The sequence below is a fragment of the Heteronotia binoei genome, chromosome 3, assembly GCF_032191835.1.
Source record: "Heteronotia binoei isolate CCM8104 ecotype False Entrance Well chromosome 3, APGP_CSIRO_Hbin_v1, whole genome shotgun sequence".
In the NCBI taxonomy this organism is placed as follows: Eukaryota; Metazoa; Chordata; class Lepidosauria; order Squamata; family Gekkonidae; genus Heteronotia; species Heteronotia binoei.
In genome coordinates, this window is record NC_083225.1 from 80,965,185 (window position 1) to 81,109,363 (window position 144,179).

The 144,179-nt window shown below is 44.2% G+C and overlaps 2 protein-coding genes across 4 annotated transcripts; one reads left to right on the plus strand and one right to left on the minus strand.

Moving 5' to 3' along the window:
- Positions 1-44,607: 44,607 nt before the first annotated feature.
- On the minus strand, positions 44,608-45,144 carry LOC132569069 (anti-apoptotic protein NR13-like). Its single transcript, XM_060235253.1, has one exon. The coding sequence runs from the start codon at positions 45,142-45,144 to the stop codon at positions 44,608-44,610; it is 537 nt and encodes a 178-aa protein (XP_060091236.1).
- Positions 45,145-58,451: 13,307 nt separating this feature from the next.
- GK (glycerol kinase) lies at positions 58,452-118,721 on the plus strand. Of its 3 annotated transcripts, XM_060234101.1 has the most exons (21): positions 58,452-58,688; positions 66,867-66,940; positions 67,723-67,829; positions 68,636-68,713; positions 69,719-69,798; positions 70,881-71,018; positions 71,579-71,688; positions 74,611-74,677; positions 76,287-76,304; positions 78,309-78,344; positions 80,334-80,401; positions 82,621-82,663; positions 83,567-83,647; positions 84,194-84,272; positions 87,152-87,248; positions 87,696-87,780; positions 90,517-90,637; positions 91,404-91,547; positions 93,081-93,161; positions 103,434-103,520; positions 118,594-118,721. In XM_060234101.1, the coding sequence occupies exons 1-21, from the start codon at positions 58,608-58,610 to the stop codon at positions 118,602-118,604; spliced, it is 1,686 nt and encodes a 561-aa protein (XP_060090084.1). In that variant the 5' UTR covers positions 58,452-58,607; the 3' UTR covers positions 118,605-118,721. The 3 variants fall into 3 exon arrangements, with proteins under 3 accessions (XP_060090084.1, XP_060090086.1, XP_060090085.1); XM_060234103.1 differs by lacking the exon at positions 103,434-103,520; XM_060234102.1 differs by lacking the exon at positions 76,287-76,304.
- Positions 118,722-144,179: the final 25,458 nt, after the last annotated feature.

Consider the following 144,179-nt stretch of genomic DNA (forward strand, 5'->3'; position numbering starts at 1 on the left):
CACGGGGGCACAAGACATTTGTACATACAAAAGAGCCCTTCGTGTGCCATTTAGCTAAAATAAAAATGGATCTTCATCAGTTTTCTATGAATAGAGGCAGGACAAACTTCACCTCAAGTGAAGGTGACCACATTGGTTTGTTTGCTTGTTTTTGTTTTAAAACAGAAGTTTATAGAACTGCTGTCACCATGTAGCTTCCTGGGCATTTCAGAGCACTAGCCAGAAAACAAATAGTTCAGCCCAGGAACTTCAACTGTTTAAGTGGCTCCAAGGAGGTTAAGTCCTAATGCAGATATATCATAGTTACTTCTAGTATAAAACTGAACTGTTTTTCACTCTGCTCTCCAATGCGGAAGATTTCAGCATTAACAGATGGGGTGCTAGGGGAGGAGAGATTGCTTCCATGGGCAATAATAGCCATTAGTGGTTTTCAGTTGAATATTGGAAATTCAGGTTTTCCATGTTGTTTCTCTTTTTCTATTCCTATTAGCAGTTTTAGCAGTTTTTTCATAACCCTTCTCACTTCTGTTCAGCAGGCCTCTATTTAAAAGTTATTAACCAATATTGAAATGTTTTGCTGTCTCCAGTGCAAAGTCCCCTTTCAATAAAAGGGTAAGGTTGATTAGAACTTGGGTCAGGGACTTTTGATGTATGGCCCTATAAAATCAGCGTACCCTCTGAGACTTTTGTGCCTATACCTTGTAGACAATGTACAGACAAAAACATTTTTGTTCTTAGACTTCCTTTTAAAGTATCGCTGACAAAGGTCTCATTGGATGTGCTGAGGATGTGAGAAGACTAAAGCCTCTGTGAAACACACATAGGTCGTTTTCGCACTCACCTTCCGCCGGCGCGACCCCCCTCTTCACCGTGCAGGATCTGCGCGGATTTCGCACTAAACGCTGCGGAGCAGCCAGAAAAGCCGGAAGCTCCCGTCGCAAAAGCCACGCAAACGCCAAACTGCTTTTTGGCGGTTTCAGTTTGAGCGGCTTTTGCGCCGGGAGCTTCCGGCTTTTCTGGCTGCTCCGCAGCGTTTAGTGCGAAATCCGCGCAAATCCTGCGCGGTGAAGAGGGGGGTCGCGCCGGTGGAAGGTGAGTGCGAAAACGACCATAGTTTACCACAAGTGTTTTAAAAAGGGCTATCCAGTTTATGACAGCAAGGGGAATGAGGCAGGGCTTTAGGGTTGCCAGGTCTGTGTTGGAAAATACCTGGAGACTTTGGAGGTGAATCCAGGAGTGAGCGGGATTTGGTATTGGGAGAGCCTCAGCATGGTTCAGTGCCACATACATAGTCCACCATTCAAATGCCATTTTCTCCAGGGGACAAACCAACAAAATGGAATCACAGTTCATATTACTGGCAATACAAAAAATAAACACTGTGATATACAGGCTAACAATGTTTAGTAAAACTTTTTAAGAGTCATGTAAAACTATTGTATGTATTATAAAGAAGTACAACTTTGCAACAATACAAGAAGGGTCCATCCCATGAGCACCCAGATATAAGCTTGTCAATGACTTCCTCAGGAGTGTTCCTATTTCCTTCAAGGCTCTTTTTACAATTCATAGTCAATGCTTTTTGCAGCATCTTTACTTTCTTCAAAAACTCTCTGCCTTGGTTCCCCTCCCACACTGTAGAAAAAGACTGTCATTTGCCTATGTAAAGGCTGCAGGGAGGGGGGAGGTGACGGAAAGCTGAAGTCAGAGGGACAGAGAAGGAGATAGGGTTGCCAACTCCAGGTTAGGAAATTCCTGGAGATTTAAGGGGTGGGGCCTGAAGAGGATGGGGTTTGAGGAAAGGTGGGATTTCAGACAGGTACAATAACATTTCCCCCTGAGGAATCAATGTTGCCAATCTTGAAGTGATGGCTGGAAATCACTAAGAATTGCAACTGTTCTCCAGATGGCAGAAATCAGCACCCCTTGAAGTGAGGGAGGAGAGTGAATGCCTTCACTTGGGTGGGAAGATGGCAGGGGTGAGGGGGCACTTGCCCAGAGTCTCTTTCTAGGGCCCATTGTATTTTTATTTTTCTTCACAATGGGCCTTATTCCTAGTATTTTATGAATTACCAAGCTCGGCCATTTCTGCATCCATCAGACAAGATCCCCAAGTCAAATTTCTCCCTCCTACTTATTGCAATGTCGGACTACATCTCTCAGCACACAGTGCATCCAAATGTGTTGTTTATATACTAGTGATCATACCAGGTTTCCTCTTAGATTTGTAGGGTTACCAACTATTCCTGGAGATTTGGGGGTGGAGGCTGCAGCGAGTAGTTTGGGAAGGGAGGGACCTCAACACAGTATAAGGCCACAGATTGTAGCCTCCAATGCAGTCATTGCCTCCAGAGGAACTAATCTCTGTGGTCTGGAGATCAGTCATAATTCCAGGAGACCTTCAGGCACCCCCTGGTGGTTGACAACTTCACTTGTGAATCAACTACTGCTTTTCATTTTCTTTTGGAATACAGCAAGTATTCATAAGCAGCATATGAGGTATATACTACTTTACATCAAGCCCACATACCAAAGTGACAGCTGCCACGACCACACACCCACTCACAAATGAATGCCAGACGTTTCCTATGGGAACTGTGGCAATTGCCCTGATGGGGGCAGCTGACTTGATCCACCCCACCAATGAATGCCAGATGTTTTCTGTGGGAAACCTCTATGGGACTGAGGGGCATGTGTCCATTGGGAACAGGGTGGAGAGGATACTATGTTTGCCAGCCCCCAGTTATTTGTTGAGAGAGGAGGCTATCATGTGGGTAAAAAATAAAAAAAAGGTTGTCATTTTGGGGTTTTTACAAGGGGGGTTTTGTGCTTTGCAATGGTTTGTACTTTGCAATGGGAGATTTTTTCAAAAACAGATGTAATTCTAGGAGATCTCCACCTGGAGGTTGGCATCCCTAATGCTGGGCATTTGTGCATATGCAAAAGTGGTGCTTTTTTGGGGGGGGAAACTATGTTGGGGGGTATTAAAGGGGTTTTCAGTGTCTCTCTGTGTGTTTTACAGGGGGAAAGTCTTGCAAGACAAGCAAGACTAGTTCTGCCCCCCCCCCGATTCTAATATCTCTTCCCCATTAATTATTAATTGCAAGCACCCTTACCTAACAATGCCTTACTTATTCCCCTTTCCCACATTAATTTGGTTTATATGTTCCCCTTTTCAACAATAACAGATTTCCTTTGATTCCCTCCTCACACACACTCGTCCACTATTTTGCCTCCCTTCTGAGAAAAAGGACTAGTTCTTCCAGTGTGCTGGCAGTCACAAATGTAAAACACCTAACAGCATTTCAGATGTGTAGAGATATGTCTGTTCGTTTCATGTTTTTTTAAATAATTAGTTTCCCCTCACATTTCAATGCAAAAAACATTTTAAAAAAATTTCAATTCTTTTGGCTGCCAAAGCCTCTGGTTTTAAATGCATAGCTTTTCCTATTCAAAAGCAAACATCTTGATGCAAAAGCCTAAACCCATCCCACCTCCTTGCAAAAACAGTTCTCCCAACCCCATGTCTGGGAAAAAAGATTTCTGCAATGCCTTTCTCCCACCCACCATTTTAAAAAACAAACGTAGAGCTTTTCAGTTTATATTATTGCTGTGAAACAAATAGTCTTTTGACTTCCATGTCCTAAAAGGTCAGGTCCAGAGGTCAATGGCCTTACGGAGGCTGGGAAGTGCATCAACAGAAGGTTACAGAAATAGGGTCATGTTGTTTTATAATATATTCTGTGTATAAACAGTTCAATTGGTGCCACTAACACATGGTATTAGAAACCCATCAACATAAATCTCCTGGACATTCTTAAATACATGTGTTTTTAAAATTAGAATCTCTGCTTAGACCTGATAAGATAAATAAACAGAATGAACTTCATCTCTGACTTGGGGGTTAGCTAGAGAGAGGGAATGTGTTTTAAGCTGTCACTAGAAATGCCTCAGTAAAAGCTTGGAATCAGAGACATAGACCCACCCCCCACCCCCTGCAATGCATGTTAATCTATTAAAGCAAAGTCTAAATTTTATATCACATCACTGCAAAGGCTGCATGCAACTCTAAAATCTGTTGCCTGCCATTTTTAAAGCAAGGATTTCAATATTCTTCCATCTTTTTCACTGTTTGAATGATAATTATGGTCACACGTAACAGTATTTCCTAAACAAGCTGCTTCAGTGAGAGATTGTACTTCAATGTCTCCTAGTACAAGCAAATTCTGAGCATCCCAAAGAAGCCCCAATGCCATCCAAACCTAAGCAGACATTAGATTTTAATTTAATTAACAATAGAATAACATAACTGAAATTGGTTTCGTGAGCAGTGTGGAGAAATGCCTTGCCTCAGCTAGCTTGTTAAAAGGTTCTGTCTCTGAGCTCAGAGACAAGCAGGATGGGTGGGAGAAAAGGTAGCCCCTGGCATTACAACAGCATCTGGGCTACCTCTTAAGAGATGCTAATAACAGCTACTTGAAGAGACAATGGGCATTCTTTTCCTCTAGGCAGGAAACAGTGGAGAGGGTATTGGGCTAGACCAGCCCCAGAGACTATCTCCAGGAATGAGCTGGAGATTTCCCAGAATGCCTACCAGAAAAGAGGCTTCCTGGGGAGAACAGGAAAAGAAACCTAAACCTGGGCAGACCAAGTAACCTGGGCAGACCAGGTAAAGTGGGTGGAGTCAGAGGATTAGTAAAAGTGCTTGCTCTGAAGAGCAAGGGTCTCTTCTCTTTGGGAGCTGGACTGGAAGGCAAGAGACTTCTACTCTCCAGCCAGCAGCCATATTTGACCATGTGGCTGGGCCTGGATGGATGCAGGAAGCCTGAAGCATGAGGTATCCTTAGAACCTTTTTGTAACTTACTAAGCTTAGATGTGCCTGCTCTGCTTAAGCATCTGGTAGGGCAAGTGTTTAAACCAGGAACAGAAGGATGCGTTTCAAACCAACTTTTATTTGATCTTCTGGTTGCTGATTGTGTCCTGTGCTAAAATTATGCTTGTGACTTTTCACTTTTTTAAAATAAACCTTTTTCTATATTGAAGGCTGGCAGTAAAGCTCTGTACCACATAGTTCCCCAACCGCCTTAGACCACGCTGCTGTGAGAGGGGCGTCCCAGGAAGGGGGAAGGCATGCAGTTGGCAAGGGTGCCAATCCTCCACGGGTCTCCCAAAGAAGGACGTTGGTCTCTGTAATAACCAGGTGCTGGGAAGCAGAGGACCTCGAGGCCAGGCCTCAACACCGTAAAGGGGGATTGGGAGTCCTGTTCCTCTTAGTCAGGAATCCCTAAATTGAGCAGGTGGTGGCAGCATGCTCTAGTGGCAGGAGGAAGAATAGCTCCCTCCAAAAGTTGGCAACTCAAGAGGGAGCTGACGGGACCCAGCAACTGAGCTGCTCTTTACCCATTTTGCCTGGTGCGGCTGCTGGTGGTGTTGTTGCCAAGTTTACTTCTCTCTGCCTCTCCCCCACAGCTTTGTCAAAGGGACTTTTGAGAAGGTGCCTTCAGGCTGCAGTGGAGGCCATGGGCTGAGTCTTCCTCAATAACTTGTGTTCATCAATGTGCCTACTCATTCTGTCCTTGATAATGGTTTCTACCAACTTTCCCGATAATGAAGTCAAACTGACTGGCCTGTAATATTGAAGTCAGAGTGACTGGCCCCCATCTTTAAAAAGGGTTCCAGAGGAGAACACGGAAATTACAGGCCAGTCAGTCTGATTTCAGTACTGGGATTGAACACAAGTTATTGAGGAAGACTCAGCCCATGGTTGATCCTGGACCTCGCCCCTGAAGGCACCTTCTCAAAAGCCCCTTTGACAAAGCTGCGAGGGAGAGGCAGAGAGAAGTAAACTTGGCAACACCACCACCAGCAGCCACACCAGGCAAATTGGGCAAAGAGCGGCTCAGTTGCTGGCTGCTCATACAGGCTCCAAGGGCTGCAGCAGGGGGGAAATGGGGGGGAGCTGCCCCGGGCCCCTAAAGGCATGGGGGCCCGTAGGCTAGTGCCTGCTTGGCCTAATTGTTAATCTGGCCCTGGGCTTTAGCGCTGATCCTTTGTACATTAGCAGCTAATTTTTACTCAAGATGAATTTTGATCTTGCAGGCAACCTTGCAGAACTTAACCTCAGTGCAACTTCCACACACACACACACAAACTGCAGATGTATGTCCTATGAAAAGTGATGAGCCTATACCAGGCATCACTATTGAGTACAGCAATGTCCATATGGAAATTTATTAGTAAAGATTTGGTATGAACTATCTCTTTTTTCAGGCTGGGGTAAAGTATTCTCACATGAATTCTCTTCTAGCTGGGAATACTAAGTCAGCTTAGGAAGACCAACTCCACCCTAAGAACAGCAAAACCTGTTCCTGCATAAGGCGCCATTGTACTTTTGCCACAACACAATAGTGTGCGGGGTGGGGGGTGGCTAGCCCCCTGGAATTAAAGCCTTGTAAACAGTTTATACATTGTTCTACTTCTTCCCATGTTCAGTATTCCTGATCATCAGACCTAGTTTCCTGAAGCTGTAACAAATTGGCTGTGCTATGCCAGTGCAGAAGATTAGAAAAAATGATATTCTTACCTAGGCTACAGGTGATACTGACAGACCACAAAATACTTTGGGAGACCGATTCTGGCAAGGATGGAAAACTGCCTATGGGTATGTGTGTGTGTTTTGTACATGTCTCTCAATATTCTTGATTGTGCAGTTTTTCACTTTTAATCTTAACTTTTATTTTAGCTCTACAGTTAATGACAATTATATCTTATAATAATGCAAAGAATCTTCTCATCAGGGAGGGTGAATGTGTTTCAGTTGCTAGTACAACCACAGACATCTGACAACTGTTACTTTCCCCCCTGAAAACTGCAAGCAGTAATGCTGTACTTTTAAACACCTCTGCTTGTAGAAATAAAATTGTAAACTTTACTCTTAGATAAATAATTCATACTATATAAGCAAAGGCCAGCTTTGGGACTGGTCTAAATTTAAACTTCAGCTTAATGAAATGGTGACCTGTTGAGCTAAGCAAAAGAATGTGAACTATCAATGTTCTTTTTAAAACTGTCATACGTGAGTTGTGATGAGAAGTATCTTTGAATAATTTTTGTCCCATACATAATATAAATGTCCTTGTTAAAATGTAAAGTTTTTATATAATTATTTCTCCTCTGTTTTTCTTTTCTTTCTGTAATTCTTATTATTCTTTTAAAATAACAACATATTTTTGCTGGTTTAAGCAAAATTTGGTATATAATGATACAGTTCAAAACTACAAAGTATCTTAGAGTCAGTTTAGAAATAGAAACTGTGTCTAGAAGAATGCCCATTCTAGATATTAAATCAGTCTGATAGTCATAAACGGAAGCGAGCATGGTTCAGCCCCGTGTTCAATTTCTGAAAGTTCCACTAACTTCAATATAAGTCATTTAAATTTATTCTTTGGCCAAATGCTAGGAAATGGATTCCCCTACATGGGGAAGGGGGGCAGATTTGTATTTGCTCCATGAACATCCATGGCAAGTTGTGATGGCAACTACTGTATGGTTAAGTTTGGTGCTATAATTTTCCTTAGATCTACATAGCTGGTATTGCCATCTCCCCCTTATCTTGTGCTCTAGTTTAATAACTTGTAGCAAAGAAAAACACATGTATTTAAGAATGTCCAGGAACTATTATGATTTATGTTGATGGGAGTCTAACACCAGGGGTGACTGGCACCATTTGAAATATTTATACACTCAAAATATAATGTAAAACAACATGACCCTGTTTCTGTTGATGCAGTTAACCTTGTTTTTATAAGACCTTGTCTACACAAATGCCCTGTGACCTTTTAGGAGCCTATGGAAGTAAAAATGCTGTTTGTCTCACAAATAGCAAAATATAAGATCAAATTAGAAGGCAGTTATCAAAACATCATGAAGCTGAAAATGTTTTATACTGAAAAGCTCTACCTTGTTTATTTGTTTTTAAATGCTGTGTGAGTGTGGAGAAAGACAGTGGAGAAAAAAACTTTTTCTTCCCAGGTAAGAGCTGCATAGGAAGTCTTTGATAAAAAGCACTGTGAATGTATCAAGGATGGCTGTTTTCTGCAGACTTTTTCAAGTCAGGACTGTGGAATCTGGGGAAAAGAGATGAATTGGGGTCTTGAGACATTAGTTCATTTTCTGCACATCTAAAATTTCCTTGTTAGGTGATTCATATTATGCCTGGCACCCATAGCTCTGTGCCTATCAGACCATTGCTATTACATTTTTCTTCTGAACAATTATGCATTTAAAATCAGAGGCTTTGGCAGCTGAAAGAATTGAAAATTTTTAAAAATATTTTTTGCATTGAAATGTGAGGTTAAACCAATTATTTAAAAAACATGAAACAAACAGACAAATCTCTGCACATCTAAAATACTGTAAAATACGATGTTTTACATTGTGCCTGCCAGCCCATTGGAACCACTAGTCCTTTTTCTTAGAGAGGGGAGGGCATGTCCATAGCGGCCACCTCCAGCAAGAGCATTGCTGAAAAGAGAACAGAGAACCAAAAAAGCACCCAGCTTTTCCCCAGATGCCTTTCATTCTCCCCTCCATGTTTTATTCAAAGACATACGCTTCCCCACCGCCCCACACACAGACACTGAAAATGCCTTTAATTTGCCCCCAACATATTTTTTTCCAAACACACAAATGACCTGCATTAGGTATCCCCCAACCACACACAATCATTCCTCTGGCTGACAACCCTAGCATCCACATGGGGGGGGGGGGGGGCAGTTGCTTCAGCCTCATAGATGTTTCCCATAGGAAACATCTGTAATCCATTTGCGGGTGAGTCAGCCAGGATCATCAAGGAAAAATTCCAAAGTGACAGTTGACCTCCTGACCCCACACTCAGGGTCAGGAAGTCAACTGTCACTTTGGAATTTTTCTTGATGATGGGATGTATACCCCCTATGTTGCTTTCATATTTAGAGTAATTTTCAAAAGAGAATAAGACTACAAGATCTGGAGAACCTATAACTTTGGTCTGGCCTAAAATCTAGGGATAAATTCAGCCATGCTGTGAAATTTAAGTAAGTAGCTAGAGCCACTTAGTGACAGTTAAATGGATGCTTCTTGCTTTTATTTACAGTATGTGTATGAATTTATTTTGCTGCTGTTCTGTCCCCTATCTTCTCCAGCCCCTTTCCTGTACTATTCTGGAGCTAAGGCATTGCTGAATATTGTGCTATATAATAATTATCTGCAACTGCACTGACTTGTTCACACAAGACATTCCAGCCACTAATGGGTGGTATTTCATTATGTATGGATGCAGCCATAATTCTAAATGCAGTTCCTACATCAGGCAAACAGGATTAAAAATAACTTCTATTCACTACCAGGGACAGGAGAAATAACAAGGTTTAGTAATGAGGCTTACAGTTGTTTGCAAGTAGCACATAGCTTTTGCTGGACTCATCAAGTTATACCATTTTAGCATCAACTCCTGGGGGCTCAGAACAGTTAACAGCAGGCTTTTATTCTTGACGTAAAGACTGGTCTTCCTTAAACCTCAGGATTCTCACTGTATAAATGTGAGCTTCTCTCAGAAACACAAATCATTTATTAGTTTTGCTCTGAAACTGGACTAAAGCATTCACTATACTAGTTTGTTTTATCATAAAAGACAGACTCTGAATCTTCCAATGTCTCTTGAGAAAGGATCATTAACCTACCCTTTGTAAGCACAAACCCTCTCCCCAAACATACACTGATCTACCCTGCTTGCACTCAAAATGTACTCTGAGACCTCCTGAGATAGGTTTACCCCAAATAATGCTCTGGAGATATAAAACCTAACTGAAGTGAGCTGACAGTGTAACAGCTTTTTCTGTCTCTCTCCTTCCTCCCATCTGGCTTCCTCAGACATTAATGGGTCCTGATTGGTTGTCAGTTGCTCTGCAAACCCAACAAGCATACAAAGAATGGTGATTGACAGAAAGTGGCAGAACCTCTGCCCATCCATCACAGGTATACTAATAAAATCAATAAAAAACTCATAGCATGATCATACACAAATCACTTTTCTCTGGTTAACTGGTGAAGTGCCATATTGGAGATATGTGACTTCTAAGAATACTGTTCGTGCCTGCTTGTGATAATTACTGCATGTGTAAATTGCAGATGATAGGCAACAATGATACACATCACATACAACTAATTTCCATGTCTTTATTTTCATAGTCTAGTAAATAGCTCATCTCTTCACATGATTATGATTACACGCAGATAGCATGTGACACATATCATGTGAAGTATGGAGCTATTACTGCTAATACTAGTATTCAATGCATCATTAGGCCCCACTCTCATGACACGGCTGCAGTTCTACCCATGACATCATCAGGCCATGTGCAATGAGTCTCGTGGTTTAAGATTAGGAGGATGCGGCAATCTTACCCCCCGCCCCAGTACTTGTGGTCCCATATAATAAAATTTGGCTATAGGTGTAATTAGATCACGAGAATTCCTATGTATACTGCAAATATATACAACATATATTCAAAGATATTTTTTATTTTATTGCATTTATGAATCATCTAATCCCCACAGTTATGGGCGATAAAAACAATAAAACCATAAAAACCGTATCAGAACATATAATACGTTAATTTAAAATCAAGAGGCAAAATTTAAGTTTTCTCCCATTTCTGGCCTGTGGCGCCTCGTGGATGTGGGGGAGAGGAATTAAGTCAATCTGAGGGGATGGAGAGCAAAGGAGGGTACCAGCGACATTGGAAAACCATCGCTGCCCTCAAACAAATGTATGGTGTAATAGCTATGCCTTATAGGCCCTGTGGAATTGATGTTATTTGAGAACAGGTTGGGGCCAGGATTGAGAAAGCCCTGGCCCTGGTCAAAGGCAGCCAGATATCTCAATGTTCATTGTTCAAATGTTATTAACAGGAGCACCACCGACATGGTATTTGTTCTCAGGCAGCACCAAGAGAAATGCAGGGAACAGAACAAGGGTCTATATGTGACTTTTGTCGACCTTACCAAAGCTTTCGATACCGTTAGCAGGAAAGGCCTGTGGCAAATCTTGGAACGTTTAGGATGTCCCCCAAGGTTCCTCAGCATGATCATCCAGCTACATGAAGACTAGCGAGGCCAAGTCAGACACTGCAACGACCTCTCGGAGCCCTTCCCAATAGGCACAGGTGTAAAGCAAGGCTGCGTTCTCGCACCAACTCTCTTTACGATCTTCTTTAGCATGATGCTTCAAAGAGCCGCAGTAGATCTAGATGATGATGATGGTGTCTACATCCGCTATCACACCGATGGCAGCCTGTTCAACCTGAGGCGACTAAAGGCTCACTCCAAGACAATGGAAAAACTTATCCGAGAGCTACTGTTTGCTGATGATGCTGCACTCGTCTCCCACTCGGTATCAGCTCTGCAGCATATGACGTCCTGCTTTGCAGAGGCTGCCAAGCTATTCGGCCTAGAAGTTAGTCTGAAGAAGACAGAAGTTCTCCACCAGCCTGCACCCCAGAAAGATTATCACCCTCCCTGCATCACTGTGGGTGAATCAGTTCTGAAGACAGTCCAGCAGTTCAGCTACCTGGGGTGCATCATCTCCTCAGATGCCAAGATCGACAAGGAGATTGACAACAGGCTGGCAAAGGCAAACCGTGCATTTGGTCGACTGCACAAAAGAGTGTGGAGCAACAAGCATCTGAAAAAAGGCACAAAGATGAATGTTTACAAAGTGGTTGTGATGACAACCCTCATCTACGGCTCCGAATCGTGGGTTTTATACCGTCATCACCTGCGACTCCTTGAGCGCTTTCATCAGCGCTGCCTTCGCACCATCCTCAACATCCACTGGAGTGACTTTGTGACCAACACTGAAGTCCTCAAGAGGGCCGAGGTTACAAGCATCGAGGCACCGCTGTTGAAGACGCAGCTGCGCTGGGCAGGGCATATTTCTAGGATGGAAAACCACCGCCTTCCCAAGATTGTTCTGTATGGCGAACTTTCCACCGGCCATCGTAATAGAGGGGCACCAAAGAAGAGGTACAAGGACTCCTTGAAGAAATCCCTTGGCACCTGTCGCATCAACCATCACCAGTGGTCTGACCTAGCCTCATATTGCAAAGCATGGAGGCACACCATCCACCAGGCTGTCTCTTCTTTTGAGAACGCATGCATAGCTGGTCTTGAGGACAAAAGGAGATTGAGGAAGAATCGCACTGCTACAGCACCAACCCCACTTATCCCTGCAGCCACTGTGGCCGGATCTGCCTGTCCCGCATTGGTCTTGTCAGCCACCAGCGAGCCTGCAGCAGACGTGGACTACTGCACCCTTCTTAAATCTTCGTTCGCAAAGTCAAGCCGAGAGAGATTAATGTTGGCCACAATTAATATGCCATAACGTGTATTATAACAATAATACACTATTGAAGAGTCCACTGTTTGCAGTGAAGTTTAATTCTATATCCACATAAACTGCTAGTACTATTCTGACTTTGTGGGATTATTTCTACCCTAATAATATACTTTCTTTGGTTTACGATACATTTATTTTCTATTTTTATTTTTTCCTACCTCTCAGATGGCAAAAACTAAGATATACAAACTAAGACAGAATATGGTACCAGCAATCTGCAACAAATACTCAAGCATATTCAGAATTTTTGTTTAGAAATCCATAAATTCCATAAATATTGCAAATACAAAAACACTGAAATGCTGTACTAAGTTATACATTATATATTTTGTAGTCTTCAAGTAATAAAATAAACTACTATTAAGCTTATTTACATTTCCAGTTTCTCCCTAATTTCATGGGGAGCTTAAAAAAAAAAGAGAGAAAAACTGGGTTCATAGTTAAGATCTTCCATAACCTATTTCCAGTGAGATTGGAACTAGGTTACATAAATCAGTTGGAACATTTCTGTCATATCCATCCATGGCCACATCCATCCTGTTGATCCCAGCCTATGGTGGTTAATATTTGACTATATGGCAATTACCTGTAATTCTGTTCATCCCCTGGCCATAAGAAATGAAAACAAACCATCCCACATACAGTTGGAATGGACATATTGCCTGTTCTCTCTAGCATCACCTATAGCTATCTTTTCAGTATTTGATATCAGTAAATTGATCTTGGCATAATGTGAAGATAGCACAATCTTTATTTCTATGAGATTTTTATTGTCTTATTAAGTAACACTTTGCATTGATTAGGCAATAAAGAGAGGCTTAAATATGCAATGGGCAATACCATAAATGGTTTTGTAAGTCCTAAACATATCTTAACACCTCAAAGTATAACTGGTTCTATCAGCTAATTGTTGCATTGATTCCCTTTGGTCACTGAATTGATCAGAATGAAACCATCATCAAATATGAATGCAGTTAACTGCTAATTAAGGAATCTTGTTGAATTAGTCTAAACCTGAAATTAAATGCAACTAGTGTCACATGGGGCACCGGGGAGGGGGAGAGATTTTGGTCTTGTTCCATCAGAACTTGCTTCTTACCATGGCAGCCTATCACTGGACAACCTTTATGGGGCCTTTGAGCACAATCAATTATACCAACCAAATTACATTTTATTGCACTTTATCCTCCCATCTTCCCTCAAATTGCTCTTCAGTTTTGAGGGTACTGCATTCTGAAAAAGCAAAAGTTAATATTTTATACTTGAAGAATTGCAACATTGTCTCCACATACTGTGCTTATCTGTAATGTTGAGTGGAAAGTGGCTGATAAATAGCCATGCAAAGACAATCCCAGAGCTGAATGTGCAAGAAGGTAGAGCATATATGTGTGCTGCCCTCACCATGCCATAACTGGATCATAAGCATAGCATCTACATACAGAGGAAGTTTCTGCATGTACACTCCCTCCCCATGACCAGTGATGCTGCTTTCCAAACACTGCTGATCATGGGAAGGGAACATGCACATGGACTCTTTCTCCAAGTATTCACATGGTACAGACTAGCTAGTGATCATTCATATGAGGAAAGCAGAGTTGGTGCACTAGTGGCTGCTGTTCTTCCTGCATGTTCAGTCAACTCGGGGGGGGGGGGGGTGTCATTTAGCAATTAGAGATCTCACATTGTCCTCATAGGCTTGCCAGCTCAAGGTTGGGGCACAACTGGAGAGATTGGGGGTGGTTTGTAAGGAGGGGAGGATTTGGGGAGGGGAGGGACTTCAGTGTGATATAAGCCCACAGAGTCCACTTTATTTATTGGCAGCAGAATGTCTGTGATATAGTTCTAGAATGGGAAGCATAACTTTACCAGTAAAAACCAAACCTGATGGAAGACAAGTCAAGTGTATTGAACACTATTCGTTTACAGAGGATCAATTGAAGGGTCTAGAAGGCAAATATCGATGAAAAGGTGATGGAACTGTTATGTTGTAGACTTCATGTAACACTCCTGCAAGTGTCTTTTTAGTTACAATAACTATTTATATCCTACCCACATAAACTAGTTGGGATGGAGAAGAGAATAGCTGAGCTGTGATTACTTTCAGGTTATGTTCAACCATAAATTAAAGCTTCACAAATTTGGGGTGCACATTTGCAAGGGTGAGGGAAAGCTAGCCTTGCTGTTATTTGCTACTTAAAATACCTTGGTGAAAAAGTATTTTGTGAAATAAATACAAAATATTCAGGAGCATTGGTGTTTTCTTTTTAAAATGCATACCCCATTTTAACCCCATTAGGAGTTCAATGTGCTTCACAACAGTAAAACTATAAAATAGCTAGCATTAAAAATGGCAATACTGGAGAGAAAGCAGCAGACTAAGATGAAATTATAATCAGCAGCAGCAAATGACTCAGCGTACAATTGCGAAAGATTTGTGAAATAAAAGTGTTCAATCAGCTTTCTAAACTTCTAAAAAGAAGAAGCCTTGTGGGTGTCCTTAGAGAAAAAGTTATGTAATGATGCTGCCACTATTTTTTTAAAAAAAAATTACTAAATTCTTGAGACTATTAAACAAGCGTGATAGTAACTTGGCTCAGAACAGGGCTTCACTAGACCCAAGTAAACAAGCAGGTTCAGGTTCAAATAGGGATAGCTGTATAGCTGGCAATATCACAAACATCTGGTAGGAGCCCCCAAAGCATTTTGAGATCCAAATGTCCATCTGTGAAATGGGTGGATACAAATGTGATGACTAACCCTTTGGAAAAACCAATGTACTGTGTTGTTACACCAATTAGGTACAGTAACCATAATGGTATTAAGTTCTGCATTCAGATCAATGGAAAGTTACCCCTAAAGTCTGAAATGGTAACATTTGTTTTCAAAAGAGAGAACTTAACAAAAATGAGAGGAATAGTAAAAAGGAAGCTGAAGAGGAAAGAGAGTCAGATCCCTAGAGGATGCTTGGAAATTATTTAAAACCACACTAATTGAGGCCCAAATAGAATGCATTCCACTGGTTAGGAAAGGCACTATTAAGTCTAAAAGAATGCCTGTGTGATTAACAACAAAAGTCAAGGAAGCTATAAAAAGTAAAGAGGCTTCCTTTAAAAAGTGGATGGTCTGCCCCAATGAATTGAGCAGGAGGAATCACAGGTTATGGCAAAAGAAATGTAAATTAGGCATGCAAAAAGAGATTTTGAGAAGTGGGTTGCTAAAAGCATTGACAAACATATATATATGGAGCAGGAAATCAACCAGAGAAACACAGGGGCCTTTGGATATGAAAGGAATACAGGGATTGCTAAAGAAAGATGGGGAGATGGCAGAGAAGCTCAATAATTTTTTTTACTTCTGTGTGCAATGTGGAAAGTGTGGGGCACATACTCATGCCACAGATTCTATTTTCAGGAAAGAAGTCTGAAGTACTGAGCCAAATTGAGGTGACCAGAGATGAAATTCTAGACCTACTGGGGAAATTTTTAAAATTTAAGTCTTCAGGTCCTGATAGCATACACCAAAGAGTTCTCAAATGTCAGATTGTTGATCTACTAAGTTGTATGTGTAACCTATTACTAAATTCAACCAGTAGACAACAGCGGAGTGAAAGTGCTGTTGGTACCCATTTGCACAAAATAAATGTAAACACTAGAAGAAACTGCAAGGCAAGGCAGTATGTTATGTAAAAGGTAACTTTGAAATGCACACACACAAAAAGATCAAATGGCTAATGCACAAAGGACCGAAGACAAAATTATTAGGCACATGGAGGAACAAAGCGCACTGAGGGAAAATCAACATGGCTTCTACAAAGGGAAGTCCTGCCTTACTAACCTTTTGGAGTTCTTAGAGAAAGTGAACAAGCATATAGACAATGGTGACATGGTAGACATTATATACTCAGACTTTCAAAAGGCTTTTGACAAGATCCTCACCAAAGATTCCTGAGTAAATTTAGCAATCATGGAATAAGAGGACAGTTTCTCTTATGGGTTAAAAACTGGTTAAATGACAAGAAGCAAAGAGTAGGAATTAATGGACACAATGGAGTTTCACCTTTTCCCAAAGGCTAAGGGTGGATTAAGTATAGGAAATGGCTAAGTATAGGAAATGGGTCTGAACTTGCTGAGACTGAGAGGGGAAAAGATCTTTGAGTCGTAGTGTCAACCAGTGTGCTACAGTGAAAAAGGCAAACTCTGTGCTAGGCTATTAGGAAAGGGATCAAGAATAAAATGGCCAATACTGTAATGTCTCTGTATAGAACTATGGTGTGGCCTCATTTGGCAGACTGTGTACAGTTCTGGTCACTCCATAAGGGCATTGCAGAGCTGGAAAAAGTACAGAGGAGGGCAACCAAGATGATTAGGAATTAGAGCACTTTTCCTATGAGGAAAGGCTGAAGAGTCTGCAACTTAAAAAAGAGACAACTAAGCAGAGACATAATGGAGGTTTATAAAATTATGCATGGGCTGGAGAAAGTTAACAAAGATAATTTTTTCTGCTTCTCCCCAAATAGAACTCAAGGGCATCCAATGACACCAAATTATTCAGGATGGTGAAAACCAAGGCTGATTGCAAAGAACTCCTTGAAGACCTCCACAAACTGGGTGACTGGGTGACAATGTGGCAAATGAAGTTCAGCGTACTTCAGCAGTAAGTTCAGGACAGGCAAAAGAAAATACTACTATGCACAGAGAATGATTAAAATGTGGAATTTACTTTCAAAGGATGTAGTGATGGCCACAGGAATAAACAGCTTTAAAAGGGGATTAGATAGATTCATGGAGGAGCAAGTCTAGCAAAAGCTACTAGCCAGGATGACTGAGGGGAACCTCCACATTCAGAGGCATTAAGCCTCTGAATTCCAGAGTCAGGAGACAATATCAGGGGAAAGTTGAGCCTCTATGCCCTGCTTTTGGCCCTCCAGAGGAACTGGTTGGCCACTGTGTGAGACAGGATGCTGGGCTAGATGGAGCGCTGGTCTGATCAAGCAGGCTCTTCTTATGTTCTTATAAGCCAGGAGTGGCCAAACTGCAGCTCGCAAGCCGCTTGCGGCTCTTCCCCATTCCCTCTGTGGCTCTCGGGGACATTCCCCTTTTCGCTTGCCGCTTTCAAAGCCAAATGAGTAAACATATTTTTCTTTTAGTAAGGAGGTGGATGAGTGGGTGAGCAGCCAGATGGGCCTCTCCTCTGTTAGCCAAACCCCACCCCCAGCTCCCAGCAGCCCTCAATTGGCCCTGCACAAGTTGGGAAGGTGCAACTGCTGTGCCAAAAGAGGAAGGTGGGCGGGGTGCACTCGCTTTTGGTGGGGTGGAAGGTCCAGAGAGGCAGCGGCAGCATGCACCTGGACCTGGGAAGGAGCTTCCTCCTCCAGGACCATGTGCAGTTTGGGGCGGCAGTGGCAGCATGGTTGCTGGAGGTGGGTTGGGGTGGGTGGGAGTCTTTCTGTTGTGGGGTGGGGAGGCGCAGAGAGCCGGCAGCAACGTGCATGTGGGCCTGGGAAGGAACTTTCTCCCCCAGTAGTAAAGGTAAAGGTAGTCCCCTGTGGCTACCTGAACCAGCTTCCGCTGGGATCGTACTCGGGTCATGAGCAGAGCTTAGGACTGCAGTCGGAGCCCTCTGCTCATGACCTGAGTTTGATCCCAGTAGAAGCTGAGTTCAGGTAGCCGGCTCCAGGTTGACTCAGCCTTCCATCTTTCCGAGGGTGCTGGGGGGAAAGTGTAGATGACTGGGGAAGGCAATGGCAAACCACCCTGTAAAAAGTCTGCCATGAAAACGTTGTGAAAGCAATGTCACCCCAGAGTCAAAAACGACTGGTGCTTGCACAGGGGCCTACCTTTATCTTTTCACTGCAGATTACTACTCTGCGCCATGGGGCTGCTTGCATGCTTACTTGGAAGCAAATCCAAGTAATTTTTATGGAGGCTACTCCCACAGCTTTATGGCCTGAGTCTGTAAAGGAGCCAGGATACTTTATTTATTGTATACTTGTATTGTTTTTGCCTTTGTGTGCTTTATCATTGCATACATTGTATACCTTCTTTTTTGTTTGTTAATGATTGTTAACTCTTCAAAAATTAATAAAAATAAAGTATTTCTAATTTGTTTTACATATTTTTATGCATGCTTTGGCCAGACACATGTCATTAGCTATACCTATTTTTATTACTTTGGTTTTTCAGTTTTTACCACCTACAAACTAAGGGGGTAGGTGCCAAGCAAGGATATGACATCAATTTGTGATGTCATGTCTGGTGATGTCACTTCCAGGTCAAAGGTCAAGTGATGTCACTTCCTGGGCTCCACCCCTTCCAATGATGTCACATCCAGTGCAGAAACCCCTCCCCTTGCTGTATAGTTACTTTCAGGTCACTCCCCAAAACTCGCCTCTCACATTGTTGCTCTTGAGCATCTGGCATTTAGTCTATGTGGTTCTGGCATGAAGCATGTTTGGCCATCCCCATTATAAGCAAATTACACTACATTCCAAATTACACTACATTGCTTGGAAGATCTTGGCTTTTATGAATAAGGATGTAGCCAAGCTTTTGATAAAGTTCCTCATCAAAGGCTCCTTAGAAAGCTTGAGAGTCATGGAGTAAAAGGACAGGTCCTCTTGTGGATCAAAAACTGGCTGAGCAATAGGAAGCAGAGAGTGAGTATAAATGGGCAGTCTTCGCAGTGGAGGACGGTAAGCAGTGGGGTGCCGCAGGGCTCGGTACTGGGTCCCATGCTCTTTAACTTGTTCATAAATGATTTAGAGTTGGGAGTGAGCAGTGAAGTGGCCAAGTTTGCGGGTGACACTAAATTGTTCAGGGTGGTGAGAACCAGAGAGGATTGTGAGGAACTCCAAAGGGATCTGTTGAGGCTGGGTGAGTGGGCGTCAACGTGGCAGATGCGGTTCAATGTGGCCAAGTGGAAAGTAATGCACATTGGGGCCAAGAATCCCAGCTACAAATACAAGTTGATGGGGTGTGAACTGGCAGAGACTGACCATGAGAGAGATCTTGGGGTCAGTAGATAATTCACTGATAATGTCAAGACAGTGTGCGTTTGCAATAAAAAAGGCCAACGCCATGCTGGGAATTATTAGAAAGGGAATTGAAAACAAATCAGCCAGTATCATAATGCCCCTGTATAAATAGATGGTGCGGTCTCATTTGGAGTACTGTGTGCAGTTCTGGTCGCCGCACCTCAAAAAGGATATTATAGCATTGGAGAAAGTTCAGAAAAGGGCAACTAGAATAATTAAAGGGCTGGAACACCTTCCCTATGAAGAAAGGTTGAAACGCTTAGGGCTCTTTAGCTTGGAGAAATGTCGACTGAGGGGTGACATGATAGAGGTTTACAAGATAATGCATGGGATGGAGAAAGTAGAGAAAGAAGTACTTTTCTCCCTTTCTCACAATACAAGAACTCGTGGGCATTCGATGAAATTGCTGAGCAGACAGGTTAAAATGGATAAAAGGAAGTACTTCTTCACCCAAAGGGTGATTAACATGTGGAATTCACTGCCACAGGAGGTGGCGGCGGCCACAAGTATAGCCACCTTCAAGAGGGGGTTAGATAAAAATATGGAGCAGAGGTCCATCAGTGGCTATTAGCCACAGTGTGTGTGTGTGTGTGTGTGTGTGTATATATATATATATATATATATATATATATATATATATATATATATATTTGGCTGCTGTGTGACACAGAATGTTGGACTGGATGGGCCATTGGCCTGATCTAACATGGCTTCTCTTATGTTCTTATGAAGTAGAAGAACACTAAACTGGGAAGCAATCTGGGTCAGTAAGCCAATACCCAGTTGAAATTATCAGGATATGTTCAAACTGTGATCAATTAAGCCCTATAAGATCCTTAGCTGTATGTTTAAACTGGCATTGTAGAGACAGGAGAGGTAGGCAGGTAAGGCAGCAGGAAGGCATCCACCTCACCACCCCCACTCCCATATATACATCCTCTTTATCTCTCTTGGTTATCTAGTTTTCCCTTGCTGAAAGCATCTCCAGCCACAGCACTACATTGCTTGGAAGATCTTGGCTTTTATGAATAAGGATGTAGCCAAACTTCTACACCATACTCTGCAAGGTTGCAGGCCCTGCTCTAGTACTGAAGTATCTCAGCTCCAGTGACAATGTCTGGAACAAGGGAATAAATGGACAAGTTTAGCAGATGTGCAAATTCAGCAGCAGGGCAAGGAAGCCAAGGCACTAGTCTCTTCATGTCCCTGATAGGGTAAGCAGACTTTCCACTAACAAATCCACAGAAACGGGGAATTTATAAAAAGGGGGATTAACTCAAAAAACAATTATGAAGGTAGAATGCCAGCAGCAGTTTGGGGCTAGTCAGTGTATTACACTTAGTGTAACATGTATGGCTATTTGTCAACTGGACAGAAGTCATGGGTGTGTGCTTGGTGCAGGGAGCTCCTGGTTTTCAGGGAACAAGTTTGCACCTTTGCGACCAAGGTAGCTGACCTGGAAAAGCACAGACAGTCAGTTAGGCACACAGATAATACTCTCTGGGACTTGTAAGATGTGTCCCACTTTGAGAATGGCAGCCCTGCTGCTATCAGGTAGCATGAAGATCAAGGGGAAACTTCACAGTGCTGATGAAAGAAGGAATGTTCCCTCAGAAGGGACTCTTTTTACAGTTGGTGAACAGGTATTCTTTTGCACCAAGAAAGCATCCCTGAGCAGGGAGGGAGGGGGGCTCTTGGAAGTTGGTGATCCGATTCTTAGGCATGTAAATAGATGGATGGCACATCTGCTTACTGACTGCATGGTGACTTGCCTGTCTGGTGCAAAGGTGGTGGACATTACACATGATCTAGATAGGCTGGTAGACAGTGCTGGGGGGGGGGGAGCCAGTGGTTGTGGCACATGTTGGCACCAACAATTTGGGGAAGTATAGCTGTGAGGTCCTGGAGGAAAAATTTAGGCTGCTAGGGCAGTTTTCACAGTAGAGGGTGATAAGCAGTGGGGTACCACAGTACTGGGCCCAATGCTTTTAAACTTGTTCATTAATTATTTGAAGTTGAGAGTAAGTACTGAAGTGGCTAAGTTTGTAAATGGCATTAAATTGTTCGGGGTGGTGAGAACCAGGGAGAACTGTGAGGCACTCCAGAGGGATCGGTTGTGGCTAAGCAAGTGAGCGTCAATGTGACAAATGAGGTTCAACATGGGCAAGAGCAAAATAATGTACCCGGGAGCCAAAAATCCTAACTATAAATACAAGTTGATGAGGTCTGAACCGATAGAGATTGACAAGGAGAGAGATCTTGGAGTTGCAGTAGATAACTTGCTGCAAATGTTAACCCAGTGTGTGATGGCAATTTTAAAAGGCAAATGCTATGCTGGGGGTGTTTGGAAGGGAACTGAAAACAAATCAGCAGTATCATAATGTCCCTGTTATAAATCGATGGTGCAGCCTCATTTGGAATACTGTGTACAGTTCTGTTCACCACACTTCAAAAAATATATATAGCATTGGAAAAAGTGCATAAAAGGGCAACTAAAATGATTGTAACACTTTCCCTATGAAGAGAGGTTAAAGAGTTTAGGGCTCTTTAGCTTGGAGAAAAGACAACTGAGAAACAGCATGATAGAGGTTTATAAAATTATACATGGGATAGAGAAGGTAGAGAAAGAACTTTTCTCCCTTTCTCACAAATACAAGAACTCTGGAATATCAATGAAATTAACAAACAGTAGGTTTAGAACAGATAAAAGGAAGTACTTCTCCACCCAAAGAATAATTAACATGTGGAATTCACTGCCACAGGAAGTGCTGACTGCTACAAGCCTAGACAGCTTCAAGAGGGGATTAGATGAACATATGGAACAGAGGTCCATCAATGGCTGTTAGACGTAAGGTATAGATTAAACACTATGTTTGGGGCAGTGATACACTGTATTCTTGGTGTTTGTGGAGCTACAGTGGGAGGGCTTCTGGAGTCTGGTCTCACTGGTGGACCTCATGATGGCACCTGGTTTTTAGTTATTGTGTAACAGAGAGTTAGACAGGATGGGCCATTGGCCTGATCCAACATGGCTTCTATTATGCTCATGTTCTTACACTAATATTTTGCTGAGCCCCTTTCTGAACATTAAGGATTTCTTAATCCTTTATAATGGCTTTCCCTTATCCCATAAGGGCCTGTTGTCAGATATTCAAGAATTAGTAGTGCTAAATATAAATAGAACTGAGCTGCACATATCATAGCCAGTTCCTTAGTATGCAATAAGTCTGCCCTTTCCATAATGCATTTCATCATCATTTCATCAGTCAGTGTTGATGAACAAATCAGCAAAGGCTGGTGAAGTGGTGCTAAAAGTGATCAGTAGCCACCATCGGTGATGCACACACTAATACAATGGTCATCTGTCAGAAAGAGATGTAACAGGGACAATTATTGTAGTATCATACAGAGCATGTTGTAGCACCATACAAGCACAGTAAACAGTGAACATCTAGCAACAGACTTCATGGGTAAGACAAACCTGCGTGATGCTTTGAGAACTAATTCTGTCTTAGCTGTCTCCAAAAGATACCTCTGGGTAAGTTTCTGTGACTCCATTCTTTCTTAGCTACTACTTATTGCTTCCCATCATACCTCATGGGCCTTCCTAACAAACATTAGGAAATCATTGCACAAAGGATATTGATTAGTTAACCAAAAGTTATTGTATTAATTAATATTGTTTACATCAATATATTAATAGATGGCAGAAGCATGCATGCACATGAAAGCTTATATTTTGATAAAACTTCGTTGGTCTTAAAGGTACCACTGGACTCAAATTTTGTTTTAATAGATGGCAGTTTGTTTAAAACATCTGTAAGAACAGCATTATTAAGTGTTCCAGGATGGTGGAAACATACTCAGAGAACAAAGGGAAACATATATTCAGAGATCTCTCCAAGTACTTGTTGGCCATCAGGAACCAAAGGAGAGGCTATGTAGGGACTTGCTGGAAATGTAAGGAGGCAGATGGTACTTTTTATCACATGTGGTGGACTTGTAAAAAGGCAAGAAAAATTTGGAAAGACATACATATGGAGATCCAGAACATTTTAAAAAATTATTTTTGAAATGAAACTAGAAACTATGCTATTGGGAATTCTGTCATACAATACTGAGAGAACACTTCATGAATTGGTTAGATACCATGGCCAGAATAACATGGACAGCTGAATGGAAGGCTGAGGAATGCCCAAACAGCGAAAACTGGACAGATAAAATGGCAGAATATGCAATCATGGCAAAATTAACAAATTAGGCAGCCCAAGCCTAACCTACATGGCAGCCAGCCATTGTGTAACTGCAGCACCACTACTAGACTTCCTGAGGACTTCGGCATGCTCGAGCATGAGGATGGGAGAAGCGTAGCTTGTCACGAGGAAGACCGTTGCCATGGCAGCTCCACTGGCGTAGGTGTGTGTGTGTGTGAGAGAGAGAGGTGGAGGCAGCCGGGGGGGAGGGTCTACCCACCTTCCATGGATTGACCAGTCCTGGTGCATGTGCTGCGACTCATGACAGTCAGGGATGGGAAGAGGCGGCCACAGAGAGGCTGATTGCTGTCCCCAAACCGCCCCCTGACGGAGAACAGAGCCAATTACAGGCAAACTGTCAACAGCAAAGGAGAGATGTCCCACCAACGTGGGGAGGGAACAGGAGTGAGGCTGGGCATACATGCGTGAGAAGCCTGGCTTGGTGTCGAGGTGGGGGCGGGGCAAGGGGAGAAGTGCGAGCTGCACAGTTGGCCATTCCCCCGGCTGCCCCCACCATCAGACTCATGCCAATGGCAAGCGGGCAAGGGGAGTCTTGTGCCCTCTCAGCGAGACAAACCAAACAGGAAAAACAAAGTGCAGGAGTCTACAATCAGGGAAACCGGGGAAAATGTGTGTACTAGAACAAGTAGACAGAGTCATGACATGCCACCACATCCCACAGAGAAGGCCTCCCCAGCAGGGACTCAGAGTCTCACCCTGTCGCTCCCCGCCACTTGCGGGAAACCCCTCCCCCAGTGGCAGCAGGACACAAAGTGCGAGGCGCCAGCCAGGTGCCTATAGCATCGTCCTCCCGCTCTCCTCTGCAGCGCACATGAGATAAGGGGGGAAAAGACCCTCCGGCTCTCCTGTCCAGCCTCTTGCAGAGGTGGCTCATAGTTCACCCCACTCCCCAAAAAACAAGCAAGCCCTCCCTCTGAGACATCCTGCCCCCCAGCCAAGGACAGAATGGCAGACCGGAGGGGCAAACAGAAACGGGAGACAAAGCTCAGACTTTATTCTGCTGGAATGGAGTGCAATGGTATCCTAGGTGCAACTTGGATGGTCTCGCTGGGGGCGGGGCTCCACTCAGAGCAGCAGGCAGGAACAGTTGGCCGAGGGGGTGGGTTGCAGCCTCTGTGTTGAATTCCCACCTGCAAAACAGACACAGAGATCAAGAGCACCTTCAGGAGGGGCAGCTGAAGAAGGGGGTGGTGTTTCGGATGAGAACTCTCTTAAAGGGACAGCCTCTGCCCCACCTGCCCACAGACATCGGATCAGCTGTGCCCCCCCCCACCAGGGGGGAACGCAACAGGACAGACCAAGGGAAGGGGCCTGGCAGCAGCCAGGGGGGGGGCAGCAACACCCCCCCCCCTCAGCCTGCTGCCTCGTTCAGCTTCCGGAAACGCTTGCACACCATGTGGCCGCAAGCAAGGGGAGGAGGACAGTGGGGGTGCATAGTAACACTCACCCAGCCTTGGGCAACCATCCTTGTGCGCTGAACCTCTGGAAGTACCTGTTGAGACCTGGAAACAAGAGCACTTAGTCCCAAGAGAGAGACCTCACTCTCCTCCTTGCAAGTCAAAGATACTGTCTAAGCAACCTAGCCATGTTGTGCCCGTCACCAAAATGCTCTCTAAGTCCTCATGCTGGGGAGAAGGCTTGCCCAGCCCAGAGTATGCTGGGATTGGTGAGGCAATTACACCACTCCCTGAGGGGTTTGCGAGCTCCCGCAACGGTGGGGCCACTCTTTGTTTTTGCTTTCAATGAGCGCCTGTGGGATACGCCGCCATTTTCGCAGACGTAACTTTACGCCTCTCCTTAGGGAGCCGCCTAAACCTGGCTATTCCCCTGACTCCTCCCCCTCTTGCGCTGGCGTGGGTCACTCCACCGAACATATGCCTCTGCTTGGGAGCAGCCCTATGGTGCTGCTGCTCTTGGGTGCTGCTTGCAGCCCCACGCCCATGTAAGTCCCCTCCGGTGCGGTGGAACTGGACTTATGCGGGCGCAAATGCGATTTCCGTCGATGTGGGAGATGTTTTGCTCCCAAAGCACAGTCACTTAATTTAATTCATTTATAGGGTTTATTTCCATCTTGGCATTGCTATTTCATCCACTCTTCAAACAAATATATCGGGTAATGATTTTTAATAAGTAACCCAATTCTTTTTGTAGCTTCAATACTGGAATAAGTGCTGGCCAACTAGCACTCTGCGTGCCCAATTGGGAAGGAGCTGGAAAATGGTTAATGACTAACCCATCAGCACACTACAAAGCTGACTTCTGCTGGAAGAAACAGTTCCTCCTGAACTTGATTATCTTAGACAAGTTATACAGTTGCCAAAAGGTAGTGAATATTTTCTGAAACTAGTCCTGCAAAAGTTATCTGGAACTAGTCCTGTGAATTTCCTGCATTGTTGGACAAAATGAGCCTTGAGGTTCCTTCAACTTTATAAGCCAAAACAGACCAAACGAAGGTCACAAGTCTCTATCTGTCTGTAAAAATTGAAGTTAGATTCAGATGAGTAACTGTATTGGTCTGAAGCAGCAAAACAAAGTCTGGGTCTAATGACACCTTTAAGACCAACTGATTATTTATTGATGATCATTATTTATTGGTCTGACCCAGTATCTTGTTCAGTGCTGCAAGTGAGCAAAATGCAGTTTTTGTAAAGGGAGAGGGATTAAGACTATACTATCCTTGAGCAGCACTGTGTGTGCATCAAAAAATAAAAGGGATGGATGGAGAATCATGACAATACTATGAGGATAGCGGAGGTAGGGGATGGTGATACAATGAGCATCTGGTGTGAAAGGGAAACCATAATTAATAATGGTGGAAAAGCTGATTATCCTGTGCCATCTAGAATCACTGTTGTGAGTGTAAATTGACCAATAATTGCATCAACATGACCACCAAAGAAAAAAACCCTCATGTGGAATCAGCCATAGTGAGACTTGAAAGACTAAATTGGTTAACTAAGTGTATTAAAAGGCATATTGTTAGTTCTACAGATTTTCAGAAAATAAAGTTGTATGTGTGCCATTCATATCTTCTCTAATGATTATATTGAAGATTCCTTCTGGGTTCAAGTTATCCATTAATTTGATCTTTGAAACAATTAACAGTGAATCCAGATGGCTCACCATTTAAGCTCTATCTCTCTGTTTCCAGCAAAATAGCATAATATGAGAGATGGTATTTTTATTTAGGCTTTGTACAGTATTTTTATGTTTAACATGTATATAAATTAAGACATAGGCCTTCCAAGGCATTTAGAAGAATTAATTAATTTGCAAGGCCCTAAGCTTGTAGCTTAAATGGAAGATTTTTTTAATCATCAAACATTTACAACAGACAAGAGAATAGAGTTCATTTCCAAACATCTCTTATCAGTATAATGGAGAAATATACTAGAACCATTGATTGGCTCAAAGATGTTTCATTTAATTTCTGAGTGGAGTGTCCCAACAATTTCCCCCCTTTCTTCAGGGCTGTCTTAACACATGGGCCTGATGGGCACTTGCCCATGGGCCCCAGGAGCATAGGGGCCTCATACTAATTTGTGTATGATGCAGTACTAGTGACCATTTACATTTTTATTCCTGTGAGTAGTTGTCATAGTAGTAGTAGTTCCTTATTCACGGTCATCTGACCAGCTTAATACAAACAAAAACAAAATCATAAAAACAAACCCATCACCTCTTACACAAAATTCCTGACTCCTACTATTACACAAATTGTTAAAACTCATAACCAAGATTTACTCTCAATTTCCCTCCTTTCCAACTGAGCAGCATAACAGAAACGGGCAATCTTAGATGAAACATCAGAATGAGCGTCAGACAGGAGGGGCCCAGTACACTGCTTTGCCCAGGGCCCATAATGCTGTTAAGATGGCCCTGCCTTTCACAGCAACAGAATTATGACCATATTGGTTATCCATTGTGCCAGGCTGACTGAAAAAACATTTGGACTTAAACACAATCTATGGACTTTACAGAATGAATCACTCACGGTACCACAGGAGTAAAGGAGGGAGAGGCCACAGTGATGGGCCTATTGAGGAAGGTCTAACAGCTTGGTCTAGCTGTCTCTTTTTAAAATTATGGCCACTGGGAATAAATGAAGTACCAACCCTCCTCCCCCCAAAAAACCACCCAGACTGTTTCCTCCCTACTTTTTGCAAATCCTTGTGAGCTATGTTTGAAAATGCCCATTTTCCCTACAAATCAACTAAACTCCACATCTTAATTTAATAGAACAAGTCACAATAGGAAGATTTTCCTGTATAGATTGTTCCAACAAACGAAGGTAGTGTAAGATTTATCAGTGAACAAAAATAAATAAATAAATGCTCATGTTCAAGTAGATTTCTTCATACATACATAAACAAACAGATTTCTTAATGCATGTAGATTTTTTCATACACTATTATGAGGGATGTGCATTCGGATATTTAATGAAAACATGAACCTAATGTTTGTTAATATAGTTATTGTACCAATTAATAATATCTGGAGATCTTCAGTTCTGGTTGATACTCTGGCTGTGAAGAGGAAGCGATTTGCATGCAGGTGTAACTTTGAGATCCCCATTTAGGGACTAATTAACTGTTATCTCCTGTACCTACCCACCTCCAGCTTTCCCAACACAGTTTTTAATCCTGCCCTACAGTCTTACAACCTGCAACATCTTGTGAGAGAATAATGTAATTAAAGGACTCATGAGCAAATCACTTTGCTGTGGATAGCTAATAATGTTGTTCCATATTCCAGATATGTGGCTTCAATGACTTCTGTGCATGTCTGCTTGTATAGGTAACATAGTTAATTTTCATGTCATGTTATTTTTAGACTGGCAAACAGTCCATCTCTTTAACGCTGCATCATAGTGACTACACATAAATCCTATGTGATAATGTAAACTATTCAGTGTTTCATCAATAGGCCTGTCCCAAGCAGAGGACTACGGAGGGCCTCTACAGGCTATCACCACTTTGTTATGGGTCTATCTGGGAGGGGCCAGAGCACCCACCCAACCCCTTTATCTTTATCTTCCTTCCCAGCGAGCACCTGCGATCTGTGAATTAAGAGGCATGCAGACCCAGGCAATATAACAATAACAAGTTTATTGTTAGTGCTCACAAACCAGTGGGTTGTAACTTTTTAAAAGTGCAATACTGAACAAGAAAAAGCAAGACAATAAAGGTGGTTCAAAGAAAATAAGCTACACATTCCCTTCCTCTGCTTTTAACTCACCCTTCAGGATGAGGGAACCCTCATGACTGCAACCTTTCCCCATCTCAGCCTTTTCCAAAAACTTGGGCATTTTATTTCCTTCCTTCCACGTCCCCCTCCTCTGAGCAAGTTTTCTCTCCTAAATCTTTGCCACCCGATCAGAGGGACAGAAAGGATCCTGGGAAATGTAGGCCCTGTAGATACTCTGATACAGGCTTCCCTGGAGCCTGTAGGCCTCACTAGGCCTAGGATCATGACAAGACCCCATAACATCACTGGGCTAGGGTTCCCAATCCCAGTTGGGGACAGGGGATCCCCTGGTTTGGAGGCCCTCCCACTGCTTAAGGGTTATCAGAAAGTGGGGGGATATCCACTAAGCACTCCATTATTCCCTATGGAGACCAGTCCCATAGGGCAGTAGTAGCCAAACTGTGGCTCAGAAGCCACATGTGGCTCTTTCACACATATTTTGTGGCTCCCAGAGGTCGAGGAACTTACTGTATTTTTCGCACCATAAGACGCACTTCCCCCCCCCCAAAAAAAGTGGGGGGAAAGTGTGTACATCTTATGGAGCGAAGGTACCGGTACCTACCTTCCGGGGGGGGGGGGCGCGATCCGCTGCCTCCGCCTCTGATCCCGGCGCTTCCTCCGTCTGCCTGGCTTCAGCTCTGACACTTACAGCAAGCGCCGGGATCGCTCCCTCTGCCCTCCGATCCCGGTGCTTGCTATAAGCATCAGAGCTGAAGCCAGGCAGAAAGGCACGGAGGAAGCACTCTGCCCTCTCCACAGCCGGCGCTTGCAAAGCGCTGGGTTTGCGGAGGGGGCAGGTGCTTCCTCCGTGCCTTTCTGCCTGGCTTCAGCTCTGATGCTTACAGCAAGCGCCAGGATCGGAGGGCAGAGGGAGCGATCCTGGCGCTTGCTGTAAGAGTCAGAGCTGAAGCCAGGCAGAAAGGCACGGAGGAAGCACGCTGCCCTCACCACAGCCGGCGCTCACAAAGCGCTGGGTTTGCGGAGGGGGTGGGTGCTTCCTCCGTGCCTGCCTGCCTGGCTTTAGCTCTGATGCTTACAGCAAGCGCCAGGATCGGAGGGCAGAGGGAGCGATCCTCGCGCTTGCTGTAAGCGTCAGAACTTGAGCCAGGCAGGCAGGCACGGAGGAAGCGCCGGGATCGGAGGCAGCGGATCGCCCCCCAGGAGGAAGGTGTGTCCTATTGTCCGGAGCGCCTTATGGTGCAAAAATACGGTAATATAGGCTTACTCTCAAATAAGCATGCTTAGCATCAAGGCCTCAGTCAGCCTCTGAGTGCTGACCCATAGGTAGGTGATAGGGTTGCCAAGTCCAATTCAAGAAATATCTGGGGACTTTGGGGGTGGAGCCAGGAGACATTAGGGGTGAAGCCAAGATCAAGGCTGTGACAAGCATAATTGAACTCCAAAGGGAATTCTGGCCATCACATTTAAAGGGACGGCAGACCTTTTCAATTCCTTCCTTCCATAGGAAATAATGAAGGATAGGGGCACCTTCTTTTGGGGCTCATAGAATTGGCCCCCTGGTCTAATCTTTTTGAAACTTGGGAAGTATTTTGGGGAGAGGCACTAGATGCTATACTGAAAAATTGGTGCATTTACCCCAAAAACAGCCCCCCCCGAGCCCCAGATACCCGCGGATCAATTCTCCATGAATTTCTATGGGAATAAATCTCCATAGGGAATAACAGAGTTCCCAGCAGACATTTCCCTCCCCTCTCTTTCTGATGACCCCGAAGTGGGGGGGAGGGCCTCCAAACCGGGGTATCCCCTGCCTCCACCTGGGGATTGGCAACCCTACTGCTAACTCCCAACGCCAACTCGTTAATGAAAAGCAGAAGGGCGGGGGTCAGGCCTCAACAACTTGTAGGTTGGGTTGTGGCCAGAGTTGGAATAATTAAGGCCGAGCCTGTGAGCACTGGGACCGAGGAAAAGTCCAAGAAAATGGCAGGCACTAGGACCCGGCACGCTGCTCCTTTGTCTGGATGCGTCTTGTTGCGCTGGCCGAGCAACTGAAGGTTGGAAGGGACGTGAGTAGGCAAGTGAGCGTTAGTCATGCCCTGATCGAGGCAAGGGCTGGTGGGTGACAGTGGAGGAGACAATAGGGGAGAGTGGCGCCGTTCCCGCCCCCACCTCCCACTTCCAGATTTTTGGAGAGTGGGGGAGGCGGCTGAAAATCCTGGGGTTGGGAAGCCTAGTAGGTGACCATTTCCGCTGTGTGAAATGGGGAAGGAGTAGGGTTGCCAGGTCTGTGTTGGATACTTTGGGGATGGAGCTGGGAGAGGGCAGGGTTTGGGGATCGGAGGGGCCTCAGCATGGTACAATGCCCTATGGCCATCTTTCAAAGCAGCAATTTTCTCCAGGGGAGCTGATCTCTGCCAGCTGGAGATAAGTTGTCAAAGTGGGAGGTCTTCAGCCCCACTTGGAGGCTGGTAGCCATAGGAAGGAGGGGAAAATAGGCAGGCTTGCAAGCTCTTTTCCTCCACTGCAGAGATCGCCCAGATACCTAGAAGAAGAATAAAGTACATGGCTCTCCTCATCAAACAGAAATCAAAAAGTGACAGCTGCCCCTCCCCCACAATTTCCTCATTAAACAGCTGCCCCTCCCCCACACCAGCCCCCACCTCCTGATCAGTAAATGAATGCCTGACGTAGTGGGATTGTACTTTTTTGCTGCCCCTTCTAATACATTAATTGTAACCATCCCAGCATTTTCTTACACATTAAATCCTAACATTTACCTAGCCACCTAACAGCATTTTAGATGCCTATTCTAATACATTAATTGTAAACATATAGCATTTTCTTACACATTAAATCCTAACATTTTTCTATCATCTTCAGTGCCTGTTCTCAGAGTGAGACAAAAGTATTTGACCTTAAAAGGTCAAGTGCTGAAATGTATATCTCGCAGACGTGGGAGGATATTCACCCTGTGAGAGAGAGCAAGAATCTTAGCAAATTATTTAATGCTGACACAGTTTAGACCTGGACAAAATAAACAGATGAAATTAGGTTCTCACGCAATAAATTTCCTGTTCTTATGGTCTGTGATTTAAAATAGCTTTTCCATCAAATTTATGTATGGGCTAATTGTGAGAATAGTGTTTGACCCCCAAAAATGGTCCTAAGAGGTCAAGGGGTTTTATGGCTGTGAAGTGCAGAAAAATGTAGACTTAAGAAAAATGCAAAAGCAGGACAGAGATATACAATTTAGGTTATTTTAAATATAAACAAAGATAGGATTTTCTGACATGTATAGAAACACACAGGTTACAGAATGCCCCATTGGTTTTTTTGTGGATATACTCTGACTGTGTCCAATATGTAGATAAAATAAAATTTTAAATAAAAACAAGCAACAGTAAGCAGTGTTTTAAATGATTTTAGTTCTACATGCCCTGTTAAATGTGCATTCACCCCATGTTCCCCAAGTATTGTTGACAACACAAATATTTACTGCCAACTTTGGTGATTTTTGATATGGTTCCACCAAGATCAGGATCTGAGCCTTTAATTGTATTCAAGTAGGCATTCATTTGCTTTTGATGGAACTCTTAACATCAGAAGATCTGGGGCTTAGTTCTGAGCCATGCAGCTCACTTAATATCTTGGCACACAATACAACTTTTTTCCATCGTCAGCATCCTCCACCTGTTAGCACTCCAAGGAGCTGTCTGGGGGGTTACTTGAGCAATGAACAGGGCCCCGGCAGTAGGAGGTTGCCTAGGATTCTATAAGAAAAAGAAGAGCTTATCGTTGCTGCTTTAGGGAGAAGAGGGGGTTGTGGGTCACGGGCAGCCTAGGAACTGATCTCCTTGATGAACCAAGGGTGCAGAGAGAGGAGCGAATTCCACATTTTAATCACTCTCTGTGTAAAATAGTATTTCCTTTTGTCCACCCTGAATATGCTATCAGCCTCGTTGTATTGAGTTCTAGTATTTTGAAAGGGGGAAAAAGTTCTGTTTGTCAACTCTCTCCACCCCTTGCATAATTTTATAAACCTCTATCTTGACCCCACACCCTCCCCCTCCCCTAACATAGCCATCGCTTTTCTAAACTGAAAAGTCACTCATCAGCCTTTCCTCATAGAGAAGGTGCTCCCCCCCCCAACCCCCCCCCCCCCAATCAACTTTGCTGCCCTTCTCTGTACTTTTTCTAGCTCTGCAATGTCCTTTTGGAGATACGGTGACCAGAATTGTACACACTATTCCAAACAAGGCTGCGATATAGATCTATATGGGGGCATTACAATATAGGCTGTTTTATTCTCAATCCCGTTCCCAAGAATACCTACCACAGACTTTGCCTTTTTCACCGCTGCAGCACACAGGGTTGACACTTTCACCAAACTATCCACAACACACTTGGGATTTTCCCCCCTCTCAGTCACAGCAAGTTCTATCCCTATTAGCTTATACGTGAAGTGGGGATTTTTTTTGACCCACTATGCCATCACCTTACACTTACCAGCACCTCACCCCTAGTTCCTAATCATTTATGAATAAATGAAATAGTCTTGCCCCCGTACCAATCCTTATCGGACCCCGTAGCATACTTCCCTACATTGTGAGAATTGTCCACAGATCCCCACTCTTTACTAACAGTCATTGAACCAGTTTTTTAATCAGAAAGAGAACCCATCCTCTTATCCCATGACTGCTAAGTTTACTCAGGAATCTCTGGCGAGTCTTTCTCAATGAACTCTAAAAGGTTGGTGAGGCAGGACTTCCCTTTGCAGAAGCCATGTAGGTGAAGAGTAGGTGGAATTCACTGCCACAGGAGGTGGTGGCGGCCACAAGTATGGCCACCTTCAAGAGGGGTTTAGATAGAAATATGGAGCACGGGTCCATCGGTGGCTATTAGCCACAGTGTATGTGTGTATATAAATTTTTTTGCCACTGTGTGACACAGAGTGTTGGACTTGATGGGCCGTTGGCCTGATCCAACATGGTGTCATGCCTGCCCCTGCTGACTCAGAGCAGGTGCCTGCTTCTGACCCCGCCCCTGCTGTGCAGATGCCTTCAGCAACAGAGGACGTAAGTCCTGAAGGAGCCAGCCAGCAGCAGGGGCCACCTGAAACCAATCTGGCCACACCAGGTACTAGCTCATCTCCCCCAGACTCACCAACACCTGGGGCCCGCCTGCGCGAGAGGAGACGCCTGGAATTCAGGAACAGGCGTAGAGAGGCGCGCATGCGGGCTAGAAGAGATCTGAGCCCGGAGTTCTAACGAGCCAATTAGCCAGCAGTATATCTGGGATCCTGGCCTCAGGCCAAACTGTGCTGGCAACAAGCGAACACCCTTGGATGTGTCTGCGTCTCGCACCCCTTGCTTCGGAAAGAACCTGTGCATTCCTGACCCGGCCTGACCCATAGACTGGTATTCTGGACTCTGGCTTTGCTTATCGGACTGGCTTAGGTATCGTTTGATCTCGGCTTTGCTTCCCGGCTTCTGACTCTCGGCTCTGTTTCCCGGCTTCTGACTTTCGGCTCGGCTCCCCGGCTTCTGACTCTCGGCTTCCCTGACCAAGCTTCCGTCTCACCCTCCAGCCTGCCTGTTTACGTTATCAATCAACTGGACTGTTTTACGACCACTCCCTGTGCTTCGCCTGGGCTGTCTGCGAGAGGTCCTGGCTCGTTGCCAGGACGATAGCAGCCGCAGCTTCGTGTCAGAGACTCGGGCCGTGACAGCTTGCCAGCACCCCAAAACTCACCAGGCACGCTCATGACGGACCAAGCGGCAGGAGGCATGGACCCCTTGCCGGGGCTCCTAGACCAGGTGCAGCAATTAACCCAAGCGGTGATTACTCTGCAGCAGCAGACTGCGTCCAATGCCGTGGCCTTGGCTGCCGCCGCTGCTCCCCGCTCTCGCTGCCCGGTGAGCATTCCTGAGAAATTCGCAGGAAACTTGGAAGAGTTCCCTGCCTTCCTCGCCCAGTGTGAACTATACATGGAGATAAGGCAGGGCGACTTCCCTACAGACAAAACAAAAGTCTGTTTTATCCTGAGCCTGCTTAAAGGGCCAGCGGCCAAGTGGGCCACTCCTCTGCTGCTAGAGCCCTCGCCGCTGCTAGCAGACTACACACGGTTCAAGGCACACTTCCAGGCCGCCTATGCCAACCCTGTGCGTGCTGAGACAGCTAATCGCAAGATACGGGCTCTGCACCAAGGCCAGAACTCTGTGTCTCAGTATACCACAGAGTTCCAGCTGCTGGCTCAAGACCTGGCCTGGAATGAAGCTGCCTTGGTGGACCAGTACACTGAAGGCCTCTCCGATGCCGTCCTGGACGAACTGGCACGCACCGACCGCCCAGCCGCCCTCCAGGACCTGATCCTGCTGTGTCTACGCATTGATGGGCGACTGCAAGGTCGGCGCCAGAGGCAGAAGAGGGGCACTACTCCAACAAGGCCCCCCCCGGCGGCTCCCGTTCCAGGTACCCCAGCTTTACCGCCGGCTGTAGAACCCATGCAGCTGGGCGGCGCCCGCCCTCGCCTGACCCCTGAGGAGAAGAACCGACGGCGCACCCACAACCTGTGCCTGTATTGTGGAGGGGACGGGCATTTTGCAAGCTCCTGCCCGGCCAAATCAAAGCGCACCCCGAGCTCCGCTGCCTCGGTAAAAGGCCAGCCCCAGGTCTAGCCGGATCTCCTGGCCTGGGGCACTCCTTGAGGTCCTCTAGCTCCGTCCATCCACCACCCACCCCGTTCCTGGTCCCGATCCGCCTGCAGCTTCCCGACGACCGGTGGATCTTCGTCCATGCCATGTTGGACTCAGGGGCTGCCTGCTGCTACATGGACAGCCACTTTGCCAAGGAGCATGGCGTCCCCGTTCGGGAAAAGGGAACTCCTACACTGGTCGAGGCAGTGGATGGTCGTCTGCTGCGCTCGGGGCCGGTCCGCCACGAAACTCTACCACTCGTTTTGTGGGTCCAACAGCGCCAAGGGAAGCAGACCTTCGATTTGGCCCGCATGCCACGCTTCCCTGTTATCTTGGGCCTGTCCTGGCTGCAAGCCCACAACCCCCATGTGGACTGGGTGCAACGTGAACTGAGCTTTTCGAGTACCCTCGCACCCTGTTCCCCGCTACCACCCGACTCGACTCAGGTGCCGCCTGTCAACCAACCCGGTTCCCCACGCACCACCAGCCTCCTGGGGGCCGCCACCACACTCCCAACTCCCTACCAGGAGTTCGCGGACGTCTTCAATGAGAAGGAAGCAGACCAGCTTCCCCCACATCGGCCCTACGATTGCGCCATCGACCTGGTGCCCGGCGCTCCGCTACCCGCAGGCCGCCTGTACCCCATGGCAGACCCGGAACTGGCTGCCCTCCGGGAGTACTTGGACAAGAACTTGGCCCGAGGGTTCATTAGACCCTCCACCTCGCCCCTGTCTTCACCTGTCCTGTTCGTTAAGAAGAAGACCGGGGACCTGCGACTCTGCAACGACTACCGGGCCCTCAATAAGATTACCATTCGGAACCGCTACCCGCTCCCACTGATCCCTGAGCTCCTCGACCGCGTCAAAGGGGCCACGATCTACACCAAGCTCGACCTTCGCGGGGCCTACAACTTGGTTCGTATCAAAGCCGGGGATGAGTGGAAGACCGCTTTTGGCACCAGGTATGGCCAATACGAACATCTGGTCATGCCCTTTGGGCTCACCAATGCCCCCGCCGGCTTCCAACATTTTATGAATGACGTTTTCCGTGACCTGCTAGACCGGTTCCTGATCATTTATTTAGATGACATTTTGGTCTACTCTGCATCCGAACAGGAGCACATCCACCACGTCCGCCAGGTGCTACAGCGACTCCGAGCCAATCGCCTGTATGCCAAGCTGGAGAAATGTGCTTTCCACCTCCAGTCCGTTGAGTTCCTGGGGCACATCATTTCCCCCCAGGGAACCCAGATGGATCCGCGGAAGGTCGACGCCATCCTTCAATGGCAGGCCCCTCGAAGTCGGAAGGACATCCAGCGCCTCCTGGGCTTCGCCAATTATTACAGGCAATTCATCGCGGGCTACGCCGACCTCACCAAGCCCTTGACCAGACTCCTCCGACCGAAGGAGCCCTTTCAGTGGACCCCCGAAGCCGACCGGGCCTTCCGCCAGCTCAAGCAGAGTTTTTCCTCCAGTCCCCTTCTGCGGTACCCTGACCCGAGCTTGCCCTTCATGGTGGAAGCGGACGCCTCCAATGTGGCCCTCGGAGCCGTGCTCTCCCAGCGGGACGAGCCTAGCCAGCCATGGCAGCCCTGCGCCTACTACTCCCGGCAGCTCTCGGCTGCCGAACGCAATTACACCATTTGGGAGAGAGAGCTCCTGGCTATCAAGGTGGCCTTTGAGGTCTGGCGCCACCACCTTGAGGGGGCCAGGCATCCGGTCCAAGTCTTCACCGACCATCGTAACCTGGAACATTTGCAGACCACCCGCCGGCTGAACCAGCGGCAGATCCGGTGGTCCCTGTTCTTCTCACGATTTGACTTTACCATCACCTACGTCCCGCACTCCCAGAACCAGAGAGCCGACGCTCTGTCCCGCCGGCCGGACTATAACACCTCTAGTGCCACCGAAGCCCCCAGGGCTAGTATTCTGCCACCCTCGGTCTTTGCCGCCACTCTGACCGCACCCGCCCTGGTGGCCGAGATACAGGCCAGCCAAGACACCGACCCGTGGGCGCAGAAACACCTGCAGGAACCGCAGCAAGACCCTGCCGGAGAACTATCCACCCGGGATGGGCTGCTCTACCATCGGGAGCAGTTGTACGTCCCTCCCGGGCCTCTCCGATCCCGCATCCTCCGGCTGGCCCACGATGCCCCCCCGGCTGGGCACTTCGGGCAGCACAAGACCGCCCATCTGTTGACCCGGGACTTCTGGTGGCCTCGCGTCCGAGCGGACGTTAGTCGCTACGTGGCTTCTTGCGAGGTCTGCCGCCGAGCCAAGAACGTACCGGCCAAGCCCTCCGGTCTCCTGCAACCCCTGCCGACTCCCGCCGGTCCCTGGGACGTGGTGTCCATGGACTTTATCGTAGACCTGCCACGATCCCAGGGCCACACCTGCATTTTCGTTGTGGTGGACCTGTTCACCAAAATGGCCCACTTCGTCCCCTGTGCCAGAGTACCATCCGGGCCGGAGACTGCCCAGCTGTACCTAAACCACGTCTTCCGCCTGCACGGGTTACCCACGCAGGTCATCTCGGATCGGGGCCCACAATTCACATCCCGCTTTTGGCAGGCCTTCCAGCACGGTTTGGGGACAGAACTACACCTGTCTTCCGCCTACCATCCCCAGACCGACGGGCAGACCGAGCGGACCAACGCCACCTTGGAGCAGTACTTGCGCTGCTATACCAGCTATCAGCAAGACAACTGGGCCACTCTGCTACCCCTGGCAGAGTTCGCGTATAACAACGCAGTCCACAGCTCTACGCGGACCACGCCGTTTGCCGCCAACTATGGACTGCACCCCCGATTCTTCCCTCCGCTCGGCCCCTCCGCCAACGTTCCCGCAGCCACCGACCGACTTGAGGAACTCCACGCGCTCCACGCCCTCCTGCGCACTCAGCTCCAGCGCGCCAAGGACGCTTACAAACTGGCCGCGGACCGACATCGCCAGGACGGAGCCCCCCTCAAGGTCGGAGATTCTGTCTGGCTCTCGACCCGGTACCTCCGGACTCCTGGCCGGTCCTCCAAGCTAACCGATCGGTTCATCGGGCCCTTCCCCATAGAGGCGCAAGTCAACCCCGTGGCATTCCGCCTACGCCTTCCGGCCCACCTCCGGATACACCCCGTATTCCACCGCTCCCTCCTCCAACCAGCGGCAGCGCCGGACCCAAACAGGGACGTTCCACCACCGCCTCCGCCACCGGTGCTGGTGGACGATGAGGAAGAGTTTGAAGTCCACCAGATCCTAGACTCCCGGCTGCACCGAGGTCAACTCCAGTACCTGGTGGACTGGGAAGGCTACCCTCCCGAGGATCGCTCCTGGGAACCGGCTGCCCACCTGCATACCCCTGACCTGCTCCGGCAGTTTCATGAGGCCTACCCAGATAAGCCAGGCGGCTTGGATGAGGGGGGGCCTGAGGGGGGGGATAGTGTCATGCCTGCCCCTGCTGACTCAGAGCAGGTGCCTGCTTCTGACCCCGCCCCTGCTGTGCAGATGCCTTCAGCAACAGAGGACGTAAGTCCTGAAGGAGCCAGCCAGCAGCAGGGGCCACCTGAAACCAATCTGGCCACACCAGGTACTAGCTCATCTCCCCCAGACTCACCAACACCTGGGGCCCGCCTGCGCGAGAGGAGACGCCTGGAATTCAGGAACAGGCGTAGAGAGGCGCGCATGCGGGCTAGAAGAGATCTGAGCCCGGAGTTCTAACGAGCCAATTAGCCAGCAGTATATCTGGGATCCTGGCCTCAGGCCAAACTGTGCTGGCAACAAGCGAACACCCTTGGATGTGTCTGCGTCTCGCACCCCTTGCTTCGGAAAGAACCTGTGCATTCCTGACCCGGCCTGACCCATAGACTGGTATTCTGGACTCTGGCTTTGCTTATCGGACTGGCTTAGGTATCGTTTGATCTCGGCTTTGCTTCCCGGCTTCTGACTCTCGGCTCTGTTTCCCGGCTTCTGACTTTCGGCTCGGCTCCCCGGCTTCTGACTCTCGGCTTCCCTGACCAAGCTTCCGTCTCACCCTCCAGCCTGCCTGTTTACGTTATCAATCAACTGGACTGTTTTACGACCACTCCCTGTGCTTCGCCTGGGCTGTCTGCGAGAGGTCCTGGCTCGTTGCCAGGACGATAGCAGCCGCAGCTTCGTGTCAGAGACTCGGGCCGTGACACATGGCTTCTCTTATGTTCTTATGTTCTTAAGATTAAAAAAACCAAAACAAAAAAACCTGGCACGATTGTGATCTGAGGGTGGAAAAATGTTTTTGTTTCAAACAGTCTTATTAGTAACATATGGCAATAAATTTCAATTTCTTACATCATTAATAATTACTTTTTATCTATCCCATATATTACTTTCTACCCACTCCTCCCCCGTTACTTGACACCCGCCGGTGTTATATACTTAAAATCTTAATATTAAAGGTACCCTTAATTAATAAGAACCAAAATTAATATCCTCCTCCCTCTTGTACTTAGTCATTATCAAAAATTGTCCAATGTCCTTTTATTTTCCACTCTTTTTCTACGTATCTTCTGAACTTTTTCCACTTCATCTTAATTACTTCTAAATCATAGTCTCTTAAGGTTCATGTTAATTTGCCCATTTCACCCCAGTGTCATAACTTTTAAAATCCAATCCCATTTTTCTGGTATTTTTTCTTGCTTCCACAACCGCGCATACAACGTCCTAACTTTTTCCACTCCATCTTAATTACTTCTAAATCATAGTCTCTTAAGGTTCATGTTAACTTGCCCATTTCACCATGTGTCATAACTTTTACAATCCTACCCCATTTCTCTGGTATTTTTTCTTGCTTCCACAACTACGCATATTATGTCCTAGCAGCTGAAAGCAAGTATCAAATTATAGTTCTATCTTCTTTTGGATTTTTTTTTTCCATTTGTAATCCCAACAGGAAAGTCTCTGCAACTTTCTTAAATTCATATCCCGAGATCCTAGAAATTTCTTGTTGAATCATCCGCCAATACTTTTTTTGCCCTTTCACAAACCCACCACATACGGTAGAAAGAACCTTCATGTTTTTTTTTACATTTCCAACACCGGTCTGGCATCTTATTATTCATCTTTGCCAATATCACCCAGTGAGTTGCATTTGAACACGAGTCTCCTAGGTTCTTGTTTAGCACTTAACCCGCTAGAGCCAGCGGAGTATTTTACTTACTTTACTGTAGCCCCCCCTTTTTTGTTTTTGTTTTTTTGCTGAGACTGAAATGTAAGAACAATGTTCTCAACTAGGATAGGCATTAGAGGACCACACTAGGATCCGGAACCATCAAGTTCAAATCCTGACTCTGCCACGCAAGATTGCTGGTGACTTTGAGCCTATCACGCTCTCTTGCCTTAGCCTACCTCACAAGGTTGCTGTTGCGAAGATAAAATGGAAAAGGAGAAAAACAATTGATAAGCTGCTTGGTATCATGATTAGGGAGGGAAACAGGATGTAAAAACTAAGCACTACACCACAATGGTTTCAATGAAATGTGGAGGCTGGACAGTTGTAAGAGACCGCAGAGGCTACTGTTACACGGCTAACCCTACTGACGTCCAAGCTCTGACAAAATTGGGCTAGTCGGTTATATTCAGGCTTCCCATGAAACATTTACATGCGGATAATTAGAGAAATAAGAGCCCCAGTGGTGCAGAGTGGTAAAGCCGCAGCACAGCGGTTCTAACCTCTGCTAACGACCTGAGTTTCACGGTTAAAACAATTTTATTTGGTAACAAATTATATGTCCTGCATCATTAATAACTTCTTTTAACTATCCCACATATTACTTTCTAGCCATCCCTCCCCCATTACTTGACCCCCGCCGGTGTTATTTACTTAAAATACTAATGTTTAAAGGTACCCTTAACTAATAAAAAATGAAAATTAACATTCTTCTTTTTTTTCTAAGACTTCATCATTATCAAAAATTGTTCAATGTCCTTTTATTTTCCACTCCATCTTAAAAACTTCTAAATCATAACCTCTTAAAATTCTTGTTAACTCGTTCATTTCACACAATGTCATAACTTTTACAATCCAACCCCATTTCTCTGGTATTTTTTCATGCTTCCACAACTACGCATATAATGTCCTAGCGGCTGAAAGCATGCACCAAATTATAGTTCTATTTTCTTTTGGAAATTTTTCCATTTGTAATCCCAACAGAAAAGTCTCTGCGACTTTCTTAAATTCATATCCCAAGATCCTAGAAATTTCTTGTTGAATCATCCGCCAATACTTTTTCGCTCTTTCACAAGTCCACCGCATACGGTAGAAAGAACCTTCATGTTTTTTACATTTCCAACATCTGTCCGGCATCTTATTATTCATCTTTTGCCAATTTCTTAGGAGTCATATACCACCTGTACATCATCTTAAAACAATTTTCTTTAATACTCTGACACGTTGAGAGTTTCATAAAGTTCTTCCACAAATATCCCCAAGTTTCCATATATATTTCTTTATTTACATTAATTGCCCACTTAATCATTTGAGATGTCACTACTTCATTTTAAAAGTAACATATAGATTTTTGAAATTAATTTTTCATTGTCTCCAAGCAGAACTTTTCCCATTTCTGTTTGTTCTCATCTTATTCCTTCAGTTTTAACATCGCTTTCCACCAAACTTTTTATTTGTTGCGTTTGAAACAATCATATTTATTATTCAACTCTTCGGCAGTTTTCAATTCTATTTTACAGCTTTGTATTTTTAGTTTATACGACACCCTTTTTCCCTCTCCCATCTCCGCCGTTATCCTTATTACTTCCGCAGGCACTGAGGATAGAGAAATGTTACGACCGTTCCTTTGTCATAGATTGCTATTTGATCATGTTTTGCGCGCTTCGGTTTTAATACAAAGGCACGCAAATCGGGGCCCTCGGCGGTAGTTTCTAAAGCATCCGCGCAATTCGATGTTTTGATTACGCGTGTCTTAGACGGTCGTTGTATATAATCGAATAAAATATAATACGCGATCGCGATGTATAACGTTAGACAACCTTGTTACTCTGACTTTTGAAAACCCCGAGATAGGCCCCCTTCTGCGAATTCGGCTCAGCGGCCCGCCACCAATAGGGGAGTCGCCGTTGTTCAAACGCGCCAGCGGGTGCGGGGGGGGGGGTCGGCGCAGGATTCTCTTTAAATACGGGAAACCCGAGCGCCGTTCTGACGGCTCCGTACCACCATGGAGAAATTTTCTAACATGGAGGGACCCCTAGGCATCAAGCCTCACAAACATTCAAGAAAAGGCAACGGTGATGAGATAGAAGCGGAGAACACTGCCCCCGAGAAGACCCCTCTAGAATCTGTACCCGAAAACATGGAAGAGGAGAGTTTGGAGAACCAGGAAGCAGAAACAGATGCACAGGTAAGTTGTGAGAAAAGAGGAAAGCTGGGAGGATTGCAATGGCGGGTCATGTAGCGTTATGCCCTTTCTTTTTTTTTAAATTAGGCGGCGGAGGGATCAGAGACCAAAGTCGCTGATTTAGAGGATTTGATCATGTGTGGGATGCTAACCCTGGTGTTGCTCAAATCTTTAAGAAAGCGTGGTTCTAATCTCAAGAACTCAACACAGGTGGAGAATAATGAATCCCCTTTGAGGGAGAGTTCCACAAAGAAGGCTTGGGAAAAGGCAGAGCTCACTGAGAATGGCGTCTCTATCAAGGAGTCAGAACGTGGAGGGAAGGCGCAAGGAAATATGGAGATTGTGGAGGAAACGGTCTATTTGAAAGCGCTCTATCCGAATGTAAGGCCTAAAAAAACCCCGAGGTGTGTGGAATTGGGTGGGGGGCACGCTCATGAGACAGGATACTAATTTTTTTGTTGTTGTTCTTCAAACTTTTAGGTAGAGAATGTGGCAGCGGTCAACTCAGGGAGGCCGGACACCTGTCACTGCCCATACTGCGGGGGTCTAGCACACTTTCAAGATTCAGATGAGGAAGATTCCCTAGCAGATGCCGAGCACGATACAGCCGGTGATTCCGGAGCGGACATGGAGGATACCTCTGGAGATTCTGAAGCAGACACGAAGGATGAAGCTGTGGAAAAGGCGAGGGAACCCCCGGTTGATGAAGCGCAAACACCGGAGTCTCCAAAGGAGGTTGATTCCCTCATGGAGGAAGAAGAAGAGGTTGCAAAGAAGGAAAAACATACAGATTAGAATCGAGAATGTCCCAACCACATGTAGATGAGAAAACACACACGTCTGTTTGTATATAAGACCCGTATCCTGAAGCGGATAGTAAGAACTGTATTTTTTCAGTAGGGTGGGGGAAATAGCACGCTTGTTTTTGTTTTCTCACGTTGATAAAGCGGATGTATCGTTGCTACACTTTCTGTACATACACACGTGTCTAATCCTTGTGAATCGCAACACGACAAAGATGTACGCCGTGTATTTCTTACCCTGCCCCCCCCCCCCTTGCAGGATTTCCCGGCAATCCCCCCTTCCCTCCTATTCGACACCAAAGTGGAAGACGCCTCATTCGCGGGGAACTGTAGACACGTGGGTCGGGATGCAGATTGTTGTTAATTAAAAAAAGCTATGCTTTGTATATTCTCGCTTTAATAAAATGCTTTTCTATTAGATATGACGGTATGAAACACGTGGTGTGCTCGACTGAAATAAGCTTAGAATTCCCACCGTAAAAATCCAAACACACATCGTTACGCCGGTTGCACCGCAAGGTCATCTAACGTATTTTAGCATAACGCCTCAGTTCTCTAGAATGGAACTAACAAAACATACAAACTTAGGACCTGAACAATCTTTGTTTCCATTTGTTTGGTTTTTTGACGTTGCCAAGGTGGGTTGTGCTTCATTTAAACATTCAGGCCTAGACACCGATTTAAGCAACGTTATTAAAATTGTAAAAATATAGAGCGGACTCATCACGGGTACTTGTTCATAGTTTCATAGCGCTTGTTCATAGTTTCGAGTTCACGATGTACTTTTATCTCACGGCCATGAGGAAAGCTAATCCTGCTAGGACAAATCCGGCGGTTGCTATGATAGTGTTGCTTTTGGTATCGCACCGGCTGATTGAATCAGAACCGTGTTTGTTGAAGTAGCGGTAGAACCCTTCCCAGCCACCATGCGCCTCCAGCCACTCGCGCTTCTCCACAGACAGATAGATGACCAATGCCTCTGTCAGGCCACCGATCTCCTCGTGGGCCCCCCGCTCAGCCAGAGCTGTTGCCAAGGTGCCGGTGAACACAAACAGCGCCACTACTCGACCCCAGTTAAGCCCGCCATCAGATGCCATCTGCACCGCCACACGTCTCAAATGGACGTCTGCCCTACCAGGCTCCGGCAAGATTGCCGTGGAGCAAATGGAGTGAAAGAATGTCTTCTCACGGCTCTCCAGCTTGTCAGCCACTCTCCGCAGGGTCTTGGCCGTGTGGCTGTGAGACAGCACCGAACCACTCAGGTTGCGTCGCAAGTAGCCATCCACCAGTCGCCTTGTCTCGGCTGTCAGATCGCTCAGCATAGCGACTCTTCGATGACTGCCGATGAATACATCGGCCTGCTCCAACCGTGCCCCAGTACCGCCGGTTCTATACAGATACGGTTTTACAACCTACTTTCCCCCAATCGGTAGGTTTCTTACAAACCGAGAAGCCGACAAATTAAGCATCTGTAATAGATACGGTCATAGAAATGTAGAGGAAGTACCGTCCGAAAGAACACGGGTAAAAGAATGATGGGATTACCTACGTGTATAGACAAGGAACATACCCCCCCCCCTTTCCCTAACATGATCCGGCGGCGGACTATAACGCTGTTGCTCGTGTGTTACTTTGTAATATGTTTATTGCACCCCAACCTGATTCCGGCCTCCCCCCATTCTCACCTTTTCCCATTATGCTCACCCTCGGCACTTTTGATTCGTAGCCATCTTTATACAATATTACACCCGCTTTCCTATATAAAATCAGATAGACTCCCTCTGTTTCTTGCCCCGTCTGCCCCAGCTAATTTTAATCCGCTCATGCAAACGCCGAAGAAACCTATCCTCCCACAATTGCGATCCACAGCCTTTACACCATCACTCCTACCCTGTTCAATAGGTCATATTTACAGGGGAGTGTTTCACCGTAAAGTGAAAATAAAGGAAAAAAGCTTATATGTAATAACGGGGTGTGTCCGGTTATTCAGTGTATTTTTATACTTTGTTTCTTTGTTGCCCAAAGTGTTTTACAAAAAGCCATTAGCCAAAAATTGGCATGATTATACATTATTAAAACAAACCAGGAGAAGGACTTTCTGTGTTGGCGGTATCGGATGAGAGAAGAGACGGCCCCCGCCTTCAGCCGGGGCATAAGAACGGAACCGCTACAGAAAAAGACTTGCTCCGGCTTTTAAAGAACTTTTAAAGAGCTGTTCAGGATTATGTGGGGAAGAGCGTGCACGGTGTTGTTTTTTAAAGTAAGGAACCCGTGAAAACACGCTGTCGGTATTAGGACTTGTGTTTAAATAGCTCTCGGTCTATTTTAAGTTTTCTCGGTGCAGAGCCGTTATTTTCATCGTTATTGGTAAAACCATACGTCTATCGGCGTATAGGCGTCAATCTCCCTCTTACTGATCAAAAGCGACCTCCCTAAATGCAGCGTGATCTTTTTTAATATCGAATATTTTTTAGTATCAAAATTTGCACAAACTCAACGGCTTCTAAATACATTTTTATTTTTATACATGTGAATGTATAAAATGTACATTTATTACAGAAAGTTTTTAAAATTTATTTACAAAAGGGGGAAAAGAAAGGTATTCACAGATGTGCCATTCTGAAATGTATTATGCAGAAATTTCTCAACAAGTGTCACATAGGGTCGGTGGCATTTCTGAAACAACGTTCTCAATTGTTCACAGGGGGTCGGGGATGTTTGTACGCCTTCCACCAGGTTGGCCAACGTTATGACATGATTCTTGTTAATACCACAACAATCAAGAAAACACGCAATAACCGTGATCACATACAACACGGGGCCCATATTCAGATTGCGACAAACATATCTTAAGTTCTCATCGTAAAAAGCAGAGGACCACGTCAAACATACATGAGAATTCTGTCCGGGTCTATCTAAAATGCATCCGTCACACATAGAATAAGAGAGATCGTTGGAGCAATAATTGAGAACAGAATAAGCGGTGGCAGTTATCAGTTTGTACATCGCAGAACGTGACTTTTGCTTGTCCACAGGTGGAACGTCTTCATCGGACACTCCCACGTATTTTTGCAGGACGGTATGAATCGACGTCTGAACACCGGACAAGTCCACGAGACAAATTTTCTAAAAATCACAAACACACAAAATGAGAAAAGGAGCCTAAACAGAAACAACACAACCTTTTACACATCTTTCCCATGTTGTTCTACCCACCTTAAATGTATCTTGTTGTGACGGATTCACGGAGTCACAACTCTCACCATCCTGGAAACATCTACTCCGCTTCGGTGTACAGATTTCTGCCCCATCTTTCATTTTCTCGGGGGAAGCAAAAAGGCGTTTAGCAAGAACCGGCTGTACATTCTCCTTGTCAGAATCGGTGCTAGGTTTTTGAATCCTCGCTGTAGTTTTCCTCCTCACGGGTGCTCCAGGGACCACGGGATTAAAAACAGACAGGGGTGTATTCGCCATGGTGGTACGGAGCCGTCAGAACGGCGCTCGGGTTTCCCGTATTTAAAGAGAATCCTGCGCCGACCCCCCCCCCCCGCACCCGCTGGCGCGTTTGAACAACGGCGACTCCCCTATTGGTGGCGGGCCGCTGAGCCGAATTCGCAGAAGGGGGCCTATCTCGGGGTTTTCAAAAGTCAGAGTAACAAGGTTGTCTAACGTTATACATCGCGATCGCGTATTATATTTTATTCGATTATATACAACGACCGTCTAAGACACGCGTAATCAAAACATCGAATTGCGCGGATGCTTTAGAAACTACCGCCGAGGGCCCCGATTTGCGTGCCTTTGTATTAAAACCGAAGCGCGCAAAACATGATCAAATAGCAATCTATGACAAAGGAACGGTCGTAACATTTCTCTATCCTCAGTGCCTGCGGAAGTAATAAGGATAACGGCGGAGATGGGAGAGGGAAAAAGGGTGTCGTATAAACTAAAAATACAAAGCTGTAAAATAGAATTGAAAACTGCCGAAGAGTTGAATAATAAATATGATTGTTTCAAACGCAACAAATAAAAAGTTTGGTGGAAAGCGATGTTAAAACTGAAGGAATAAGATGAGAACAAACAGAAATGGGAAAAGTTCTGCTTGGAGACAATGAAAAATTAATTTCAAAAATCTATATGTTACTTTTAAAATGAAGTAGTGACATCTCAAATGATTAAGTGGGCAATTAATGTAAATAAAGAAATATATATGGAAACTTGGGGATATTTGTGGAAGAACTTTATGAAACTCTCAACGTGTCAGAGTATTAAAGAAAATTGTTTTAAGATGATGTACAGGTGGTATATGACTCCTAAGAAATTGGCAAAAGATGAATAATAAGATGCCGGACAGATGTTGGAAATGTAAAAAACATGAAGGTTCTTTCTACCGTATGCGGTGGACTTGTGAAAGAGCGAAAAAGTATTGGCGGATGATTCAACAAGAAATTTCTAGGATCTTGGGATATGAATTTAAGAAAGTCGCAGAGACTTTTCTGTTGGGATTACAAATGGAAAAATTTCCAAAAGAAAATAGAACTATAATTTGGTGCATGCTTTCAGCCGCTAGGACATTATATGCGTAGTTGTGGAAGCATGAAAAAATACCAGAGAAATGGGGTTGGATTGTAAAAGTTATGACATTGTGTGAAATGAACGAGTTAACAAGAATTTTAAGAGGTTATGATTTAGAAGTTTTTAAGATGGAGTGGAAAATAAAAGGACATTGAACAATTTTTGATAATGATGAAGTCTTAGAAAAAAAAGAAGAATGTTAATTTTCATTTTTTATTAGTTAAGGGTACCTTTAAACATTAGTATTTTAAGTAAATAACACCGGCGGGGGTCAAGTAATGGGGGAGGGATGGCTAGAAAGTAATATGTGGGATAGTTAAAAGAAGTTATTAATGATGCAGGACATATAATTTGTTACCAAATAAAATTGTTTTAACCGTGAAACTCAGGTCGTTAGCAGAGGTTAGAACCGCTGTGCTGCGGCTTTACCACTCTGCACCACTGGGGCTCTTATTTCTCTAATTATCCGCATGTAAATGTTTCATGGGAAGCCTGAATATAACCGACTAGCCCAATTTTGTCAGAGCTTGGACGTCAGTAGGGTTAGCCGTGTAACAGTAGCCTCTGCGGTCTCTTACAACTGTCCAGCCTCCACATTTCATTGAAACCATTGTGGTGTAGTGCTTAGTTTTTACATCCTGTTTCCCTCCCTAATCATGATACCAAGCAGCTTATCAATTGTTTTTCTCCTTTTCCATTTTATCTTCGCAACAGCAACCTTGTGAGGTAGGCTAAGGCAAGAGAGCGTGATAGGCTCAAAGTCACCAGCAATCTTGCGTGGCAGAGTCAGGATTTGAACTTGATGGTTCCGGATCCTAGTGTGGTCCTCTAATGCCTATCCTAGTTGAGAACATTGTTCTTACATTTCAGTCTCAGCAAAAAAACAAAAACAAAAAAGGGGGGGCTACAGTAAAGTAAGTAAAATACTCCGCTGGCTCTAGCGGGTTAAGTGCTAAACAAGAACCTAGGAGACTCGTGTTCAAATGCAACTCACTGGGTGATATTGGCAAAGATGAATAATAAGATGCCAGACCGGTGTTGGAAATGTAAAAAAAAAACATGAAGGTTCTTTCTACCGTATGTGGTGGGTTTGTGAAAGGGCAAAAAAAGTATTGGCGGATGATTCAACAAGAAATTTCTAGGATCTCGGGATATGAATTTAAGAAAGTTGCAGAGACTTTCCTGTTGGGATTACAAATGGAAAAAAAAAATCCAAAAGAAGATAGAACTATAATTTGATACTTGCTTTCAGCTGCTAGGACATAATATGCGTAGTTGTGGAAGCAAGAAAAAATACCAGAGAAATGGGGTAGGATTGTAAAAGTTATGACACATGGTGAAATGGGCAAGTTAACATGAACCTTAAGAGACTATGATTTAGAAGTAATTAAGATGGAGTGGAAAAAGTTAGGACGTTGTATGCGCGGTTGTGGAAGCAAGAAAAAATACCAGAAAAATGGGATTGGATTTTAAAAGTTATGACACTGGGGTGAAATGGGCAAATTAACATGAACCTTAAGAGACTATGATTTAGAAGTAATTAAGATGAAGTGGAAAAAGTTCAGAAGATACGTAGAAAAAGAGTGGAAAATAAAAGGACATTGGACAATTTTTGATAATGACTAAGTACAAGAGGGAGGAGGATATTAATTTTGGTTCTTATTAATTAAGGGTACCTTTAATATTAAGATTTTAAGTATATAACACCGGCGGGTGTCAAGTAACGGGGGAGGAGTGGGTAGAAAGTAATATATGGGATAGATAAAAAGTAATTATTAATGATGTAAGAAATTGAAATTTATTGCCATATGTTACTAATAAGACTGTTTGAAACAAAAACATTTTTCCACCCTCAGATCACAATCGTGCCAGGTTTTTTTGTTTTGGTTTTTTTAATCTTAAGAACATAAGAACATAAGAGAAGCCATGTTGGATCAGGCCAACGGCCCATCAAGTCCAACACTCTGTGTCACACAGTGGCAAAAAAATTTATATACACACATACACTGTGGCTAATAGCCACCGATGGACCCGTGCTCCATATTTCTATCTAAACCCCTCTTGAAGGTGGCCATACTTGTGGCCGCCACCACCTCCTGTGGCAGTGAATTCCACCTACTCTTCACCTACATGGCTTCTGCAAAGGGAAGTCCTGCCTCACCAACCTTTTAGAGTTCATTGAGAAAGACTCGCCAGAGATTCCTGAGTAAACTTAGCAGTCATGGGATAAGAGGATGGGTTCTCTTTCTGATTAAAAAACTGGTTCAATGACTGTTAGTAAAGAGTGGGGATCTGTGGACAATTCTCACAATGTAGGGAAGTATGCTACGGGGTCCGATAAGGATTGGTACGGGGGCAAGACTATTTCATTTATTCATAAATGATTAGGAACTAGGGGTGAGGTGCTGGTAAGTGTAAGGTGATGGCATAGTGGATCAAAAAAAATCCCCACTTCACGTATAAGCTAATAGGGATAGAACTTGCTGTGACTGAGAGGGGGGAAAATCCCAAGTGTGTTGTGGATAGTTTGGTGAAAGTGTCAACCCTGTGTGCTGCAGCGGTGAAAAAGGCAAAGTCTGTGGTAGGTATTCTTGGGAACGGGATTGAGAATAAAACAGCCTATATTGTAATGCCCCCATATAGATCTATATCGCAGCCTTGTTTGGAATAGTGTGTACAATTCTGGTCACCGTATCTCCAAAAGGACATTGCAGAGCTAGAAAAAGTACAGAGAAGGGCAGCAAAGTTGATTGGGGGGGGGGGGGTTGGGGGGGGGAGCACCTTCTCTATGAGGAAAGGCTGATGAGTGACTTTTCAGTTTAGAAAAGCGATGGCTATGTTAGGGGAGGGGGAGGGTGTGGGGTCAAGATAGAGGTTTATAAAATTATGCAAGGGGTGGAGAGAGTTGACAAACAGAACTTTTTCCCCCTTTCAAAATACTAGAACTCAATACAACGAGGCTGATAGCATATTCAGGGTGGACAAAAGGAAATACTATTTTACACAGAGAGTGATTAAAATGTGGAATTCGCTCCTCTCTCTGCACCCTTGGTTCATCAAGGAGATCAGTTCCTAGGCTGCCCGTGACCCACAACCCCCTCTTCTCCCTAAAGCAGCAACGATAAGCTCTTCTTTTTCTTATAGAATCCTAGGCAACCTCCTACTGCCGGGGCCCTGTTCATTGCTCAAGTAACCCCCCAGACAGCTCCTTGGAGTGCTAACAGGTGGAGGATGCTGACGATGGAAAAAAGTTGTATTGTGTGCCAAGATATTAAGTGAGCTGCATGGCTCAGAACTAAGCCCCAGATCTTCTGATGTTAAGAGTTCCATCAAAAGCAAATGAATGCCTACTTGAATACAATTAAAGGCTCAGATCCTGATCTTGGTGGAACCATATCAAAAATCACCAAAGTTGGCAGTAAATATTTGTGTTGTCAACAATACTTGGGGAACATGGGGTGAATGCACATTTAACAGGGCATGTAGAACTAAAATCATTTAAAACACTGCTTACTGTTGCTTGTTTTTATTTAAAATTTTATTTTATCTACATATTGGACACAGTCAGAGTATATCCACAAAAAAACCAATGGGGCATTCTGTAACCTGTGTGTTTCTATACATGTCAGAAAATCCTATCTTTGTTTATATTTAAAATAACCTAAATTGTATATCTCTGTCCTGCTTTTGCATTTTTCTTAAGTCTACATTTTTCTGCACTTCACAGCCATAAAACCCCTTGACCTCTTAGGACCATTTTTGGGGGTCAAACACTATTCTCACAATTAGCCCATACATAAATTTGATGGAAAAGCTATTTTAAATCACAGACCATAAGAACAGGAAATTTATTGCGTGAGAACCTAATTTCATCTGTTTATTTTGTCCAGGTCTAAACTGTGTCAGCATTAAATAATTTGCTAAGATTCTTGCTCTCTCTCACAGGGTGAATATCCTCCCACGTCTGCGAGATATACATTTCAGCACTTGACCTTTTAAGGTCAAATACTTTTGTCTCACTCTGAGAACAGGCACTGAAGATGATAGAAAAATGTTAGGATTTAATGTGTAAGAAAATGCTATATGTTTACAATTAATGTATTAGAATAGGCATCTAAAATGCTGTTAGGTGGCTAGGTAAATGTTAGGATTTAATGTGTAAGAAAATGCTGGGATGGTTACAATTAATGTATTAGAAGGGGCAGCAAAAAAGTACAATCCCACTACGTCAGGCATTCATTTACTGATCAGGAGGTGGGGGCTGGTGTGGGGGAGGGGCAGCTGTTTAATGAGGAAATTGTGGGGGAGGGGCAGCTGTCACTTTTTGATTTCTGTTTGATGAGGAGAGCCATGTACTTTATTCTTCTCCTAGAGCAGGGAAAGAGAGCACAAGAGCCAAGGGAGCCACTTAGGGTTGCCAATCCCCAGGTGGGGGCAAGGGATCCCTCGGTTTGGAGGCCCTCCCCCTGCTTCAGGGTCGTCAGAAAGCAGGGGGAGGGGAGGGAAATGTCTGCTGGGAACTCTATTATTCCCTATAGAGATTTATCCTCATAGAAAATAATGGAGAGTTGATCCGCAGGTACCTGGGGCTCTGGGGAGGGGGCTGTTTTTTGAGTTAGAGGCACCAAATTTTCAGTACAGCATCTAGTGCCTCTCCCCAAAATATCCCCCAAGTTCCAAAACGATTGGACCAGGGGGTCCAATTCTATGAGCCCCCAAAGAATGTGCTCCTATCCTTCATTATTTCCTATGGAAGGAAGGCATTGAAAAGGTGTGCCGTCCCTTTAAATGTGATGGCCTGAACTCTCTTTGGAGTTCAATTATGCTTGTCACAGCTTTGATCTTGGCTCCACCCCTAATGTCTCCTGGCTCCACCCCCAAAGTCCCCAGATATTTCCTAAATTGGACTTGGCAACCCTAGAGCCACTGGAAGGAGGGGCAGAATTAAAGAGGGCGGTGCAGGGTTCACCCTTAGTCTCATAGCTCTTGTAGGAGTTGTAATTAATAACCTTTGCATCAAGGCAAGGAGAGATACATAATGATGTAAACGATGGTAAGTGATTTATATGGTGCATGTGTGTTTCTTTCTTCCACTAATGCCAAAAAAATCATTCCCAAACCTTTCCCTATGCTAGTCTTATGGGGACTGTTATTACCAGCTTTTGTTTTTTAAAAAGTCTCCTTCTAGCATGGCCATGCCGTAAAGTGAATACATATGTATTTTATCTTTTCTGCAAAGAAAAGTATTAAGAGTTTTAATAGTGTTTAATATTTGTTCATGTCTTGGGCTCTTAAACATCTGGTATTTATTCTATGTGGCTCGTATGTTAAGCAAGTTTGGCCACTCCTGCCATAGGGTATAATGGAGAATTGATCCATGAGTATCTGGGGCTTGGCAGAGGGAGGGCTGTTTTTTGAGGTACAGGCACCAAATTTTCAGCATAGCATCTGATGCCTCTCCTCAAAACCCTCTCCAAGTTTCAAAAAGATTGGACTGGGGTCCAATTCTATGAGCCCCAAAAGAAGGGGGCCCTACCCTCCAATATTTCCAATGGAGGGAAGGCATTTAAAAGGAGCACAGTCTCTTTAATGTGATAGCCAGACCTCCCTTTGGAGGTCATTCGTGCTTTTCACAATGTTGCTCCTGGCTCCACCCCCAAAGTCCCCAGGTGTTTCTTGAGTTGGACCTGGCATCCGTAGAAACAGCTGAGTTAATTATTGTTATTCCTTATTCCAATACCCTAGTTACCCACCCTACAGTTACTGTTAATGAAGAGGCCTTCAGCCAAGCAGAATAGAATGTTTGTTGTTTGCTCCATTACACTTGGAAATCCCAGTGCTAACTCATCCTTGGTCTGCTCATGCCACCTCTCTGTAAGGTTTCTGGCTATTTTATTTGTTTATTGTATTTATATCCCACCTTTCTTGCCTGATTCTATTAAAGTGTTGTTGACAAAAGAATTTTTAAAATGGCTGATTGTATGTGTTCATTATACTTACACCAATCCTCATAATCAATCAAACCTTGTAACTTGTATTTCCACCAGTGGGTGTTGGTTTTGGATAAATGTACATCCAGAATTAATGTTACTTTCATCTAGCAACCATGGTCTATTTAGTTCATTTGATTATTGCACATGTGTGATGATGACAGTTGGCAAGCCCATGGGAGACATTCTTTCAGTTAACTGAAGGGCAATCTAACAGTACAACACAACACAGTTATTTCAGACTAAGCCCATTGATTCCAATGGTTTTTTGTTGTTGTTCAGTTGCACAGTCAACTCTGACTCTTTGTGACCCCATGGACCAAGTCATGCCAGGCCCTCCTGTCTTCCATCATCCTTCAAAGTCTGCTCAAATTCATGTTAGTTATATCTGTAATGCTATCCAGCCATCTCATTTTTTGCCGTCCCCTTCTTTTGCCTTCTGTCTTTCTCAGCATCAGGGTCTTCTCCAATGGTTTATGCTGGAGTAACTATGCATAGGATTGCAGTGCACCTTTCTCAGATACCTTGTTAAAGCCTGGATGCATATGTAATTGACAAATTAAATACTCATTGTTAACAAGTGTTATAAAACTGGGGGACTATAAGAATATCCATAATAAGGTAGCAAAATATTTCTGAGCTCCAGAACTAGATGAGAAGGCTCCTGCACATCCACCACTGAACCTTAGCTGATTAAGATAACAGCACAATTACGTATTTGGAATTCCTGAAGTTCAGGGCAAGGTGTGAGGGAGGAACTATTTTTAATTGGTGAACAATGTGTCTCTTGGCACACATACCCACCATACTACTAACCTTCCTCCTCAAGGGTTATTTATTTTTTAAAGTATCTTGCTTTTCTGTATATTCTCGATAGCTAATAAACAAAAGCTAGAGTTTTATAAAATCACATTACAATTACAGCTAGTCAAATGAGTTCATAACAAAAGAACCTGTTGGAATCAAGCCTGTACAAGAAGGAGCCAAACATCATTTGGAACTCAGCCCATAATAAAGCTCTCCGAAACAAAGAGCTTTGAGAAAGCAAAGTAGAAAGTGTGTCCTTTGCACTTCATTGAGCAGATAGTTCCATAGGGTAGGGGCAATGAATGCCATCAGGGGTGGCCAACAGTAGCTGTTCAGATTTTTTTGCCTACAACTCCCATCAGCCCCAGCTAGCATGGCCAATGGCTGAAGTTGATGAGAGTTGTAGGCAAAAAACATCTGGAGAGCTACCGTTGGTCACCCCTGCATAGATCTCATGGAGAAGAATCACACATTGTAATGGAAGGCAGTCCAACAAAATGTGTTGGGATGAGCAAAGTTGGAAGATGGGTTTATAAAGATAGAGGTGGTTCTTCAAGTATGAGCATTCCAGGTCAGGAAGGGTTTAAAGATTAAAACCAGCACCTTGAAGTGTACCTGTCAACAATGTGGCAACCAGTGTAATCGATATAAAAGAGGTCTAATATGGGCACCTCACCCTACCCCCGTTTACTAAGCTTCAGCATTCTTCATAAGTAGAAGTTTCTGAATTACTTTCAAGGGCAGCCGCATGTAGAATGCATTATAGCAATCTAATCTGGAAATTTTGAAAGTATAGATTTGTGTGGCCTAGTTAAGAGTCAAAGAAGTTAAAAAATTTTCTAATCAAATATAATTAGTAAAAATGTTTTTGGCCAGTGCATCAACCAGCTGTTCAAAAAGCAGTGCAGGATATAAGAGCACTTCAGCAGGGCAATTTATGAGCCTCTTCACCTTCATACTGAGGAACAGAACACCAGTTAGACACTAGGCAAGTCTAAATTTCCACAGTGTCATTACATGCCATCTTTTTTCCTGCCAATGTACTTTTCATACCCATCCACCACCAATAGCATATTAGAATCATACTAGTGTCAGGTCTAGAAACTATCTTCAATAATAACAACTCTCCATGAGTTCAAGATAAGTGTTTATTGTAAGATATGACAAATGACACTGGTTTGAGCCAGTGTCAAAACTGGGGTACAACTGCAGGTGCGTTAGATATATACATTCATTGTAACAATTACAAGCGCTCCTTTTGTGCTAGGCGCGAGATTAATTCAAAAGTAGAGACAGGTGCAGAATGCTACAAATTGTTTCTCACGCTACAAAGCAGCATATGAACTCACAATGAGATAACATACTGGAGTAACCTTAAAAGCCAGGCTGAGAAGGAATAAGCTGGCCTCTCTCATGGGGTACATAACTTTCAGTTTCCTCTAGACAAAGCAAGCATACAGTTCAACAATGGCAAGGGCTCTTGACAACTAGAACCAGTGAAGTGTAACATGTCCAAACCTCACCCAACTTACTCCTGGCTGTCTTAGTCATAGAACTTTTTCTCCACCCACACCTCTCAAATGTACAAATATTGCTCCACAACTAAATGTTTATCAGGAAATCATTACAGTTGACCGTCACATGCTGAAGACAAACTAGAGGGTCACACCAGAGGTATGAAACCTTCTGAAGCTGATCAGGTGAACAAAGCTCTGCTCTAGATGGAAAATTCATCCCTGACACATACAGCAAGATACTTGAGCAAGCCAGTTTTCTTTCCTGTCTCATTTTCCCTTTTTATTTTTTTTTTAAAAACAGAGACACAAAATTCTCAGCATTCTGAACCCCATGAAGAGAATGGACAAGCTCAAGCCTCACTGCATCCTAATCTGAATTTCCCTCCTTGCAGGACCCTGTGAGTCAAGCTCTGAGCCCCAGTCAAATCCATGAGGCAGCATTTCTAAAAACAAAAAAATTAGAAAGACAGTGGACAGTTTTTCCATGCCGTCTTCAAACATATATTCAAAACACTAAGAACTCCTGTTATACACACCTCAAACGTAATCTGTGGCTGCTGATTCAAAGAGGTACCCCTATCTGCAAGCTCTCTACCCTGGTAACACTGTCTCCTGTTTGGTGTACAGCTTTCCACCTCTTCTTCCTTTTCCTCTACTGAAGGGAAAAGCTGCTTTGCAAAACCACCCTATACATACTTCTTGCTAGAGTCCCTGCTATCTGCCAGAGCATCTGAGCCCCCTGAAAACAGTTCCCCAAGGTCTACCTCATTGAAACAAGATCATAAAGGTGTCACACACAAAATGAAACAAACTGTGTCAGGGTAGTGTTACCCAGTGGTTAGAGCTGGTGCACCTCAGCTTAGACCTCACTAGAGTATTGTGCTCAGTTTTGGGCACCACAATTTAAGAAGGATCTAGACAAGCTAGAACATGTCCAGAGAAGGGCATCAAAGATAGTGGGGTGTCTGGAGACCAAGTCCTATGAGGAAACTGACCTGGAGAAGATCAGAAAGCAATGTGAACATCAAATCTACTGAGAACAACTATCATGATTATGTGAACTGCAGGATAACGCAGTACAGGGAAGCTTTGGAGGACTTCTAGCCCCCACAAAGGTTTTTTAAAAAAAAACAACAAAAAACTTCAGATTATTCATACAATTTTATACAGAAGCAGTGAGATCAGTCGTTTAATTTGTGCACAGTACAGCAAACTCCCTCTCCCCACCCCCAAAAATCTGTGATGTTCAAAGACATGGGGTTTGTTGTCCGGTATCAGGTTTTTACTTGGAGAATTAGTCCTTGTGATTTATGGTGCCCGAGCACGATGGGGGTACTCTTGTCTCAACAATGGCTGAGACAAGAGAGACGTACAACTCTCAGAGTGCTATATATAGGAAGTCGGTTCACTGTGAGGCGCTGTGATTACTTCACAATAGAGAGTAACAGAAAGGGCGAGGGACAGTTCACGTCCTACGTGTCATTTGTGCCGTCATCCACCTGCCCCTCCCCCGGAAGCTCTACGCTCTTGTGACAATAGCAGCAAGTAGAATGAGACAGATGCCAACCGCACACCAGCCAACAACTGCTTTGGAGACATGACACTCTAAATCCACTCTCTCTCCCCGCTCCACTCAAGTTCTCAAGTCCATCTCCTACAGCTCTCGGCAAGCCCCGCCTTTTCCTCCTGCTATTCGCGCCTGATTGGCCGCCAAGAGGCCGCGTGTTGGGCAGCTCCCCCTCCCCGCCCCCGGTTTCTAATCCGGGAAGGCACGCGCGGCTTTATGGAGTGAAAAGGGTCGGGCAGTGTGGCGGCTTCAGGATTCTCTTTCTCAGCACTTGCTGTGCCAAGGTCGCCTAGGAGACGGGACAAGAGTAGCTCGGCCGGAGCCTCTCCATGGCAGCGGCTGTCCAGAGAGGGACAATGGGCCCGCTGGTGGGAGCCATCGATCAAGGGACCAGCTCTTCGCGCTTCTTGGTGAGCGTGAGAAAAAGCAGACGCTCCTGGGAGGCGGAGGGAGCAATTGCTCGTGTCCTTGCCGGGAGGACGGAACTGGGGGCAGAGGGCGGCTTCCCAGGATGGGGAGGCAGTTGGGCATATGCTAGCCATAGCAGCCGCCTTCAGTGCTGGGGCTGAATTTTGGAATGCGCGAAGCAAGAACAGGTGAAAAGTGCTATTAGCAGGTGCAGAGGATCTCTTTCTGCTCTGCTAAGGAGCGTGCCCTCACGTCAGCGTATGAGGATGGTGTTTTCAGGCTGCCTTCCAGCGACAATAGGTGTCTGTAAAACGTTTGTTGTCCACTCAGTGAATGCTGAGACCCTTTGCCTTCCTTTCTTTGTGACTGGTGTCCTGGGAGGTGGTGAGTGTGCAGAAGTGACCTGTCTTTGGAGGGAAATGGAAAACTCTTTCCCTTCAGCGATAGCAACTGGCGTTTCATTTCTCCTCCTTATGGGGTTTCTGCGAGCGGCTGGGGAAGGTGTTAGGAATACCATTCGTTTGACCCTGATCTTCGGCTCTGGGGTGTGATGAGGGCTGGTTCTCCAGTGCAGTGAATATTTCTGATCCTTGCAAGCCTTGCGCTGCCGTTGTCAGGTCCCTGGTAGCTTTCAAAGAGCTGGTTTAGTGGCTAATGTGTGCCATACGGAGTAAAGCAACAGAAATATAAAATCACCATGTATCCTTATACTACAAGTTCTGTTGTGTTGAACTAGGACCCCCAGGAAATTCTGGCATGAAGTTGCTGTATTGTCATTAGAAACTAACATGGGCCGCATAGTCATAGTTGTCAGAACTCTGATGCCCAGACCTGTAGCTACGAGGGGACCTGTGAGGGCACAGCCCCCTCCCCCCGACTTCTGGAAGAGGCCCCCTGACTCTGGGGCCCCAACCAGCCCCTATGCCTCTGCCATGGCTCCTGGGCAGTGGAGAGGTCGCTTCTGGGCTGGGGGGGGGGGGAGCATAAGCAGTCCCAGACTCCGGTCTGAGTTAAAAGGCCCGTCGATCAGCTGTTTCATGGGCCCTTTAACTTGAGGGGGCTGGGGGGCCCTTCTGCTGCCGGCCCCGTGCGCTTTTTTAGTGACAGGGAAGGGAGGGCTGTGGCAAGCTCACCACTGCCCTCTCTTCCCTACCAGTAAGATAACGTGCAAACTGGCGGCAGAAGCACCCCCCAGCCCCATGCGAGTTAAGGGCCTGCAAAACAGCTGATCTGTGGGCCCTTTAACTGTCACGAGGGCTGGGGGCTGCTTCTGCTGCCAGTCCACACGTTATTTTACTGGTGGGGAAGAGAGGGCAATGGTGAGCTTGCCACAGCCCTCCCTTCCCTGCCACTAAAACAGCACACAGGCCAGGAGCAGTCGTGGCGAGTGGGGGGAGGAGGGGTGGCAAGCAGACGGCAGCAGGTTGGGGTGAGCGGAACACGGTAGCTGGGGGGCACCGGGGGGGTTGCCTGCCTAGGGCCTATTTGCCCTAGAACCGCTCCTGGCAGCAGAAGCAGCCCCCAGGACCCCCCACTACTTAAAGGGCCCATGGATCAGCTGTTTTGCGGGCCCCTAACTTGCACTGGGGCCTTGCTTCCCTGCCACTAAAACAGCATGCGGGCTGGCAGCAGTCACGGCAAGCAGGGGGGCAGCGAGTGGGGGGAGTGCTGCGGCAGTGGCGGGGGTGGTGACTGGGGGCAAGTGAGCAAAGTGCTGCCGCAGTGGGTGGGGGTGAGCAGCTGGGGGGTGCTGGGGGGGGGTTGCTTGCCTAGGGCCTATTTGCACTAGAGCTGCTCCTGGCAGGAGAAGCAGCCCCCAGCCGCCCGCTACTTAAAGGGGCCATGGATCAGCTGTTTCGCGGGCCCTTAACTCGTGCGGGGGCCTGCTTCTGCTGTCCGCCCATGCATTATTTTACTGGTGGGGAAACAAGGGCGGTGGTGAGCTCACCTCAGCCCTCCATTCCCTGCCAGAAAAACAGCACGCAGGCTGGCAGCAGTCACAGTGAGCGGGGGGAGGAGGGGGGGCAAGTGGGGGAGTGCTGCAGCAGCAAGTGGGCAGAGCACGGCGGCAGGGGTGGTGGGGGTCAAGCGAGCAGAGCACTGCGGCAGAGGGTGGGGCGAGCGGAGCGCGGTGGCTTGGGGGGGTCGCCTGCCTAGGGCCTATTCGCCCTGGAGCCACTCCTGGCAGCAGAAGCAGCCTCCAGCCCCCCCACTACTTAAAGGACCTGTGGCTCAGCTGTTTCGCAAGCCCTTAACTCACACAGGGTCTGCTTCTGCTGCTGGCTGTGCATTATTTTACTGGTGGAGAAGAGAGGGCGGTGGTGAGCCCTCCGTTCCCTACCACTAAAACAGCATGTGGGCCGACAGCAGAAGCAGTCCCCAGCCCCCGCGCAAGTTTAAGGGCCTGTGAAACAGCTGATCTACAGGCCCTTTAACTTGCCTGGGGGCTGCTTGTGCCCCCAGCCCAGAAACAAGTTGGTTGGGGGGGGGAGGGCGGTGGCGAGAGAGAGGCAGGGAGGGAGCCAGTAGAGGGAAGGTCGTTTGAGGCACTGGGCGGGGTATCTGTGCCCCCTGAAAAATGTAAATGCCCCCCCAACCTTCCAAATTCTGGCTACGGCCCTGCTGATGCCTCTGGGTGCTAAGACTGATGAACATAAAAATGCCCGATGGCATGCAAGAAATGTTACCCTGTACTAAATTACCAGAACTTTGTATTCTGTCTAGATAACCTAAACCTAAATCTATGACTGCAGTACCGTTTCTTCACAGAGATCTTGGAAGCTAAGTAGAGTCAGCCCTGGTCAGTATTTGGATGGGAGACCACCAAGGAATACCAGGGTTGCCACCCAGAGGGCAGTGGCAAACCATTTCTGAACATCTCTTGCCTTGAAAACCCTACAGGGTCACAGCTGCGACTTGATGGCAAAAAAGAGGAGGGGGGCCTTACTATTGAATAACAATGCTATCCTAAGAACACTTTCCTCAGAGTAAGCCCCTTTGAACAGACATGAGTAAGACTGTCAGTAGGGTTGTTAGTAGGGCTGGATCTGACAGAAATGGGAATTTGTAGGACCAGGCCATGTGTGCCATAAAATGTAATGCCAGATAGCAGAGATTTAAACTTTATCAGGGACATAGACAAACACAATTAAAGATATTATGTTTTAATTTAAAATACAGACATGCTTTAAACTCTTTCAGTGTTTTGTTTACAATGGAAAGGGGGGAATAGTGGATTTGGCAATGCAGTTTTACAAATAAAACATCAAGAAAAAGCACAAGGATCACAGCAGAAACTAAAAATATAAAATGCTCTGAGCCTGGGAAAACAATGAAATAGCATTGCAAGCTTCTCCCTCCAGCCTCGGGGTCTACTCAGTTTGGCAATGGCACTCCAATGTAGTATCCCCCTTTGACTGTGACCAGGTTCCTTACTCAATAGGCACCAGTTGTGAAGTCCACTGAGCAGAGACAAGCTGGCCCAAAGCAACAACCCCTTAGTTGTAAGGACACAATGCCAAGAAATGTGAGCTTCAATCGGCAGACAAGTTTGCAAGGAAAATCCACTCTGCATTTTCTCTACAGCTTTGTTTCCTGCTGCTGCCAGATAGGGAACTTCAGCAGCCTTGGAGCTTTAAATAGTAAGGACAGGAAGGGGAGGGGGCAAAAAAGAGCCCAGTGGGCCTGATTAAAGCCCTGGACCAGCCAGCTGTGGCCCAAGGGATGGACATTTGACACCCCTGCTCTAAGTAGACTTGCTCAGATTTGCTATGTGTGTTTGACAGAAAGTTACTTTCCCATAGCATCAGAATACCCAACAGTTGTTGGAGACCTCTGTAGCTTTTGTTGATATACAAGATGCAGATTTTGTATCTTGGGATTTTGTATATTGATTGTCCCTGTATGAAGCAAGTTGGAGTCTAGGTGGGTGCCACTACACATTAATGTTTCCCCAATTATGTTCTTGGATGGACACACACTGGTCGAAAGTGTGCTTGTACTAGAACAGTAAAATTTATTTAAATATTTATAACCTGCTTTTCTCCTCAACAGGGAACCAAAATGGTTTACAACATTGTTATTCCTGCCTCCATTGTATCCTCCCCCAAACAGCCCTGTGAGTAAGGTTAGGCTGATAATGTGTGACTGTGCCAAGGTCACCTGACAAGCCTCTGGGGCAGTGTGGGGATTCCATCCTGGTTCTGTAAGATCCCAACCTCTGGCTAAAGTCCAGGAATGTGTTGTTCAAAGGATTGTGAAAGTTTATAAGGGCATAGGGGCTGTTCAAAGTCCCTGCTGTTGCAATAGATCTCTTGCAGATAAGGGGAATGAGTGAGAAGCAAGAGTGAGTTATTACAGTGCAGAGGCTTATGAGGCAGAAACACAAAGTCTGTCTGAACCAGAATATATAACCCTAGGTAGACTTTCCAGATGCGCAACATTCAACATTGTGTAATGAATACTCTGCCATACAGTCATGAGGTTCTACTGCTTTTTAAATACCCAGAACATCAAGCTACCAGAATTGGTAGGAAACTATTATAGAAGTATGTGCTGTAGGAAGTAGCAGTCTTCTTTGGGGATTCCAGTGCTGCAGGATATGTATATGAATTCTGAATGGAAACAAAAAGTTGATGTTCACATTGCATCATGCCCATAGTAGAGCAGCAGCAAAAAAGAGGGGTGCCCTTAAACAAGTGAGCATTTTCCTCACATTTGAACTGCCTGCAGTGGCAATAGTATGTGAAAAGGATGCAGGGGTCTTAGTGGACCATACACTGAACATGAGTCAGCAGCGTGAAGTGGTGGCTAAAAAAGCAAATTCAATTTTGGGGTGTAGTATAGTGTCCAAATCATGTGAAGTGATGGTGTTGTTTTACTCTGCTCTGGTTGGACCTCACCTAGAGCTCCGTTTTGGACACCACAATTTAAAAACGATCTAGACAAGCTAGAGCCCCCAAACTGTACCAAGGACACTCCCCAGGTCTCCTCCCAACCTCTCTAAGAAGACAGGGAGTTCTAGAGCACTCCTGCAGTGTACATCTAGAACATGTCCAGAGAAGGGCATCAAGGTTACTTTGTAGAAAATTAAGGCAATGTCTTTATACCTGTAGCTGATATGAAATGCAGCTGTTAAAACGTTCCCTAGGTTTACGAAGCCATGTTTCGGTGTCAGCCTTCATCTGATCATTCACTTCATATTATCTGGAACCAATGCTCACAGCAGTATAAGTGCTGTATACTCACAGCAGAATAAGTGCTGTGAGCATTGGTTCCAGATGATATGAAGTGAATGATCAGATGAAAGCTGACACCGAAACACAGCCTTGACTTTGTTGGCAACATCATTACTGATTTGGAGAGGTTTTTTCACATCTATCAGGACTTTGCATCTTTTGGAGTCTTTGTTCTGAGTGGACTCTTTCATTAAATTGTAAATGGGCAATTGCCTTTATGTTAATGTATGTTGTAAACTGCAAGAGTGTTTGTTGTACATTATAAACTATGTAGTGCTAAGCCTTTAAGATAATGAGACATCCTGCATTTATTGCATCTAGTTTTCAGAAGTATATTCTGCAAAGGGTTTCAGCATTGTTCAGAAACAACTTCACATAACTAATTTATTCTTTAGTAGAACACGGTTCTCTCCTGTTCCTAACCTCACTGTGTTCGTCCCTCTTGGTTTGCCCACCTGCGAATTGGCAACTTTATTAGACATCAAAGCAAAGTTTGAATCCAGTGGCACCTTTAAGAACTGCAAAAAAAATTTTCATGCACCCTTCTTCAGATACAGAAATCAAGTTAGCCTCTGGTGTGATATCTATCTTGTTGTTAAGTTTAATTTTTGTTTACCGTTCTTCCTTCATCTTTCCTCAACTTTTCTGAAGAAAGCTGGACTGAGAAGCTGCCCAAGATTGCCTAGTTAGTTTCACAGCTCATTAACAAGGCATCTTCATTGTACTCTGGCACTTTTGCTTCTCATAGGCCTTAGTAACTAAGTGCCATTGCTACTTGTACATTGCATAATCTTATTTGGAGAGGCGTGCTGGAGTTTTCGTAAATTATTTCACCTCCTAAACTACCAGTTATGGTAGATAATGCAAAGTAATTTAATTTATGTGCTTTTAAAAAAATGTTAAAGTTTCCTTTATGCTAGTATGTATATTGGCAGTATACACAAGGTGTCACAAAGAGCACTTTCTCTTTCTTCTTGAAATAGTTAATGCACTAGAACTGGAACTGAATAAGTTAAATGCACCCCGGGAAATAATTAACAACTGTTATAATTCCTTGGTCTCTTGTGCTTTAGGGATGTTTGGAAATATCTCCGCTTTAGAAATGCTCGCAAGTATGCTTTTGTTGATTCCAACCTTGGAAGCCTTTCCAGCATGCCTACCTTAACTGAAAACCCATAAACATATTATGGAGTTCTTTTAGATTAAATGTTGTAAAGAAATAGATTTGATAAAGAAAATTATAATGAAACCAAGTATGGAATAGGCTAAATTTGTAAAACTGGAAGAAACAATAGCATGTTTTTTTTTCCTGAAAAAAATTATATGGATGGTGCAGTGGTGAATGAAAAGAGCCAGAATGTGGAGATTACTTGCCAAGATTAATGTCATATCTGAATTGGCCTGCTAGTGAGGATTTTGCCACAATATTCTTTTTTTATGACTTTAGACTGAAGAATGTCTGCATTGATGTCACCCTTGTAGTAAGAGCTGAGTCAAGGATGGGACAATTCAGATATTTGTTGCTTTCCTTTAAAAACTATTAGAAATTGTTCTATAAAGAATTGGTGAAACTAAGACATCAGATACTCAAGTTTAATTATTTAAAAATATCTAGTTAGGATTGCCAGTCTCCAGGTTGGGCCTGGAGATCGCCCACAACTGATCTCTAGGTGGCAGAGATCAGCTCCCCTGGAGAAAATGGCTGCTTTGAAGGTAAGGTTGCCAATCCCCAGGTGGGGGCAGGGGATCCCCCGGTTTGGAGGCCCTCCCCCCGCTTCAAGGTCATCAGAAAGCGGGGGGAAGGGGAGGGAAATGTCTGCTGGGAACTCTATTATTCCCTATGGAGATTTATTCCCATAGAAAATAATGGAGAATTGATCCGCGGGTATCTGGGGCTCTGGGAGGGCTGTATTTTGAGGTAGAGGCACCACATTTTCAGTACAGCATCTAGTGCCTCTCCCCAGAATATCCCCCAAGTTTCAAAACTATTGGATCAGGGGGTCCAATTCTATGAATCCCAAAAGAAGGTGCCCCTATCCTTCATTATTTCCTATGGAGGGAAGGCATTGAAAAGGTGTGCCGTCCCTTTCAATGCGATGGCCAGAACTCCCTTTGGAGTTCAATGATGCTTGTCACACCCTTAATCTTGGCTCCACCCCTAATGTCTCCTGGCTCCACCCCCAAAGTCCCCAGCTATTTCTTAAATTGGACTTGGCAACCCTATTTGAAGGATGGACTCTATGGCATTGTACCATGTTGAGGCCCCACCCTCTCTCAACTCTACACCAGAATCTCCAGATATTTTCCAACACAGACCTGGCAACCCTACTAGGCATATCTGTCTGTTTATCTGTGCACTCAATCTTAATTCAGTTTTAAATATTTTACTTTATATGGCATTGCATTTCTTTAAATGTATCTGTCTATCTTAACCATGTGACTCTTCCCCATCCCATTTTTAATGGTGATATGGGTGAGATCTGCTTAATCCTCTCTTTGCAGTAATCCTCAATTTGGGCTCCAGAAAATGTTTGCTTGTTGATTGTCCTTTCCTATTGTTCCAAAATTCTTTCATATGGTTGCAAAAGCCATAGATTGACTCATATTCCAAAAGTTCCTGCTCATCATGATTTCTTAAAAGATGTGTTTGGGGGTTTTCTCTTTTACATCAAACAATATAGTTGTTTCTCTTTTTCAGTTAAGTGTTTTCACAACATGATTGATTTTCTTTTATGCATAAAATTACCTTTTGTTAGGGCTGTCAACTAATCAAACATTTTCTTAGATAACCTGGATTTTAAGGTCACCAGCTTAGTGGAACATACTTCTTACTGACATTTTAGACTGGGTGCCAGGTTTTTGGGGTTTTTTTGTTTTTTTTGGCCTATGACTTTCCAAACAAGTTTGGTGACTCTCTCTCTCTTTCTGGCATCATGTTTGCAGGTCTTTAATGCGAACACTGCTGAGCTGCTGAGTCACCATCAAGTGGAATTAAAACAGAAATTCCCTAAGGAAGGGTATGAACTTCCCTGTTGTATTGTTAAATGGTTGTCAGTGTGTGAGTGAAATGGAATGAATCAGCAAAAAATGTTAATGGAGGGAGTTGACAGAACAGGTCTTTCTCAACCTTATCCTCCCTCCAGATGCCTGTTGTATATCCTAAAAATGGTTTCACTGACTTTCCTTCCTCATTGCAACAGTATAGCATAACATTTTGTTCATGACAGCACCCAGAGTCTCCAAGGAGAAGATCACAGTGCACATTGGGTGAAGCAGAAGGTGTGTGTGGGGGGTGGGGGTGGGATCTGCTTTGCCATCCCCTTCTTTCTGTAAGCTTTACCATGAAATCCCATACTATATGTGATACTATTAAAATCAGTGGAACAGCATTTAAGAGTATGGGATTGGTTTCAAGGTTTGTTGTAATGGGATGAATATAAAGTAGGAGGAATTCATGCAATCATATTATAGTTTTCAGTGTCCCCTAAAATAATCAGAGGTAAAAGAAATGGCAGCTTTGGAGAGGGGACTCCATAGCATCATATCCCTTCTGAGCTCACCTTTCCTCCCCAAGCTCTACCCGCAAATCTCCAGCTGTTTTCCAAATTGGATTTGTCAATTCATCAGAGATAACTGGTGGGGAGGGGGGCACTGAGCTCTAATTCACTGTACTTTAGAGTTGCTGTTCTTGGAAATTTTATCATCACTTTAAAAGATAGTAGACCAAGCTTTATGATCTGTAAAATCTAGCTTTCAGCTATCTGTTCTGCTTTTATGCTGATTATTGGTCTTTTTAAAGGTGGGTAGAACAAGATGCCAAGGAAATTCTACAATCTGTCTATGAATGTGTCGAAAAAACATGTGAGAAATTGAAGCAGCTAAACATAGACATTAACAACATAAAAGGTAGTACTATGTTTTCTAAAATATTTATAGAACTTACTCTGCTGGTCAAGAGGAACAAGTTCTGAACATTAGCAATAAAACTTATGTAGCCACATTTAAAGTGTTTTTTAAAGGTTTCTGTAGCTTATTAATAGGTTGGGTCCTAGGTATCACCAGAAGAAGGCACAGCTGGATCTTTTTGCTTTCCCTTTTTCTCAGCAGCAGCCTATGAGCACCAAAAAGGTGATGATGAAAGTTCAGGGAACCATGTGGTCAACATGCCAAGCAGCTGAGGTGGCTGCACTGAGGAAGAAGCAAGTGAAATTGCCCCTTCTGCTGGCAGAAAGCTTGTTGTACCAGTGGAAACAACTCATATGCTTCAGTCAGCTATCTTTAGGGTGGGAACAGCATGGAAATTAGGTGGTGAATTTATTACCATTTGTGCCATACTGTTTGTGGCTATGATGGAAACAAAACAAAACTATAAACAGGAGCTTTTCAATGGCAGTATCTCTCTCTGTCACACTCACTCACTAACTCTGCCCCCCCCCCCCCAAATTGGAAGAGTTTCTGAATTTGTTGCATTTGGTGAAAGGAGCAGCAGCCAAAACTGAAAATTGGTACCCTCTTTTCTCTTCCCTTCCCTCCCCTGCCAATTCCAATACATCCATGTAGATCTCTTTGGGGCAAGCCAGTGATTTTGAGCTATAAGCAAAGGAGCTAATAGAAAAGTATAGATTAAACTGCAAATGACTAGAACCCCATTCCAGATATTTCTAAAATATATATTGTGTCATTGTAGGAAGTGTTTATCTTTTGTTTTTAAGGTATTGGAATTAGCAATCAAAGAGAGACAACTGTAGTTTGGGACAAGACAACTGGAGAGCCTCTATATGATGCTATTGGTAAGCAGAATGTTGTCTTTGGAATATGTGCTGATCTATTATTACTCTATATTTAGTTCAGCATTCAATAAAATAGGCATTGATAAATGATAATGGGCAATTCCACTGTAAGCAAATATAAATTATTTGAAATACTTAGGACAATAATAAAATGGGTGAAGAGGGGGGGGATAAGTAGAACCAGGCCTCAGATTCAGTGGGAGCTCACAGGAGCACAGCTCCTGAACCTTTCTGAGAGTTCCACCTCCTTGTCCATTGAATAGTATGTGCAGTTGCATAACAATCCATGGATGAGCTCCACCACCTATTTCTCTACAAAATGATCCCTGAGTAGAACCTTTGCTGTGACAAGGCACTTTGCAGCAAAAGATCCATCACAACATCATAGTGGAATTTCCATTCAGTATCTAAACCAAATCAGGAACTGAGGTCCTAAGAACAGGTCTACAACATAGGTAAGACTATTTCCATTGAAAACTGGAACAAATTAATTCTAAATTCATTCTGTCGCTTCTCAGACATACAATACAAAGTATGCACAGAAATCACATTTGCTCAGCAACTGTCCTGCCATCTCCTGAGCAAGCATTGGAGAAATGCTGCAGGAAGCCCCTATGCAAGGGAATTGCAAAAATAAAGCACTGTGAAGTCATCAAGGCCTGATTTACTTTGCCAGCCTCAGGACCAAACCAGATTTCATGGTGGGAGTTTTGTGAATGGAGTTCCTCGTGTCTTTTTCCCCTTTAAATAGCAGGCACACGTGGGCCTGATTTGGATTGGGACTGCAGTGCAAGGAAGTGGGGGTTAAGCCTTCCCCTCCCACCAATTTTCCTAACTTGAAACAGCCTCATGGAGCTGCTGTTTGTCCTGTCAGGGAAACATACAGGTACTGATATGGAACTCATTGAGTTCTCTTTATAGTTTCAGTCTCCTGATCTTGTTTAGTTGGTCAAATAATCAACAACCCAGTCTTTTTCTCTTGTATTGTTTGTCTTTGAATTCTAGTGTGGCTCGATCTTAGGACCCAATCTACAGTGGACAAGCTTCTTAAAAAAATTCCAGGGCATGATAAATCCTTTTTTAAGGTAAAACTGGTTTTATCATATTAGTAGGCATGTATTAATATTTGAGGTGTTGAAAGAAAGACATAGGAAAGTGTATCTCTAGTAAAAGGATTTCCATGATTTTTGTCCTCTAAATACTTATGAAGGTGGTTCTAAGTAGGTTAGCAAGCATCATCTGAGCAATTTTAAAATTTGAAACTCCTCAAAACTTCTTCAGAATTGAACCTGAAGAGATTATTTTAGGCATCTAAATTTAAATTAATTGGTTTTAAGCTGTAAAGCAATAGAGCCTGAGTAAAGTTAGAGTCCAGTGGCACTTTTAAGACCCACAAAATTGTTATTCGAGTATTGTGTTGGTTTCTTAACAGGTTTTTAAAAAAATTAATAGAGAATATACTAGTTAATTGCTATATGAATCTGCTTGCCTTGAAAGCTGTTGCTATGGGTACTTACAGATGGGCAGCTCTGGGTGGCATCAAGCTGACTCAAAAGTGAGCCGCCTGGAAAAGGAGCACCCAGGAGCGTCCTGACAGCCTGTGGAAGAGGGACACGCTATGGGCACCCCAGAGAGCATCTGGAATGTTCATGCATCCTGTGACTCCCCAGGAGCTTTCCAGACGATTCCCAGCCGTCCAGACAGCCAGCTTTTCAAGCTGGCTCCCAGTAAGGCAGGTGTGGGACAGAGATGACAGGCAGATGTGTGTGTAGACACATTTTTGGGGGGCACTCGCCTACTGTCCCTGAGGCAGCTTAAACTGTCCACCTATAAGTCAAAATGTAACTTAAGAGTTGGTTCTTTCAGTGTGCTAATGCTCCCCTTCATCCCTTATAATTACTAATCAAATATGGGTGCCTGCCTAAGATATGGCCTTTGGAAAAGTTCCTTGGTTTTTGTTGTGTGGCGGAGCTCCAGACTGTCTTTCTTGATCCCTTTGATCATGAAATATGTTACAGGTGAATATCAGAATGTCTGAAGTCTGCAATACTGCTTGTTAATAAGATAGTGAAAATGATTTTTTCTATACTTGTATGAAATAGAGGAAGCTTGCTTAATAACTGTACTGCAGATGTTTATCTCTGCTGACTGGCTTTCAACCTTGCAGGGTAAGACTGGCCTCCCACTTACCACATACTTCAGTGCAGTGAAAGTTCGCTGGCTTATGGACAATGTGGAAGAAGTTCGGCAAGCAGTGAAAGAGGAGAGAGCTTTGTTTGGTACTATTGATTCATGGCTGATATGGGTATGTCTCAGTAGGTTATGTTGAAATCAAGCATGCAAAATTTCCTTTCCCCCCCAATCATCTCTGAACTTCAATCAAGTGTCAGTCCTATACTATCTTCAGCCTCATCCAAATGATTTTTTTCCATGTCTTCAAGAGTACTTACATATATGCATAATCTTCCTCTAACATTACTAGGTAAGATAAAAAGTTGACATAAATTAGGTCAAAAAGTTAATTTTTAAAAATTATTATCAGGTTTTAGCCAATAATAACCTGGTGTTGTATTCACAAGAGGAGAATCATAGTACAAATTGTTATAACTGGTACTTTCAGAAGTGTTAACTATGAACAAATGAATCTGAGTTCTGTATATTTTATATAACATTTTTGTGTTCACATCTTAAATTAAGACCTGCAGTGCTTGGCTCTGGTTTTGTATTGTCAAATAAGGAGCCAGAATGTTGCACAAATTTAGATAGCAGCAATGAATGTAACCAGAAATTTTTTTAATTTTTTATTACTTATACAGTGTTGGGTGAGCTTCTGGCTTGACTGATTTATCTTTGTTTTTAATTCAGAGTCTGACAGGTGGAAAAGATGGAGGTGTTCATTGCACTGATGTAACCAATGCCTGTAGAACAATGCTGTTCAATATTCATACATTAGATTGGGATGCTGAACTCTGCAAGTAAGTAAAAAAAAAAGGTTGAATCCTGAAAAGCAGGGTTTGTTGACTGTGGTCGTTTTCGCACTTACCTTATTCCGGAGCGACGTCCCTCTTCACCGCGCAGCGTCTGCGCGGATTTCGCACTACTTGCTCCGCAGAACCCGGAAGTCCCGCGGCTTTTGCGTTGCAAATGTAAACTGCCAAAAACCAGTTTACATTTGCGATGCAAAAGCCGCGGGACTTCCGGGTTCTGTGGAGCAAGTAGTGCGAAATCCGCGCAGACGCTGCGCGGTGAAGAGGGACGTCGCTCCGGAATAAGGTAAGTGCGAAAACGACCTGTGTTTCAAAAGACATCCAACAGCTCCCTCCTAAAGCAGCTTACTTGGAAATAGTCCTGTTTAGTAGAACGGGATTACTGGCAGGCCAGATTGCAGTTTGTTGATTGGTTCACCGTCATATGCAGAAGAGACTTCCTAGTCCCATTTGTGACCAGGTACTTGTGTTTCGTGGGTTGAGATGTTTTAACTTTTCCAGTATGTGGTGGGTTCATGTGCAGATGTAGCTATCTGAAGGATCCATTGCACAGTGGATTCTACAACAACTGTTTGCAACAGCTTCAAATACAGCTGGCCATAAGTGTGGTCACAACACAATTATCTGTGGATGCCTGTATGCAGCAGTGATATAATAGTGACACTCATTGTGTGAATTAACCATATGTTTTACAAGAACCAGTATGAGGACTCCCACACAATTTCCTTTCCCTGAAAGCCTCTGTAGCCTCTCCTCTTCCTTTTATCTTTCCCATCCAAAACTCAACCTGTGTTTATATGCCCCCGTCTTCAGCTTTCACTCATTCCTGCTCTCGGCAGCCTCTTCCTGGCAAAACTATGTCTAGTTGGGCAGTGAGGAACTCACAAGGGCTTGCAAGGGGCATCTAATTTCCCCTTTTCTTTCCCTACACTATTTCCACCTTCCATCCTAGCAACAGCTATTTCCTCACCTTTTTCTGTTTGCTTCTCTCCTTCTCATTCACCAACCTTTTATCTGCCCTCCATTTTCCACTGTGTCATGCATTTGCTTAATTTATACCCTATCCTTCTCTACATGGGACACAAAGCAGTCTACATCTTTATCCTTTCCTCCACATTATTCTTACAACAACCGTGTGAAGTAAGTTAGGCTGAGAATGTGTGACCAGCCCAAAGTCAGCCAATGAGTTTACATGGCAGTATCGGGATTTCAACCCAAGTCTCTCAGATTGTAGTCTGAAACTCTTAACCATTACACCACTACAATTTGGCTTTTTATTTCATACTATTCCTTGGATGCAAGTCTGTTTCAAGGGATGGCTACTGTTGAGTAGTAGCAAGCAGCCAGTCCTGGGTGAGTCACGCAAGTTGCATGCTGCATGCTATCAAGTTGCCTTGTGGTTGCTGTCAAGGTGTGGCACCTTGAGTCTTCCCTCAAAGGTAATAACAGCCCTGGAAAGGGCTCTGGCACCTCCCTCTGCTTTTTACTGGGGGAAACTAAGGCTTGAAATGGGTATTACTACTGTGATTGCCTAGCAACCCCCACATTGGCTGCTGCAAAGGGCATTCATTTCAAAAAGCTACAGATACTGCTATTATTTTGGAGAGTTAATCCCCCCCCAAAATATATTTTTAAGATTTCAGATTTTTTTTTTGCAAACCTGGGGCTTTTTTCAGGTTTGTTGAAAGATTTGTCTTGTCTTTTCATGGCTTAAGTCTCTGGATTTAAGTGTTTCACAGATTTGAACACATTGAGAATTAGATATATGATGCTGTATTGTCCTACTCTTCTGTCCAATTGTTTGTTACTTTGTTAAATTTTCTTGTAAGCCATGTGGTAGGATAGAAATGATTAGAAATATTAATTATAACTGCTACCAAATTAAACTCAAATGGGTCTTATTTCAGAGAGGCTGTTTCAAAGCTTTCACATTCAGCTTTTTATCTCATACTATTCCTTGGATGCAAGTCTGTTATTTTTTAAAGGTGGGGAGACATAGACCCATTAGGCATCTGCCTACATTTAAAAATAGTAGCTGCATTTTTCAGCTGTTCTGAAACAGCAGAACATTACATGAATGAATTAGCATACTTTTTATTTATTTACTTTATTTTTATTCAGCTCTTCCTCCATGGAGATCAGGGCACAGGTCTGTATCCCCACTCTATCATGGAAGCTCATTAGATTACCTTGGGCCAGTCACTCTTGCTCAGGCTAGCCAATTTACTTGGTTGATGATGTGAGGGTAAAATGAGGAAGCAAAGCCATGTTGGATCACCACTGGGGAGAAAAGCTGAGTACAAATAATTGATAAACTGCATCTGGTTGGGTTAGATTAAATGTAGAACTGATTTTGATAATCTTTGATAGTTCTACAGAATTCAGTTTATCTTGGGGGGATTACATTAAAAAAACACTGAGCTAAACACACCGGGGTTCTGTGATACTAATTGGGAGCTGCTGCCCCATAACATGGAAAACATTTTGGACTTGCCTGAAAAATTGCATTTCTGTACATCATTGCCAGTAAAGCATATTGGAAAACTAAAGCCTTGGCTTTATTTTTAATGTACAAACATCTGTACTCTAGTGCCTGTAAACCTGCCTATGGAGCCATGGAAGAGATTTCTTTTTGTAATCTGGTGCTTTATCCTTGCCCTTTTAATCATTTGAAAATATAGGATAGCATGGCTATGGGGACAAAAGCTCCATGTGCAGTTATCTGTGACAGCTATCCATGTGGTTAATATAAAGGATGCCACCACATGGATAAGTCATCAATTTTTAGCCATACAAATGTTGCCAAAACTTAACAACAGCATTAAAAGGTTTCAAAGTTGACCATATTTACCAAGAAATAAGAACAAAGATGATATTTGAATCAATGGATAACTCTTTGTTGTTGTCCAGGTTTTTTGGTGTTCCTAAAGGTATACTTCCCGAAGTGCGGAGTTCATCAGAAATTTATGGGCCAATGGTATGTGTTCTTGCTTCTCTCCCCTCCCCACTCCCCAAATAAATCTAATGTAGTGTAATTGCATAAATTGGGCCTGTTTAGGTGAGATGAATAATCAATTTCTACTTTTGAAAATGTTTTTACCAAGAAGTGGAAAGATTTTATATTCTCATTGTTGCTGCTATTTAGAAAAGACATTAATGAAGTTATAATTTGCTTGTGTCAGTGACTCTTATGTTTGTGATTTTTTTTTTGCTATGAATTGCATATATTTTCAACTAGCTTAAAATTAATATATATGAGGGACTAGCGGAGGAAGGGAAAACCTATCCTCCCTGCTTTGTCTTCTCTTGTGTTCCCCCTTTCCTGTGTAAGGGAGCTAGGAGTGGCAAGCGTGGCCTGCATGCTTTATTTTCCTACCCCAGTCACTGCTGGCTTTGAGATGTGGGTGGACTTAAAAAGTGGCAAGCATGCCATCTCTGGCCAGGTTGGCACTCTGATTCTGGGATATATGCCATGAGATGTCGTTTGACTTTTTTGTTAGAATTGCAACATGTTGGATCAAACCAGCTTCTCCCACTGCTGAAAAAAGGTGGAGAGGATAGACTTTGACCACCAACAAGTATGTGCCTACATGATAAAAACCACAAGTGTGATGGCGACTGTAACTGAATGAAAAATTGGCTGGATCCAACCCCGCATATAAAAAAGGAAGCACTAATACTAATTCTCATTTTGGGGGGGGCGGTTAAACCCTGCAAATTCCCCCCTCCTTTGTTTTCAGACCTTTTTGGCTCTAAGCATTTTCTTTTATGGTAACTGACTCCATGGTGTGGACTGCTTTATCTGACCTCTGGTGCATAGTTTGGAATTAGAGAGATGCTTTCCCCTCAGCTAAGGTAGATAAAAATCATAGGATTTGTGCACATATTCTTCCACTGTAGAAGGTTGTAGAATATGGGTTGGTATAAATAGTATTCTACTGGTGCTGTAAACAGTGGAAGAGTTCTTAGGAAAGTAAAACAGCTTTCTTACAAGCACCTCCATGCTCAACTTGCTCTGGGAAGCTGCTGGTGAAGAACACTGCCATGTCTCCTGTAGAGTTTAAGAGGCAGGGACTAGTGCAGACTGAGGCATTCTTCACAGCTCAACTTTGTGGGATAGATGTATGGATGAAGTATAATCTAAGCCACTACAGAAGCACTTGGAGGTGTTCGCCAGTCAGCTGGTGTAAAGGATCTTCATAAGAATGAATTCTGCGAGTAAATTATTAAAAATGGTATCAGAAGATAATGTTCTATCTACTTGGCACTTTGTTCCACAAAATGAAGTAAGCTAATAGGAGTTGCCTTATAAATCGGCATTCTGGCATCATTATTTGGGTTGGGGGGAGAATTCTGTGTTTGACAATAGAAAATATGTTATATTGTACACTTTAACTTATAAACTTGTTTTTGAATGTTAACATCAAAGGGATGTCTTTTGAATCTGGTGCTTATCCATGGAACTGAAAATGGCAATTTATGTGGGAAATAATTTCTCAGGGAAATGGAGATAGAGTAGTAGAATCTGAACCTTGTGAACTTGTGTTTCTCTTCCCCCTTTCCACTCCCTTTCTTGCTGACTATAGAAAATCTCCCCTAGCCTGGTGAGTAGAAGATTTTGTTAGGTTGTCCAACCAGTCTTGTCGCCTTTCAGTTTGCTCAGTTACAGTGCATTTCTTCAAGGGAATTCTCTTTATTTTTCAGAAGTTCAAATTACCTCTTCTGAAGTAGAAGTTCTTATTGTATTTTAAACACTGCTGAGGAATTTACTCAACAAATGTTCAAACATATGAGAGAACTAATACATTCGCTCATATGTTTTCATCTCTGCAAGAGAAATGTTAACCAGGAGTGCCAAAGAAGAATGTGGAGGCTAGAAATGCTAACTTATATGATATACATTGGTACCACTGAAATGCCAGTTAAATTGGGCATGAGAAAATATATCCCCAAATGGAAATGCACTGGCTGCACTTTATGCATGGCTTTGCTTAACCATTGCACAACCTGAAAAGAAAAGCAGTGTTTGTTTGGGGGAAGAGAAGGTGAGTACTAAATGTTATGTGCGGCTGTTTGCAAGAACACAGTGGCATATTTCTTCAAGTGACTTGCAGAGGGGTGGCAACTGCAGAAATGTAGTTTCACCAGGGTTTTTTGTAGCAGGAACTCCTTTGAATACTTGGTCACACGCCCTTATGTAGCAATTTTTTTATTTTATTTATTTCGCATTTATATCCCGCCCTCCCCACCAAAGCAGGCTCCCCGCCAAAGCAAATCCTCCAAGAGCTTACAGTAGGCCCTGTAAGAAGAGCCCTGTAAGATCTTGGAGGATTGGTTACATCAGGGGTGTGTGGCCTAATATGCAACGGAGTTCCTGCTACAAAAAAAGCCCTGAGTTTCACAATACCATTAGCACGCTTTTTCAGAATGAGATCATCTGGATTTTCTCCAACTACATGTTTAAAAGCATTGTGGTGCTGTTTTCCATTTTGAACTGTGGTGGTGGTATCAAAACACACATTGTATTTGGTGTATTGTATAAGTGAATAGATAGCAGGGCTTTGGCTTCTTTTTTTGACAAAGATAGATGGAGTAGAGAAACAATTTCACTTGCAAACTGTTTTGAATGAGAAAAATGGTCAAGGGGTGATAATGAGTATCCTGTGATCACCTGATGTATGTGGGGGAAGGAGTAAACGAGTCTATTGTGCCACATGAGGAAAGATTATGCCACTTTTATGTATGTGTATTGGCCCAATAATGTTCTGCAGTTCTGGATATTTTTTTCTTTACATTTATACTGGTCCCTTGGGTTCTCTTGTGTTTCAGTTTTGAACTGGATGATAAGAAGGCAGTGATGTCAGAGCAAAGTGGACATCTATGGGATGTTCTTTGATGTGGTGTCCATGTGCCATTCCCCCCCTCCCCCCCCCTGCCCCGTTAAATAGCAGCAACTTATATAATATTCTGTTTTCAGCCTTAGTGGAGATTCCATGGATCAGAGATACTTGATCATATCTCTATAACTTCAGAACTGTACTCTTTGCTCTAGCTTTCATTCCACAGATTTGATACATTACTTGTTTTAATGTTCTTTCTCCCATTAAAAGTTAAAACAACTTGTAGAAATGACTTTTTTCCCTTTTTAAAAAGTCCCATGCTAAAATTGGCCATTTGCTCTAGGACAGGTGGTTAGTTATATCACTGAGATAACATGGAGCTTACTATGGACTTCAAATGGTTTGTTCTTAATGGTGCAAGTGAATAGATTTGTATATACTTAGTCTGGATTTCTAGGTCATAACACAGCAAAATGATTTTCTCTATCCCCTGTCCACCATTCATTGACAGAATAGTTTTCATGAAGCTTGCCACTTCCATGACTATAGGGTTTGAATTTGACTTTTGAAAGGTTGTGTTGATACATGTATACATACACACTTTGATTTTTACTTTAAAATAGTTGATATATTAAAGTTTACTTCATTGTGGCTCTGATGGTTTTCCGGATGAGCATAGGTTTCATTGTCTAAAAATATTGAGGGCAAATGTATAGCTGAGAAGCAGATTTATAGATTAAGCTAACACATTTCTGTTTTCATTGGTAGATTGCTGGAGCCTTGAGTGGTGTACCAATTTCTGGGGTGAGTTTCCTAAATCCCAAGTGAAAGTCTTACAGGATAAACAAATCCAAACAAATATGGAGACCTATTAGAATGCTTATAGTATACCTATGTTTGATAGAATTTGTTTTATTTTTAAAAGGGGCGATTGGAAACTATTTAAAGTGTAATATGTCAGCAAAACTAAGGTGGGTTACAACACAGGAACATGCAGACAAGTAGACAGTCATTTGTATACAATAATAATCCAGTTTAAAACAGTAAAATGGATAAAATATAGGGTTGCCAAGTCCAACTCAGAAAATATCTGGGGACTTCGGGGGTGGAGTCAGGAGACTTTCCCATTCTCTAAGATAAATAAAAATACAGCAGTGCAATTCACCCAAATACAATCTTTATTTTCCCAGCAGTTGCACTTCCACTAAATGAAAGTAAACACTCACACACTCACAAAGCAGCCAAAATAAGCACAGTTTACAAGCACACATTTTTGTGATCCCATGGGGCAATTTACTTACAGGAATTGCTGAATGTAACCATCAGCTGTATTTCAACTAACTTCTTCAGACTAACAAGAAAATGAAAGGAAAGCAACCTAGGGGTAGAGTTTTCCTCCAAACAAACAGAGGGACTGTGCTGGGAAGAGCCATGTGTCTCTGCTTGCTCACCCTGCCCATGCAGCTTTTGTCCTGCAGAAATTTAAAGACACAGACACAATCTAAAACACAACCAGTTTGCAGTCTTGTATGCCTTTTTGTGATCCCACAGGGCAATTTACTTACAGATTTAAAGGCACATCCTGGCAGTTTGTGTGGGACTTCTCCCCGCCAGCCAGCTGGCTGGTGGGGGGCAGGGAAACCTGTAAAACTGGGGGATCCCCACTTGGGGGCTGGCAATCCTAATAAAATTTGATCAATTTGATAATATACTGTATTTCAGTAGTGACACTCACCTTTAGGGTTGCCAACTCTAGATTGGGAAATTGATGGAGATTGAGGGTGGAGCCTGGAAAGGATGGGGCTTGGGGAAGGGATCTCAGCATGGTATAACACCATAGAGTTCACTCTCCAAAGCTGCCATTTTCTCCAGGGCAACAGATCTTGCTAATGTAGAGATCAGCTATAATTTGAAGAGATCTTGAGACTCTCCCTGGAGGTTAGCAACCTTGCCCCTCCTGCCACCCAATTTCTTACAGGTCTAACTCAAAAAGCTCTCTAAAAGGGGGCTCACTCAGGAGGCCTTTAGAGAAGTAGTAGTTCTGAACTCCTGAGAGTGGGCATTCCAAGCCTAAGGTATGTTCCCTAAAGGTGAATAGTTTTCTAGTTGTGTCCTGGGTTGCTTACCGTGAATATATGTAAACAATGAGGTGCTCCTTTGAAAGTGAAGGTGTGAACAGCTAGAATGTTTCCTTGTGACTCACAGTCTTCTCCCTGAGAACAACTTGTCACAAACATACTCAGTTTCCAGTATAAAAACTTCTGTTAGTCCTGGAAGCTTTTGTATGTCATACCAAGCAGTAAAGCATGAAAACAACTACAAAATGTAGCTGAGGGCAGCAGTGGTTGATGCTGTCTTGGATGAGGTTAACAAGGTTGGGGCTATCCAGACACCAGCACCTTTAAGTGGGAATGATATGCTCTGCCTGTCAACAGTCAACTGAACATTGTATCTTCAGCTCCTAGAGGCTACCTAGTCAATCAATTTCTATAAATTGTTATAGTTCATAGAAAAGGTTTAAATGGAAACAGGACAGAGGCTGTATCAAAAATCAACAAACACCCAATGTGTTTCAGATTAAATATACTGGGATGAATATGTTGTTGAAGGCTTTCACGGCCAAAGTTCATTAGTTTTTGTAGATTTTCTGGGCTGTACGGCCATGGTTTTGGCATTGTAGAACCTGACATTTTGCTAGCAGCTGTGACTGGCATCCTCAGAGGTGTAACAAAGAAGGCTAGAGTTCTCTCTGTGGGATGTTTTGGCTGAAAATTGTGGTATTCCTCCTTTCAGTGTTTAGGAGACCAGTCTGCTGCTCTAGTAGGACAGATGTGCTTCAAGACTGGGCAGGCAAAAAATACGTAAGTTTAACATGAGAAGTAAGAAACTTTTTTTTTTTTTGTACTGAGCCTAGATAAAAGAATTAAACACTGCCAATTAGAGGATTTTCCCTTGGGTTTTTCCGCATTTCATTCTGTTGGCTTTGGCTCCACCTTGCTTTAGTTTATTCCCTGATTTCAACATGCATTTTCATCCCTTTAGTTTTTGTTTCAGATTTTTATTTTTAGCAGGCGTTTTTCTAGTTTTCTAGAGCATTTTTGCTCCCAATTTCTTTCTGGAAGCCAATTCCGAGTCTTCTTTTTTCTTGTTTGTAATGTGTTCTGTTTTGTTTTATTTTTTGTTGTTGTTTCACTCACCTCTAGTGCACTTTGCAGTGACTGTCATAATCAAACCACTCCCCGTTCCCCTGCCCAGACAATGAGTGGTTTTATTTTAGATTTTTTAAAGGCAGTAAAATATTGATATAGCATTGTAACGGGTTTAGCAGATTCTTTGAAGTAAGCCTCTGGTTCCTTCCTTCATGGAGATATGAGGAAAAAAAGGGAATGGGCTAGATCCTTACTTTAAAAAAAAATTAAAGCTGGGAACTCAAAGAACCTTCTAAACCTATCATTGCAATGCTATAACAATATATCAATATAACTGTCCCCCAAATTTAAAAGGGGGTGTGCAACTAATAATGCCAATACCCTCCCTTGAAAATCTTGACAATTTAAGGCACATGAAGAAAAAAACAAACTGACTCCACAACTGTGAAAATGCAGGGGGAGGGCAGACATGTGGAAGAACTGGGCCCAAACTCATTCTGATGGTTTTGGATTGACTGACAAGAAAATCAGGCTTAAGTCAAGGATGCGGAAAAGCCCTTTGTTTGAAATACAAGCTGTTGGGTAAATGGAGTAGCAGAGTAGCTAAGACTGAACTTTGAATTAGGGAATCACAACTTGAAATGTGGAATATGAGAATACTGTCACCAGTTTACTGCACAGGGATTTCTGTAAGGATTGCATCAAAATAACAAATGCAAAACCCTTTCACAGTTAAATTATCACCATGAATATGCACATGAAGCTGCCTTATACTGAATCATTCAAACCCTTGGTCAAACGAGCTCAGTAGTATCTAGGAAGACTGGCAGTGACTGTCTAGGATCTTAGACAGAGATCTTTCACATTAACTACTACCTGTTCCTTTTTAACTGGAGATGATGGGGACTGAACCTGAGACTTTCTGTATGCCAAACAGTTGTTCTGCTCACTTATCTATGGTTCCTCTCATTATTCCTGATAGATATGGTTTGCTATTTGTAGTCACAAGTTAAATTTGTATGGTTATGCTGTGCATTTATGTTCGAAGGGTTGTTGGTGTTAGTTAAAATCAAAATGCATCTGAAATAGCTTTTTACATAGACATTAGCTCTCTCAAGTAGATAAGCAACTTCCCAACATCTGTTTTTTTCTGAGAGTATCCTAAACAAATGTTAGTGGAATAAAGAGGAGAAGCAAGAAAGTGATGGTAATGTGTACTGAATATGGCCAGGGATTGGTAAACCCTACCACGAGCTGGTACAACCAATCTGCTCTCAGCTTATTCTTTTCCCCATCTGGGTTTTGACTGTAAAGGAAAATGCTAGCCATGTTTGTTCTACTCTGCCTGACTCTGAGAGGATTTAAACATGCAGAAGTTATATGAAGCCTTTTAGGAGTGCCAGCTCCAAGTTAGGAAATACTTGATTTTTGGAGGTGGAGCCTCAGGAGGGTGGGGCTTAGGGAGGGGAGGGACTTCAGTGTGGTATAATGCCATAGAGTACATAATCTGAATTGGCCATTTTCTTCAGGTGAACTGATCTTTGTTGTCTGGGGATGAGTTGTAATCCCAAGAACTCTCCAGCCACCATCTGTAGATTGGCAACCCTATGATTCCTGGAGCAAGCACAACATTTGAAGTATACATGAGCATGTGCAGTATAGCCCCTGATGACAGTGGCAGGAGGAGTATAGTGGGTGCCATCATTGTCCCCCATCCTTGACAGTTCAGTAGGTCTTTAAATTAGTCTTTGCTATTTCTATGAAGAATAAGGTTTTATTTCATACTATTAGAACTGTTAGTGTACTGTGGCTTCAGTTTAAGTGTATAAAGTCACATTGTAGTATGTGTGTACAGTTTGGTTACAGACAATATTAGCAGTTCATCTTGTATTTCTTGTTTTGAAGTAGATCACTTTATCTTTCCACTATAGATATGGGACAGGTTGCTTCTTGCTCTGCAATACAGGCCATAAGGTTAGTGCCATGAATAAAACCACTTGACTGAAAAGCTTGAAACCATCACAAGTTCTATTTGCAGAGAGGGCGGGATACAAGTAGAAATAAATAAAGTTGCTACTTTTCTCAAAAGTTTTTCTGGATATAACTCATGGAAGAAAAGAAAATTATCTTTCCCAAGCCTGTCATATTCCAAATACCTTAAGCTTCATTCATATGTCACAACAAACTAATTAAACTGTAGTTAGGCATGAACACAGCTTGTTGCCATGTGTGTGCATTCCCTTCTCTAGTCCCACCTCAGTTAAACCTATGTTGTGATGAGTAAACAAATTCTTACTGGCCAAGATACTTCCATTCAGACATCAGGGCAAATAAGAGCTTGATAAAATCAGGATATTTTCATTGAGCTCTGTTAATGAAAGGAGGAGGAAATTTAGAGGAGAGAAAGGGACATGCGATCATGGCAACATGCTGTGTTTGTACCCATTGGCAATTTAATTACAGCTTGTTTCAGTGTCTGAATGTAGCCTCTCACGGAAGCCAAATGATTCATATATTAAATCACAGCTTAAATACTTTCTTTGGCATTAAGATCCCCAAAGAATAATATGCTGGAAGTTGGTTATGCAGTCTTTAAGATAACTAAAATATAAAAATTAACCTGATACTTGCTACAACAGAAATCTTTGTTAGCTGAAACTTCCAGAGAGAGTTGCACATCAGCAGTTTTTGATATGTAAGATGTCAAAATTGCTCTTCTGAAATATTGATTGATATGTAGTTATTGATTAGTTTGTTTGCATCTCTAAATGATTAATCGTTAGGCATTGATTTTTCATATAAAACAGTAATTTATTTGAGAAACAACTCAACATCTAAAGTAAGCAGATAAAAAAAAATCAGCATTTTTTTTTAAAGCCTGCGCTGTCTGAACATGGCCTTCTGACCACAGTGGCTTACAAAATGGGAAGAGATCAACCTGCGTGCTATGCATTGGAAGTAAGTATAATTACTTGTCTGTACTGCATTGGTCCCTTTGGTTTTGCGCTGAGAAATAACTACTACAAATATTCCCTGGATAGGCTAGTTTGGATTAGGTCTCTCTGAAGTAGCTTCTGTGGCACCAAGCAAAATCAGTGCCATGTTTATTTTTGCTTGATTTCTCTGTATGCAATTATTCTGTAGTCAACTGGCAGCTAAATGTGTAACAAGAATGTATTGCGACATCCTGTATTTTGAGATTATGTGAAATAATAATGCTTTTATTAGTAGGGGCAATTTATACCTATATGTTCATCACTTCTTAACAACAAATGCTGATGCATATGTAAATTTGTACTAAGTTAATGTTCTTGCTGCCTGCCCCACTGATGGAAATCTGTGCAACTGCCTCAGCTCCTAGAGTGTGTGACATCGTCTTTGGGAGTTAGAGACTGATTTGTTACAAATTATTTTGAAAGTCTCATTTTTTTTTTGCAAGTTTTGTAGTTCTGTGCTCTAAGAAGGAAGATAGTGTTACTAGCAGTGACCTGTTCTTTGCTTTAGGGTTCTGTTGCCATAGCAGGTGCTGTTGTTCGTTGGCTGAGGGACAACCTGGGGATTGCAAATTCCTCAAAAGAAGTTGGTGCGTATTAATAATTGGCTTCAAGCATTTGATGTTTTAATAAATGGTTATGAGGCTTCACGACTTCCCAGAGCTTATGATTCTAAAAATATGTTCATCTTTCTCCTATATGTCTGTTTAAGAGTTATAACTGTGGTACGCAGTTAGCATCAGAAAAACTTTTAATATAATTTACTATAAAATACATTGGAGCAAGCAACTCTGGAAGAGAGGAATTTGCCAGAAGTTGCCATGACTTCCAGGCATGCACACAGATACACACAAAAAACCACCAAAAATGCTAAAAAGGGGGGAATAGGCATCAGAAACCTGTGTATTGTTTTTGATAACAGGAGGCCAAGTTTAGAGTAAATTCTCAGGATTCCGACAGTGCTGAGTGTGAGAACAGGAAATAGTAAGAGTTTCTGTGATTATAATTCACTGAGGCCTTTTTTACAGGGTAGAGTGTACCATGTAGGGTTGCCAAGTCCAATTCCAGAAATATCTGGGGACTTTGGAGGTGGAGCCAGGAGACATTGGGGTGCAGCTAGGAGCAAGGGTGTGACAAGCACAATTGAACTCCAAAGGGAGTTCTGTCCATCACAATTAAAGGGACCTCACAACTTTTTAAATGCCTCCCTTCCTTCCCTCCACCCTCCCCTTCTCTGATTTCACCTCAGAGGCAGAGCGGAGCGGGCGACATCGCTGTGCTGCTGCCACCTCTTCTCCGTTTCACCGTAGCTGCTCCTCCGAGATGGGCTCAGCCGCGAGTCCAGGTCCTAGAAGGACATAAGGCCAGCTCGGCACACGCAGCAGAACATAAGAGAAGCCATGTTGGATCAGACCAATGGCCCATCCAGTCCAACACTCTGTGTCACACAGTGGCCAAAAAACCCAGGTGCCATCAGGAGGTCCACCAGTGGGGCCAGGACACTAGAAGCCCTCCCACTGTGCCCCCCAAACACCAAGAATACAGAGCATCACTTGCCCCAGACAGAGAGTTCCAACAATACGCTGTGGCTAATAGCCACTGATAGACCTCTGCTCCGTTTGTTTATTCAATCCCCTCTTGAAGCTGGCTATGCTTGTAGCTGCCGCCACTTCCTGTGGCAGTGAATTCCATGTGTTAATCACCCTTTGGGTGAAGAAGTACTTCCTTTTATCCGTTCTAACCTAACTGCTCAGCAATTTCATAAAATGTCCACGAGTTCTCGTATTGTGAGAAAGGGAGAAAAGTACTTGTTTCTCTACCTTTTCTATCCCATGCATAATCTTGTAAACCATCATGTCACCCCTCAGTCAACATTTCTCCAAGCTAAAAAACCCCAAGCATTTTAACCTTTTTTACAGAGAAAGTGTTCCAACTCTTTAATCATTCTTGTTGCCCTTTTCTGCACTTTCCAATGCTATATCTTTTTTGAGGTGTGGTGACCAGAATTGTACACAGTAGTCCAATGAGATGGTATTGTTTCTGAATGCTCCTCCTTGCACAGAAAAAGGGACTTTCTGCAAACACAATACCAGCAGCCCAGGGAGAAGAGACTGAAACCCTCCAGTCCAGATTTTTTTTGTGTGTAAAGAACCCCCTCCACTTTTTGTCTAGGCTATCATCCCCCAACTGCTATCATGCACCTGTTCTCTGAGGTGGTACAGCCCTCCCCACAAGGCACCTGAGGACTCTACCACCACCCCCACGCACTGGGTCAGGGGTGGCCAAACTTGTTTAATGCAAGAGCCACATAAAATAAACATCAGATGTTTGGGAGCTGCAAGCCATGAAGTCAGATGTCTGAGAGCTGCAAGACAAGGAAGGGATGCAAATAGATGGAGGGGGAGGGAGGTGGAAAGAAAGTGACTTTAGTTTTAATGAGGCTATGAGGGCTTCGAGAGTCATACAATATGTGTGAAAGAGCCACATGGGGCTCCTGAGCCACAGTTTGGCCACCCCTGCACTGGGTCAACCCAAGGAAGGCCGCTCACCAGCTGCTTAAGGTCCTCCTCCGAGAGGCCGGCGAAGCGGTACCGCTGCTGCTCAAACTCATAGCGGGTGGTCTTGACCACCACCCGAGAGGGGCGGAACCCCCCGCCGGCGGCTTTCGAGGGGAGCTCGGAGGAAGCATCCGCGCTGAGGTGCCGTGGCTTCCTCAGCGGCGGCTCTCCCTGCGCCGCCCTCCGCTCCCTGTTCAAATCCTCACGGCGGCGCCAGCAGCATCATCACCATCAACGGCGCATCACCTTAACGTCTAAGCTTCTCCTCCTCGCCTCCGCCGGGCGGTGAAGCGCCGTTGATGGTGATGATGATGCTGGCGCCGCCGCGAGAATTTGAACAGGGAGCGGAGGGTGGCGAAGGGAGAGCCGCCGCTGAGGAAGCCAGGGAGGCAGGTCATAGCCCCGGGGGCTTCGGAACATCCTGCAGGCGCTGTCGCCACCACAGACCGAGGCCAGACAGCCGCGAGCCGGCCGGCCCGCCTTCCGTCAGCCTGCGCCTCAACAGCATGGCGCGCGCTCTCAAATGGAGCCACTGCGCATGCGACAGAAACCTGCGCGTGCCGCTTGACATACGCATGCACACCTCTTCCTCAGAACCGCCTTCTGCAGATTCAGATTCGTGGCTCGCCACGGACCCATGCTCCTTGGCGCCGTTTCCCCCCCTCTCCCCACTTCCGTTTTTGGGGGAAGAGGCTGGAAATTCTGGGGTCCCCCGCCAGGGCGGGAGAGTTGGGAAGCCTAGTACCAAGTGAAGAGTTGCAAAACTTGGCGTACTGTCAAAGGACAAATATCTGTAGAAGACTGCATAGAACAAATATTTAAAACTGTGATGTTTGCTTTCCTGATCTGCAGTATTTACTGGAATGGTCTGTGATAACTTTTCACTATGATAGATTATGCTTTGGTTTTAGAGATGATCGCTGCTGAAGTGGGAAGTTCTCATGGCTGCTACTTTGTCCCAGCATTCTCAGGATTATATGCACCATACTGGGAACCCACTGCAAGAGGGTAAGGTTTTTAAATATGGCTAAAGTTACAGTTAACGTTTTGGGTAGGAAACTGCTTTTCCTATGCACTTTTCCCACTCTTTACAATTGGATTCTCCCTCCCACCATACACACACATACATAATCTATTAATAATTGGGGCTGATATGCATTCAGAAACCTAGGTGTGTCTCTGTCATGTGAAGTTTAGGCCAGTTGCTATGAGTCTGTTTCACTAATGGGACTACCGTGGCTGTTCCTAGTATTATTTCAGCTAAGCTACAGGGAATTTGCTTTCTCAGTGCAACACAGCATCATTGTGTTGCTGTCATTTATTTCTTTTGTTTTAACCGACTGCTGAGCATATTAATGTTACAGTTGTAATAAACTGTAATTGGACCTCTTAGGTCTTAGCAGAAAAGCTGACATGTCTATTAACTCTAATGTTTGATTCCTCCTTTCTATATAGAATTATCTGTGGCCTTACTCAGTTTACAAATAAAAAACACATTGCCTATGCTGCTCTAGAGGCTGTTTGCTTTCAAGCACGAGAGGTATGTATGAAAGGATAATCAGCAATCCTTTGACCTATTGTAGGAAGATTATTTCTAATTTCAGTAGATGGAGTGGTCTGTGTTAATTGTCTGTTTATATACATGTGTTTATTTATTTATTTATTAAACCATTTATAGCCCCCCTTTCCCAATTACTTAAGGCTGCTTACAATATAAAATTAGAAACAGCCTAGTAACAATAAGACCAACCCCAGTTTACCCCCACCAGAATACCAAGTTTTACTGATCTCCTTTTTGCTGTTTCTTTTAAGAGTAAACATTTGTGTTCTCTCTGACCATAAGTCTCTAGATAGTTTTCAAATGTACAGAAACAATTAGAATGCCCCATTTTTTGTTTTTGAAAGGCCTGTTATGTTTAATAAGAAATCCTTTTTAGTGCTGGGGAAAATTTCCCAGGTTCTAGTCAGAGCATGCCTAACACCTAGGGTTGCCAAGTCCAATTCAAGAAATATCTGGGGACTTTGGGGGTGGAGCCAGGAGACATTAGGGGCGGAGCTGGGAACAAGGGTGTGACAAGGATAATTGAAGTCCAAGAGAGTTCTGGCCATCACATTTAAAGGGACAGTATACCTTTTTAAATGTCTTCCTTCCATAAGAAATAATGAAGGATAGGGGCACCTTCTTTTGGGGCTCATAGAATTGGACCCCCTGGTCCAATCGTTTTGAAACCTGGGGAGTACTTTGGGGAGAGGTACTAGATACTATACTGAAAATTTGGTGCATCTACCTCAAAAAACAGCTCCCCCAGGGCCCCTGAAACCTCCAGATCAATTCCCCATTATACCCATGAGAATCGATCTCCACATAGGGAATAATGATGTGCTCAGCAGACGTTTCCCTCCCCTTTCCCTCCCTCCCCCCCCCCGTTTCTGGCAACTCTGAAGCGAGGGATTGGCCTCTCTACTCACGAGTTGCTGCCAGCTTCTTCACAGCAACACAGACACCCCATCCCAAGAGGAAGCCTTTCAATCGGAGACTGAAGCCTCTGGAGGTGCAAAGGCACATGGTCCTCTGGGGGTGGGGCTTCCCCCACTGGCCAGCTGACTGGGGGCGGGAAGGAGTCTGGGAAAGTGGAAGAACCCCTGCTGGGACCTGGGGATTGGCAAGCCTACTAACACCCTGATTAATATATTGGGGGGGGGGGGGGCGCGTAGGGAATAGCAGAAGTTTCCCAAGAATTCAAAGATTGTTTGCCACAGTATGTCCTCTCCTGAGGATGCAATTCTTCTTACATTTGGTGGTGATGACATAGATGAGATGATGAGTCTCTTCTCTTTGCCTGTCCCCCTCCCAAGGGCTCCAGTAGCCATAGTAAAGCGGGAAGGAAATCTGTTGGGAGTGAGCAGTGAAGTGGCCAAGTTTGTGGATGACACTAAATTGTTCAGGGTGGTGAGAACCAGAGAGGATTGTGAGGAACTCCAAAGGGATCTGTTGAGGCTGGGTGAGTGGGCGTCAACGTGGCAGATGCGGTTCAATGTGGCCAAGTGCAAAGTAATGCACATTGGGGCCAAGAATCCCAGCTACAAATACAAGTTGATGGGGTGTGAACTGGCAGAGACTGACCAAGAGAGAGATCTTAGGGTCATGGTAGATAACTCACTGAAAATGTCAAGACAGTGTGCATTTGCAATAAAAAAGGCCCACGCCATGCTAGGAATTATTAGGAAGGGAATTGAAAACAAATCAGCCAGTATCATAATGCCCCTGTATAAATCGATGGTGCGGTCTCATTTGGAGTACTGTGTGCAGTTCTGGTCGCCACACCTCAAAAAGGATATTATAGCATTGGAGAAAGTCCAGAAAAGGGCAACTAGAATGATTAAAGGGCTGGAGCACTTTCCCTATGAAGAAAGGTTGAAACGCTTGGGACTCTTTAGCTTGGAGAAACGTCGACTGAGGGGTGACATGATAGAGGTTTACAAGATAATGCATGGGATGGAGAAAGTAGAGAAAGAAGTACTTTTTCTCCCTTTCTCACAATACAAGAACTCGTGGGCATTCGATGAAATTGCTGAGCAGACAGGTTAAAACGGATAAAAGGAAGTACTTCTTCACCCAAAGGGTGATTAACATGTGGAATTCACTGCCACAGGAGGTGGTGGGGGCCACAAGTATAGCCACCTTCAAGAGGGGTTTAGATAAAAATATGGAGCACAGGTCCATCAGTGGCTATTAGCCACAGTGTGTGTGTATATATAAAATTTTTTGCCACTGTGTGACACAGAGTGTTGGACTGGATGGGCCGTTGGCCTGATCCAACATGGCTTCTCTTACGTTCTTATGTTCTTATTTTTTCCTAGTATCTTGAATACTGTTATAATAGCATATAGTGTGCGAGGGAAAGGGATACCTCTTCCTAATCTCACAGTGCCACAGGAATTGCCACCACAGCCCTTGAAAGGGGAGAAAGACAGACCAGTTGCTAGAACAGTCATCTGAGGTCAGAAGTGTAGATATAGAAGGGAGTTCTTAGGCTTTGGTTAAAATCTGGGCTGTAATTCGTGCCTTTGTTGCTAAAGGCAAGAGCTATAAATTTCTGAGGTTGGTATTCTGATCCTAGGAATAACTAACAGTTGACATTACAACTTCAGATTATATTCCTTCTACTGTGGTGTTAGCACTTCCCTAAGCATTGGTGGGAATCTTCCCCCCCACCCCCCACCACCTAAAGTTCTCATATGAAGCTTGTAAATATATAAATGGTTCTATTGTAAGATATTGGATGCCATGAATAAAGACTGTGGGATACCACTAAGCCAGTTACAAGTTGATGGAGGAATGACAAACAACAAGATCCTTATGCAGCTCCAAGCGGACATTCTCTGTATTCCAGTAGGTAAGAGCTCTGGAGTCACTTTGAGAACAACTGCTATAAAAACTATAGAAGTATGAATGCTAAATAACAAACTTTCTCTGATTTGTTTGCCTCCCTCTTCTTTTACTATGGTTACTTAAGAATATATATTAAAAGTGTTTCCAGGTATAGCAGATTATTCAGTGTTGTTTGCAGAAGTTCTTCTTACAATAAAAAGCTGAGCTTTAAAACTATCTAGAGATATCACATGCATGCTTTTTAACTAATCCTGTTTGCCCATTTTATTGTGAATATCCAAACAGGTATTATCCATAATTAACTCTATGTGAGAAGTACCAGTCCACACCAAATGCTTTTTTTAGCTACAGACATGCTGTGGACTACTTCTTTAAAAGTACCTATGCTGTCAGCCTACCCAATTTCTGGTGGAGGGGGGCTGTCCCCCTGTTATTGATATAGGGCAGTGTCACTACTACTCCTGCAGTTGCTATGGAAAGGAAAAATTTCTCAGACACGTATGGGAAAGTTACAGAAGTACCAGCAGCACCCCAGGTATCCATTGTAGCTGTGGATTGGATGCCATATATAAAAGCCATTTTATGTGTCCTTCCTATCATAAGAACTTCAGTAAACTTTACAGTTCACCTCTGGTGACCTATCCATAAAGTTCAAACAAAAAAAAAGCGAACGGAACTTTTTTAAAAAAACCTGCTATATATGCAGTATTTTCATTGTTTTGTGTAATTCATCCACTCAAGAACACTTTTTTCCTTCATTTCTTTCTTAGTAAAACCATCCATGCCTGAAACCTCAGCACTGGGAGCAGCGATGGCAGCAGGAGCTGCTGAAGGAGTAGGAGTCTGGAGTCTGAATCCTGATGACTTGACAGCAGTGACTTGTGAAAGATTTGAGCCACAGATCAGTTCTGAAGGTAAAGAGAAGAAACTGATACATGATCTTTGTAGTCAAGGGTACTATGGCAATCTCACCCTCTTCGCTCCCTCATACGTGGGATGTTTTCTTCTGTCTTCTTTCATGTTGAGCAGCCCCTCTATTTTCTTATTTGTTTGTTTATGACTGTTCCACCCAGTTGCTTTATTTTAAATATATTGATATTGATGCTGGCCCAGCCCAGGGAACTGAGGGAAGAGGGGGGAAATCACCTTTTTATATACTGCTTTGAAATGGCACACAGGAGGCTTTTGAAAGCTCAATATAAACAGAATGTTTTATTTAACTTGGAGAAGAAAAGGTTGTCAGGTGTAGGATGTATGAGTTAAAAAGTAATAAAATTGAGGTAATTTTCTATTCACACAAACACCAGATAATTTGTTGCCAACAAGTGTTTCTGCTATTCAACAAGGTCTTTAAAACTTTGAGGAGAAATGTTTTCTTTTTAGTTTCTGCTTAAACACTCAAGCATAGGTTTCTGAGTTTCACCAACTGAGTTTTGGCAGGAGGGCAGGATATAAGTGGAATAAAATAAAAAAAATAAATAAACATGTAAACTTTAGAAGGTGAGAACATAAAACCAAGTTTTCAAAATCCTTCTCCCTTTTTTTGGGGTATATTTTGTATTTGTGTGTGTGTGCACACCTGGAAGTAGTCATTGCAACCTGTGGTGACTGACACCTACTGGGGACATGGAGGATATTCAGAGAGGTGGCTAAATAAAGCCTGCTTCTGCCTCCCAGCTCTGGTATTCCAAGGAGGTCTCCCATCCAAGTAATTGTCAGAGTCAACCTTACTTAGCTTCTGAGATTGGGCTTGACTGGACTATCCAGGTCAGGACTCCAAAATCCTTCTTTATACACAGACCAGGGATCACGTCTCTAGAAACTATTTCCCTTCTTAACTGAGCAGGGATAATTTCTCTTTACTAGAAACTATTTCCCTTCTTAACTGAGCAGGGATAATTTCTCTTTACTAGAAACTATTTCCCTTTCTTGGCTGGAATGAGGATCCTCCTTGATCCACTCACTCGCTTATCCTCCTTCCCAGTCCATAGTCAGTACTTAATTGACTCTTCTTCAGCTCTCAGTTCCCAACTGTCATTCTTTAACTGACTTTCTCAGCAGAATTCCATTTTAACAGTCTGTCTCTTAAAGGTTCTTAGATGCTCTTAGGCATTAACTTCTGACGGTCTGTACACCAAGGTACACCAAGCGTCTGCCTGTTTGGTTTTTTGGCTGGTTTATACTGCTTATGGGGGCTAACACAGTTTGTCCTGTTAGCATAGATAGCCTCACACAATGTGTGGCATGTCCCAAAAAAATGTCTGCCTGTGGCACACTTCCTTCAGTTTGGTTACTGGAGCTATGGGATAAGGAGTTTGGGAAGGTGCTATTTAAATGTGACTTCAGTCTAGAGTTTATACAACTGGACAGCTGTTGTTTCTTCATTGCAAATACTTACAAGAAGTATGCATTAGAATTTGAAATAAAAGTATTCCTTCTGGTTCCAGAAAGTGAAAGTCGCTATGCCAAGTGGAAGAAAGCTGTTAGGAAATCAATGGGCTGGGAGACCTCAGAACCTCATACTGGTGGTAAGCCATTACATTTACAGTTGGCTTAAGTAAGTTCTGGTTGAATCTAAATACACCATTTGCTTTTTTGCAAGGAATGTTGTGAAAAGAAATCTTTCTTACTAGTTTTATTTTGAGGAACAAACCCAGAAACCACCCAAACTATGAAATAGCTTATTAAATAGTTCCAGCATGTGTGATCAATGGTGTTTAATTCAAGCTTCGTTAAAAAAAATCAAGATGACAAGATGCAATGAGGTTTTATTTAGATTCTGCTGAATTCAGTTTCTTAATACCTGTAACAGGCCAAAAAAGGTGTTTCTCAAATTGCTGGAGGAAGGTGCTTCTTATGACTGCAGGTACACTGAGAATTTACAAATACCACCTCAGGCTGTAACTATTTTGTCATTCTAACTGCTCTTAAGTAGCATTCTACATATTGACAGGGTAAACTTTTTCATATCCAGATAGTAAAAAGGGTAAGTAGCCAAGAATAGTTCAAAAAGCTTCTTTTGTGACTAGTGAGATAAAAGACTGATCTCTCATAAGTGGAGACCAACAGATAATGTTTTTATGTACTAGTATGTGGGTGTTGCGATTACAAATAGGATTAATTTTAAATAGAAGAGAAATTGACATATGCTATGGCTGTGAGCTGCTTAGGAACTGAGCTGATTTACACTCACCTGTGGAAACTGATGAATGCAGTTGATTTCCAGAACGCTATGTGTGATCCAGTGCCCCCCACACATTAGATGAGCTGATAGAATACTGGCATAACCAGGCCTCGGATTCAGCGGAAGCCTTTCTGAGAGTTCCACTTCCTCCTTCCCATCTTCTCCATTGAATAGTAGGTGCAGCTGCATAACAATTCCTGTATGAGCTCCACCACTTACTTTTCTACAAAACGACCCCTGAACATAACCATCTTTCTGAAGCCATTGACAAAATTTCTCCCTGATGCCCTCAGCACTCGCACCCCAAATTAGCACCTTGGTTTACCTTGGATCTTCAGAGGATGAAGAGGGAGCTTAGTCAGCTAGACAGAGTTTGGCAATGGACTCGTGACGAAGCTTTTTTTTTCACATTTATATTCTGCCCTCCCCACAAGCAGGCTCAGGGCAGATTGCAGACATATAATTAAGCCATCTGGCTTCACAGTATTACACAAATTAATAAATGATTAAAACACATTAAAACAAGAATTTAAAAAACAAATTGTACCATTTGTTATGTGCACAAGAAATAGGAACATAAGCTACAAGAACATCTTACAGGACATTTATGAAATCTTATAAGATGGTGGTGAAAGCTGCAAAAAAATAGGCTTCTATGCGGCCTCCATTGCATCTGCTAGTTCTTGCCCGGCACAATTATATAGGGTAATCAGGTCATTAAGCTCCCTTTCAGAGGGAACTAAAAAAATTAGTAATTCAGCAATTAGCTGTGAGGCTCATCACTCCACAAAGACCTACCTGCCAATGTTGATACACTACAACAGCTGGAGGCTCAGTAATGGATCGATTTGATGAATTCTCTAAGGACAAGATTGAGAAGATCCTGGACTTGTCTCCTAGACCCATGTTCATCATGGCTGGTGAAAGTCAGCCATGATGAAATACTGGTCTTCCTGGCAGATATCTATTCCTGAGCTTAGGGATCTTTCCAGGGACCTTAAAGGAAGCAGTGATGAGCCCACACTTAAAGAAACTATCCCTGGATTTCACTGATCCATCCAACAACTGCCCAGTTTCAAATGTTTTGTTCCTGGGCAAAGTAGTTGAGAGAGTGACAGCGGAACAGCTCCAGGTATTCCTGGATGATACCTCAGTCTTTGGTCCAGTCCAGTTTCTGCCCTGGCTATGGGATGGAAATGGAAGAGGAGGCGGCTGAGAGGTGAAATGATCACCATTTTCAAGTAGTTGAAGGGCTGTCATATAGAGGATGGTGTGGAATTTTTTCCTGTGGCTCCAGAAGGTAGGACTAGAACCAATGGGTTGAAATTAAATCAAAAGAGTTTACGGCTCAACATTAGGAAGAAATTCCTGACAGTTAGAGCTATTCCTCAGTGGAACAGGCTTCCTCGGGAGGCTCTCCTTCCTTGGAGGTTTTTAAACAGAGGCCATCTGACAGCAATTAAGATCCTGTGAATTTAGGGGGAGGTATTTGTGAGTTTCCTGCATTGTGAGGGGTTGGACTAGATGATCCTAGAGGTCCCTTCCAACTCTATGAGTCGGCAGTAGTCACCCTTACAGATGACTTCCGTAAGCACCTGGGTTGAGGCAGGTCAGTGCTGCTGTTCTTACTTGGCCTTACAACAGCATTTGACATGGTCAATTATTACCTAATGACCTAATATCTGCTTTGCAGATATGGGGATTTGTGGGACAGCCTTGAAATTGTTTGTTTCATTTCTTCGCAATTGGGACAGAGGGTAGCACTTGGGGAGAGGGTTTCAATGATACTCTCTGATGTGCAGTGTCCCTCAAAGGGTAATCCTCTCCCCAGTGTTATTTCACATCTATATGCACCCCCTCGCCCAGCTGATATGGAGCTTCAGGCTGGGTTGTCACCAGTATGCTGATGACACCCAGCTGTTGAGAGTGTGACAGCAGAACAGCTCCAGGTATTCCTGGATGACACCTCAGTCCTTGATCTCTTCCAATCTGGTTTAATGGCAGCTAATGGCTGGCTGGCTGAATACCACCCCAGATAACTTAGCCAAGGATTTAGAAGCTGTGGTTGGTGGGTTGAAGCAGAGCCAGTTAAAATCAAAGATGAGGTCATGTGGCTGAGTCAAGAAGATCCCAGGTTAGAATGCCAGCTTCTAGCCCTTGACAGTGTGCAGTTAATACCAATTCCACTTGTGAAGAGCTTGGGGTGTGTTTCTAGATGCCCCCCCCTGTCAATAGAAGTAATCTGTGCAGCACATATACATTCAGGAAAACTTCATGCTTTATCAGTGTTCATTTAAAGGTACAGTAATGTTAATAAGTTATACAAATTTCACTGATAACAAAAACCACAATGCAAGTGGTAAAAATCAATTTCACACAATAGTCCTCGTATGAATCCTAGGACATCAGTTTCACAGTTGTCAAGACCAAACTTGTAAAGTAGTCCTCCCAGAGCGTCAGTCACTGGAGGAAAAAAGCCTCAGACAGAACAGAGATTGGTTTCGGCTGCATGCCTTTGTCAATCACACATCTCTTAGCATTTTACTGCTTAGCGGCTCCTCCTGATGCAACATAAAATAGCTAATGTCAAACTCTGTCCTTCTTACAAAAATCAACCCTACCATTACCCAACTACTCACCTAAAACATCATATTTTAATCAATGGAAACTCCAGTCTAATTATTTCTGCTATTGAACTTGCATCAAAGTTTCTCAGCTGGAAACGTCCCTCTGTTGAAACTTACTAGCATCACCCTTCTTAAAAGTTACATACTCAAATGGTTACAGCTGTCCCTATTACTTTGTTTTAAAGAGGTTCAATTTTTTTATTACAATTTCTAATATAACAACCAACAATATGACATGGTCTTTTACAAATGCAAGATAATTTCAGTGTTACAATTCCTTATCATATCATTATAATGACAAAAGAGTTAATATACTTCAAATATTAATAGAACCCAAAACTATACTTTACAAAAATACTAAGTCAAAACTCTGATTAAGCCCCATTGGCATCATTGTCTTTAACTTATGTATCCAGTAACACTCACATTAAATTAAGTGTTTCTGAATATCTGTTCGTACAAAAGGGTGGGCATCAAATTTTTCCAACACTAAAAAAGAGAAATCATTCGGGGAATGATGGGCATCAATAAAATGTTGGCAGAGGGGAGCCTCTATTTTTTGATTTTTCAGACGAGACTGATGCTCACATATTCTACAACTAGTGCAGAACGCTGTGGCACGGCTGTTAATGGGGCTGCCGCGACGGGAGTACATTCAGCCAGTGCTGAGAGAGCTGCACTGGTTGCCTGTTGTGTTCCGAGTTCGCTTCAAGGTGTTGGTATTAACCTTTAAAGCCCTCTATGGTCAGGGACCTGCCTATCTACGGGACCGCCTTTCCCCATATATCCCCCAGAGAGCACTGCGATCAGGGACAAAAAATCTGTTGTCTGCCCCTGGCCCAAAAGAAGCCAGGCTATGTATAACAAGATCCAGGGCTTTTTCAGTGGCAGCACCAGAACTTTGGAACACCCTCCCAGAAGCTATAAGGGCCCTGCGGGATTTGTCTGTGTTCCGCAGGGCCTGTAAGACCAAATTGTTTAAACAGGCTTTTGTGGTCTAATTGAAAAAGGGCTGCCACCGGACATCCTACAGAATGCTGGCGATCATAGTCGAGAAGTCAATACCGCCTATACTGGACTGAAATAGCACTATAGAATGGTTTTAAAGTTGATATGTAAATTATGGTTTTATATGTTTTATTGGACTGATTGTTTTTATAATGTTGTAAGCCGCCCTGAGTCCGCTTGCGGAAAGGACGGGATATAAATGGAAAGTAATAAATAAATAAAATTATTCTTGTACGGACTGCCCTTATCGAGGATCTGACGTATAGCTTGGAGCATGCACATTTATTAAGTACACTATTCTCTTACTGGCACATGTAGTCCAAGCATTTAATTTTTTCCGAAAGTGTGGCAAAATCAGTTCATCAGTATGCCACACCAGCTCACAGACTGAGCAAGCTCCGCAGGGGAAGTGCCCTTTAAGCTCTGGAACCCTTTGTTCTATATCTTGATTCTCGCATCTGCTTTTATTAAAATGTTTCTCAGACTTCTTGTCTTCCTCAAACCTACAAATGGCAGTTGCTCACACCCTGGGATATCACATATCAAAAACCAGTTTTGTGCTATGATTCTCCTGACTGTTGGAATAAGGTGTAAAATCAAAAGCACATGATACTCCAGCCTGTCATCTCCACTGTTTTTTATCTACCACTAGATCTTTGCGCTCACCCTGTTTTGCTCTCCATAGTGCTTTTTTTACAATATTCTCCAGATACCCTCTTTTATTAAACTGTTCCATCATGACTTCTGCCTGCTCATTAAAGTCTTCAGGGAAGGTGGAATTTCTACGAATGCGTAGAAACTGCCCATACGGTAAGTTAGTCTGCAAATGTTGCGGGTGGTGGGAATCAAATCTAAGGAACAAGTTTCTAAGGAACGCCAACCTATTATCAATGGTGTGAAAAACCCATGTATCTAAATAATTTAACCTGTCTTTCTGCGCTACTCCAGTAAATTTAACTGAGTCGTGGATAGTATTTGCCCAGTCAAAGAATTCATTTATACTCCCTGGGTCACATAGAGTAAGAAAATATCGTCAATAAAACAATAATAAACCAAGATGTTATTGAAAAGGGGATTATTACTAGAATTACAACTTATACGTTCTTCAAGACCAGCCATAACAATATTAGCTAAGCTTGGAGTAAAAGCACTCCCCATTGAAACCCCCTTCATTTGCAAAAAAAAATCTTTGAACCTAAAATAACTTTTCTCCAAAATCAAATCAAATCAACTAGTTGCATTATAAAGAATGAGGGAGGATCTTTTTTCATTCTTTTTTCAAGGGTTTCTTATATACAAGCTCTGCCCTCCTCATAAGGGATGTTGGTATATAGCAAAACCACATCCATTGTGACTATGAAGGCTTCTCTAGGTATAGCAATATTTTCAATTTTGTTAAAGTCTTTTGTATCTCTTAAGAGGCCCGAGATTTCTCTGACAAATGGCTGTAATTGTGCATCAACAAATTTCAAGGCTGGTTCCAAAAGCGACTTGCAGCCCGACACTATTGGCCACCCTGGTGGCGGCTTCCCTCCCTTATGAATTTTCGGTAATATATAGAAGATTGATATTCTCAGATACTCAATCAAATAGCAGTAGCTTCCATGATATAGCCCATGAGTTGGGCATCTGTTACTACCATTTTAACGAGTCTTAACACATTATCAGTCAGGTCTACATCTAGATGTTTATAAAAAATGTTGTCCAGCAATTGTCTCATTACTTCTTTTTCATAATCACTTCTATCCTGTATAACAAGCGCCCCACCCTTATCCACCTCTTTAAAAATAATTGACTCATCTGTCCTGAGTCCTTCCAAAAGCTGTTGATCTGACATGGAAATATTATGCTTTATTCTTTTATTTTGGCTTTCCATCTTTTTGATTTCCTTCATTACCATTTTTTCAAATGTCAAGATAGCTGGATCAGAGCACAATGGTGAAAAGGTGGATCTAGGTCTAAACATATCTTCCCGCATAGGGGAATCCGCACCAAAAAAATTTCTTAATCTTATCATCCTAAATAATTTAAACCTATTCTAGTTTGCATCGAATCATACCTTGGAGTGGGCACATAGCCAAATCCTAAATTTAATACACGCATCTCATCAGATATCAGTACTCTCGTGGAGAGGTTTATCACTAAACTTTCTTCCTCCCTCTGTTGTTCTGTTGCCCCTGAAAAAAATATGCACCTTTCTTGTTGTTTAGATCTCCATTTGGGCAACAACCTCCTTGGAGGTACCTCATCGCCAGAGGAACTGATTTTGCCACACTTCCGGAAAAAATTAAATGCTTGGACTACATGTGCCAATAAGAGAATATGTACTTAATAAAATGTGCATGCTCCAAGCTGTACATTGGATCCTCGATAAGGGCAGTCCATACAAGAATATGTGAACACTGGTCTCATCTAAAAAATCAAAAAATAGAGGCTCCCCTCTGCCAATGTTTTATTGAGGCCCATTATTCCCCTAATGATTTGTCTTTTTTAGTGTTGAAAAAATCTGATGCCCACCCTTTTTCTTTTAGCCTTAACTTGAGCCAGAGCCAGTGGAGCTCTCTTCCACATGAGATCCAGACCCTGCAGGGTTTGCTTCAGTTCTGCAGGGACTGAAAACAGAAATATTTTGCCAGGCCCTGGGTTGAAGCAACAAGATTTCTGTATGAATTGGCCACTCCCAGCCCTTTCTCAACCATCTATCCCAGGGGTCCTCAAACTTTTAAAATAGGGGGCCAGTTCACTGTCCCTCAGACTGTTGGAGGGCCGGACTGCCGTTACTGTACAAGGCCGCGGGCTGTCAGTTCTCCGTCTTCTGCATCTCTCTCCCTTCCCCACACCACACACCCCGCCCTGGGAACTCACCTCACCTCGGTATCACCTCACACTCTGTCTCCGCCGCCTCAGCCCAGTGCCGAAAGTGTGCGTTGCTAAAGCGAGTTTAGGTCGAACGTCACTTCCGGTCTGATTTTGCCATAATCCAGCGGGCCGCATAAACATCCTCAGTGGGCCGCATCTGGCCCGCGGGCCGTAGTTTGAGGACCCCTGATCTATCCCATCAGTTCCACCAGTTTATTATCCATCAGTAATCTGGATTTGGTTATGTTACACTACCTTGTGCTGCCTGAATTTGCCATCTGATTTGATTTTTATCTAGTGTTCTGATAATTGTTTTAAATTTATTTTATTCAATTTATATCCCGCCCTCCCCATGAAAGCAGGCTCAGGCGGCTTACACACCCATGTAAATACATGGAACATAAAACCACATTGAGATATAAAAAAGATACAAAAAACATAAAAGCATAAAACCGTTTCAAGTGCTATAATGATCTTTAAAATTTTCTATTTGTTGTTCCAGCTTGATGTTCTATAGAAAGATCGATCTTAGGTTCATGTTCAAGGAAGGTCCTTTCGGATAAATAACTAATTTATAGTATTCTTAACACTAGTGTTATCCACCCTGTGCCTTGCTGTGCAGGGGAGGGCAGGTTAAAAGTCAAATATAATAAATAAATACGTAAAGGAAAAATAAGAGTAGGGAAAAATAAGAATAATCATGCAATCCCATATTAATAGCTCTAAACCTGTAAGAGTATAATAGAATAAGAGTAGAACAGAAAGTCTGAACAGAATCAGATCTGCTATTAAAGATATGCAAATTGGCTTCTAATTCTAATCAAAATATATCAGGCTTTATCCCTACTTTGTTGTCCCTTCCTAAATAATACTGAAAACTCCAGTTCAATACTGAATACTAAGCTGAGTTGCTTTTACTTCTCAGCAATTGTGTTTATGCTTTAAATGACCATCTTAGTAAATGTGTTTCATGGTGAGAGCATTTCAGCACATGTTATTGTAATGAAAAATTAAATGTATTCTATTGTGACAACTGAAGAGAACCGTGAACTAGAAGCTCCGTTAGGCAGAGGGGAGTTGTATCATTTAGATCAAAGTTTCTTAAATTAGACTCCATTCTGGGTGAGAGAAGGGCTGGGGTTTGTAACAAGTAATAATTCTGACCTTTTAATTTCTTAAAGCCCTAGCAGTTTGTAGAGTAAAAGTGCATATGGTCTCCCTGACCCTTGTTTCTCTGTTCTTGTCTCTTACGGGATTTTGTAAGCTTGAGAAGTTTGCAGAAGGAACCCAAATGTAGAAGATAGGAACAAAAGTGCTCTTGCAGAAGTAAGATTGCCTGAAGTTGTCAGGCAGGTCTGTGATAGGAGGGCATTGGTGGAGGTGTTGCCAGATTAGATTCTCCAACACTTCTCCTGATGTGGCACAAATAATAGGAATAATCCAAATGTGTGGGTTTCTTGCAACAAAAGCAGCTGTATGGAAATGCTCTCTCCTTGCTGGAATATTATGGCATGAAGGTTAATGGGGCAAACTCTACCACCCTGTCTTTTCATACTCTTTTTCACAGGGCTGGAAATAACTATTTGGCTCTGTCCTGGGTAGGTCAAAGTCTTAGTTTAGTGTTTTTCAAGAGCCTTAATGAAGCTAGGTCTCTCTGAAGCCATAGCAGCAAAGAAAACTTTGGAGAAAAGACTACAAAGCAATTCCTCCTTTTCTGCCATTGTTAAACTCTGCTCTCACCCTAACAAACACACACACTACCTGTGTGTGTGTGTGTGTGTGTGTGTACACACACACACACACACGTATATATATATATATATATATATATATATATATATATAAGAGGGAGGGGTGTTGAAGCATTTTGAATTCAGGGGTTTGGGAGCTGGGTATAAGAAGCACTTTAAGTGTTCTAAATCATGCACTGTGAAAACTATTTCCTAAGCCCTTTGGTGGTATAATTGAGAGACTGATAGAATATGCTTTTAATTTTAAGAAGTTTGTCTCAGTACTTCCAGGTGGTTTAACTGTGCATTTTGAAACACTGTTTGGATTGTTATATAAGGCAAGCTTTAAATACATTTTGCTGAAAAGACTGCATTATTTTTATAATGAAAAATGGCAGCATCTATAGTTCTTGTGGATTAGAAGTGATGACAAGTGTAGAGTAGGAATAAGGCTTGATCACAAGATCAAGGTGCATATTTTCGGGGGGGGTGGGAATATGAGAACCATTGAAGTAAATGCAGTAATTCACTATATTGATGCTTGCTTAACTAATCATGCTGTTTGTAATCTCACATTCCTTAATGTCTAAGTACAAACTATAGGCTAGGGGAAAAGAGAAATTGTTTAGAGAGTAGTGGTTTTAGGACAGTTATAATTAGATAGACATACTAGCTGTTGAATACTTTCAACTCTAGTTTCTGGACAGTGGAGAATACATGCTTTGCCCAGCCACAGATACAGTACATGTGATGAAGAAGCCAGTGTGTTTCACTGGTTTGTAAGATAGCATATGATAAGGGTGCAAGAATGCACATCAGGAACGATTCATTAATCCTATGCTCTTTTCCTTTCAAGGGGGAAAAACCCCAGTGAGGCTATAAAAGTAGCACCCATGTAATATATTGACTTACACATGTATGTTCATGAAGAAGGTCATGCGTGTTTCTCCACCATCACCTATGCTGGATTCTTGGCTGGGTGACGGTGCGAACTAGCCCTTGCTATTGAGCAAAATATGAGTATTAGTAATTCCATGGTGTTCAATCAATTAAATAGTAATTCTATAGTGTTCAATCAATTTAATTTAAAAATCTGCTCCATTAACTTTCTTCAGGAAAAATATTTTATCAGATTTATCTTGGAATTCTGTATTACCTGCTTGATTAGTATTAGAGATTGATTTTGCCTAAATAACTGAATAAAATGTAAGGTTGGACCAGACATAGGCATCAAAGTCCTGGTCCAATTATCCCTGTGCATTCAGTGTTTTGCAGGTATTGCTGCTGTCTTGTATTTCTACTTACTATTCACATGATTTTTTAAAAGTGCAATTTACATATTTCTCTTTTTTGATTTGCTTGATTGGAACCTCTCCTACTGAATGACGTCAGGCGAAACTAGTATCTTCTGTAGTCTGCCTTTGGGCTTCTTTGTAATGAGTAGCCTGTTAATGTTAATCGGAGCAAAGTACATCTCAGGTTAGTTTTATTATTTTTACAAGGTATCTCTGCTAGTTTAAGTGTCTGCTTATATTATTAAAAGTGTTCAGTGTTTTTCTGTTTGAAGAAACAGTAAGGATACAAGTACCTACTGGTTTTAAAGAAAGATTTAATACTTTTATTTTATTTAGGACACTCTGTGCTATCACTTCTGAGGCCTGCTTAAGGTGGCTTACATATGAACATTTGAATTTGAAAGATATTATTGGCTGTAATTCTGCAACCCACATAAATGGACAAGGGCTGTGAGGTGACTTTTCACAGGGCTCTGTCAGCTCATCTCTGTTTACCTGGTTACTGCCATGCCAGCTAAGGGCATTCCTTTCCAATGTTTCAGGATACTTAGTCATTTTTGCTGAGGCTTCTGTATATGGCTCCTTCTTGGGCCTTGAAAGAAGAGGAGCCAGTTACTTGCAGGATTAAAAGTGGCCTTTATTTTTTTTAACATCTAAACAGCTTGCACAGATATGGTAGGTATACCAGGTATAGGAATGACTGGTAGGCTGTCATTTCTCTAAGGATTAGTGGCATTGTTACATTACTCTCTTTTTGCAGTCCACAGCCATCTATCTATATAAAAGCAAATGTCCTGACTGACGCATCAATGCCCAGTTCAAACCCCTGGACCTAGAAACCCAAAATCAGGGGATTGCATTCCTTCCATGATGTAAGCACCCACTAAAAAGTGATTTTTAGAAATTCCACCGCTAAGGGGGTGAAAAGGAGTAAAATGTGTTTATGCATAGTAGTAACACTGTGCTGTGTGGCTGGCAGGCTGCTGCCTGCTTGCACACCCTTCTCTCTCATTGGTCAGCTGTGGAGCTCTGTATTCTGAGGTAAGAATCAGTTAACAGAGACTGCAGACAGTTGAACAGGTGTCCTGGCTGATTTATCAATGCCCAGCCCAAACCCCTGGACCTGTGTAATAACATCGCTTCTGCTGTTACTTCTGCTAGGAAGGACATAGGGTTGCCACCTCCATGTTGGAAAATTCCTGGAGATTTGAGAGGTGGAGCCTGGAGAGGGTGGGGTTTGAGGAGGGGTGGGACCTCAGACAGATACAATGCCATAGATTCCACCCTTCAAACCAGCCAATTCCTCCTGGGGAATTATTGTTGCTACTTTCCAGGTGAGGGCTGGAGATCACTCAGAATTACAGATGGCAGAGATCAGCTCCCTTGGTAAAAATGGCTGCTTTGCAGCGTGAACTCTGTGTCATTATACCCTGCTGAGGTCGCTTTCCTTCTCCTTTGGTCCACAGTGTGATTTCGGACCAGTCACATACTTTCAACCTAACCTACCTCACGGGGTGGTTGTTCAGATCAGAAGGGGGAGAGGAGAATGATGAAAGCTACTTTGGTCCACACTGTGGGGAAAGACTGTACTTTTCCTAGGTAGAGGCTGCAGAGAGGGGGGAGGCGATGGAAAGCTGAAGTCAGATCAGTTCCCTTACAGAAAATGGCTGCCCCGGGGGGGGGGAGGGTGGAAAGACACCAAACGTCAAGCATTCGGGTTCAATGACGAGTCGAGGTTGATACAAAGACTACGTTTATTGATAAACCAATACTTTCTGTGTAACAGGTTCTTGAGAGTAATGCTGCACATACATTGATACAATACTTTTAAGGCTTACTTCAAAAGGATTCCAAAGGATGGGGGTGCGGGGTAGCTCTCACACATAAACTATCATAAATATCTACATTCTCATAGTGTTATCAGGACTCTGTCCTTGCTTTCCCCAGATGTGTCGCACTCCCAACCAGGAATGTATGGGAAGGTACTGATTACTTCTTCTCAAGTTAGTTTCGTTTCTCACTACTTCTACTTTTCAGGCAATTAAGCAAGAAGGGGGAAGGGAAAGAATAACAGAGCTAGCAAAGTTTGGTCCTCCCTGATACTTCACAGACAAGTGTTAGGAAGGACCCTATAACAATCAATTATCCATGGAATTTCACCATGCTTGACACCAAGGTTGGTGGGAGTGAATGCCTTCACTTGGGTGAATGTTGTGGAAAGACAGCAATGGTGGGGGGGGCAGTCACCCACAGCCTCTTTCTAGAACACATTGTATTTCCCTTCACAACAGACGTTATTCCTACTGCTATTATGTTACAAAACCAATTCCAAAGCAAAACACCCTCCCTAAAACACACACAAAAATTATATATCCAGAAGTATTCTAACTGGATTAAAGGTAGTTAAATGCCATAGCAAAGCTTGGGTTTCATGCTAGTCTACATAAAAGGCATCCGGATACATTGCAAGTAGTAGTATGCTACTTACTGAAAGGCAACTACGTACAGCAAGTTCAGGAATGACATAATACATTTGCTGTTTGTTCTCAAACCTTGGTTGAACGTGTGTCTTACATCCAGCTAAAATTAAGACAAACAGACATCCCACTATTTGCAGACTTAGGGCGGGGGTTAGGAAGTTCATTCTAGAAAAAAGGAGAGTGAGGGGGAACATAATTGCTCTCTTTAAGTATTGGAAGGGCTGTCACTTAGAGGAGGGCAGGGAGTTGTTCCTGTTGGTAGCAGAGGATAGGACTTTCAATAATGTGTCTTAATTAAGGGTGGGAAGGTACTGGCTGGATTAGGAAAAACTTACAGTAAGAGTTGTTCAACAGTGGAATCAGCTACCAAGAGAGGTGGTGAGCTCCCCCTCACTGGGAGTCTTTAAGCAGTGGCTGGACAGACACTCTAAGCTGATCCTGCATTGAGGAGGAGGGTGGACTAGATGGCCTGAATGTCTCCTTCTACCTCTATGATTCTATGAAGGAAGTTCACAGTTACTTGAAACATTAATTGGACTGAAAATGACTTTCTGTATTGCAAGAAGCAGACAATTGTAAATCAACATGTCTTAATTTTGATCATGTATAATGTGCGATTCATCCCAGCTGTCTGCCTTGAAGAAACTGGACCTTATGTATTTTTGTTTTGGAGTATGTGATAGCTATTTTGTACATAGCCTCTAAGCAGAAGGATGTGAACTGCCAAAGAGCACATTGCAAGCATCTCCAGTTTGTTTATTCATCTGTCTATACTCTGCCTTATCTTCTCAGACCCAACATGACATATTCAGCTATGGTCTGACATGCCCCATTTGCAACAGTATATCCATGCCCTGGCAGGATAACTTTTTGTTCAGAATTTTTTTGTATCAACTTTGCGCTTCATCTTCAGTGTTGAAGTGCATATTTAATTATATTAATTAATGCTGGTTCAGTAATACTGTCTTCTGCACCTGGACAAGGAGACCTCTTGGGACTTGTAACTTATGTGTCCAGTTTCTGTGTATTGTAATGCACACCATTCCACACTAGACCTTTAATCTTGGCTCAGCTCTGTCCCCAAACTGATTTTCTACACTAGAACCATAGAATCATAAACTCATAGAGTTGGTTTCTATGATCCCATGATCCAAGTGTAGAATGTCAGTTTGGGAACAGGGCTGAACTAGAGTTCATCCATAGCATCAAACAGGGCAAAGAAGAGATGTGTATTACTACTGTACTCTTTTGCAATTTCACTGAATTCCATTACTTTCCTAGGTGTGGAATTCTTAGTCTCATTTATCTTCAACAAGCTCCCTTACTTTCATAGTTTGAGATGCTTCATGGTTTAAATAGTTCCTGTTTACAGTTTGGTGTAGTGGTTAAGTGTGCAGACTCTAATCTGGGAGAACCAGATTTGTTTTCCCACTCCTGCACCTGCTGGTATGACCTTGGGATAGTCATGACTCTCTTCAGAGCTGTTCCTCTCAAGAGCAGTTCTTGGAGAGCTCTCTCAGCCCCATCTACCTCATAGGCTCTGTTTTGCGAAAGGGAAGGGAAAGGAGATTGTAAGCCACTCTGAGACTCCGAATGAAGGAGAGCTATAAATCCCATCTCTTCTCTTCTTTATTTCTGAACATGTTGTAGTGAAAGGCTCTGGTTAACAAAATGCGATGATAGCTACTCAGCTTGCCACAGGGCCCTTCGGTCATCCTCATTATAATTTACCCCATATTCAGTGCTAAACTGACTGTCAGTGGAAAAAAGCTATGGGAAAGCTAAATCAAATATGGAGACTCCAACTGATAAAACTGATCATGGTCAAATACATCCTTCAGAAAATGCAGGCAGGAAGTTCTTTGGGTTTGGGTAGGAAGTAACAAAGTCCACATGTGCAATCATGTACTGGATGACACACATACACACACCCCGGTGTGTGTGTGCATCTTACAATGTTTCTTCAGTATTAAATGTGGTGTTTCTCAAATGCTCATCAGACTTTTTCTATGATTTCAGCCATTTAGTATGTACTATGTAGAATTATCAGTTTCTGGATAAAAATGTTAATTTGCACACATTCTTGGACAATTAACTGACTGTTTTAATGTATATGTAAACTACTGTGACCTGCCTTGCAGTATGCATGTACTGAATGGAACGTTAACAGAGACAAAGCTGTTATTCATGCTGTATGGCTTAGATCAGTGGTCCCCAACTTTTTAGGCACCAGGGACCGGTTTTGCTGCCACTGCCACAGCTAGGGTGGCCAGATCGTCCCGGTTGCCCGGGAAAGTCCCGATTCTGGCCCCCAATTCCTGCCTCCCGGGCTGGCTATACCGGGACCATTAGAGATCCCGGTTTAGCCAGCAGGCCGCGCGTGCGGTCGGGGAAGGCGGCGAGTGAGAGACCGAGCGTCTCTGTGCGTGCGCAAGGCAGTGTGGCGGGCTCTGCGCATGCGCGGGGCCAGGAGAGTGGGCGGCGTAGGGCCCGCCACACCGCCGTGCGCACGCGCAGGGTCGCTCGGTCCCTCACTCGCCGCCTTTCCTGACCGCGCGGCCTGCCGGCTCCTCTAGCTGGCGTAGGGCCGGAGCGGGAGGCAGGCCGGCGGCGTGGCGGGAGGCCCCGGGTCGGTGGGCTCGGCCGCCTCCTCCTCAGCCGCCGCTGCGCCTCCTGGCCAGCCCGCCCACCCGCCCGGAGGGGAGGCCGCGCCCTGGGAGAAGGTAAGCCGGCAGGGAGGGAGGGGGCCGAAAGCAGGGGGGGCAGCTGGCGGGAGGGGGCGGCCGGCCTTCCTTCCTTCCCTCCCTCCCTCCTCCCTTCCTTCCCTCCTTCCTTCCTTTCTTCCTTGCTCCCTCCCTCCTTCCCTCCCTCCCTCCTTCTTCCTTCCCTCCCTCCTTCCTCCCTCCTTCCCTCCCTCCCTCCCTTCCTTCCCTTCCTCCCTCCCTCCTTCCTTCCTCCCTTTCTTCCTTCCTCCCTCCTTTCCTCCCTCCTTCCTTCCTCCCTCCTTCCTTCCTCCCTCCCTTCCTCCCTCCCTCCTTCCTTCCTCCCTTCCTTCCTCCTTCCCTCCTTCCCTCCTCCCTTTCTTCCTCCTTCCCTCCCTCCCTCCTTCCTCCCCTCCCTCCTCCCTTCCTTCCTCCCTTTCTTCCTTCCTCCCTCCCTTTCTTCCTTCCTCCCTCCCTCCTTCCTTCCCTCCTCCCTCCCTCCCTCCTTCCCTCCCTCCCTCCCTCCTTCCCTCCCTCCCTCCCTTCTTCCTTCCTTCCCTCACTCCCTCCCTCCCTTCTTCCTTCCTTCCCTCCTTCCTTCCCTCCCTCCTCCCTTCCTTCCCTGCCTCCTCCCTTCCTCCCTTCCTCCCTTCCTCCCTTCCTTCCTTCCTTCCTTCCTTCCTTCCTTCCTTCCTCCCTTCCTCCCTTCCTCCCTTCCTCCCTTCCTCCCTTCCTCCCTTCCTCCCTTCCTCCCTTCCCTTCCCTTCCCTTCCCTTCCCTTCCCTTCCCTCCTTCCTTCCGTGGCTCTCAAATATCCGATGTTCATGTCTTGCGGCTCTCAAACATCTGACCTTTATTCTGTGTTGCTCTTTTGTTAAGCAACTCTGGCCACCCCTGGAGTAGACAATACTGACTTTGGTGGACCCAAGCACTGATTCAGTGTAAGGGAGCTTTGTGTTTGTGTCTTCTGGTGCAATTTTGTTCTCAAATCCTGTATTTACTTCATCAATATATGGGATAAGGCACTTTCTCAACTGTGCTGCATAATGCAGCCTATTTATTTTGTCCTGTTTGCTCTGTTGACTCTATCTGCGCCACCTTCATCACTTTCGGGGTGTGGATCCCCCAGTGGGGTGGGCTCCCGACTCCCTCCGCGGGCTGTTTCTGATAGCCCTGCGCCCCCTCTTTCATTTGATATGTGTCCCGTGCGGGTGCCACCCTCCCGCCGGGAGATGCCGCAAAATGAGCCCCTTTGAGGCTTATGGCGGCAGGGCTTGGGGGAAGCGAGCTAGACTGCTGTTCTTTTGAGGGGTTATAGAGTGTTTCGAGCCCATCCCTGTGGCATCGGTCCCATCTTTGTGGGACCCAGGGGGCGATGCAGCGGCCCACTGAAGCAGCCTGTCGGTCACTTCCGGGTTCCTGTCCTGCATCTCGACCTGTGTTATTAGTGACAGGCTGCTTCGGCGGGCCACTGTGCCGGCCCCCTGGGTCCCAGAACGATGGGACCGATGCCACAGGAACGGGCTCGAAACACTCTATAACCCCTCAGAAGAACAGCAGTCTAGCTCGCTTCCCCCGAGCCCTGCCGCCATAAGCCTCAAGGGGGGCTCATTTTGTGGCATCTCCCGGCGGGAGGTTGGCACCCGCACGGGACACATATCAAATGAAAGAGGGGGCGCAGGGCTATCAGAAACAGCCGGCGGAGGGAGTTGGGAGCCCACCCCACTGGGGGATCCACACCCCGAAAGTGATGAAGGTGGCGCAGATAGAGCCAACAGAGCAAACAGGACAAAATAAATAGGCTGCATTATGCAGCACAGTCTCACTGGAATCTCACTGGAATCTGACTGGCTTCTCAGCGTGGAACCCGTTCTCTCTAGTCTTCTCACTTTGAAAAAAGTTAAAAAAGAGTTTTATTTAACTTTATTTCCCCCTTTCCCTCTCTATAAATAATCTTGTTGTTTCCGGCGGTGATATTTGGGGGATTTTTGGGGACGTCACAGGAAGTGCTGTGAAGTCACTTCCTGTTTCCGGCAGTGGCATTTGGGGGAAATGATGTCATTTGGGGGAAATGATGTCACAGGAAGTGATGTCACTTCCTGCTTCCGGCAGGTGGCGCGGGGGAAATGATGTCACAGGAAGCGATGTCACTTCCTGTTTCCGGCGGTGGCATGCCGTCACCGGAAGTGACGTCACTTCCTGTTTCCGGCGGCGTGCGTGCGCTGCGCGCGCACACACACACATTCCTTCCCCCCTCAAGGTGTCCCTGGCTGGCCTGCAGATATTATGGCCACCCTAGCCCACCCTAGAGTTGCCAAGTCCAATTCTAGAAATATCTCAGGACTTTGGGGGTGGAGCCAGGAGCAAGGGTTTGACAAGCATAATTGAATTCCAAAGGGAGTTCTGGCCATCACATTTAAAGGGATCACACACCTTTTAAAATGCTTTCTTTCCATAGGAAATAATGAAGGATAGGGGCACCTTCTTTTGGGGCTCATAGAATTGGACCCTCTGGTCCAATCTTTTTGAAACTTGGGGGGAGGCACTAGATGCTATGCTGCAATTTTGGTGCCTCTACCTAAAAATACAGCCCCTCCAGAGCCCCAGATACCCATGGACCAATTCTCCATTATTCCCTATGGGAATAAGTCTCCTTAGGGAATAATGGAGTTCCCAGCAGACATTTCCCTCTCCTCCCCTGCTTTCTGATAACCCTGAAGCAGGGGAGGGCCTCCAAACCAGGCGATCCCCTGCTCCCACCTGGGAATTAAGCAAACATAACAGGAAACCACAGCTTGCAGATAATTAAACACACGGAACCAAAGCTGTGCAAATATGATTTAAGTATTCATCACACCATTTATTTATATAACCTTATTTTCTATTCTTTCAGACACTTCTGTCCTTACAAGTTTTTTCAGAATCCTTCACAGTTCATTTCATAACACAAAATCAAAAAAATCCATTCTTGGATGCCAGATTTTGTTGTAAAATACCAATGCCTGCTTTCCACTGTGACTTTTACTCGCAGGAAGTGCCATGTATTCAAGTTCTTTTCCTCTCAGGCAGCAGTCTGCTTATCCGCCAGGTGCAGCAACACAATTCTGGCTATTCCCATGTTTCATTTAAATTTCAACAAGCTGCATATTTATGCTAGGAACCCGTGCTTCCGCAACTGCTCTCATTGGCTTTTACGCTCCATTCACACGGTGTCGTGCAGATTGTGAAGAGTGTAAAAGCCAATGAGAGCAGTTGCCTAAGCACGGGTTCCTAGCATAAATATGCAGCCTGTTGAAGTTTTTTTTTGGTTTTGTGTTATGAAATGGACTGTGAAGGATTCTGAAAAAACTTATAAGGACAGAAGTGTCTGAAAGAATAGAAAATAAGGTTATATAAATAAATGGTGTGATGAATACTTAAATCATATTTGCACGGCTTTGGTTCTATGTGTTTAATTACCCACCTGGGGATTGGCAACCCTAGCTCACTCCTCCCCTCCCCAGCACTGCACTGTGTTTCGCCCCCCTCCCCTGCGAGCAGAGGAGCGAAACTCTTCCTCCTCCAGCCTGCTCTTCAAAAAACTTAGGATCAGCCCGGTTCCTGCTGAAGCAGGTAGGACTGACTCCGAGCCTCCTCACTCCTCTGCTGGTGGGGGGGGGGGGCAAACACAGCGCAGCACTGGGGAAGGGAGGGGCGGGCTGTAGCAGGGAGCAGAGCGAAGGAGCACGGCGCCGGTTTGTGGCGCAGCAAAGGGCAAGGGGGGGGCGGAGGACGGGGAGTGGCTGCTCAGTTGCTAACAGGCCATGGACCGGTAGAGGTTATCCACATGCCTACTGGTTTGTTTTCCCAAGAACTGAAGCCTTGATTATGGCTGGATTAAAATTCTTACTGAGACATCTATCAACGTTTAAGATCAATATTGGCTACAAGACTGTTGGAGCGCACTAGCACTTTAATCCACCGTGAGAGGAGTGGCAGGATCATCCTTCTAAATCTTTGAAAGTCTTCTGAAGCAACGATGTACTTTAGGACTTTAATGAAGGGTTTACTGTAAATTAGTGGCCCCGTGGCGCAGAGTGGTAAAGCAGCAGTACTGAAGTACTGTGGTCTGAACTCTCTCTGTTCACGACCTGAGTTTGATTCCAGCAGAAGTTGGATTCAGGTAGCCGGACCAAGGTTGACTCAGCCTTCCATCCTTCCGAGGTCAGTAAAATGAGTACCCAGCTTGCTGGGGGGGAAGTGTAAAAGACTGTGGAAGGCAATGGCAAACCACCCCGTAAAAAAAAGTCTGCCCTGAAAACGTTGTGAAAGCAACCTCACCCCAGAGTCGGAAACGACTGGTGCTTGCACAGGAGACCTTTCCTTTTTTTCCCTTTCCTGTAATTTATGAGTAGTGCTATTAATTGTACTGTAATGAAATGATCTTATAGACGTGTAGAGATTAGTGTTTTGTAGAATTACTAAATTTTCCATGAAATTGTTTTGGTTGCTGCTTTTTGAATTCTGTTTAAAGTAGAAATTGTATTTATTGTTTTTCGTGATTTTCCAGTTATTTTTTGATTGCTATTAACCTTAACTGAGGTTCTCTGGTTTTTTCATTCCCACCTGGGGATTGACAACCCTACTTTCAATTCACTTCCAGTGAACTTTCTCACTGGATTTTTCTATGTGAACTGGCAAAATCCAGATGGAAAGTGCTTTGAAACCGGATTGAAACTGCATTATTTAACATGTGTGATTGCAGCCTCTGTCTGTCTGCATTTCTTCCATTTCTCCTTCCATTTCGTACACTTGGCAGAAAATCCTGTCTGTGCTTTTTTAAAAGTAATCATTTACATTGCATATCGTTGTCACTTCTGTCTTGCTTTGCAATTTCTTATGTCGTCTACATTTATTTTTTTGAATGGGCAATGAAAATGCTTTCACCCTGGAGTTGCCCTGTAGTTCTCAAGAGTACTTTTGAACAGGAGTTTTCCTGAACATGCGGATCTAAGTTTGTAATTGTAGAACTTTCCCTCCAAGTTTTAAAACCCCTCCCCAAAGCCCCATCCATCATTCAGTTGCAAGAGCACTGATTCAGGAAGTCACTAGGTGCACTGCTCAGAAGTGTGTTGACATGTGGTCTCCTCCAAACAGGGCCCAGCTCAGAGGAGAATGTGCTCTGCCCGGCTGCTGTCACCTTCAAGGTGATGGCAGCCGGGTAGGGCATTGGTGCAACTTCTCCAAGCCGGGTTTCCGTTGCAAGGGAGGCCCAACTCAGAGGAGAACATGTCCCGCCTGGCTGCTCTTGCCTTAAATGTGAACACAGTCAGGTGGGCATCAGCGCGGCTTTCCCAGTATGACTCGGGGGAGCATGCACTCTCAGAGGTGCTCTGTGCCTCCGAGAGTGCACTGCACAGGCCTGGCTTGGCTGGAGCCTGCCCACCCCTTCTTCCAAATTGCTGTGCCTGCTCTCCCCGTGGGCAGAGGTGGGGCGGCAGGGCAAGTGCAGTTGTGGGGCACAGGACAGGTGCTGGCCTGGGGTGCCCGAAGCCCTAGCACTGGGCCTGCCAGGGTCCCGGGCAGGCAAAAGAGGTGGTGGCAAAGGAAGGCAGCCTCCAAGTGGCTCAGCAGATCTGGAGCAAAGCTGAATGGAAAAAAGGGCCATTCACTCTTTTCTCTCCATCTTCTCCCTACCATTCTTTCTCTCTCTCTCTCTCTCTCTCTCATTCTGTTTGTCTATCTTCCTTCCTTCCTGCCACCTACACATTCATCACCCCCTCTCAAATATTTTTTCTAGGATCCGTTGTATTTCTTCCTACAATGGGCTTTACTGCTAGTTGAACATAATGGAGGATAGGGGCACCTTTTGGGAGGGCTCATAGAATTGGACCCCCTGGTCCACTCTTCTTGAAACTGGGGAGTTTTTTGAGGAGAGGCACCAGATGCTATACTGAAAATTTGGTGTTGCTATCTCAAAAAAAGCCCCCCCCCCCCAGAGCCCCAGATTCCCATAGATTGATTCTCCATTATACCCTATGGGGACAGTCTCCATATGGTATAATGGAGTGTCCAGTGGATGTTTCCCTCCACTTCCTGATAACACTGAAGTGGGAGAGGGCCTCCAAGCTAGGGGTGTGCAAAATAATTAGGCAAAATTATCTCAATAATGGCTCCCCACTGGTGGAATCAGCTACCAGAGGGAGTGCGAGCCCTGTGGGACTTTAACCAGTTCCGCAGGGCTTGCAAAACCACCCTCTTTCAACAAGCCTATAAGGAACCCTGAAGTGACATCTAGCCATCTGGATACACACCTTATTGAATGTAGCACCTTTAATTTATTGTAGTTTTTAAAAATTTTATGTAACCGTTTTAATTGTATTTATTAACTGTATTTTATAATTGACTTGTATAATAATCATGGTACATACCATGTCTTGTTAGCTGCCCTGAGCCTGCTTCGGCGGGGAGGGCGGGATATAAATAAAATTTATTATTATTATTAAAATTCAGATTCGGGGTATTCAGGGACAAAGATATTTGAGAGCTGAATATCAGATTTGGTGCCTGAATCTGATTTGGGAGATATTCTGCTATTCCTGAATATACAGTTCCATTATCCCCTATGGGCTATTGAAGTCAATGGCAAAACAGAGTGTAATGTCTGGGTGCTGGGGAGCGGGAATTTGAGGGACAGGCACCAAATTTGCAGTATAGCTGCAGGAGACTCTCTCCCAGAGAGCCCCCAAGTTTCAAAAAGATTGGACCAGGGGTCCAATTCTAGGGGCATCCACCCCACCATTGTTTCCCATGATGGAAAAAATCAACTCTTTCCATGGCACTACCTGCTTCTGGGGGGGAGGGGGTGTGTGTGTCTCCAGACTCTCTTCCTTTGTGGGGTTCCCCTCTATTATGCCCCCCTAGCACTGTGCTTGCTGCTTCTGAGGAGCCTCTTCAGGTAGCCACTCCTCTCTACTGGATTCCCTGGCTTCACTGTCTGCTGCATGGATCCTTGGGGTTTCGGGGTGCTGGATTTTAACTGGAGGTGTCTCTGGAGAGCTTGGTATCCTGCCAAGCTAAGTTCTCCCCTCCGCATGCCTTCTGGCTCTCTGAAAGGGGGGGAGGGGCTTTGTTTCCTGCCCGTCTACCCTAGTACCGTATACATTGTGGATCCCTAGGTTTTTTGAGGAGTGGACTCATGGTGCTGGGGTGGCCTGATACCCCTGGGGGGCCTCTCCTGAACTGAGAAAGTCTCCCCAATTTGTCCCTCAGGAACATGGATCTATCAAGCCCCCTTTCTCCACTTCCCCCCCCTTCTCTCTCCTCCAGATTTTGGGGTCCCTGGTGTGGGCTGATGTGGCCCCTGATCCTCCTGATTTTCTGCTATGGGTTCCAACTGGGCCCGTGCTGGCAGCCCCTCCCCTCTTTGCTAGAGCAGTTTTTTACTTTTTTCCTACCTCATTGCATCTCTGGCACCCCCTATGGCTGTGGTGCTCCCTTTTTGGGTGCCTGTTGCTTCAGGGGGTCCCCTACCCAGTCCCCTGAGCTGTGGCCTTGCAGGCCCCCCCTTTTGTGAGTTCTCATAGGGGGTAGAGGAAGCCCCTGTGCACTGGAGTGCTGTTGTTGGGGCTGCTGGCCCTTTAACTCTTGAAGTGATCTCTGTAAGTTTCTGCCAAACTGGCTGGCATAGCCCAGCAGCAACACCAGCCTTTCAAATGCATGGCTCTGGTTTGCTGTTGAGGACCCCTCTCCACTTCACCCTCCAATCCTGATCCCAGGAAAGCAAAGATGGGAAAAGCCCAGAAATGGCAAGAAGGGAGGTATGTGTACTCCTTTAACTTTTAAACCCCATTTCCTACTGCTATTTGGGAGCCCAAATATCACCAAATACTTATTCAGATGGCTGTATTTGGCACCTGAATAACATCAGGGATTCTTATTTGGTTGTATTCAGCACTGAATGCACCAAAATCAGCTGGTATTCATGGTTGTATTTCGTTTGGCCAAAGTGAATGCACACCCCTACTTCAAACAAGGGGATCCCCTATCCCTAATTTGGGATTGGCATTCCTACATCTGATTGGCGTTCCTGTATCAGATCCAGGCCAGAGGTGCATTTCAGTAACATTTTAGATTCTAAGTTTAGTACACGAGCAGAGAAAATCTGCTTCCATTTTAAGCTTTTATTAAAACAAAACCATTGAATTCTTTACTAAATCAGCAAAATTATACAATCCATCACTGGTACGTAGATAATTAAAGGAGAGCAATTACATGAATCCCTAAAAGTTTCTTACTTCCCCAAATAAACAGGTCACACACAAAAAAAAAACCCCTTAATTCAATTTCCCATATTTTCAGCATCTAATAGCTAACTGTCCCACTTGATAAAGGCACACATTCTTGGCTAACTCATCATACTATAATTTCAAACTCCATGGGAGATTATCTACACTTGAAATGTCTTCTTAAAACATATTAAAGATGTAATTCTTGCTACTTTTTATCTTAACAAAGTCTGTTTAAAAATAGTGGTTAGAAGCTTTTCATAAAAATTTTGCCCTCAAATTTTGCCTGGTTCTCAGCAAATTATATCTATTAGTAATAGGTTAGACATTTTCTAATCAACACAAGGCCATATAATTTTGTTACTGCTTTGTCTTTTTGACCCTTGCCGGGGCTATATTGTTCTGGGACTCCCTTTTTGGCATGCTTCACTGAGGAGCCAGACTTGCTCTGGTTCTCTGCACAGAGACATTTTTGTTATCTTTTTGGTCAAGTCCTGCAATTGGTCACCTATATTTCTGGCTATATCCATAACATAGCTTTTGCAGAAAAGGCAAGCAAAATACGAGTACCAGACACTCTGTAAAAACTCTGTCAACATGGAAAGCAGGATGGGGAGAGACTGATCAGCAAAACCATGCAGGAGTAGAAGAATTTACCTTTTCCCTCTCTACATGTCTTCAATTTGAACTGTGGCCCTGTGCATCTATAATTCAACAAAAAAAGGGTACTGGGAGACCCATGATCTTCATCAGTTCTCATTTGACCCTAATCACAGCCTCTCTCTACAGTATTAGCTTTCATAACAAATTTTAAAGAAAAGTAAAGTTGCTTTTATCTTTGCAGGTAAAGGGAGCTAGTTATCAATTACAGGAGCTCTAGATAGTAATTCATACTCAGGAAAGCAATTTCTATTACACCTCTTCACCAAACTAGCATCATGTTATAACTTTCTAGGGATAGAATTTACAAGAGGTAACGGGAGTCTTGTGGCAACTTAGAGTAACAACATTTTCTTCCAGTAGGGATGCCAGCCACCAGGTGCCAGGTGGGACCTGGGGATCTGCTGGAATTACAGCTCATCTCCAGACTACAGAGATTGGTTCCCCTGCAGAAAACAGATGCTTTGGAGGGTGGGTTCTATGGCACTGTACCCCACTAAAATTCCTGTCCTCCCCAGTTATCACCCCAAAATCTCTAGGAGTTTCCATAACTGGATCTGGTAACCCCCCACCACCACCACCACCACCACCATCCCCCAGTGGGGACCTGGCAACCCTGTCTTCCAGAATAAGCTTTTTTTGATTGGAGCCCACTTCTTCAAATCCTAGGAGTGATTGCTTACTTTGAATTTATTATATGTAGGAAGTTTGGCAAAAATAAAAGTACCAGAGACAAGGGATCATAACACGCATTGAAAACAATGAAATGTAGTTAAGTAAAATTCATATATAATCAGAAAGAAATGCAGAAAATTTTCTACTAATACTGAGCTAGTTAATATCTGCAATGAGTTGTCTTTTGATTTTTTCCCCAAAACCTATACAAAATGAGGATTCACTCATAGCGTATAATAAGTGGACTCTTAACTGACAAAAGCTTATGCTAGAATAAAACGTTGTTAGCCTTTCAGGTGTTACAAGACCTTATTTTTCCAAGATACAGTAGCCCATGTTCAAAGTTAGAAAGAAACTGCCAGATGTTATATACCTCTAGCTAAGTCTTTATTTAGAAAAGCATCATAGGAGATACATTAAAATGTCCTTTTAAATGATGGATTTTATTACTGATACTATGTTTTCTCTCCAAGGTAAAGCCTAGTGGGACTGCTTCAGGGATTTCCAGGAGACCACAATATCTGAAGAGAATCCAGTGCTCTTCCAATGTAATGGCATTGTTTTGACTCATTTCTTGTCAAAATAACACTTGTGAACAAAACACTTAAAGCATTACTGCCGTGTTCATAGAGGATGAGGGGGTAGAAACCTTGTTAGTTTCTTCATCTGGCACCATCTGTTCATAGGTCTCAAATGGGGAAAAAACACATTTTTTTTAAACAAACAAATAATGGTTCAAGAACTGGGTGACATATATCTGTAGAATAATGGTGGCTCCTTCCAGTTCTTATAAATTATCCATAATTCAATTGTACTTTTTCTCTCACTTTTAAAAATGGGGCACTAAAACCTATAAATGCACATGCCACCCTAAAAAAGTTAATCAAGGCGTTCCCCACTACCCAGAAAAGTATTTTAAAAGGTTTTTTTCTCACTTTCATGAACAATGGTAGATCAAATCTCCAAGAACCTACTCACTTGAAATACCCCTATCTGATGGCTGTCTCTGGAAATGAAGAAAACAGGTTGTAAAGGCTGGATTTAAGAAACTTTAGAAAGAACTTCTTGTGTTCTTGGATTTTTCTGATCTCTTCATTGCATTTGGTGTAAAAATGTGGTCCAAAAGCTGCTTCTAAACTGAACATGGTGGCATGTTAAGCTGTAGATTCTAGGCACATGTGTCAGATTCTATGCAGCTATAATGAGTACTTACTTTCTTTGCAAGAAAGTTGAAAATCAAGCAGAATCTGTTTTGTATTACAGCTGTGGTAGGAGGGGGCATTGATATGTTTTTTTCTTAAAAACATCAACTGTAACCTCATCGCTCTCATAGAATAACCCCATTCCCCTTCTTTGCCTTCATCAGCACCACCATTCTCAACTTATTCTTTGTTTCTTTTGCTACACTTGGGAAAGGCAATGAAGGAAGAGAGAAGGATACTGAAAAGGAATTAGTCTGAGGAATAAGCAGGTACAAGGCACTTTGCCTTTGATGTCATTAATCAGGCAGGACTTGAAGGCCTATGGTTATTTCTCTGTGATACTCTAAAAGTGTGTTCCAAGTGCTTCTCTTCTTCCATGTTGCTCCTCTCCACCCAATATTACAGTTGGTCACATAACTATCTGTAGTTGGGAGATCTCTTTTCTCCCTTTCTTTGACATTAAAATGAGTCTCTTGAACATAAGGGGATCTAGGTAAACTCATGGTGTTCTTTGGGATTTGGAGACTCTTCAGATTGCTACCCTAGATTGGCTGTCAAAAATTGATCCCGTGGAGAATAAAGGAGAGCTACATTTATTGCTCCCTTTCGCCTACAAAATCTTATTAAAAGGGTTATTTTGGTAGATAAGCTAGTGAGCTTGGTGTCAACTTAGCATTAAATAAGTTGCACTAGGAGCTAAAGGGATAGTGCACTCAAAATGTTTACACATATTTTCTGTGTGAAATGGCTTCTGTATAGAAGCTAAAGAGAAAACTGGAGAACACAGGAGAAAACATGCATCAAAAATGCAAAGGATATCAGGTCTACAGGATATTTAATATAAATGCCTTTTATTAAGTGCAATGAAACTGTTAAATGTATAATGATTGAAACTGCTGCATATATGTACTAGTGTAAAATGTACAACACTGTCATGGGTGCTGGGGGCCCTGCAGAAGAAGCCGAGCCTGCAGAAGAAACTGTGCCCCTGCCACCTGCACCAGTGCCCCTGCCTCCTGCTGGAAAAGATCCAAGCCCCCCTGCCTCGCCCTCTCGGGTGGCTCGTGTGCGTGACCGCCTTCGTCAGGACCTCAGGGATCGGAGGAGGGTGGCACGCTCACAAGCAAGCACGATCCCTGAGCCCTGAGTTTTGAAAGGATTCTGGCCCTTCTAGGAGTGAGGGTGCTTGAGTCCCAGCAGCATCCTGGCTGCCCTCTGAGTCAGCAATTAGCCCAAATGGGCAACAGACAGCAGAGGGCTATATAGCTGTAGGCTTTGAGAGAAGGCTTTGTGGAAGCAACTAGTCATCTACCTGAAGTCCTAGCATCCACTTCGGCTTTTGACTTTGGACCTCCTGACCTTGGCTTGACTTCTGGATCTACTGACTACGGCTTCTGAACCTCTGACCTACGATACCTGGACGACGATTTGGCTTTGGCACCTTGGACACTCTTGCTCACCGGTTACAGACCTTGGACTGCCCCTGGACTTCACCTGGCCTGGCCCCAGCTCGTGACAGATTGCTTCCACCCACACAAACACCCATTCCACAGGATGGATGCTGAAGCAAGTGGAACCGCAGGACTACTGGCTGCCCTCCAAGCCCAGGTACAGCAGCTGACACAGGCAGTAGTGCACTTGCAGCAACAGCCTGCAGCCAGTGCTCCAGCCAAGTGCCCAGTTCCCCCACCTGACAGATTTGGGGGTGCCGTGGAAGAATTTCCTGCTTTCCTGGCACAGTGTCAGCTGTACTTTGAACTAAGAGCACGGGACTTCCCCAATGACAAGACAAAGGTGTGTTTTATCATTAGTCTGTTAAAGGGGCAGGCGGCCAAGTGGGCCACACCCCTACTGGTTGGGTCCTCTCCCCTACTGACTGATTACCAGGGGTTTGAGGCCCACCTGTCTGCTGCCTTCTCCAACCCAGTCCAAGCAGCCACAGCCAACCGGAAAATCAGGGCCCTGAAACAAGGCCAGTCCTCGGTGGCTCAGTATGCCACCGAATTCAAGCTCCTGGCCCGAGACTTGGCGTGGAATGAGGCTGCTCAGATGGACCAGTTTACCGAGGGGTTGGCAGAGGAAGTCCTGGATGAACTGGCCAGGGTGGAGCGGCCCCCCACGCTCCAGGAACTTATCACCCTCTGCCTCCGCATCGATGGCCGCCTAGAAAGTCGCCGCCAAGCCAAGACCCGAGGGCGCCAGCTCCCTGCGCCATGCCACTTGGCTCCTCTCCCATCCCCAGCTAGTACCAGAGACTAGGGTGAGCCTATGCAGCTTGGAGCTGCTCGACCCCGCCTGACTCCAGAAGAAAAGGCCAGACGCCGCACACAGAACCTGTGCCTCTACTGCGGCACGGCAGGCCACTATGCCTCTGGCTGCCCTGCTAAACATCGGATACCCAGACCTACATTGCCACCACCGCCAAAAGGCCAGCCCCAGGCGTAAGTGGACCCTCCAGCCTGGGGCGACTAGCTGAGTCCTCCGAACAACAGGCTGATACCCCGGGCCCGTTCCTGCTACCAGTCAAACTCCGTCTGCCCGATGGACGCTGGCTGTTCGTGTATGCCATGCTGGACTCGGGAGCGGCCCACTGTTTCGTAGATGCCGCCTTTGTAAAGCAGCACCAGATCCCAGTGCAGCCAAAAGAGATTCCGACGCTGGTGGAGGCTATTGACGGGCGCCTCCTCCGTTCTGGCCCCGTCACCCAGGAGACCTGTCCCATCACCTTCCACGTCCAGCAGCACCAAAAACAGCTGCAGTTTGATTTCGCCCGCATGCCTCGCTTCCCGCTGATTCTAGGCCTTTCCTGGCTGAAGCTGCACAACCCCATCGTGGACTGGGCCCAGCAGGAACTACGCTTCCGAGACCCATGCCCCCATCTGACTCCTCCCACCACTCTAGCAGCCGGCATCCCGAGTGGTGGTCCTCAGCTCCCTCAGAAGTATGCGGATTTCGCCGATGTCTTTGAAGAGACAGGAGCAGATCAGCTTCCCCCTCACCGACCCTATGACTGTGCCATTGATTTGGTACCTGGGGCACTACTCCCGGTGGGGCGTCTGTACCCAATGTCGGAGCCTGAGTTGGCAGCTTTGCGAGACTACCTGGACAAGAACCTTAAACGCGGATTCATTCGACCCTCAACTTCTCCCCTGTCTGCTCCAGTCCTCTTTGTGAAGAAGAAAAGTGGGGAGCTCCGGCTGTGCAATGACTACCGGGCCCTGAACAAGATCACCATCCGCGACCGGTACCCTCTACCGCTGATCCCTGAGCTCTTGGATCGTTTAAAGGGAGCCCAAATCTACACCAAGCTGGACCTCCGCGGAGCGTACAATTTGGTGCGCATACAGCCCGGAGACGAATGGAAGACCGCGTTTGGGACCCGATACGGGCAGTACGAGCACCTGGTGATGCCCTTCGGATTGACCAACGCCCCCGCTGTCTTCCAGAGGTTCATGAATTATGTATTCTGGGACCTGCTCAACCGCTTCGCGATCATATACCTGGATGACATTTTAATTTACTCCCGCAATCCTGCCCAGCACGCCGAGCACGTCCGCCAGGCCCTGCAGCGCCTACGAGCCCATGGCCTCTATGCCAAGCTGGAGAAGTGCATCTTTGACCTGCGCTCCGTCGAGTTCCTTGGTCATATTGTGTCACCGCAGGGAATCCTCATGGACCCGAAAAAAGTGGAAGCGGTCCTGACCTGGCAGGCCCCTCAGAATCGCAAAGACCTGCAGCGGTTCCTTGGTTTCGCCAACTACTATCGGCAATTCATCCCGGCCTATGCATCTCTGACCACGCCCCTGACTCAACTACTCCGCCCCAAAGAACCTTTCCACTGGTCCCCAGAGGCCGATAACGCCTTCTCCACCCTGAAGACCCGCTTCGCCACCGGGCCACTCCTGAGATACCCCGACCCCCAGCTTCCCTTTACGGTGGAAGCTGATGCCTCCAACGTAGCCCTGGGAGCAGAGCCGTCCCAGCCACTCCAGCCCTGCGCCTATTACTCATGCCAGCTCACTGCTGCGGAGAGGAACTACACCATCTGGGAGAGGGAGTTGCTCGCGATCAAGGTGGCTTTTGAGGTTTGGAGACATTACCTTGAAGGGGCTTGCCACCCTGTCCAAGTGCTCACCGACCACCAGAACTTGGAGCATCTCCAGACCACCCGCTGTCTCAACCAGCGCCAGATCCGGTGGTCCCTATTCTTCACCCGCTTCAACTTCAAGATCACCTACATCCCCCATACCCAGAACCAGAAAGCCGATGCGCTCTCGCGGAAACCGGAATACGCTCCTGCTTCGACTGAGACCGCGCCTGCTGCTCCCATCCTGCCACCCTCAGTGTTTGCAGCCACCTCCACTTCACCAGCACTTGTGGAGGACATTCGTGCTAGCCAGGCCAATGATCCCTGGGTCCAGCAACACCTCCAGGCACTCCAAGATGGGTCAACAGGCGAGTTCACAACTCGAGGTGGCCTCTTGCTACACCGCGAACGCCTCTATGTGCCGCCCGGGCCCTTGCGGGCAGAAGTACTACGCATGACCCACGACGCATTACCCGCTGGGCACTTTGGACAACATAAGACCACCCACTTGCTGACACGGGAATTCTGGTGGCCACGAGTTCGCTCCGATGTTGCCCGTTATGTCAATTCCTGTGACGTCTGCCGACGGGGCAAAGACATCCCAGCCAAACCCCCAGGATTGTTACAGCCCTTGCCCACACCCTCAGGACCCTGGGATACCATCTCAATGGACTTCATCACAGAACTTCCGCGATCCAAGGGTCAGACTTGCATCTTAGTGGTCGTCGACCTGTTTACAAAGATGGCCCACTTCATTCCATGCCCGAAACTTCCCACAGCTCAGGAGACGGCCCAGCTCTACCTGCAACACATCTTTAGTCTGCACGGACTCCCAGCCCAGACTGGGGCCCCCAGTTCTCCTCTCGGTTCTGGCAAGCCCTCCATTCCAGCCTGGGTACTCGAGTGCACCTATCCTCAGCCTACCACCCACAGACAGATGGTCAGACAGAGCGCACCAATGCCACGCTAGAGCAATATCTCCGCTGTTACACCTGTTACCAGCAGGATGACTGGACCACCCTGTTGCCCCTAGCGGAATTTGCATACAACAACGCGGTCCATTCATCCACCCAAATGACCCCGTTTGCTGCAACCTACGGGTACCACCCTCGGTTCTTCCTGGCGATCCTGCCACCCACGAATGTCCCCGCCGTCGATGCCTACCTGCAAGAACTCCGCGCCAGCCAAGACTTGCTCCGAGAGCAGCTACAGCGGGCCAAGGAGGCGTATAAACTGGCTGCGGACCGGAAGAGGCAAGAAGGCCCTCCAGTGCAGCCGGGGGATCAGGTGTGGCTCTCGACTCACTACCTGCGCCGGCCTGGTCGGTCGCACAAGCTGGATGCACGGGTCATTGGACCCTACCCCATCATAGAACAAATAAACCCCGTCGCCTTCAGGCGCCAGTTGCCACCCCACCTCCGCATTCACCCTGTGTTTCATTGCTCCCTCCTTGTTCCGGTTGCACCCCCTGACCCAGCTCGGCCTCCTTCCCCACTGCCGCCACCACCGGTGCTGGTGGATGACAAAGAAGAATATGAGGTGCGCCAGATCCTGGACTCCCGGTACCATCGTGGAGGCCTCCAGTACCTTGTGGACTAGGAGGGATACGGCCCAGAAGACCGGTCTTGGGAGCCCGTGGACAATCTTCATGCCCCGGACTTGGTGCAACAGTTCCACAACGACCATCCCGACCTCCCAGGCCCCTCGACGGAGGGGGGCCCTGGGGGGGGATAGTGTCATGGGTGCTGGGGGCCCTGCAGAAGAAGCCGAGCCTGCAGAAGAAACTGTGCCCCTGCCACCTGGACTTCACCTGGCCTGGCCCCTGGACTTCACCTGGCCTGGCCCCAGCTCGTGACAAACACCTTGCCTCCTCAGAATTATCATTTTAATGTCATCAAGGTGAACAAAGAGTTCAGCATATCACTACATTTTAATGACAAAGGTAATCTGGGTATTTGATTTGCAGATCTGGGTATTTATCTGTAAATGACAATTTGAGAAGGAACACTTGTGAAAATTCAAAGCTCAGCTTAGTCGCTTGGAGAAATAGGTACTATAAGGCCTATGGGCCAGATGGCTTGCCAGGTTTATCTGGGCACTCATAGCCTTTGTCTGCTACAGTGTAGCCATTTTCCCCATGAGTCTGGCATTTAGAGGAAATTAGAGGGGCTGAGCTTTTCTTGGGGCAGATGCATTGCTATCAGTTTGTGTAGTGGGCATAGTCGTGGGACAACAGCTTTGCCAGAATATTGGTTTCATGATGTGATTTACGTGCCAAACATGTAGCCCTTTTCCCAAACAAATTTCAAAACAGGAAATCTTAAATGAATATAGGAAAAGTCTATTTTCTTGATTGCCTTTGTGTGTGTTCTGTTGCTGCTTCACATGATGTGCTGTGACCAGTGGTTTCAGCGATGGTTTTGGGAATATGACATTAAATTATTTTTATGAAAACAGTTACTGTTGCAGTTTTTAAAATGTACTTAATTCCACTGTTATGTCTACAAATGTGTTGAAATGATGACAGTGGAAAACTCACTTTTTGTGATTTTTTTTTCTATGAAATATAAAGCTTTAAAATTCTTAAATGGACACACAAAAAGTATGTGGCAACACTGACTGGTATTATGGTACTAGGAATAAATGTGACAATGTCCTAAATCTTTTTGGCAATTATATTTGCACATGGAAAATGTTAATAAAAATTCAAAGTGCATACTTTGCCTTATTGATCCACTACTTATTGAAGTAAACAATCAAGTTTACAAATCAAGTTCCTTACAAAATTCTACAAGAATCTTCTGTTTTTCTTGCCTTAATTCTACTGGGAATTTATAAATGATTTAGATGGTTTTACAAAAGCTATAAATCAAGGATATTCATCTTTATTGCGTAATTTTTCTGATCTGATACAGTACCTATGTTTTGACTGATAAAAAAGGGAAGAGGAGAGCCTCTTTTGACTGCAAAAAAATTCTGCTGGCAGTCATGGGTACTGATGAAAGCCATGTGGAATGGGGACTATAGTAAGGAGAAGAATCGGGTGAGCCTGAGCTGGAAAGTTGGCTGGATGTAGCCCTTAGCTAATTAAAGAATCTGAGGTAATAAAATTACTAATACACTGATGGTGGTGGAAAGTGCCATCAAATCACAGCTGTAGTCATCTTGTGGGCTTTCAAGGCAAGAGATGTTCAGAGGTGGTTTGCCATTGCCTGCCTCCATTTGACGACTCTGGTATTCTTTGGAGGTCTCCCATCCAAATACTTGCCAAGGCTGACCATGTTTAGCTTTTGAGATCAACCAAGAGTGGGCTACCATGAGCTTTTGTTTAAATAGAAATCTTTATTTGTTTAATTTTGAATCTAAATAAGTAGCTGTAAAAATCTTCAAGAAGCTGAACTGGGCACCAAAAATGTTTTAAACACACTTTCAAGTGTAATTGTGTGCATTCCTTTGGCATAGACAAATGCTTTAGCAAATGGATGGAGGCATTTTCTGCTTCTGTCTTGCTTCTAATCCACAGCTGCACATTGCTGAAGGCTTCAAAATTTGTAAGGAAAAGGAAAGGTTGCACATTTAGTTCTGAAACTGAAGATCACACAGCCTTCATTGAAAGAGAGATTTATTTTTTCCTCTTTTTCAGTAGTACAGCAACATTGCAAACTAGTAAATTTTTTTAAGTGAAGGGAAGACTAGGTATATATGGCCTCAACTTGGATAGCTTATTTATTGGACTTAGTGCTGTAAGCATGCAGTGAGCAGGTGTTTTTGCTGATAAGACTATGAATTCTTCCCTGCTTTGATTTATGACTGCTGTTGAGAAGGGGGGGGGGGTGATTGTTTCCCCCTACTTCGTCTGTAATAAAAAGGGTTTGATAAAATTGCATATGGCTGAAAATATTCCTGAGGAATAGGGCAGCAAATCTGGGACCTAGGCATTCTTATCACAAGCAGCTGTTAGTGAAATACTGTCTGGGTTTATGCTTATTCCCTGTTTGATCAGCTGTAGTTAGTTTCACTACTCCATAGGATTTACAGCTGTTTGACCAAATTGTTGTGAATATTCATTTGTATAGATGTTTACCTCCAACAGCTACAACTGGGTTTTACTTTCTTGTGTTTTTCAGTATTGCTTGAATTATCCCTATATAAATGTCATAAGCAACTTAGTTAATGAGCATGTCCATAAACCATTCCATGACACAGTACTTCCAGGTTGCTTTGCAAGTTACTTAATTTAGTGTTTTGATAAAAAAAAAAAAAACAACTACATTTCTGTGTTTGTGCAAAAGAACCATCAATCTGGCTTCTGAATATGTATAATTAAACTGAAAACAATGTTTACAAGTTTAAGTAAAAGCCCCACTAATAGGGTGGCCTTCCAAAATTCAGCCTTGTCCTGGAGCAGCTGTCCTTTTTGTGTGTAAAAATAAAATCTCCATAATAAACAATCTGTTGAAGCAGGGGTGTCAAACATTCAATCCGGGGGCCAAATGAGGCCCCCGGAGGGCTCCTATCAGGCCCCTGAGCACTGGCTGTCATAATCTTCTTCTCTCTGTATCTTGCTTCCTTCTGCATAACAGTTTGCTTTGCAAGGCTTGCTCAGTTGCTTAGGAGCTACAGAGCAAAACCTCTATTTTCTCCATTGGCTGAGGCTCCTCCCTTGGGGAGGAAGGGAGGGAGGCAGAGCTTGTTTTTCTAGGTTCTCTCAATCACACAGCAGAGCTACTAAGCCAAGCCTCTCTTCCTTCTATTGGCTGAGGCTCCTCCCCCCCCCTCCCATCCCCAGGGAAGGCAAAAAAGAGCCAGAGCTTATTTTGCCGAGTTCCCTGGATCCCATGGGAGAAATAGAAAGAAAGCAGCAGACAAACAAGTGCTAACATTTTAAGCTTGGTTTAAGTTTTTTTTTTTTAAAAAAAAATATGTTTGTCTGTGTCCTTTATAAAGTTTATATCTCTGCTACCTAATCTTAAATAGGTACACACATGGCCCAGCCCGACATGGATTGGCCCAACTTGACATGGCCCAGCCCAACAAGGTCTCATTTATGTCATGTCATAGCAAATGAGTTCGATGCCCCTGATTTAAAGCTTCTACTTCATCTTAATGCTAATTAGAGGCCTTAAGGCAACTAACAAAAAACATTTCCATCCAAGACACCTGAATATTCCATAAAATACACCTGAACACCAAGCATAAAATACCCATAGCTGACATAGTTCTAGCTTCTACAATATACTTCTAAAAGCAGCAGCAAAATCTCTCATAACAGTGTGTCAGATATAACTACATGGTTCAGGCCTCATGGATTGTAAACTTAAGCCTGATTCCCATAATTTTAAACTACTGTTCAGGATGTTTTGCCATAGTAGGTCTGAGAGTTTGCTTTGAGGTTAGGGTTCCCAAGTCCAACCCCAGAAATATCTGGGGACTTTGGGGGTGGAGCCAGGAGACACTGGGGTGGAGCTAGGGGAGGGGGAAACGGCAAGCCGCCCCGTCTCGGAGCGGGCGAGGCCGCTGCCGCCTCTTCTCCGCTCGCTGTGGCTGAGCCCATCTCGGAGGAGCAGCCACGGCGAGCGGAGAAGAGGCGGCAGCGGCGCGGCGGCCTCGCCCGCTCCGCCTCTGGGGTGGAATCAGAGGGGGAGTGGAGGCGGGCCAGGGGTGCGGCGAGCCATGAGTCCAGGTCCTAGAAGGGCCTGGATTCGTGGCTCGCCATGCTCCTGGCCTGCCTCGCCCTCCCCTGCGCTGCTGCCGCCTCTTGGCTGCTCCTCCGAGATGGGTTCAGCCTGGGCTCATCTCGGAGGAGCAGCTGCGGTGGGCGGGGAGGGGTCGGCAGCGGCACCGTTTCCCCCACTTCCGTTTTTTGGGGGAGAAGGGGAAGAGGGTGGAAATTCTGGTGTCCCCCGCCAGGGTGGGAGGGTTGGGAAGCCTATTTGAGGTTTATGGATAAATCTGTGAACGTGCATTTTTACAGTGTTCCAGCAAACCTAAAGCTTCAGTTTTGAGAAGGCTCAATGGCTTTATATCCAAAACTACTCCAAGAACAAATGGAATAAAGTTTTCAATAATTGTTCTTTGGCATTCTCACAGGTGTCTGTCATTCTTTTAGAGAAAACAAATTAGATGGTTTAAGAAAGTCATGTGAAGCTTATACAATTCCCTCTATACAAGATAGGCATACCCTAAAATGGGGTGGAACTATCTTATATTTTCTGAAAAGCCTTGGTAAGGATTTTTGATTGTTGCATTTCATCTTTAAATGTAGGCTAGGTAGGAGAAGGAATGATATATATGCTTTTTAAATTGATAATCTCGTTTACATATGCTGGTATGTTCTGTAATATAATTGTGATTCTAATTTATTCTGTTCAAGAGAAAGTAAAGTGATTTTAAATAAAGTTCTTAAAAGACAACATTGACTGATCATTGGCTGGGATACAAGGTTTTTACCAAGATATGGAATAAACAGACCTTTTTCAAATCAGAAGACAGGCACCTGTACTGAATGATCACTGAAGAGACTGATTGTACCTCACACAATCTTGTGGTTTAGTGGTGAATGCACTGCTTTAAAATAAAAAGACTTTTTTATTTCTGCTAGTTTTAAATCCCATTCCCCTTGCCACACAGGCACAAGGAAACCAGGCTCACCTTTTCTGGTGATCTCACACACACCCCTTTTGGGTTTCCTTCCTCCTTTAGGATGGAGCTGCCTTTCAAGACTCTCAGTGGCCTTACGTAGCATATGGAGTCTTAGATGTTGTGGGTAGGAGACTTCAAATCCCTGCTCCCTGAAGCTTTGACAATGGGAACTGGTAAAAGCATTTTACAGAAATAAACCATACCATTTGATAAACTGTTGGATCATATTGCTAACAAAAGTGTGTCCAGAACTCTAGACACAAATATCCAGAAGAAATGTTTACCCCATTCTTCCAGATGGTGGATACAAGGGCCAAGGACCTCACACAGGTATTTTTTTTGAAGGGGGGGGGTGGAGAACCTCATCTTCCAAAGACAGGGCCACACTACTTGTTTGTGTTTTTAAACAGAGAGAAATGGCTTTTTAAAAATAAAGGAGAGCCTGAATAGACTTGGAACTCTGCCACAGGGGAGGAAGGGGTCCTGCCTTCTCCCAAGCCATTCGGCTACAGCAAAACAGCATAGGGGGAGGCAGCAGCCCTTCCTCCCTCCTGTCTGGGGAAGTTGGACCCAACTCTTTAAAAACACAAGCATGTAATTTAGCCCTCGGTGTTGCAAATGGCCTCCTCCACCCCAGTGTGTAATAAGTGTGTTAGGCATACATACCTGTTCCAGCATACCTTTACTTGCTATCTGTTGGTTGTTTTATGTCTTTCAAAGTTCCATTAGCTCCCAGGCACAAGAAGGTCTTTCAGAACTCACCTCTCTACTCTGGGTGTTGAATAAAACCTTCCTGTTTTGTCCTTGGTGTGTTGAATACAGTTAAGCATGCCCTCCTTCATGATAGTACTTGTTTTAGCATCTGTGTTGCAACTTCTTGGCACTAGAGATGGTAATAGCAGGTGTGTAAATATTCACAATCCTCTTAATTATAGCTGATGAGATGAACCATACATGGCCCTGGCTACAGAAGAGGAGTTGATATGCAACATTGTCTGGTTGGGGCAACAAGCATCAACTACAGCTGATCAAAGAAATAAGAGATAGATGCGGTCTGGAGGGGGCTTTGAGAGTTGAGTCATCACACTTTTCCTTATAACCACACAGTGCCTTATATGTATCTTTCTGCAGTCTTGCCCCCTAGGAAACACTTACTCAATTATTGCACTAGAAACGGGCACGTGTGCTCACTTCATTGAGCTAAAATGCTATATAATAACAGCTTTTATGACAGAGATCATCCTATATACAGTTCTAGGCATGCCCCCTAAGAGACTACAAGGACTTCGTTATGATTTTCCCCAGTGCTTGTTCCTGTGTGATGAGCAGGTTCTGCAATGCCTACAGTCCTCTTTTCCATCTCAAAATACTGTTACCATCCATACACCTGCCACACAAGCTTTGCATTACCTGCCTAGCATAGAACTCAACCCCCATTCTCTTATTTTACCGTCTACCTCCCCAATGAGCCATCAGATAGCTATTGCTTGTGGTGTGACTTGTCTCCTCCTCGCCTTCTTTTGAAAAAAAAAACCTTGTTTCTCTGAATTTTGCCCACCATGGGATCTGAATCCTTCTTCTGAAAGAGGGATGAGAAAGGAATCTCTTCACCATACACACTTCTTCTCCAGAGGGCTGGAGATATGAATTATTCATGTGACTGGAATGGTATTTCTTTAAAATTGGCAAAAGATCTTCACAGCTGGGTGGGGGCTGAATAGATTCAACCCACTTCCTGCAGGCATTGGCTCCTTGCTGTCTAGTAGTGCTATGCAAGTGAAAGTACTGCGACCCATGTTCCCTCTGATTCCCCGCCCCGCCCCCCACACACATACACTGAGGAGACCAGTTCACATCCTGAGCAGAATATAACTGCTGTGATCTTAAAATGGGCAAAGGACAGGGCAAGACCCTGCACAGCTCCAGAGCAAAGTGGAGCTGCTGTGTGGAGCATTCTATGTTAATGAGCAGCTGCTCACATGCATAGCTTAGAGGGAATACTGACTGTGACTGCCTTCGGGCCACAAGTTATATTTTGCCAGATGCCTTAACATGGGCAGTGTTAGGGTGTCATCAGTAACACTGTTGCAATGGTGATGAGACTATTAGCAGGAAAATGGTGGAAATGGCTGCCATTGTGTGCAATGCTATAATGATTCTTTTGGCCTTGCTGTTGGGGAGCTTAGGGGAAGCATAGAATACCAAATAATTACATCAGTGTAAATTCAGGTTGCTCAATGAACATTTTAGGCTGGACCATAAAATTGCCTTGTAGTCAGGATGTTTGCCTTAAGCAGTGTTGCAGTTTTGTTTTGAAGAATGAAGTGGGAACTTATTTGTTACACTCTTCATACACCTTTGGCTTTCATTTTATCTCGGCAGCTGCACTGTTTAAATTTCAAAACACAATTTAGCAGTCTGAACAGATCATGTGAGTTCAGAAGGAAGGTTTTATCACATGAATACTTTATAGTGAATCAGATCAGTGGCCTGTCAAAGTCAGTATTGTCTACTCTGCCTGGCAGCAGCTCCCTAGGGTATCGGGAGCTTCTATGTATCAGGTATCAGTCTTTTGCATCTCCTACTGTCTTGTCCTTTTAACATGAGATGCTGGGGATTGAATGTTGGGCCTTCTGTATGCAAAGCAGATGCTCTGCCACTGAGCCATGGCCCATCCTCATGTCTTCACCTCCTGCAGATGGATGAATTTGTGCATACTGCTACTAGGAAAGGAAAGGTCCCCTGTGCAAGCACCAGTCATTTCCGACTCTGGGGTGATGTTGCTTTCACAACATTTTCACAGCAGACTTTTTTTTACGGGGTGGTTTGCCATTGCCTTCCTGTCTTTTACACTTTCCCCCCAGCAAGCTGGGTACTCATTTTACCGACCTTGGAAGGATAGAAGGCTGAGTCAACCTTGGTCCGGCTACCTGAATCCAGCTTCCGCTGGAATCGAACTCAGGTCATGAGCAAAGAGTTCAGACCACAGTACTGCTGCTTTACCACTCTGCGGCACGGGGCTGCTATACTGCTACTAACAGCATCTTAAAATTTAATGTATCCTTTAGAAAAATGAGTAAATTCTACCTGAAGTAAACACTTCTAAATCTTTTTGATTTTAGTTATGCATATGCTTGAATTTTTTTTTCCTAGCAAAATCAAGGAGGAATAGTAGTGTTTCAGTAAACTTTGGCAGAATTGCACCCACACATACTAACACTTCTTAGAAAGAATCCCACTCAATCTTTTAGACATGTAAATATTAAGGTATAATTAGGATGCATCATATGGCTGGATTCTCTAGCTTAGCTGATAAGTGACATGCCCTATGATACTCCACCCTAGACTCTCCTGCCAAACAGGCTGTGCTGCTGCTAGTTCAAAAGTCCTGACCAAAATACATGCAAACAATGTATGAATCTCAGCATCAGAAGAATGATGTAATTGCATATATTTATCATATTTCCAAGTAATTATGCCAAAACAACTCATGTTAAAGAACTGCCCAATTACTATTAATTAAAATCCATTTCTATGCAACCCCCCCCCCCAAAAAAAAACCCCAAAATTAAACACCCTCACAACCCACAGCCTTATAATTAATTCTGGACTGGATGATTCTCATAGCAAATGCTGATGCTTAACTTCCATTAGTTATATACTACCATTTGGCCTCATCTCAGCAACATTACTTGATGGGAAAAGAACACGATTCAAGAGTGGGACTGTAAAGAAAAATAATGCTGCAGCCGAAGCTCTCTCTCAGCATAGGAGTGACTACTATTCATTCACTTCACACCAAGCAACTGATTAACACAATATATATTACCCTGGATTTTAGAGAAATGAAGGTACTGTGTTCTCAGCAGTGGGAAGCAGTTATATTGTAATAATGATACTTTTAACATGGTGATGTCACTGATTGAATGTTATTTTCAGATGTGATGAAATGAATTATTGTAGGAAGTTAAAATTTGACAAATCCTCCACATTTCAGAATTAAGCAGGTCTTTGTATCTACTGTGTAATTCTGTTTTCAAGTACAAACCCAAACTTTCAAAATAGAGGTTTGTGTTTTGAAATAATGTAATCTGGCTAAAAAGTCTGAATTGGCACCATTTGAATTTTGCAGCAAGATTATAGATTAAGGTGCCATTTTGGTTTATGAATAAAGTACACAGGATCAGCCATGTAATACCTTCATTGGGATTAACCAATGCTCACAAAGCAGACTGAGGCAGAGTTCTACATAACACATAAATTCACATTCCACCGAGTGAACCTGGATTGCTGATACAGGTAACATTCCTACTAGTTTTCCAAACCTTGTACCAATCAGAATGTCATCGCCAAACAACTGCAAGTACTTTTTTAAAAAAAAATAGTGTTATGCAAACAGTTGAAAATCCCACATTGAATAATTTATGGGCTAATTTCAGTTTTAAATTGATTTGACATGATATGCATTTAATACATATTTGCAGGGTCAAAAAGGTAGCATTTGTGTATTTAAAGTTTTTGCTTTTCAGGCACTCAGGAGTGGTTAATTCCATCTTTAACACACCGAATTAATATTCTGATCTCACCTGTCCTTTTCAGGGGGCAAACCCTATCCCTCATCTTTCATAACTGCTTATAGTAGAGGGGAAAGGGAAACAAAGACACAAGTTAGCCAGCTTTGCTAAATTGCACAAAAAAATAGAAACAAAAATAAGCCTCTTGAATGCACACATTCAGAACAAGCAGGAAATAGCAAATGCATTTATTACCAGTTCCCCCGTTTTTACTACCCAATGGGAGAATGAGACAAAATTAAGTAAAAAACGCTTAGAAGGGACAAGCTCCATTTTCTTTCTGAAGGTATAGTAAAACTTGATGACAGATAAGTGATAAACCATTATCCAATATCTGCTGTACTGAGCAATCAGAAAAACTCGGATTTATCAATGTCTGCCAATGAAATGAGTGAAGTGTGTTAATTGAAAGTGTAATCATAGAATAGGAGAAATACAAAGGATAAGAAAAACAGACAAAATATAGATTTAGAAGCAGGGAAATGGGAGAAATCACAAAAACATTTGACTAAGCATATACTTTTTGCCATTGTTAAATGTTAGCCTAATATTAGCCAGAAAACTATACTGCAGTCTGCTGAGAACCCATTCATTATATAAGTTGCATTGTTAAGCATTTTACATTTACATTTTGACATTTATGTAAACATACAAACATTGTACTATTTCAGCAAGTTCTGTTTGTCTCTTTGCTATGATTCTATGAAAAGTTCCTGGTTGCTATTAGCATTAGACATAGTATTTGAGGTGATTGTTATGTTAGCCGTGATAATTTGTAGAAAGGAGCTAAGTGCAAGAAGAAAAGACAGGGGCTAAATAAATAGAGGTAGCTATACTATAATTTGAACAGAGCAAGGTGGTTGCATGAGATAGTGTATTTACAATGCTTTTAATGGCAGTAGCATGGACAAATCTGACCAGTCTTGTTCTGCACCTATTCAATTCAGTTTGTGAGAAAAATAAATCCTGATGAACTATCCCTTCATTAATTTGCAAAAGGGCAGTTTGGCTTTTCCATTCCAAATACAAATATGATCATGTTCAGATTTCCCTAGTAGTTTCTATTTCGACTTGTGTTATGGATACCATTATATATGCTGCAATAGAATGTCAGCATTCCATGCCTACTGAGCTTTAAAACCGAAAGTGGAAAATCCAAATGATGCTCGCTGTCCTTAATTAATAGGGAGCACAATTCACCACAAAGTTTTCTGTGCACCAGCCAAGTCCATTACTTTACCCTGATACAACTGTGCTGACTTAGAAGAAGCAAAAGCAGGCTCTGACAAATCTGTCAAGTACTGTGTGAAACGGCACTTTGCACATCAATAATGCCAGGATTGTTATTCAGTGTGAGGATTTTAAAACAAAAACATAACCATAATGTAGCTAACTGGATAACCTTGTTCTAACCTCTAGGAATTCTGCAACAATAACCAAATTTGTCTAAGGTGCCCTATCACTCAAGGATTTCATACAGCAAACTTCATACAGTAAATTTTCTCTGAAGCACTATGGTAATTCAAACAGTGCCACTTCCCCCACGCCTGCTTTGTTTTGCTGTCTGATCTTCCTCAGACTTTTTTTTAATCTAATGTGGGTGCTATAGCACTAAAGTGCTGTAGTATTGAAGCTATAGCAACACCACTGAGATGCACCATTTCAGTGCTATAGCAGTTTAGTGCTATAGTACTCACCTAAAATGCACTTTTTAAGTCTGAAGAAGATTGTGCAGTAAAAAAGGGCAGTAAAAAAGTGTCATTGTAGGAAGCACTTCAAACATTTTAAACAGCACACCACAACAATTCAGAAGCACAACTAAGGGGTGGAAATGGGGGGGGGGAGCTGCGGAAACTAGTTTATTTGAGAAGTGACTGAACCACGCTTTGCTAGTGCGAAACAAGTGGGTTTGTATGAACAGGTAAATACATTCTGCTATGCAAAGACAAACCAAAAAAAGGGATCTCCCAGTATAAATGCCAGTCAGAAAACAAAAACCACTGGGGAGTAGAACCGCCAAACAATTCAAATACTTAAGATGTTCATATAAGCATTCGTATATGTATTTGTTATATTAGTCACAATGGCTCATGGTGAGAGCCAGGCACAACACATACCAAAGCACTGTGGCTTATTTAAAGGCACAGTACATATAAATAAGAATCCCAAGCTGTACAAATTTCAATAAGCAGTACACAAAACAATTTTCCAGGCAAAAACAAGGCACCAAAAACATCCAAAAATCCTTCCAATCAGATTGTGTTTTAGTTGCCAAGTGTCCTTGGAGGAAATTCACAAGCTGCACAGTTCTCAATAAGCAGTTCACCAAACAGTTTTCCAAATAACCAAAGGCATCAAACTATACAAAAGTCCTTATAATCAGACTATAGGTCTTCTGGTTGCTAAGTGCCACTGGAAAAAAACAAAGAGATGCATGTCCAGGTTCTAAACATGTTTTGTTTCCTTTATCTATCACTTCTTATGATTGCAATCCCAAATTTTTGAAAGATATATCACAGCATCAGCTTCAGTCCTCAGGGTATAATGGTGCAATGCTGCAATATATACGGTAAAATGGATCTGTCTGAATTGACAGAAAAAATCCACTAGCAACCAGTTACTAAAACAAAATACACAGGCAGTTTGAAAAGAGTCCAAATTGAGGACTTAGCCATGATGCTTTTCAAACAGCCAGCTCAGTGGGAACAGCACCGAGGCAGTCCTTCTCCTTCTCCCAGGAGTTGCTGCATGTGTTTGTTGTACATGCTCAACAGTACCTCAGAGGATCCAAATGGAGGTGGGGGGAGGAATGGCAGTGGGTGAGCAAAAGAGGGAGAGCCTTCGCAACCTCTCAGAAATAATGTTTTTTTTTTTAAAGGAGAGGAGGGTCACTTATATTCAGCAACAGAGAGGGGAGGAAATCAGTGTTCAAGGATGTTCCCACTCCTCATAGTCTCTCTGATCCTCTCAACAGAAAGCAGCAGCAGCTGCTCAGAAGGAGGGGGAAAGTAGATAGGTGATTTCCCCTCTCACCCCTCTGAGCTTTTATGGTACAGGAAATTACAGGGAGTGAAGTTTTTAGTACAAGGCATAAAAAGCTATCACAAGAACGAGGAGGGAGTTTCTAGTTTCTCTGTACACATAGGCCCAGATCTTTGCTGTTTGGTTGCTCGAGGGTTGTTTGTTTCTGATTTCAATGCGATGTAATTAACAATGAAAGGCTGTTTGGGTCGGTAGCCATGTTGGTCTGAAGCAGCAGAACAAAGTTTGAGTTCAGTGGCACCTTTAAGACCAATAAAGTTTTATTCAAGGTATAAACTTTCATATGCAAGCACACTTCTTCAGAAAGACTGAGGGTCATATAACTGCATGTAGTGATATTTGTTCCACTAAATCACTAGTCAAATGTTCTTGGCCTATACACCCAAAGTATGATCAAGAGGCCTGTCACTTTAAACTTGTAAACTAGGCCTCTTGCCTAGGGTTGCCATCCGTCACCGTTATGGACCGTCTTGTCCCGACAAGACCCAATTTTGTCCCGATTTGCACCGTGCAAAGCGCTTTGAACACTGACTGAAATGCTAAACTACAGCCCCCAGCAGCCTTTTCGAACCGCTCTTGGCCTTCTCGACACAGCCCCACCCCCTTCACCCCATTCAGCGGCTTTTTTGGAGGAGCAGAAAGCCCGGCAACAGCAGCCGGCGAAATGCTTGCTTCTTCTACGCATGTGCCAAAACCAGGAGGAGGGGGAGGATGAGGACAACTATGGAGAGTTCGGCTCATTTTCTCCCCCCGCCCCTCCCACTTCGAAACCAGCATTTGAGGTAGCAGCAGCAGTGGCGGTGGTGGGAGCTGCGGCTGTAGTGGCGGCAGTGGCGTGCGCTCTTCAGGCAGTTTGAGAGGAGGCGTGAGACCCCCTTTAGAATGTCACAGGGGAGCAGCCGTGGCGCGCACCTCAGGTAAACAAATTAACCGTCACCCAACTGCCTTCCCGTTACTTTCTGGGCAACGCGGCGCGGAGTTGGGGTGGGGTGTCCCGACGAGGTCCCAGCTAGATATGGCAAGCCTACTCTTGCCTGAAGTCCAAGTGTTTGCAGAAAATGGGATTGGTCTGTGGCCTGTCATAAACAGATTCAGGCAGGAGTTAGCACTAGCTAAGAGTTATCTCTCAGTTAAGAACATTCCACTCAGCTGTGGGGTAAGAATCAAGGCCATCTAAAATCAAATCCCATGCTAGCAATTAACTCAGGAGGTGACATCATTGTGCTTGCTCCCAATTGGTTGCCAAGGATCCAGCAACTGGTCTGGACCAGGCATAAAATTTGACTACCTAAAGCCATGGTTAAATCTAATTCCACTCAGGCTTCCTATTTGTGGCTATGCTGTATGTCTGATCCAACTCAGGCTTTCCTCCATGTTGTTATGCTGAACCTTTGGACTGCTTGCTTTGTCTTCATGTTATCCTGCTGTGCCTGGCTGAAAGCTAAGAATCATTTGTGCAATGTCCTTATGCCTTCTGACTACGTTTGGGTAAATATGACAACTGTTTAGTTATGCTGTCTAAGCTTAGGTTCTTTTATTTTCCTTCCTTGCCACAAGCATGTTTCTATGTTAAATGTACACAATAAAATAATTTTTATGGTTAAGTTCCGTGTAGTCTGTTGCTCCAGAGTCTCAAAGCCTAGTCTAGTGCCTAGGCTGCTCACTACCTCTTAAAGTGATAACTTGTATCTCCATGCAAGTCAACCTTGCAGGGCTCTTGTAATCTCCCGGTAAGGGCTGGAGATTTTACCCGACCTCCTGCCTAGGGCTTTGTTCTCAGGTGTGGTGGCAGTCTACTACTGGGGACTGGGGTTCTGGTGCTTAGAAGGAGTTTTGGGAGCCCAGAAGCCTAGTCCAAAAGTATAGAAACTTGGAAGTACAGTTTGTGCTCCAAGGTAATCTACAAGGTAGCTCCTTGCATGTTTATAAAGAGAGAATTACCAGCAGCCCAGCCAATGCACTTTGCAAGATTTTTAATGCCCCCTGTTTTAAAATCTACTAGTTAAACAATACTTTCAGAGGTGTTAAATAAAGCGGGGTTTTAAAAGAGTGGGCGTTAACACTTGTGTCCATTTGCTGATTTTAAGATTTGTGGGCTACATTTAGGTAAGTAGGGTTGCCAAGTCCGACTCAAGAAATATCTGGGGACTTTGAGGGTGGAGCTAGGGTGTAACAAGCACAATTGAACTCCAAAAGGAGTTCTGGCAATCACATTTAAAGGGACTGTGCTCTTTTTAAATGCCTTTCTTCCATAGGAAATAACGGAGGAGAGGGGTACCTTCTTTGGAGGCTCATAGAATTGGACCCCTTGGTCCAATCTTTTCTACACTTAAGGGGTGTTTTGAGAAGATGCATCAGATGTGATACTGAAAATTTGGTGCCTCTATCTAAAAAAATAGCACCCCCCCCCGAATCCCAGATACCCAAGGATCAATTCTCCATTATACTCTATAGGAATCAGTCTCCATAGGAAATGATGGAGTGCCTAGCAGACATTTCCCTCCCCCTCCCCGCTTTCTGATGACCCTGTTGTGGGGGGAGGGCCTCCAAACCAGGGATCCTCTGCTCCCACCTGGAGATTGTGTGGAACCAATTAGAGAATCACTGCAGAGAGTGACTGAATGAAACCCAAGGTTTCTGTGATATCCAGCCTCCAAATTAATGCAAAGTGAAAACAGGCTATCTATCTATCTATCTATCTATCTATCTATCTATCTATCTATCTATCTATCTATCTATCTATCTATCTATCTATCTATCTATCTATCTATCTATCTATCTATCTATCTATCTATCTAATCTTCTCAAACACTCTCATACAAACCCTTTAAACACTCATACCCTGGCAACAGAACACTCAATAACAATCATACAAGGAATGAAATTCAAAGTTCCAAAGTACAACTTAATGTCCATTCAGTGAAGTGCAATCATCATATTTCTTAAGGATCCCCGGTTCAGGGTTGATCCTGAGGAATCCAGGTGATTTTGTATATTTCAATAAAGTATTCTTTACACAGCACCACAGTGCAGCGATGAGGTTGTACTTTATTTTCCCTTGTTTCACTTCAAAACTAGCTTCAAAAACTGATCCAATGGATGGTAACATTCCCACTTTCACACACAACCAAGTGACTAATTAACAGGTGACTAATTATCAAGGCTATTCACAGTAATAACATTTTTAGGATTAGTTATAGTCTCAGAGTCAATCCCACACTGTAGAAGAGTGAAATAAAAGGAAATAACAGAAATAACAGAGTGAAGCTGGACTTGGTTTGTTAGACAAACAGGAAAATAATTTTCCATATCGTCAATAACCTTTTGATTCCTGCGTGCCATTCAAAATTATTAACGTAATAATAGTCCCATGAGACTTTACCGACTTCACTGAGAACTTTTGACACCTGGTTGTATGTGTTGTTTTTTTTTAAAAAGCTCAGTTTTTATTGAATTCTAACAAGATATATCGCATTTGCAGAATTGTGAACACAAGATAAACCTCCCCCCCTTCCACCCCCGAAAGTTAGAAAGAACACAACTTTACAATCTACCTAGGATCAGCATCACACAGGCATGGTTTATAAAGTAGGTTTGGTACAAAGACAATATAATTGCTGTTTCTATCAGACCTTGGATACTAAGCGTATTGAATATAGCTATTTGTCATTTGTGAAGCACTTTACAACTTCAGAATAGCTATCTGACTAGCTTTAAGCTTATTTGTCAGTTCCTCTCAAATCACAGTACTAGTACATTAGGTCATTAACTGAAATGGCTTAAGTAAAACAGCCTGGAGCCAGTACCAAACACCATAACAAGCTATTGATGAGAGATAAATTTGATGAGCTTGTTACTATTATCAGCCCTGGTAATCCAGTAGCACCAACTGAACTGTTCCAGTGCAACACACTGTCTCAGTGCTGAAGCCAAAGCTTATTACAAGTAAATGGGATTTTCCACATTCTTTTCTATGTTTATTAGCAAGAAAATTGAGAGGATTTCAGCATAGCTTTTGAAATTGACAGTATCAGCGTATTTTGTCTGTAAACAATTGCTATGCTAATTTGAAAGTCTTTCCAGATGCAAGAGCCTACAAAATTAGGCCTCGAATTCAAAACACATACATGTTTCTAATCATGTTTTAACAGGAGACAAATCCCCTTGAATTTAGGACTTACTGCCAAGAAAACATGATTACCGTTGCGCTATTTGTCCCATGCGTGTGCTTCAAATATGCCGAATAATCTAGGCGTTTAGTCACAATGTGGTAATAGTACTGTACTGTATGCATCATCTCACTAGAGAACACCTTAAAGCACTGGTTCCCAGCCTTTTTGGTATAGTGTCCCACAAGTCCAAATTTACTTGGTACATTGACCCATCCAGGACTAGTCCATGTTTGTTGGCTTTCTTTCTTTCTTTCTTTCTTTCTTTCTTTCTTTCTTTCTTTCTTTCTTTCTTTCTTTCTTTCTTTCTTTCTTTCTTTCTTTCTTTCTTTCTTTCTTTCTTTCTCGCCCTAGGTGAACTATGAACTTGGCACTAGGGCTGTCAACCAAAAAAAAAAAATCAGGAATATCTGGATTCAGAAATATTTGGAAATAAAATTTTCGATATTTCAGATATTACTGAATAGGGTATTCGGATATATCTGAATATACCGCTATATTCGGATATATACGATATTAAGCTCCCATTATACCCTATGGGCCATAAAGTCAATGGCAAAATAGGATATATTGGAAGCCACCTGAAGGGGAAGGGGTCTGAGGGAGAGCCCCCAAATCTGCAGGGGACTCTCCCCTACAAAACCCCCAAGTCCCAAAAAGATTGGGCTAGGGGGTCCCATTTCAGGGGCACCCAAAGAGGGTGCCCCTATCCCACCATTATACCTTATGAGCCATTGACTCAATGGCAACATAGGGTATAATCAAAGGCTGCTGGGGGGCAGGGGGTTTGAGGGAGAGCTCCTAAAACTGCAGAGAACCTGCAGGGAACTCTCCCCCACAAAACCCCCAAGTCCCAAAAAGATTGGGTTACGGGGGGGGGGGTCGCATTCCAGTGGCACACAAAGAGGATGCCCCTATCCCACCATTATGCCCTATGGGCCACTGCACTCAATGGCAACATAGGGCATAATCAAAGGCTGCTGGGGGGCAGGGGGGTTGAGGCAGAGCCCCCAAAACTGCAGGGAACCTGCAGGGGACTCTCCCCTACAAACCCCAAGTCACAAAAAGTTTGGGCTAGGGGGTCCCTGTCTGTGGGCTCCCCAAAAGGCCCATTTTGCTGGGGAAAGCCCTATTAGCCTCACAGCCAATCTCCAATTCATTAAAATTTGGTCTGCCTTGTGGCATAGTTATAAGGGTCCAAATTGTATTGAACAATTGTGCCGGGCACGAAGTTGCAGACGCAATCTTAGCCACAAAGTATGTTTTCTTTGTGGCCTTGACTGCCATCTCATAGGACTTCATAACCTCTCTATAAGATGTTCTAGTCGCTTCGTCTCGAATGCGCCGCCATTGCCTCGCTAGTCGTCTGAGTCCATGCTTTAATTGCTCAAACTCCTGGTTATACCAAGGTGCCGGCTTTGAGCGGGGGTGCAGAGGACGCCTAGGTGCGATCTCATCGATGGCCCTGGAGAGTCTATCTACCAGGTCATCTAGGGAATCGCCAGGGGTCCCATAGAGCCGTCAGGAACCATTCCTGATCTATCTGACTCCGCGGGCGAGCTAAAATATGCTTACCGCCTAAACGGGCTTGGGGTGGGACATCCACACGAGCCTTGAGGGCACAGTGGTCCGACCATGGCACTGCTTCAGCAGTAATATCGTCCACTGAAACTTCCGCCGCGAAGATCAAGTCTAACATGTGCCCACCTGGTGAGTGGGCATTGTAACAATTTGGGAGAGTCCTAGTGTTGCCATGGATGACACCAGGTCCATCGCCTGACTGGAGGTCGCGTCATCGGCATGGACGTTGAAGTCACCCAGGATCAAAAGCCTTGGATGCTCCAATTCCCAGCCTGCTTCAGCCTCCAGCAGGGACGGTAAGGCACCAGCTGGTGCGTTAGGCGGTCTGTACACCAACCAGATCGCCAGCCCCTCCCCAAAATTCTATTGGCTATGATGACTTGGGAATTGGGAAAAAAAATTTTTACTGCTCTGCGCTGACTTCATGCAGCATTCTTTCTGAGTCAGGCAGGCAGCATGATGGGAGAAATGTTGGGGCTGGGCCATTTTCCCACCAACCAATTGACCAATTACTGGGCTCTGGGCTGGGGTTCCTTCTGGGTTCTCTCTACTTTTATTTTAGGGAGGAGCATTTCCCTGACTTCTCAGACCAGACTGAGAGTGGATGCAGGCACAACCAGGTGCTCACTTCATACACTCACAGAGTCCACGTTTGGGCAGCCGAACAGTGGCATTTTGACCTTCAAGAAGACCAGCATTGCCACTGTGTTGAGACTGAGGCTTGCATGATGCGAGCTGACAATGTCACCTGTATGGGAAAAA

Bases quoted from the DNA above. Each gene is read 5' to 3' on its own strand.
- LOC132569069 (XM_060235253.1), bottom strand. From the start codon at position 45,144: ATGCTGAGCGATCTGACAGCCGAGACAAGGCGACTGGTGGATGGCTAC.
- GK (XM_060234101.1), top strand. From the start codon at position 58,608: ATGGCAGCGGCTGTCCAGAGAGGGACAATGGGCCCGCTGGTGGGAGCC. The intron at 83,648-84,193 runs GTAAGTATAATT...TCTTTGCTTTAG, and splicing joins CTGCGTGCTATGCATTGGAA to GGTTCTGTTGCCATAGCAGG. The intron at 87,249-87,695 runs GTAAGGTTTTTA...CTTTCTATATAG, and splicing joins TGGGAACCCACTGCAAGAGG to AATTATCTGTGGCCTTACTC.